At 34.9% G+C, this 116,402-nt stretch overlaps 7 protein-coding genes across 11 annotated transcripts; 4 read left to right on the forward strand and 3 right to left on the reverse strand.

The window, feature by feature from the left end:
• Window positions 1-1,660: 1,660 nt before the first annotated feature.
• Window positions 1,661-8,103, forward strand: pdcd7 (programmed cell death 7). The gene is made up of 5 exons (XM_067400435.1): window positions 1,661-2,651; window positions 4,236-4,374; window positions 4,547-4,777; window positions 7,405-7,492; window positions 7,589-8,103. Exons 1-5 carry the CDS (start codon window positions 1,725-1,727, stop codon window positions 7,707-7,709), a joined length of 1,506 nt encoding a protein of 501 aa, XP_067256536.1. The 5' UTR covers window positions 1,661-1,724; the 3' UTR covers window positions 7,710-8,103.
• ubap1lb (ubiquitin associated protein 1-like b) lies at window positions 7,723-36,030 on the forward strand. The gene is made up of 7 exons (XM_067400437.1): window positions 7,723-7,798; window positions 9,163-9,320; window positions 13,833-13,974; window positions 19,353-19,925; window positions 26,782-26,979; window positions 32,365-32,466; window positions 34,362-36,030. Exons 3-7 carry the CDS (start codon window positions 13,843-13,845, stop codon window positions 34,494-34,496), a joined length of 1,140 nt encoding a protein of 379 aa, XP_067256538.1. The 5' UTR covers window positions 7,723-7,798; window positions 9,163-9,320; window positions 13,833-13,842; the 3' UTR covers window positions 34,497-36,030.
• A 1,356-nt stretch (window positions 36,031-37,386) lies between these two features.
• Window positions 37,387-40,959, reverse strand: kbtbd13a (kelch repeat and BTB domain containing 13a). Its single transcript, XM_067400637.1, has one exon. The coding sequence runs from the start codon at window positions 40,957-40,959 to the stop codon at window positions 39,433-39,435; it is 1,527 nt and encodes a 508-aa protein (XP_067256738.1). The 3' UTR covers window positions 37,387-39,432.
• Window positions 40,960-44,500: 3,541 nt separating this feature from the next.
• Window positions 44,501-51,854, forward strand: rasl12 (RAS-like, family 12). The gene is made up of 6 exons (XM_067400834.1): window positions 44,501-44,716; window positions 44,813-44,925; window positions 45,230-45,286; window positions 47,464-47,537; window positions 47,711-47,901; window positions 50,971-51,854. The coding sequence occupies exons 2-6, from the start codon at window positions 44,814-44,816 to the stop codon at window positions 51,302-51,304; spliced, it is 768 nt and encodes a 255-aa protein (XP_067256935.1). The 5' UTR covers window positions 44,501-44,716; window position 44,813; the 3' UTR covers window positions 51,305-51,854.
• A 579-nt stretch (window positions 51,855-52,433) lies between these two features.
• si:cabz01068815.1 (solute carrier family 51 subunit beta) lies at window positions 52,434-64,653 on the reverse strand. 4 transcript variants are annotated; one of them, XM_067400449.1, is made up of 6 exons: window positions 64,608-64,653; window positions 61,526-61,584; window positions 57,499-57,864; window positions 57,043-57,162; window positions 56,803-56,893; window positions 52,434-54,405 (listed from the first exon to the last, which is right to left on the reverse strand). In XM_067400449.1, exons 2-6 carry the CDS (start codon window positions 61,563-61,565, stop codon window positions 54,066-54,068), a joined length of 957 nt encoding a protein of 318 aa, XP_067256550.1. In that variant the 5' UTR covers window positions 61,566-61,584; window positions 64,608-64,653; the 3' UTR covers window positions 52,434-54,065. The 4 variants fall into 4 exon arrangements, with proteins under 4 accessions (XP_067256550.1, XP_067256549.1, XP_067256548.1 ...); XM_067400448.1 differs by lacking the exon at window positions 64,608-64,653 and adding an exon at window positions 62,526-62,541 and having other exon boundaries at window positions 61,526-61,587; XM_067400447.1 differs by lacking the exon at window positions 64,608-64,653 and adding an exon at window positions 62,526-62,617 and having other exon boundaries at window positions 52,435-54,405.
• A 7,100-nt stretch (window positions 64,654-71,753) lies between these two features.
• Window positions 71,754-93,985, forward strand: abhd2a (abhydrolase domain containing 2, acylglycerol lipase a). 2 transcript variants are annotated; one of them, XM_067401125.1, is made up of 11 exons: window positions 71,754-71,913; window positions 75,172-75,275; window positions 77,369-77,584; window positions 82,718-82,893; window positions 83,532-83,699; window positions 86,234-86,417; window positions 88,442-88,534; window positions 88,822-88,923; window positions 89,973-90,042; window positions 90,147-90,231; window positions 93,431-93,985. In XM_067401125.1, exons 3-11 carry the CDS (start codon window positions 77,376-77,378, stop codon window positions 93,643-93,645), a joined length of 1,302 nt encoding a protein of 433 aa, XP_067257226.1. In that variant the 5' UTR covers window positions 71,754-71,913; window positions 75,172-75,275; window positions 77,369-77,375; the 3' UTR covers window positions 93,646-93,985. The 2 variants fall into 2 exon arrangements, with proteins under 2 accessions (XP_067257226.1, XP_067257227.1); XM_067401126.1 differs by lacking the exon at window positions 93,431-93,985 and adding an exon at window positions 91,376-93,423.
• A 6,140-nt stretch (window positions 93,986-100,125) lies between these two features.
• Window positions 100,126-105,895, reverse strand: rlbp1a (retinaldehyde binding protein 1a). The gene is made up of 7 exons (XM_067400709.1): window positions 105,875-105,895; window positions 105,458-105,586; window positions 105,168-105,372; window positions 103,713-103,891; window positions 102,097-102,255; window positions 101,890-102,000; window positions 100,126-100,510 (listed from the first exon to the last, which is right to left on the reverse strand). Exons 1-7 carry the CDS (start codon window positions 105,881-105,883, stop codon window positions 100,364-100,366), a joined length of 939 nt encoding a protein of 312 aa, XP_067256810.1. The 5' UTR covers window positions 105,884-105,895; the 3' UTR covers window positions 100,126-100,363.
• Between the last annotated feature and the right edge of the window lie 10,507 nt (window positions 105,896-116,402).

Genomic DNA, 116,402 nt, shown 5'->3' on the forward strand with positions numbered 1-116,402 from the left:
CGCAAAACAAAACATAGTAATAGGATTAGTTCACTTTCAAATAAAAATTTCCTGATAATTTACTCACCCCCATTTCATCTAAGATGTTCATGTCTTTCTTTTTTCAGTTGAAAAGAAATTAGGGTTTTTGATAAAAACATTCCAGGAAAAATTATAGTTTCAGTGCAGCTTCAAAGGGCTTTAAACAATACCAAATGAGGAATAAAAGTCTTATCAAGCGAAACGATCTGTCATTTTCAAAAAAAAAAAAAAATTTAAATGTACACTGCCCTCCAAAAGTTTGGAAACACCCCTGGCAAAGTATGTTTTTGGATGATATCAGAATAAATCCTTATCATTTTTTGGTGCAAATACATTAAAGTAACTTGACTTTATCATTGAAGACCAGCAATAATAATTTTCATTTTGATTACATAATAATGGCAATATATACATGGATTTGCAGTTATCATTTTGTGTCAAAATGTTGGATTTTGGGGTAAAATCATACCCTATATATTGTATTGTTATATATTGTGTTCAACTCATCAATTAAATATTTACCATCTTATATTCTGCATAATTGGGCGCTTTAAGTTAGGGCTGGACAATATGACGATATAACATTGATATAAGTGATTACTCAGATTTAAACCTACCGATATTGTAGTTATATAAAATATTCACAGGCAGATTTGGTTTATGTAGCCTATTTCCCCGGTGTCAAAATCAGGCACATAAATGTCAGGAAACACAACTCCTGGCTGCATGTCAATATCCAAGGATTAGGTTTATTTGACATGTTATAAAGAATACTTTCGATCCCAACCTTTAGTGTAATCATTTGTTTTACTCGCGTTTTCGCAGTTTCCCCTATTAAATCCAGTCACGCAGGAGGTTCTTTTGCCACTCAGTCCAGCTGAGGGAGCGCGTTCCTGTGGAAAAATGGCGTCAATGCATCCCTTCTATCCACCTATATATTTTCTTTTATATTCATCAAGATTTTGTAACCATTTCTGAACAAGTTTACGATTAGTCAATATACACAACCAGCTTAAATCTTTCCTCATTCGACGGGTGTTTAGATTTCATGTGCTTTCTCATTATGGTGGTGATATAATGATAACTCGGTTTCATTAATTCATTTGATCAAAAGTAATTCCATTTTGTAAGATCATTTTCATTCAAGTGATTCCAAACTTTGCAAGGCAGACGACAACATTATGTGACGATCAAATGAAATAAACTTGTTAAACACGCTCCACAGCGCAACCCGTTGCATTTAGTTATAACTGCGAGTTTTAGTGCTTAGGATTTTCATGGATTTACGGCCAGCAAAGCAACATAGTAAAATTAGAATAGCATTTTTATTTTTCGAATATTAATTACAGATAAAATATTCGAATATTCGACTATTTGTGCACACCCCTAATTTTGACCTTCAACAGTTTGGTGCCCATTGAAGTCCTCTATAAGGAGAATAATCCTGTTTCCATCAAAAACCTTAATTTCTTTTCGAGTGATGAAAGAAAGACACAAACATCTAGGATGACATGGGGGTGAGTAAATTATCAGGAAATTTTTTTTGAAAGTGAACTAATCCTTTAACTTTGAAGAGGGTTTTATTTTGAAGGCGTCCCGGCAGGAAGTTCTTTCATCATAACTTCCGGCTATACACTGTTCTCTGGACGCTCATCAAAACAGCGCGCTTCAACACTGAATTACAGTTGATTTAGCCTGAAATAATGGATAACTCTCAGCAGTTCGGTTATATGGGCGCTCCGCCGCCTCCCTTCAATGCTCCTCCGTCCACAGACGGCGCGGTTTATTCAGGAGGAGGTGCAGGACCGCCGATGCCTGCAGCGGGACACTCATGGAGCATGTATCAACACCCCCCACCGCCAGTACAGCACCCCTGGCCCCAGTTTCCTCCCTTCGACCCGAGCAGACCACCTCCAGGGTCCTTTGACCCTCCTCAGCACAGCGAGAACCCGCCTCCATCCTGGTCCCAGAACCAGTGGAATCAACCTGAACATCATTTCAGGGGACAATTCACTCCAAATCAACACCAATATCCAAATCCAGCACCAGTGTCCTATCAGTCCAACACCAGACCTGATAATTCAGCTCAGATGTACAAGAATTACTCATTTACCAACCACTCCTGGCTGGACGACAACCAAAACAACAGTCAGATCACATCAGTAAGAGCTTCAGATGAGAGGCTGAGAGACGAGCAGTGGATTCAAAGTGTCCTGCTGTCAAGAATCAGTAAATCCAGTGAACCAAAGCAAACCGAATCCACCCCATCCATCTCCCAGTTCAAAGAGAAGCTCTATGGGACTGTTAAAATGCTGTCTGAGTTGAATATCGTGTGTCAGATGCTGAAGGATAACGTAGAGGATGAAGGTGTTTGGACTGATGCGCTCTCAAAAGCGGCAGAACTGAAGAAGAGCATACAGGAGAGACTGGCCGAGCTGAAGGAGCCTGACTGTGTCCGCAGCATCAAGAGGAGATTACTGCAGATTAACAAGAAGAGAGCAAGGATGAGGAGAAGAAAGATGGAACTAAAGGAGGAAAAGCTGGAAGAGGAGGCTAGACGTGCTGAACGAGAGGCGCTGGTTGATAAATGGCAGATGAAACGGCTTCAAGAAGTGGAGGAGAAGAACAGAGTGAGGAAAACTGGCAGATTATATATGAGTTTGGTTATCCGTTATGCATATATTTTTTATTGTGTCCCATGAATTATAATAATTATTAATATTAATCAGAATTATACTATATTATTAGGTTTATTATTAATTATGCTATATATTTAAATGTATTATTATATATTAAAATTATATTATGATTTATTGAAAAACTAGATATTATTTAATATTAATTATTTGATAAAATGATGCTGTATTATATAAATAATATAATTAAGTAGTTTTCTTTTATCAAAATGTCTCAGTTAAGAGAACGTGTATAAAATATACTGTGCATTTTAAATAATTAAATTTACCTACTTTGGTATGAACAGATTTTGCCATTTTTGTGTCATGTTCCTTTACATGAAAAATGGCAATTTATTAAGAATATTATGGGTATTTCTTTATTTTTACCTTTCTGCAATCAGGTCATTGACGAATAAGGTTTTTAAAAGTAAAAAAAAAAAAAACATAATGGAGATATAATTAATTTTGAAGTTTTATTAAGTTTTAAAATTGAGATTATGTGTTTTTTTAATCAATTAACACTGCTTTTGTCATTTTTTACAAGATGGACAAAATTTGTCACCAAAAAAGTAATTTGGTTTAACCAAAATTTCGGTTTCACCGAATGACACTTTTGGTTATACTGAATTATGATATTTTTAAATAATGCTAACAGGCTGATATCAAAAGGTCAATTTTATATTTAGTACAAGTTTTTAAAATATTACAACATTTTCCATGTTTATAGCGGTTGTACCGTATGACCTGATGTTTCGGGATCAAGTGAAAACATGAATTTTTCAAATATTTAAGAGAGAATTAGTCACTTTGCTTCACATCAATGTGGGCCTTTGCAGGTGTCTGAATGATGTCACATCCTGTCACATGATATTGACTGCATGACTTGGTCCCTTTATATTGGTTACTCCGAATGACATCAATGAAATTCATTCTTTCTCATAACAAAGCAACGACTTCTACACATAATTTTAATGCCATTTTGCACTATGTTGATATATGATGTTATAAAATCATGCCAGAATAAAAATATATACATTTATTACATTTTAAGATATTTTAATCACAAATGAAATGGCTGTATTGGTCTTTGGATGGTTAAACCAAATGATCTTTTGACACTTCAAAATCTTTAAAATACATTTATATGTAGCAAAATATAATTAAAACCTTTTGGATTCAATAAAAGAGATCTAGTTGTTCTACCTTACATACTTTGGATGTCATATCTTTGTTTTTATTAAGGACAAAAAAATGACCGTCACATCATTGATACAATCATTATCTGTATAGGAATATTGATTTATAATCAGTTTATATTTTTTTCCTGTGCCCTTAATATTGCTTTCCATCTTGCTTGTCTTTATTAATATCACTTTAACAAAAGTTTCTGTAAAAGAACCGTTTGACTTCTCTAATATTTTGACTAATATAGTTACAGATATTAGTATAGTATGATGTGGATTTCCTCTGCTATGAACGTTTGTGAGTATGAGTTTATACATCCAGTAATGCCTGATCTGTTTTGTTGTTGAACAGGAGAAAGAGTTGAAACTGGCCGCAGACGCCGTCCTCTCAGAGGTCCGTAAGAAACAAGCAGACGCCAAGAGAATGCTGGACATCCTCAAATCTCTGGAAAAACTCAGAAAACTCCGGAAAGAGGCTGCGGCCAGGAAAGGTGAAAGATTTAGTTTGCATGTTTTAAATGATGTAAAATTTATCCCTGAGAAATTGAGATTGACACTATTGTTTCAGAGAAATCAGTCGAGAATTTGTAGTTGTTTCTACATATTAAACTAATTACTGCATCTTTAGTGCTTAATTTCCTTTCATTTTTCTCATTTTAACAGGCATGTTTCCGGGAAAAGAGAGTGATGACATATTTGAGGGTCACTTGGAGCGGTTGCGGAGTCTGATCCGTAAACGCACGGCCGTGTACGCGACAGAGGAGAAAGCTCTGAGAGTCATGCTGGAGGGAGAGCAGGAGGAGGAACGCAAACGAGACCGCGAGAAACGACTGAAGAAAGAAAAAGAGAAGCTCTTGCAGAAGAAGCGAGAGGTGGACGCAATGCTGTTCGGAGGTAATTCTGGGTTTGTTTACAGCCAGACAGACAGACAGACAGACAGACAGACAGACAGACAGACAGACAGACAGACAGACAGACAGACAGATAGACAGACAGACAGACAGACAGACAGACAGACAGATAGATAGATAGATAGATAGATAGATAGATAGATAGATAGATAGATAGATAGATAGATAGATAGATAGATAGATAGATAGATAGTAGGAACGCAATAATACATTTAAAGGTACAATTTGTGATATTTTTTTCCGCTAGAGGTCGCTAGAAGCCTATTCAAAACAAAGGCGTAGTTTGATGACGCCAAGTTTTAGAGAGGAAACTTGGGACATGTGGTCTCCATTTCAACGGTCGGTGCAAATGAATATGGATTTGAGTCTGGAAGAACTCATGTTCGTGGATGCGATTATTAACGTTACTGTAGTATGAAGCAGAGCAGGACCGAGTGTTGCGGGAGATGAACGAGGAGCTGGAGCGATTGATCAACACACGCCTCACGAGCAGCGGGACTTTTATTATGACACAGTCGCCGGCGCCGCTTCCGCTTTTCCAGTCATGAGCTTACAGGAGCTGTCCTTGTCGACAGAACCAGCGTCAGATGGTAAACAGTAATTATGTTCCATAAATAATTAACACAATCCACCATAAAACGTGCAAGAAGTAAATAAGGAACTGCTTGAAGCAAGCTAGTGGTTTACTGGACGCTAGACACTACTTCCGCATTTGTCCACGGCACTGTTGTCATGTGGTTTCTACGTCAGTAAAGGCGGTAACAAAGGTAACTGACGTCATTGACAGGCGACTGCACTGCCCCGTGTCACTGTTTAGAATGGGAATTTTCTCATGATTTACAAGTAGTTGAAAACATTAGAGATATTGTTAGTAATCAGCTGAACAAAATATATAACACTAGCCTAGTGGTTTTTGGATATTTTACTGCAAAAATTTTACATATTGTACCTTTAACACACGGTTCAATACATACCTCGTTTTTTTTTAACCACGGTTTTCGGTTCGGTTCTGATGGCTTGACACATAAGAGAGTTTTTTTGTTATTCTATGCTTAGGCACTAGGAACATTAAGAGGTTAAGAAGAAAAACGATTTATTACAATACTCCTTTATTTTACTTAAAAGCAAAGAAAATACAAGTGTATTGTATAATATAAAATAATTTTTTATTTTAAAATTAACACTGACAAAATCTTAAAAATCGTAGACCTACAGGCACACACAAACAGTAAATTCGGAGAGAAATAAAATGCACATAAATTATTTAAACGTAAAACTGAAACTCAATTCACAAGTGCGTATTGAACCGTGGATGTCATAGTGAAATTCAATATTATATTGAGAATTGTGTCAGATATAAAATATATATAATAGGGGTGTAATGGTACATATATTCGTCTGACTGTCCCGGTGCATACAGTCAGAAGATGAATACAGTCAGTCACAGGTGATCCACACTCCAATCCAGAAGGGGGCGCGCATGGTAATGCAATGCTGTTTGTTAATCGCCACAACAGGAAAAAGAGCAGAAGAAGAAAAACAGAAGATCGATAAATAGATATATTTACATATAATCTATCAACCAGTGTTTGAATTGCAGAAAGTCATCAATAAAACAGCTTGATATAATAATATCTCATGTAGCATTACATTTACCTCAGGCAAGTCTTTTAGTGTCCACAGCATGTTAGTTCACTAAATATATGCACTATATTAGCTCATATATTCATTATATTTACTTTACCTGTTAGTAATGTCTTATTTAATATATGTTTAAATAAATCTGTCATTAAAACAAGTTATGACAGTAACTGTGTAAATGATTATATTTCAAAAATGATTGAGTAGAAAAATAATTAAAAAATAATTTTATAATTAGATTTAGAAGTTAATGCATCCTTGCTGAATAAAATGAACATTTAAATGGCAGTGTATCAGTTTCCATAAAAATATTAACCAGCAAAAAAGGTTTTCAACATAAATAATAATTGTAAATGCTTCTTGAGTATCAAATTATCATATTAGAATGATTTCTGAAGCATCATGTGACACTGAAGACTGGAGTAATGATGCTGAAAATTCAGCTTTGATCACTGTAATAAATTACATTTGTAAAATATACTAAAATAGAAAATAGTTATTTCAAGTTGTAATAATATTTCACAATATTACAGCTTTTATATTTTTTGCTAAAATAGATTCAGCTATGGTGGGCAGAAGAGAAAACAATAACAAATCGTAATGATTCCAAACGTTTGGCTGCTAGTGTATATGTATCTGCTATAGGACAAGCCTATCCATGTCCAAAGCATTTTCCTGATCATTAATGCATGAGGGTTGTTTTTCCTGAAGACACCACAAGTTGGCAGTATAACCATTTTTCAGTCCCTGTACTATTTCAAGGCGAGCTTCACTGTATTTACAGTTATATATATAGTGCAGCACATCTTGAAATAGTACTACTGTAGATCTTTTTCTTCAGTGGTATTTATATGGCACTTGTTCCCCTATTTTTAGAGTAAGTAAATGCTGTTTCATAAACACCACAGCTCAATCAGGAAGAGCTAGATGTTACATGTATGTAAACTCTGCTCTTTTCTTTTTCTTCAGCTGAATTACCACCTGATCACCCTCTTCAACCGTTCCATGATTACTACACACAGGCTGAGCGCTCCCTTCCTGCACTTATTCAGATAAGGTCTGTTTTCAAACCACAAGTAACCTCTAAAAATAACTCTGTGAGTAAATGTGACAAAGCTCAAAGAATGTGTTCATGTCGCATTTCCCCTGACAGGAGAGAGTGGGATCAGTTCCTGGTTTCTGTCGAACACCCTGACGGTACTTCGGTTCCTCAAGGCTGGGTTCTGCCCGACCCACCAGCCGACGACATCTGGGCCACGGCCCTGGAGAAATGACACTTTTGACTCGACAGACTGTTCATTCGTCAAAACAAAATACATTTGGTTGGGAAAATGTGTGGCCAGATTAAATGATACTAATTTTGGTAAATTTGACGGAAACATTTCATTATTAAATCAAAGAAATTTTACTTTGCACAAAGAAAATGAAGCTTTTTTTGAGGACCATTTAGATTTTTTACATTTTTTTTATTCATGACTGTTACATGCATTTTCCCCAGATTCTCATTACAGTAATGTGTTTGGATGTTTTTCTGTAATTTTTCAAATTTTTTCTTCTTTTTTGTGTAGTTCTCATTATTTTCAGTGGTAATTTTCATTAGGTCCTCATTGCCACAAAACTGTATTTTTACTGGAAAACTATAAAATGACTGAAATAAATATATATATATATATAATATATATATATATACATACATACATATGGACATATATTTATTTATTAGGGCTGTCAAATCGATTAATCACACACAGACACACATACATGTGTGTGTGTAAATTATATATATGTGTGTGTGTGTGTGTGTGTATATATGTATATATATATATATATATATATATATATATATATATATATATATATATATATATATATATATATACACACACACACACGTACATATATCATGTAAACAAACTTTTGTTAGATACGATTAATCTCCAATAATTGATTTGACAACCCTATATATATATATATATATCGCATACAAAATAAAAGTTTGAGTTTGCCTAATATATGTGGGTGTACTGTGTGTAATTATGTATATATAAATACAAACACATTCATGTATATATTTGAGAAATATTTACAAGTATATGTATTTATATTTTTATATAATATATAAATAAAAATATTTTTTACATAAATAACATATTTCTCTGAAATATATACATTCATTTGTGTGTATTTATATATTCATAATAATTACACACAGTACTCACACATATATTAGGCAAACTCAAACTCAAACTTTTATTTTGTATGAGATTAATCGTGATTAATCGTTTGACAACCCTAATATATATATGTGTGTGTGTATTAAGGTTGTAAAATCAATTAATGGCAATTAATCACATCTAACAAAAGATTGTTTACATAATGTGTGTGTGTGCATTTATATATATATATATATACACACACACACACACATAGTTTTTTTTCCCACTACGGTAAAGAGAATAGGACGGTGTGATCAGTCTGCATCAGTCGTCCTTCAAAACATGTCACATGTTGACTTGGGTGAAAAAGTACTGATTACATCACAGTGATTTCCTGTGATCTGCTTAAGACAGGCGTGCTGATTGTGGTGTTTACAGATGAAAACACGTCTAGATATGTTCAGATACATTATCTGTGTGTAATATATTTTACATGACAAAACACTTCTGTACTTGTCAAGAGTAAAATAAAGTGTTCCAATGATGGGTTTTCTAAATGTGGATGCTTCAGGTTGACTTCCTGTAGGTGTGAGCGGCTCCGTCATCAGCCAGTGTCAGTGTGTGTGTCAGTGGATTAGTGGAGCAGAGGCAGTGGACACACGTCTGTACAGAGTGACCATATCACTGTCCACATCACACCGCCGAGACAAACACACACTCCCGAGACAGGTGAGGAAACTCTGCGTTAAAGTTAAGTGAAATGGCTAATGTATTTTAAAAGTTAATGTGGGTGTTTGTTTAAAAAGTACTTTTTTAAATAAATGAATTTGTATGTTTTAATGATGTTAAATGCATTATTTTCATGAATGTCATTGTTTATCAGTTTCATTGAAGGCTGTTTGACTTTAGTGTAAACTTAAAAGATTTGCTGTGGGACATTGCTTGCATATTTCACAAATTATTACAAAGAAACTGCAAGTAAAACATTGAATTAAACATGAAATTTTGAAAGACAGAAATCACATTTTCATGTAAAGCATACTTCAATTTATAAAATTAATATAAAATGTAATTATTTCATGTATTTATAAATGTTTATAGTATTTAAATGTAATAACATTTCAAATATAATATAAAACGAACATTTTTATACTATTATAACATTTTTTTCTACAGTATTTCAGTATAAGTGTGTATTTTAATTTTTTTTTAAAATTGTGCAAATTTCTAATATTTTTTAAAATATATTTTACATTCATCTATTTAATTTTCTGTTTTGTATATCTTTGTAGTTTATAAGTCCTTTATTTCTTTAGCGCTTTATACAATACAAATGGTTTCAAAGCAGCTTCACGGTGATAACAGGAAAATGATTCAATGATACAAACGATTCATTTTCTGTCATTTTTCAGCTGAAGTCAGTTCTGTTGTAAAGATCATCAATTATTAAATCAGTTCATCTATAAAACCGTAATGGCGTCATCTAGCTCGTTTTCAGTTCTCGTCCAATAGTGTCAATGCAGTCAAATCAATAATATTGTTGAATATTAAGTTTCCCTCAACTAAGTGAGCCAGAGGTGACACATAATTAATATGAAGATTTCAAATGCAAAAGCCACTAAGTGTCTCTGAAATTTTCTTCTAAAATAAGCATTTTTATCAAGCTTGTTTGTTTATGTTGAGTTATTTCACTTTAATGGCAATGAAAAGGACATATTTGCCATTAAATTGGAATCACTGAACCTTGAAAGCTTGATAAAAATGCTTATTTTAGAAGAAAATTTCAGACGGCACTTAGAGGCTTTTGCATCTGAAGTCTTCATAAGTGTTTATTTCAGTGCGCTCTTGACTGTATTAGTACAGCACATAATACTAGACCAGATCTTTGATCTTTAACGTTCAAAAGACCTCACATTACTCGCTCACGCTCAGTATCTTCTGTCTGTGGTTTAGGCAGAATACCACAACTTATTGAACTTTTCATTCTTCTTTCCTACACAAGAAGGAAAACAACTTAAGAGCTTATCAAGCATCTGGCTGTTAAGACTCGGCTCAGTTTGAAAACCTAAAACCATCTGGTGCAGAAGGTGCGGAGCAGCATATTAGGATCAGATCTGAGCAGCTGTCATAGTGAAGAGCTTCAGCAGGACTCTTCAGGCTGCTATAGGAAACGAGGACTTTTTTAATAACATTGAGCCAGGCTTTCTGAAGATAACCACTCTCAGACAAACCACGACTAGTCTTGAGAAAAAGGCACTGTTCCCTCTGACAGGTAAACATATGATGGAGCATGTGTCGTGGCACATGGCGGTGACGTTGAGATGGTCAGGTGGTCAAGTCTTAGTAATCTTTAATCCCTAATCCTCTAGTCTCCTTACTATTAAATAACAGGTAAACAAATATAGAGAGGTTTCAGTCAAATGCAGAAGCAGGAGCAGAGGGCAAACATGCAACTGTTTTTGTGATGCATTGTTGCAATAATTATCATTTATTTGATCAAAAATACAGTAATAATATTACAATTTTAAATAACAGATTTTTATGTGAATATATAAACTGTAATTTATTCCTGTGATCAAAGCTGAATTTTCAGCATCATTACTGCAGTCTTCAGAGTCACATGATCCTTCAGAAATCATATACTGATTTGGTGCTTAGTTATTATTGGTCCTCAACTATTAATAATTATTAATAGTAACTATTAATAGTTATTATTAATGTTGAAAACATTTTTAATATATTTGTGGAAACCGTGTAACATTTCTTTCAGGATTCTTTGATGAATAAAAAATTTAAAAAGAAATACTTTGTGAAATTATAAATTCCTTTTGATCAATTTAATGCATTCTTGCTGCATAAAAGTATTAATTATATATATATATATATCAATATATCATATCCCAAACTAGGGCTGGGTAATATGGGCAAAAATATTATCACAATATATACAAACACGATTCCAAAAAAGTTGTGACAAATTTTGAATAAAAACAGAATTCAATGATGTGGAAGTTTCAAATTTCAATATTTTATTCAGAATACAACATAGATGACATGTCAAATGTTTAAACTGAGAAAATTTATCATTTTAAGGGAAAAATAAGTTGATTTTAAATTTCATGGCATCAACACATCTCAAAAAAGTTGGGACAAGGCCATGTTTACCACTGTGTGGCATCCCCTCTTCTTTTTATAACAGTCTGCAAACGTCTGGGGACTGAGGAGACAAGTTGCTCAAGTTTAGGAATAGGAATGTTGTCCCATTCTTGTCTAATACCGGCTTCTAGTTGCTCAACTGTCTTAGGTCTTCTTTGTCGCATCTTCCTCTTTATGATGCACCAAATGTTTTCTATGGGTGAAAGATCTGGACTGCAGGCTGGCCATTTCAGTACCCAGATCCTTCTTCTACGCAGCCATGATGTTGTAATTGATGCAGTATGTGGTCTGGCATTGTCATGTTGGAAAATGCAAGGTCTTCCCTGAAAGAGACGACGTCTGGATGGGAGCATATGTTGTTCTAGAACTTGGATATACCTTTCAGCATTGATGGTGCCTTTCCAGATGTGTAAGCTGCCCATGCCACACACACTCATGCAACCCCATACCATCAGAGATGCAGGCTTCTGAACTGAGTGCTGATAACAACTTGGGTTGTCCTTGTCCTCTTTAGTCCAGATGACATGGTGTCCCAGTTTTCCGAAAAGAACTTCAAACTTTGATTCGTCTGACCACAGAACAGTTTTCCACTTTGCCACAGTCCATTTTAAATGAGCCTTGGCCCAGAGAAACGCCTGCGCTTCTGGATCATGTTTAGATATGGCTTCTTTTTTGACCTATAGAGATTTAGCCGGCAACGGCGAATGGCACGGAGGATTGTGTTCACCAACAATGTTTTCTGGAAGTATTCCTGAGCCCATGTAGTGATTTCCATTACAGTAGCATTCCTGTATGTGATGCAGTGCCGTCTAAGGGCCCGAAGATCACGGGCATCCAGTATGGTTTTGGGCCTTGACCCTTACGCACAGAGATTGTTCCAGATTCTCTGAATCTTTGGATGATATTATGCACTGTAGATGATGATGATAACTTCAAACTCTTTGCCATTTTTCTCTGAGAAACTCCTTTCTGATATTGCTCCACTTTTTTTTTGCCATAGCATTGGGGGAATTGGTGATCCTCTGCCCATCTTGACTTCTGAGAGACACTGCCACTCTGAGAGGCTCTTTTTATACTCAATCATGTTGCCAATTGACCTAATAAGTTGCAAATTGGTCCTCCAGCTGTTCCTTATATGTACATTTAACTTTTCCGGCCTCTTATTGCTACCTGTCCCAACTTTTTTGGAATGTGTAGCTCTCATGAAATCCAAAATGAGCCAATATTTGGCATGACATTTCAAAATGTCTCACTTTCAACATTTGATATGTTATCTATATTCTATTGTGAATAAAATATAAGTTTATGAGATTTGTAAAGTGTAATTTACAACACAACATTAAGTTTTTTTGTCGATTAAGATGCTGCAACAGAACTGTAGCCTATACATTTAAAACATGGCTGAAAAAATATCTTGGTTGTATGATATTCCTTAGAAATATTATTATTTTGAGAAGTAGTTTAGTATACAGTAGTGATATATTTCTGTCATAATTTCTTGAAATTAAACCAGACTTTTATTTTGACCGTTTGTCATGAAGATCTTTCAGTTTCAGTGTGTATTTGACAGTAGTTTTTCTCAAATGAAACGGTGACTCTCAGAGCAGCTCTGCAGGTCAAGTTGATGTTTTTACATCCTCATATATTGAGACAACAGATGCAGAAAACACTGTGAGCTTCACGTGTGTGTGAATATCAGACACAACTGCATATGAAGCAGCACAACTGTTTTAACATTGATAATAATAAGAAATGCTCATCTTTCTTGAGCAGTAAATCATCATATCAGAATGATTTCTGAAGGATCATGTGACACTAAAGTGGAGTAATGATGCTGAAAATTCAGCTTTGCATAACAGGAATAAATTACATTTTAAAATATATTAACATAAGCTTAGAAATACGTTTTTTTTTTTTTGTAGGCTAATAATATTTCACAATAATACAGTTTTTTTTTTTTATTGAATTCCTAAATGCAGTCATGGTGAACATAAGAGCCTTCTCTCAAAAACCCTCGGACATACCGTCAAGGTGTTCAACAGAAACCAGGAACTGATCCCATTTGCATGCCGTTTCTGTTTTCAGATAGAGGGAAATGTCCAGTCTGGATGAGGTGCCCTTCAAGATCCCTCTCGGCGTCCTTGAGGATGCAAAGGAAGAGGTGGAGCTCCTCACGGCTCCAGAAATCACTCTGCCCGACTACCTGAAGATACTGCAGGAAACTGAGGTCTGATACTTCCCGTCTCTAAACTGCATGTTTCTGAACTGATCTTATCAGGTGGCTTCAAAACACACACACTTTTAGCATCTTCAAACAATTGCAGTTATTCTTTTCCCAAGCCATTTTTGGGATTACTTTTAGCTAGTTGGTCCCAAGGTGATTTGAAAACCTCAGTACCTCACATTAACTATTAATGTTCCACTAATGTTTGACAGCCTGAAAGCATCCAAATACATTTTATTTTTCTTTTGGAAGACTATATCAACTGCAGTTTTCTCCTTGGGAGGAATAAACAAATACAAATTGCTGACATACAGTAGCAGCTCAGATCGTTTGCTCTTAAGGAGGATTGGGTGTGAAATGTTCTGTGATCCTGGACCACAAAATAAGTTGCACGGGTATATTAGCAATAGCCAACAATACATTTTATGGGTCAAAATGATCGATTTTTCATTTATGCCAAAAATCATAAGGATATTAAGTAAAGATCATGTTCCACGAAGATACATTTACTACCATAAATGTGTCAATAATGTATTTTTGTGAGTGGATATGCATTGCTTAGGGCTTCATTTGGACAACTTTAAAGGTGATTTTCTCAATATTTACATTTTTTTGCACTCTTAGATTCCAGATTTTATAATATCTCGGCCAAATATTGTCATATCCTAACATCAATGAAAAGCTTATTTATTCAGCTTTCAGATGATGTATAAATCTCAATTTCAAAAAAATGACCCTGTAATGACTGGTTTTGTGGTCCAGGGTCTCAAATTATTAAATCTTTGAATTTTGATTGTGTGAATTTTGTGATTGTGATTTTGTGAATCTCAAGACGAGAAACCTTAGATAACTACTTTTCTCCTGAGAAAAACTGCATCTGGAGCCTTCATTGTCTGTTCATTTCCTCGCATTGCCATCTTGTAGAAATGATTGAGATATTCAGATTAGGGCTGTCGCGATAACCGGAATATCGTAATACCGCGCTATTGACGAGCAAACCGCAGAGGACTGCAAAAACCACAGCAACCGCGATATTTACATGTTTTCCATTTTTTTGAAAGGTTATGTCCTTCTCGTTTTTACACTTCATGCATGGTTGGTAGGCTATGATTATTATTTTTTTTTTTTTTAAATGTTTGTGCTCACCAAAGCTGCATTTATTTTAAAAATAACTATTTAATTTATATTTGATTTTAAAATTTAATTTATTCTTGTGATCAAAGCTGAATTTTCAGCATCATTACTCCAGTCTTCAGTGTCACATGATCCTTCAGAAATCATTCTAATATGCTGATTTGCTGCTCAAGAAACATTTCTTAGTATTATTTGCAGTTGTACTGTTTAATATTTTTGTGGAAACCAAAACAGAAATGTCAAAAGAACATTTAATTGAAATAATAATCCTTTGTAACAGTCTTTACTGTCACCTTTGATCAATATTATGCATCCTTGCTGAATAAAAGTATTAATTTCTTTAAAAAAAATCAAATTGACCCCAAAATGTTTAAGGTAGTGTACTTTTTGAAGCCTGTACGGCATTAAAGATGTTCAGAACAGATGGAGATGAGGAAGCATCTGCGACTTCCATAAACTGCATTAGCCGCAATGTAATTTGCCAATAGCATCCAGTGATTGCAGCAGCCGTCGGCTTTGATGTGATTATCACTGAGTGCAGGCTGACACTAACAAGGTCATGGGAAAATACAAAGACACTTGGTGTAACCCATTCACATCTGTGATTACTCTCTAATTACACTGACATATAATTCATCCTGGAGGTGTGGACCGTATCAAAATAAAATACAGTATAATTCTATCTCTGACTACAAAAACTAAAACGAAGGGTGAAAAAAGTTCTTGGCTGTCTGCAATCTATGTAATATAGTTGTACTGTAGATCCGTTGGGATAAAATGCTGAAAATTCCTAAGGGTTTGTGTGTTACTGGTCAAGGTATTTGCAAAAAAACAAACATATTGCTGTCAAATGTTATCACAATCTAATCAGAAATAAGCTAATGTGAACCTTTTATGGCTATGTGCTGAACTTGAGTTTGTGTAAATTCTTAGTCATTTGTCCCACGTACTGTCCAAGAACAACATTGTGTACCTGCCTTGGAGCTCTGCACGCTTTATTTTGCATTAAGGATTTGAATGTGATGCAAATTGTTGTGTAATATTTGGCTGGTGTGTATACTTCTCTGTTGCACATCTGTTTTATGGTGCTGTATTATCCATAATGCTAATAATGGCAAATGTTGCTAATATTCCCATAGCAATACATTTAGATCATACTGTAGTAAATCATGGGGCTAATCTGTCCTGTTTTTATGCAGAATTATTTCTTATGTTGAACTAAAACGTGTATGCATTTATTTTTTTTTTTGTTGATGTTAGTGGTTTTTGACTTTATACTGACACCTAGTGGTCTGGATGCAGAATCACGCAAAAGCATGTTTGACATGTTTTGTGATGATGACAAATCAGGTCCTCATCGAAATTGGACACAAGTGATCCCATTGGCTCAAATTACTCTCTTTAGCATCTGATTACAATTCCTACAAAATCATGTTGTGATAAATGTTGTTTGAACTACACTATGATGACCATTAAAGGTGCAATATGTAAGATTTTTGCAGTAAAATATCCAAAAACCACTAGGACAGTGTTATATATTTTGTTCACTTGAGTACTTACAATATCCCAAATTTTTCCTACTATTTGTAAATCGTGAGAAAATTGCAATTTTAACCAAGGCTCCGGGACGTGTGAGGAGTCGCAGTCAATCACGTCATACCAGCGTTACCCTCGGTTTTATGTTATAGAAACCATGAAAACACCAAAGACGCTTTAATATATTACACGTTTTAATAGACAAGGGAACAACTGTTTTGATATATTTATAGACAGAAAACTAAATATTGTTCTATAGCTCAACGCGTTTAGTCTTATTGTTTAAATCTAATTTTCTTGATTTTTTGCGAGTCTCATGCTTTACCATGCCTCAGAGAAAAACACTGTTTTGTGAAGTAGCTAACATAGCATAATCAGATGCAGCTTTATTTTTAGTAACAGTAATACAGCATTTTCTCCATCATACAATATTTTTTAAAATGAATTACATGCCATTTATCAACACAAGCCGTCCAGCATTTAATCTGATATTGTAAAATGGATCTATCTTACTGCAGTCTGTAACAGAGTCTCACAGCAGCCGCCGAGCGAACGCACAGAGTAACGTTATAACATAATTTTCATCACTCTCAAATGTATCTAATATGATAAACAGAGGTGCGTTACCTCATACTCATGTCCGGAAAAGCACAAGCGGCGCCGGTGACTGTGGCATAATAAAAGTCCCGCTGCTTGTGAGGCCTGTGTTGATCAATCGCTCCAGCTCCTCGTTCAGCTCCACAACACTCGCTCCTGCTCTGCTTCACACTACAGTAACGTTAATAATCACATCCATGAACATGATTTCTTCCAGAGTCCTATCCCGATTATTCCCACTGTCCGTTGAGGTGGAGACCACATGTCCCAAGATTCTATACTCAAACTTGGTGTCATCAAGCTACGCCTTTTTTTTTTAATAGGCCTCTAGCGACCTCTAACGGACAGAAATCTTACATATTGCACCTTTAATGTCTGTATCAGTTAACTTATATACTAGCATAGCATACAGAGACCCAACTGACCAACTAGCAGTTAACCAAGGGGTAATCAGTCTTACTTTTCAGGTTGAAATTAAATCAATCTACGTTTTGACAGGGTTTCTGCGGGTTTTAAAGAAGACTTAAAGGTGCTAAAAAGGATGTTTTGTTTTATACATTTTTGCAATATTACTTGAAAGTGTCTTTACTAACTGATAAAAGACTATTTATTAGGTGCACTGAAAGGAATAATATCAATATACATCATCTGCACGAGGTAGGGCCTTAAAAACTCTCTGGCTTGTCAATCACTGCCATTACGTTCCTTGTGAGAGACGTGCGCGGATTGGCCCTTTTGGCCAATCATGGCAGTGATTGACAAGCCAGATGATCACACAAACGATTGGCTGATGTTTTTAAGGCCCTACCTCGTGCACAGATGATGTATATTAATATTATTCCTTTCAGTGCACCTAATAAATAGTCTTTTATCAGTTAATAAAGACACTTTCAAGTAATATTGCAAAAATGTATAAAACAAAAAATGTATAAAACAAAACATCCTCTATAGCACCTTTTAAGTTTATTTAATTATCATTGGATTAAAAGATAAATTAAATTAGTTTTATGCCTTCATTTGATTACCATAAAAATCAAAATACACAACACAGAATTTCTGATAGAAACAAAATATTTCATAGGGCCCTATTTTTGTAAACAAATTAATAAATTAAGTTGTTTTTATTAATTAATTTTGATTATTTAAATTTAATTAAAACATTTTAAAAGGAATACAGAAAAATTAAAACAATAAACTATAATACAAAACAAAAAAAATAAAACGGATTTATAGGGCCCTAAATTAAATTGCATACAATCTTCCTCAGGATTTTTGTTTTCCAGTACAAATATGTAAGCATCCTTAAATCAAGATACATTTACTTAAGATGCAAAATGAAGAAATTAAATCTTGTTATCTGAGAAATTTAACAAAATTTTGTGAGTTTATGCTTAAAACAAGAAAAAATATCTGTCAGTCGATATGAAAATTTCTTTTTCATTTGAATTAAGTTGATTTTTCTGAACCCATTGGCAGATATTTCTTCTTGTTTTAATCATAAAACTCAACTTTGGGTGCAAAGCTATTTAAAACTATAAGCTATTTTTTTATATATATAAAATGAATTAACAGTACATTAATGGAGATGTTGGAAATTACACTTTGATGTGTTGCTAATATTATTCATTGTGTGCTTCCTAGACATTGACATCTAGAACGTATTGACGTGTTATGCTCCCTTCAGTTTATTCCTGAAATGTTCTTAAATTGGTCTTAAAAATGTCTTTAAAAGGTCTTAAATTTGCCTTACCTTAAATGTACCCAAGAAACAAACAAAAAAAACGGACTAAAAATTAGATGACTAACTTGTAAGACTTGTCTAAGCAGTTCATGCAACGGGCCAATAGAGTAAGCAAAGGCCCATACGAAGCAACTAAAAGAATGTTTTTCTTTCAAAAGTGTGTTTATGATGTCTAGAATGATAATGTCATAAACATTTATAAAAAAAACCCCAAAAAAAACGTCAGAACAGGGTTGACATGTTCCCAGTTGGCTCCATTTTGATCTAGATTTGGCATGTAAACATTGCTTTAGACGTCATTGGATGACATAAATGTTAGTGTGAAACTCAAATCTAAAGATGTCTCTTTGTTTTTGTCGTTTTGATCTTTCAGTATGTGTTCAGCCTGGAGAACTGGGTTCTCACAGGTCTCCAGGGCGGTTATCCAACCCTCAATCCCCGCTCTTCCTGTGAGCTGACGGCGACATGTCCTCCGTACTGGATGATGTTCAGCAGTCCTCAGGAGAGCAGGTTAGCCAGCCGCTGGAGCAGTGACTTCTGGGAACCCAACCCACGTCCCCGCAGCCGCAGCTTAAACGCGGCCCATTACCGCGCAATGAACGGCCGGGTCAAATTCACCATTTCTGACTCTGAAGATGAAGACTTTGCGGAAGAAGATGGGGCCGCTCTCGGTGAGGGCGAAGCACAGCCCAAACGATCGGCTTTGACAAGACAAGGACCAGGGCTGAAAGACTTGCACAGTTGTGGATCATCAAACTTCCTCAACCTGCCTTGCAGCCTCTCCGCACAGTGTCAGGGGAACGTCCGACAGTCTTCCCTCTGCAGGCTGAACTCATCCCGAAAGAACTTCCAGAGGAGTCAGAGTTCTGCTGGCTGTTCTGATACATCTCCTGGAATCTCCACTAACTGCCTGCCATCTGAATGCATCAGCAGACCTGCCCCAACGGTACAACATCTTCAACTTAAATAGGGGCCTATTATGCCCCATATTATGTTTTTGGGGTCTACTAGAACAGGTTTTCATGCTTGAATGCCTTAAAACATCTTATTTTTCACATATTTTGCATTGTTGCAGCACCTCTCTTCCCAGTCTGTCAGTAACGCTCTTAACTGCATTGGTGGCAGTTGTTCTACGATCTGCTTAGGCTTTACGATGCATTTGGGAAACGCAGCTCTGTTTAGTTCCGGTCTCTATTAAGCCCCTCTTTCCGCATGTTCTGATTGGTCGGATGGATCAGTGTGTTGTGATTGGCTTCGAGTGTGTGCGAATTTCACACCCATAAACCCATTAGTTCTGGGGTGTTTTTGGACATGGCAACAACATGCTTAATGCAACTCAACCTGGCATCACCCTCTTTATTTTACGTATGTCTTATTGAAATAAGGAATATTTTGATGTGTACATTCCTGGAAGAAAACTTAAGACTACAATGGAGGTGTTTTAGGGAGTTCAGAAACGGTGACACTGATATAGAGAAGAACTTTGTGCTTTGTTTGACCTTTTTCATGCTCTGACAGCAACATTACACACTAAAGAAAATGTAAAAAAGCATAATAGGTTCTCTTTAAAGTGTTAGTTCACCCAAAAAAGTTATTAAAGACATCGGGCCCTATTTTAATGATCTAAGCACATGGTCACATCATAGGCGCCGATCCCGTGCTCGGGGGCTGGAGCACCCACAGAAAAATACGAGATATTCTCCATTGATTTTAACCAATAGAAAATCAATTGTAGCTTTCAGACAAGATCTTCACCCTTTTAATAGTTTATTTAAGGCCGTTTCTATGCCGATATTTTAATGGCAAACGTGGAGAGCACATCCAAGTGATGCACGCGAGCACAAATGGCTCTGCTCTCGATCAGATACATGCACGCGCTCCAACTCAAACTTTCCTTGCATCAGATATCAGCGAGAGCATGACTCGTGACAACACTTGTGAAAAGAATGTGCTTTTGGGTCGAAATTGTCATATTGCTGCACGGATATAATGCAAATAAAACATCAAGCTGACGTTGATTTGAGTTAAATAAGAAGCGAGCTAGCGCTGAAACGTGTTGTTTTTTAAATCATGCGTTGTGGCTCATTTAAGTTAGTCTTCTGACATACGCATCAATCTATTGCTTGACTCTTCTTTCCAGGGAAATCACTAACAAAATGCACACAGACATGTCCCTGCTCTTGATATACAAATATTAATTAACTTCTTTGAACTTTATGAAGAAAAAAAACGATATGATGGCAGATTCAAACCACTGATAATTAGAGACCTGGCTGGACCTTTGATTCTATTAACAGTTTTTACCACTAGACTACTAAGCGTGAATCTATCTGCAATATAATGAATGTAATTGAAAAAATGGTCTAAAAGGGTTGTACTTATTAGTCTCTTAATGAGTCATGGGTGTGTTTTGGGTGTAACATGTAATAATCCAATTGCAATTGCGGTGTGTCCCTGTGTGTGTAATAAGCAGAGTGCATACAGGTGCATATTACTAAAGCACACTTTAAAAAACAAAAAAAACAAATTCTGCGACTTTAGACCAGGTTTCAGTTGGTCAATGGAGCAGTTGTTTTCAGTTGCATTAAAATAGCAACACGCCAACAATGCACCTGAACATACCTTGTTTTCTGACCAGCACGCCCATGGACACATAAATGGGTGCAAATGCATTTGCTGTTTAAACACCGTGGCACTAGACATGGAAATAATAACTGAGCCAGGCTGAAACTAGCAAAAAACACTTGCGTTTTGCCTGGCGTCGCATTGTGCCAGGTGTATGATAGGGCCAATTCATCAAAGTAATCCATGTGACTCCAGTGGTTTAACTTCAATTTTATGAAGCGACACAAGTGCTTTGTTTGCACAAAAAAAACCCATAAATTACCACTTTAATTACGAAATAATAATCTCCGACGCACATTCATGCAACAACGCCTGCTCTCGCATCAACACAACACGCATGCGCTGTGGTGATCTCCTGAACGCTTGTTGGAGATTAATATTTTGTAAATAAAGTGGTAAATTATGTTTTTTATTTGCGAAACCAAAGCACTTCGGACAACAGTTTAAGAGTACGCTTCATAAAATTGAGGTTAAACCACTTGGATTACTTTAATAACTTTCTGGGGCTTGAAAGTGATAGTTGCATTGGATCTCTATGGAGGGACAGAAAGCTCTCAGATTTCATCAAAAATATCTTACTTTGTGTTCTGAAGATGAACGAAAGTCTTCTGAGTTTGGAATGACATGAGGGTGAGTAATTAATGACAGAAATTTCATTTTTAGGTGAACTAACCCTTTAAACCGCCCTTCACCTGGATATTTACTGCCACTTTAGACCTGCTGCCACTTGCTAACATCCTCAGATCTGGCAGTCCTCCTACAAGTCTGCACTTTGGTTATAAAATGGGTCAATGGTGCATAGTTAATGCAAAGGGAAAGCTTGTGAGCACCCTTTTTGAAACCTAAATTTACATGTGGACTTGTAGACTTCACAGATGCACATGATTAAATGTCACAAGACCATAAATCAAGTATACAATTTGAGACCTTAGCCATAGTATTAAAGGCAGAAATACACTACATGATTTTTGCCCAGATTTCTATTCCCAATTAAACAGCTTGCAGTGACTTTAAAATTAACTCAACTGTCTGTCAGGGGGAAAGGGGCTTCTCTTAAAGTTGCGATTGGCTTTGCAAATTCAAGCGACAGAAGTTTGATCAATCAATGACAAAAACATATGGATACATCATACTCTCAGCGTATAGATTTTACTACAAGCCGATGCATAGTAGAGTACCAAGAGCAATGAAATAAAAACAGGAACATGGTTCATCTAGATGCCAAAAGGTGTGGTTCAAATTACCTCAAATGTCAGGTCATTAGTGGCTCTGAAACAATAAACACTTTAAATAAACGACACTCCCCTTTACTGGACTTGTTTGGGTAAGTTTTGATGTACTCGAAATTACAGCTTGTACCCTTTAGGGCTATAAATACAGACCATCCCACACAGACAACTTGTTTCATTAATCTATTTGCAAAACATTTTGTATGTCTTTGAAGAAGACCTTTTCTTAGTTGCCATTTCACTCAAGTTTTTAATAGTTCAGAGCACAAAATAAGAGTTGTCCTTACAAGGAAAATGTTGACCCTACTATAAATGGCTTTGGTTTTAACTGACATGCCTACAATAAGTCCAGAAAGGTATTTTAATTCACTTGAGCAAGAGATATCAGAGTCCTTCTGGTGATCCAGAAGCATTTAACCAGTTTGCACCTCTTTCCATACGGATTCATTGAAAATCCTGTGTTAAAGGGATAGTTCACCCAAAACTGATTTATTCACCCTCAAGCCATCCTAGGTGTATATGACTTTCTTCTTTCAGACAAACTCTATCAGAGATATATTAATAAATATCCTGGCTCTTCCAAGTTTTATAATGGGAGTGAATGGGGCTCAAGATTTTGAAGCCCAAAAAAAGTGCATACATTCATCATAAAAGTAATCCATATGACTCCAGGGGGTTAATAAATGCCTTCTGGAGAGAAGTGATGGGTTTTTGTAAGAAAAATATCCATATTTATAACTTTATAACTAGCTTCCTTTAACGGCTGTACTCGAGTGACCTCTGACCCGACACATGATGTATTGACGAACGTGAAAGCACAGAGAATAGAGCAAAACATAACACTAGTCACGAATAAGAAGTCTAAAACAAGAATTTTTAAAGAGAAATGTTGCATAATCTGAGAATATTTGTTTGTGGACATTTTGCTTTCTTTTTCTGTGAGAAAAGTTTACATGGATTTTCAGTTCTTTTTTTTTTTGGCGCGCTCAAGTTCACAGAGAGAGACGGCAGAAAGCGCACTCTGTTTGCTTTCATTATTTTACAAAAGCACAAGGTTTTGTTGTTATTGAGAGTCCACACAAATAAAAGTAGACTCTTCACAGATTCAAAAGATGTATCTGTATGACCAAAAGTGATGAGTGTTTTAAGTGCATTTACATTGTAGAGCTTCAGTGTTTTCTTCCGAATGGCAGCTCAGTATTGGCCGGCTCTGGTCACGTGAGCAGCACAAAGCATTCGTGTGTGATGCTGGCCAATACTGAGCCTGCATTCGGATGTAAACACAGAAGCTCTGCAACGTAAATAGCTTAGGAGAATGACAGGGGAAAGACAAAAAATAATTTTGTTTTTGGGAAAAAAAAAATTATTCTCGTCTCTTCATGACATTAAGGTTGAACCACTGCAGTCACATGGACTATTTTAACTAGTTTTTACTACTTTTCTGGACCTTGAATGAAAATCACTTTAAAGGAACACTCCTTTTCCAACTCCCCTAGAGTTAAACAGTTTAGTTTTAGCTTTTTCGAATCCATTCAGCCGATCTCCGGGTCTGATGGTACCACTTTTAGCATAGCTTAGCATAGTTCATTGAATCCGATTAGACCGTTAGCATCTTACTCAAAAATGACCAAAGAGTTTCAATATTTTTCCCATTTAAAACTTGACTCTTCTGTAGTTACGTCGTGTACTAAGACCGACTATATCTGGCGTAATAATCGAGGAACTTTGCTGCTGTACCATGAGTGCAGCAGGCGCAATGATATTACACAGCGCCTCTCACAAATGTCTCCAAGGCACGCTCCCTGTGCAAGCAGGGGGTCACAGGCGCTGCGCAATATCACCCATGGTACGGCAGTGTAAAAAGGAGATCGGCTGAATAGATTTGAAAACTGTTTAACTCTATAGGGGAGTTGGAAAATGAGCCTATTTTCAAAAAAGTGGAGGGTTCCTTTAACAATCTGTCCGTCACAGACTACATGACTTTGCCACTTCCTGTGGATTTTTTTTTCTGCGACTAATACAATTTTGGTCAACTAAAACCCCGGGTATAGTTCGGCCGGACACCCCGTCCGGACGGTGCGTGTGCAACAGCGCATGCTCAAGCAGAAAAGAAGAGTCCACTAGGTGACAATACGCACAGTACTGAGCACAATGTGCAGTGCATGCCTTCTCCATCGTTTTTGATTCCTGTTCTCTTGGTGTATCTTCTGAACTATGTTGCAATGGTGGCTGAACTATTTGCACTATTTTTCTTCTCCGATCCTGCCCAGCGAATGTCCGGTTGTCTGGTAATAGGATAGAAAAAAAATGCACTGCGCATTTGTCGAACTGCGCGCATTCTTGGTTTAGTATACGGGCGCGGAAAGCGAAGAGTACCCGGGGCTTAAAGGTGCTAAAAAGGATGTTTTGTTTTATATATTTTTGCAATATTACTTGAAACTGTCTTTACTAACTGATAAAAGACTATTTATTAGGTGCACTGAAAGGAATAATATCAATATACATCATCTGTGCACGAGGTAGGGCCTTAAAAACATCAGCCAATCGTTTACGAGATCATCGTGTAAACGATTGGCCCTCTGGCTTGTCAATCACTGCCATTACATTCCTTGTGAGAGACCTGCGCGCTTCAGTAACTTTCCACACTCCACAGGCGCCGCATGCGATGTTTTTGTCAGGAGACAGGAGTAACAACTGCAGATTATGAGTTACCTTCGGTGAGTCCGACATAATGAATCCACTAACACGACACAGCGAATGCCGGTGGTAAACACTCGTGTTCCAATACTTGTGCACGAGTTTTGGGAGGCGTTCCCTCGAAATGAGCTGTGAAGGAGGGGGGCTGTTCTTACGCATGCGCTCATTTAAAAAACTCACTAACAGTCTTTGGTTTCTCAGTCGATGAAAAGATCCTCTTTATCACCTTTAAGCCTCTTCTTCGGTTAGTCGACTAGTAGGGGGCAGAACTAAAAAAATCATCGCTTCTCTTCAAAAGGCCTTTATTAACTCCCTGGAGCCGGATGGATTACTTTTATGATGGATGGATGCGCTTCAAAATCTCAGTTACTATTCACTTCCATTATAAAGCTTGATTTTTTTAATACAACTCTGATTGTGTTTGTCTGAAAGAAGATAGTCATGTACACCTAGGATGGCTTGAGGGCGAGTAAATTATGAGATAATTTTTATTTTTGGCTGAACTATCCCAAAATACTGCGAGGCATTTTGTTGCTCCTCAAGAAATGACCGTCTGAGCATCTCCATTCATTCAGATATTAGACATGAATGACTTCCCAAAAGTACTTCTGTGGGGGGTCTTTTGGTGCACATTTCTTCAATGTCTCAGAAGATGAACTAGCTAATAATAGCGAGTGCTAAGCCTTTTCTTGGAATCTTCCCAAGCTGCAACAAATTCGTCTGGATTAGTGAGTGGAAGTGCTCGGGAAATTTCTTTCTCAGCAAAGCTGCGATTCAAGGTTACGCCTTTGACAGTCTAATCCAACATGTTATTAATGCCCATGACATCATCTCCTGCTAGACTGTGCTCAACTGGGCAGGGGGCTTAGTTGATTTTTTATTTTTTTTACATTAACCGTAAAAGAATTAAATGCATTTTCCAGAAGTTTCCTGGCTTTTGCTGATTTTTTTTATTCCATGGTTAGATATTTCTTCCACGCTTTATTTAATTGTTATGTCTCTGTAGCTCAGCTGGCAGAGAACGCATTACTAAAACAAAGGTCATGGGTTTGAGTCCTAAGGAATACACATACTCTTAAAATGGATACCTTGAATACACTAATGTTTTCAGAATGTGTTGTTTTTAAGTCTGGTTGAAACCTTGCACCAACAATAGTGTGTTTATCATTCTAGATTTTCTTAGTATTGTGTTTCCTGCCCTCATCTCTCAAGGGTACTGTGACCATGAGGCACTGTTGTTGTTTTTTCCAGGCCCAGGGTTCATCCTCCCCCTTGGCCCCATCACGGCCACTCAATTCCCACGCTGCCGTCCTGGACTCTTCTGTCGAGCTTCTCTCCGCTCTCAGCCCAGAGGAGAGGGAGCTGCTGGCGGCCGTGACCGATCAGGGCTACCCTCTCCGTACGGCCATCATCGCCCTCCAGAAAACTGGCCAGCAAAGTCCCGAGCAGGTCAGTTGGATTCACTGTGAAATATGAGCTGGGATTCATTTGGGTGTCGAGATGCAATGCTGAGATTCTCTCCACCATCATTGCTGTATCGCAGGGGAAGGTCAATGAAGTGCATGCTGGGTCGAACATGCACCAGTTGGACACACCGACCACATTTATTTGAAATAACTTTTGCTGCTAGTAACACTTCACAATAAGGGTTCATTAGTTAACTACATTAGATAACATGAATTAAGAATGAACAATAATTCTACAGCATTTATTAATCTTACTTAATGTTAATTTCAACATTTACTAATACATTATTAAAATCAAATGTTGTATTTGTTAACTTAAGTTAATGCACTGTGAACTAACAAAAACAATGAACAGCTGGATTATTATTAATAAATATTAATAAATACTGTAACAAATGAATTGCTCATTTTTAGTTTGTTACTTAATACATTAATGTTAATAAATGAACCTTATTGTAAAGTGTTACCTTGTTTAATAATCTTTATGCATAAATGCTTGAAATTAGTTTTGTATGTCAATATAAATTGAGCCCATTGGTTTGAAATGCTTTATAAAACAAATCTTTTTTTGTTAATTGAAATAAATCTGAAATAAAATAAAATATATAGGTGGAAAACTTAATAAAAATGAAAGTTTGAAATTTTGCCTTGGCAAATAACTAAAATAAAATCAGTTGAAGCACTAAAATGACTAAAATTAAAACTAAAATAAAATTAAAGCTAAATAGAAATAACAAATAAAAACTATAATGCACATAAAATGAAAACTGAAAATATCAGAATAAAAGATATTTAAATTTAATAATAAATACAATAATAGTATATAAATTAAAATGTATTAATTGGAGGAAGAAGCAATTAACAACTTGGTTTAGTGAAAGTCTGAAGTGTGCATAGTTTGATGAAAGAGCTGAAATATAATATTTTTTCATTAAAATTTTGACTGTATATGTCACTATATAAGTGTGACCCTGGAACACAAAACCAGACATAAGTCTTAGCAATAGCCAACAATACATAGTATGGGTCAAAATGATCGATTTTTCTTTTATGCCTAAAATCATTAGGATATTAAGTAAAGATAATGTTCCATGAAGAGATTTTGTAAATTTCCTACCGTAAATATATCAAAAATGTATTTTGTGAGTGGATATGCATTGCTAAGGACTTCATTTGGACAACTTTAAAGGTGATTTTCTCAATATTTTGATTTTTTTTTTTACACACTCAGATTCCAGATTTTTTTCAAATTGACTCTTATGACTGGTTTTGTGGTCCAGGGTCACAATTGTCATACTTCCATTCATGTTATTTTATAGTTTTGATGGCTTTTATATTACTCCAGCATGAATATACCGTGTATTATTCAGCCCATACATATCTCTTAGATGTTTATGGTGGTGTAATTCAGCTAATAGACTTAAATAAAAGATTTTTTTGTGCCACTCACATCTGGATCATTATATTAAATTCTATGATTTGAGTTCATAACAAGTTTCATAACATAATGTCTATGAAGGCAGTTGTCCATCCAGGTCAATGAAGAAGGTCTGGTTGAAAATCACCTGCTCCATCAGATATTACTGATTTGGACAATCTTAAGTAATGTCAGAAATCATCACTCACAATCCCTGTGTGCTTCAGTTTCAGCTCTGTGTCACAGCAAAACATCTGTTTCCATCCACTTTTATCTGATTCTGGTTAAAAATCAACAAAAATAGACCCCAGATCCCCCTGAAGTTTCCATAATGTGCTGCTAGTATCGTTCTCAGCATTACAAAGGTTCCCTCAGGAGAACGCTTGAGTCATGAAGTCATAATCATTAGCATGAAGCCACTGTCATTAACTTTGCTGGGCATTGTGGGAAAATTACGTTGAAGTTTATTCAAAAGGGGCCATGAGAATACACTACCAGTAAATCAGCACTTGAGGGCTGGACGGTGGCAGATAAACACAACCTGAGGAGTTTGCTCTAGAGACATTAAAAGATGCTCAGCTCTTGATTGGGTAGATTTTCAGTACTCATCCAATAATTGTACCATACAAATTCAATATTTGCATGACATCTTGTCTAAGATGCCTTCATTCATTTTTGACTGCATATGATATCTGATTGGTAGATGTCTTAATTAATAATTATTAAATAATAATAAAGAAATGTATTAATTTGTAATTTTTTTTAATTATAGTTAATTTTTAATATTAAAGTTAATTTAATATTTAATAATATTTTTTTTATTAATAAGTTTAACCTTCTGGTGTTGTTTACGGAAGAGGATTAGGGCCAAGCAATCATAAAAAAATCAAACCATCTCGAGATTAAAGTTGTTAAATTTCGAGAAAAAAGTCTAGATAAAATGTTGAGAATAAACTCGTTAAATACCGAGAAAAAACTTGCTAAATTTCGAGTAAAAAGTCGAGATAAAATGTTGAGAATAAAGTCATTAAATTACGAGAAAAAATTAATTTAATGAGTAATTTAATGACTTTATTCTCAACATTTTATTTTGACTTTTTTCTCTAAATTTAACAACTTTAATCTCGAGATGGTTTTATTTTTTTATTATTGCTTGGCCCTAATCCTCTTCCGTAGTTGTTTGGTCATTTTAAACCAAAAAAAAAAAAAAAGTTTTGAAATAAAAATCACTATTTCATCAGAATGGTACGAAACTCTGTGACTTTTATGGCAGTCACTATGACCACAAGAAAACATGTGACGTTAAAAAAAAATTGTCTTAATTGTGCTGTTTGCGATCAAAAATGACCACCATAATACACAAAAATACGAGACTACAGAGATTTTTTTGTGTGTAAAATCTACAAATCATCCACGATGCAGAAAAAAGGGCACAGCAATAAGGGGTGACACTAAAATATCAAGAGTGCAAAACAGACACACTCCACCCCCACAGACACACATATAAACTGGTGTGACTGTAACACAAAGCAAGTTTTTGCAAATGTATTAAATGAAATCAAAAATTCAGCCACAATGCAGTAAACAAATGGACAGCAAGGAAGAGGTTACACTCTAAAACATTAAGATACAAAATAGACTCATCCACTCAAACACACACTCACATGAGCTGGTGTGGCTGTATCAATATGGCAAAATTGAGCCGGATGACTCAAATAAGAGGTTGAAATCAGGTTAATTAACCTCTGATAAAGTATTCCTGTTTTTTTTTTTTTTTTTTTGGTTACATTTGGTTACATTTTTGTTTCATTTTGATGTGCAACAAAATGTGTTTCTCTGTCTTCAGGTTTGACTAGTAAAATTAATGCAAAAACTGACACTTAAAATCAACATTTAAAAAACAGATCTAAACCTTTTAAAAAAAGTTGTTTTTGAGAATGTGTAAATATATATCCAAAACTAAAAAAAAAAACATGGCATTACAGAGGTTTTTCTTTTTTTACTCCCACCAGGTGGCAGTAATCTGCCTTCAAAAATTGGATTTAGGGTGTAAACTTGTCATGTTTGTTTTGATTAAAATGAACCCTGGTGCGATTGCTCTGTTAGTGAAGTTCATTTGAACGTGTGAACGCTGCCATCTGAACTCTGGTGCGCACCAAACAAGCGGACCCGCTGAAAAGATGGGTCTCGGTCCGCTTCCAAACGAACCCTGATGCGGTTCAAATGATATATGAAGGCAACACGGACCAAAGACATGTAAACCAACCAAAAACAGGAAGATGAGACCATAAAAAGGACAGAATCCTCACGCATACTGGTTTTTCTCATCATAGTCGCGAGTTTGTCCATCTCAGGCATCAGACGCACGTCTCCACGCAGCTGATCGTTTGTGTGTGTGACGGAGGGATTCCCGCTGCTGACTCCTTTTGACTCCTTTACACATTTTATAAGCTCTTCACGAATTCCCAGCTGCCGCATTTACCTCAACACACAGCATTGTTCTGTAAGTTCTTTCTCAAAATAGGCATATGTCATAAAATCTGACCAATCAGATTGTGAACGTGTCCCTGTGCCTTTAGGTGCGGTATCTTTTGGTTCTGTAATAAAATTGCCCTTCTGAACGCTAATCGGACCAGGACTATATATATATATTTTTTGGTCTGGACCAAACGAACCGAACTACAAGTGTGAATGCACCCTTAAAGCTATTATATATGAAATACTGCTTAATTAAAAAAAAAATATATTTTTTTAAATGTAATTTTTTATCCTAATTATAGCAAAAATATTAATTATTACATTATATGAAATTTAAAATACAAAAGAAAAAATATTATTGAACAAAAATATATTGCATTGATTTTACTGAAAATAAAAAAAGTTAAATTTCAGGTGTTGGGTCACTTTTGACCGCAAACAACACAAGTGTGATCCCCAATTGAACAATACCAGAGGGATAATAATAATAATGGTAATAATAGAAACTTTATAAGTTATTAATATTTATTTATGGTAAATGTCAATTTTTTCATGATTCCATTTCAACACTGAAAAAAAATTAATTATTTAAAATTAAAAATTGCTAGTAAATTTCACAAATAATTACAAGTAAACACATTGAATTAAACATGAAATTTTGAAGTAGAAAGACTGAAATAGTTTTTTTCTTGTAAAACACTCTAATAATTTTTTGATTTATTTATTTATTTACAACTTTGAAAAATCAAGGTGGTACCAAGTATTAAACATTGTAGTCATTAAATATTTACTTGGCTTTGTCCAAAACGTACTTTGTTCTAGATCATTAGATTGCTTGAAAGCCCTGAAACGATGTGACGTCATTGGCTGACTGGCCAGCGAAACTTGATGAATTTATATTTGGCTGTATCCTCAGTTGCCCAGTGACCCGCTCAGCACATCAGACAGCTGCTGTGAAGGATGATCAGATTTGAATCAGCAAAGCTCATCTTGTTACACAGATTAATCAGACCAGCCGGTCCTCCAACGCTGTTATCCACACGCTTCTCACGTTTCACGCCGCTCCACTTTCAGTCCACTCTGAACCTCACATCGAATCTTATCATGACTTATGATAGCACAGATTCAGCTAATGATCATTCATATTCAGTCCATATCTATGGTGACGTACTGTTGCGTCAACAGATAACCAGATCAGTGTATCTAATTACTTAGTGTTACAGGATAAACCAATCTTCCCTAAAAGTCCATTAGAACTTGGCCTTGTTTTCATTAAGTTTCGGAGAATCTCAGACGGCTTTTCTTCAGTCTCGTTCATATTGTTAAAGTGATCTATGTTACGTTGCTCTCAGACAAAATGATCGGATCCAGAACATGGAACATCTGTCCTTATAAGCCCTTAAGAACACAGTTCATTCTCTGTTAGTGTTTTCATGTTCATATACAATAGGATTTTTGCTTGTTCTCTTGCAGATCTTGAGTTATCTGGTGGCGTGTGATCGGTTATGTGAACTCGGCTACGATGAAGCTCAGGTTGAGGAAGCTCTTGAGATGTTTCAAAACTGTGAGACCAAGGTATGTATTGAGCCAATTCAATGCTTTGTTCCTCAGAACATATGTTACCATTGAAAAGTTTGGGGTCAGAAAGATTTTTACTTTTAAAATGATCAAAAATGACAGTACAGACTTTTATAAAAAAAAAATGTCTATTTTAAATGAATGCTGTTCTTTAGAAATTTTTATTCATTAAAGAATCCTGGAAAAAAATGTATCACAGATTCCACAAATTAAGCTGCACAATTGCTTATGATAATAATAATAATAATAATAATTTATATGCTTATAATTATAAATATAGCTGTAAGCAGCAATATAGGGCCAAGACCCTGAAGGAGCTATAGCACAGTATGGAGCAGGAAGAGTTTAAAAATACAATTTTGGACAAAATTTTGAAGGAGTAGTGAAAACCTGAATAGAGGAATCAGGTGAACTAAATTTCATTTTTCTAGAACAAAGGGTTCAAAAGTTATAACCTTTAGAAAGGTGAATTTTTGAACTCGTGGTGGCGCTATAGAGTTGGTCCTAGAGACTCCAAAATTGGTTCAATCACTATTCATGACCATCTCTATAATTGTGCCAAATTTCATCATTGTTTCATGTTCCGTTGATAGGGCTACCATAGACTTCCATTGGGGAAGAGTAATAATAAACTAAACCAACAATTACAATAGGGGCTTGGCCCCTAATAATTTATATGCTTATAAATATAGCTGTAAGCAGCAATACAGGGCTAAGGCCCTGAAGGGGCTGTAGTGCAATATGGAGCAGAGCAAAACCAGTTTAAAAATACAATTTTGGACAAAATTGGACAAATTTTAAAGGAGTAGCAAAAAAAATACTGTACTTTTCAAAATGGCTGCTACTGTAGTGGCCAGAGTCATAATGCCAGATGTTGATTGGTATCAGCATGAAGAGAGGAATCGGGTGAATTTTTCTAGAACAAAGTGTTCAAAAGTTATGATGACCTTTAGAAAAGTGAATTTTCAAGCTGGTGGTGGCGCTATAGAGTTGGTCCTTGAGACTCCAAAATTGGTTCAATCACTATTCATGACCATCTCTATAATTGTGCCAAATTTCATCATTGTCTCATGTTCCGTTGCTAGGGCTACCATAGACTCCCATTGGGGAGGAGTAATAATAAAGTAAACCAACAATTACAATAGGGGCTTGGCCCCTAATAATTTATATGCTTATAAATATAGCTGTAAGCAGCAATACAGGGCTAAGGCCCTGAAGGGGCTGTAGTGCAATATGGAGCAGGAAGAGCAAAACCAGTTTAAAAATAAAATTTTTGGACAAAATTGGACAAATTTTAAAGGAGTGGCAAAAAAAATACTGTACTTTTCAAAATGGGCGCTACTGTAGTGGCCAGAGTCATAATGCAAGATGTTGATTGGCATCAGCGTGAAGAGAGGAATCGGGTGAATTTTTCTAGAACAAAGTGTTCAAAAGTTATGATGACCTTTAGAAAAGTGAATATTTGAACTGGTGGTGGCGCTATAGAGTTGGTCCTAGAGACTCCAAAATTGGTCTGATCACTATTTATGACCATCTCTATAATTGTGCCAAATTTCATCATTGTCTCATGTTTCGTTGATAGGGCTACCATAGACTCCCATTTCGTAAGAATAATAAAAAGAAACCTAACAATTACAATAGGGGCTTGGCCCCTAATTATTCAACATTTATAATAATAACAATAATCAGAAATGTTTCTTGAGCAGCAAATCAGCATGTTAGAATGATTTCTGAAAGATCTTGTGATGCTGAATTTTCAGCTTTGATCACAGGAATAAAAGCTATTTTAAATTGTAATAATATTTCACGATGTTACCGTTTTTGCTGGTGAAAAGATGCTTCATTACAAAATCTTGTACATTGTAACGTTAATTGTTGTTTTTTTATTTTAGGCTGAGGAGTTCCTTCACCTTCTAGCTCAGTTTGATGAAATGGGCTTCCAGCAGAACGCCATTAAAGAGGTTCTTCTCGTGCATGAGAACCACCGAGAGCGAGCCCTGGAGGAACTCATGACCCGCGTGGCCTGATCCGGTGCATGATATGATGCAGTGAATTATAGCTGCGATCATGGTTTGTGCTGTTCACACAGCTCTTATAGCTGCTGCTTATTTATCATGTGCTGAGCTGTGTTTATTCATTGCGCATCCTAGACATGTGTTGAGGCCTTGGGGAGAAGCACAGTTTGACTGTCTACACCAGCGAATGACTCTAACAACACGCTTTTACAGTGTTTTCCATAGCAATCAAACTTTTGTTTTAATTAAATGTGCTTTATTTATAGAAATGTTAACCATGGGAAATAAATATTAATTAAATTAATTACCTTAATCTTTTATTTTAAATGTTTTTATTTTAAAATTATTTATTTACAGTATAGGACTGCACAATTTGGTCAAACAATACATGGTGCTTATTTTGGCATATTATATTAGGATTATTTGTAATTTGAAGGGCAATTTGATAAACTCGTAAGAAAACATCTCAGTGATAGAAATAAAACGGCAATAAAATAATTGTTTTTATATGATTATTTATCTATTTATACTCTAATTATTAAAAGTGAAGGCATATATACTATTGTAATTATACAATTGTACCTTAAAATAAAATGAATGTTTGATAATTGTAATTATTTTACAATCATTTTCAAGCGTTAAACTCTTGAGCTTTAAATTTAGTGGAAAACTGCAGAGAGACTTTTAAGTCTGTGTTTAGTTGACAATTTTTTTTGCTTCTCATTACTGATAAAATTCTAAAGACTTGTGTCAAATTGTCAAAACATATCAGACTAATTGGACTGGACCAATTTTATTGTAATAATCTCTCTAAGCCATATCATGATTTCAATTTTATTTCAATTGCAGCCTTATTTCAATTTTACATTTTATGATTTAATTCATTATTAGCTTTTCATCAACTCACGAACCTCCGTTTGGGAAACCCTTATATAATGTATATTACATCTGTTATGTACGTGTCAGGCAATGTGGATGTAATAAAACTGAAGTGGTTCAGTTCGTTCCAACAATGGCATCAGTAACCCAAGAACTTTGCATCTGAGTGACGGATTTGTACAGATTACCACTGTAAACAAAAAATGACAACTCAATATGAAATTTCAGTCAAATGTTTAGAAGAAAAACCAAATCTAAACAATAATACCCACATCTCATTGTTCTTGTTTCAGAAAAAAAAATCGAGTATTTGTGAAATCTGTGTGAGGTCAAGACATGCTTCCATCTGTTAGTTTCACTTTGGTATTTGTGAACAGTATTTTATGGCAATGTTCCTATAAAAAGTTACCTTCAACTGCCAGACATCATGAACGAATAGCGACGTCCTGCCAAGATCTATACATTCTGTTGTTTGGCTGCCAAAAGTTGGAAACAATGTTTTCATTGTGTGAACATGATTAGTTATCAGTGTGTCTTCAGGTTCTCATGTAATGAGTGGACCTTCTACAAGAGTTACGAAAGCATGCAGGAATGTCTGGATATAATTTGAGTGTTTGAACAGTCAAGAGTCTCAGCACAGTTACACTCCAACCAGTTTTTGAGGTCATAAATGATTGTATGAATAAAGTATCATTTGTGATGGTCGTGTTTCTCTTTTGCCTCCCAGCTTATCTTAAACTTTCTCTCACAGTCTTTAAGGTTCTGCACTCTTTCCTTGCGGCCTTGTCTGACCCTGGCGCTTCTGGTATGGATACACCAGGGATCGAGTTTTACAGATGGCTTGTTTGATATAAAAACAGGAAATGTTTCTATATTTTGGTCTTCTGTAACCATGGTAACATACACTTAAATGACCATCAGTCATGTGTAAAACAGTCATGATTAATTGGGTCTGTTTATTTACCATCAATCATATCACATTTGCCTCTAAATGGTCTGTGTTGTTCTGGCAGTGTGCAAGATATTGAATGTTAATCACAAAAATGAAGCATTAGTTAACTAATCAAATTAACTGATTTGATCAGCTCTTTTATTGAAAGAAAGAGGCTTTGTGGTACAAACAACTTTAGACAGATTGTAAGGATGGTGTTTGTTTTTCATATAGAATTTATACAGAATCAAAATACTGACGACAGCATTCATTTAATCCAAATATATATAAAGTTTGGGTTCAGATGTTTTTTTTAATACTTTTGAATGAAACTAATAATTTTATTCAGCAATGACCCATTAAATATATACGGAAGAGGATTAGGGCCAAGCAATAATAAAAAAATAAAACCATCTCGAGATTAAAGTTGTTAAATTTCGAGAAAAAAGTCGAGATAAAATGTTGAGAATAAACTCATTAAATTATGAAAAAAAGTCGTTAAATTATGAGAACAAATTCATTAAATTATGAGAACAAATTCGTTAAATTATGGTTCTCATAATTTAACAAATTTATTCTGGTAATTTAACAGCATTTTTCTCATAATTTAACGAATTTGTTCTCGTAATTTAACGACTTTTTTCTCGTAATTTAATGACTTTATTCTCAAATTTTTTCTTGAAATTTAACGAGTTTTATTCTCATAATTTAACGAGTTTATTCTCAACATTTTATCTCGACTTTATTCTTGAAATTTTACGAGTTTTTTCTTGTATTTCAATTAGTTTATTCTCAACATTTTATCCCGACCTTTTTCTCAAAATTTAATGAGTTTTTTCTCGTAATTTAACGAGTTTTTTCTCGTAATTTAACGAGTTTATTCTCAACATTTTATTTCAACTTTTTTCTCAAAATTTAACATGTTTTTTTCTCGTAATTTAACAAGTTTATTCTCAACATTTTATCTTGACTTTATTCTTGAAATTTAATGAGTTTTTTCTCGTAATTTAATGAGTTTATTCTCAACATTTTATTTCGACCTTTTTCTCTAAATTTAACGAGTTTTTTCTCGTAATTTAATGAGTTTATTCTCAACATTTTATTTCGACTTTTTTCTCGAAATTTAACAACTTTAATCTCGAGATGGTTTTATTTTTTTATTATTGCTTGGCCCTAATCCTCTTCGGTAAATATATTTATAAAACATTTGTATTTTAAATAAATTATGTTTTTTTGAACTTTATATTCATCAAATAATCCAGGAAACTTGATTCACTAGATCTGCGATTGTTCACACCCCTTTAGCAACTTGTTTTCAAAAAGGCGAGTAGCGACTAAAAGAGCCAATCACCGATTGGTAAAATCATTGCGTCACTACAGCTGCCGTTAGAAGCTACGGTTACTATAGAAACAGTCAGTGTTCGGAGACGCGCTCTTATGACTGTATATGCGCATTGGCTGCTCCAGCCTGAGAAATAAACCTTTTAACGCTATTTCAGCAAAGAAACCACATTTATGATACAGTTGTTAGGTTTCTTTTGTGATTTCAAATATTAAATTTAATCGTAAGCTTGATAAACAGCTTTGAAGAATTTGATGTTTTCCCATTCAAACAGATTGCATTAGCCTACTGAAATAGCTGAAATGACTTGACTGAAAGGGACTAGTTGTTCCGTTGTCTGACAGAAAATATGTAATTGTGAATAGCTTTATTGGACATTTGAATATATATTGTAATTATTATGTATCACTTGACAATAAGAGGCCGTTTTTTTGTTTTGTTTATTTGTTTTTTTCAATGGATGTCAGTGGAGGAGAGGCTTTACTACGCAAAATAAACCGTTTTTGTGAGGAAACAGCTTATAATCTTAAACATGTTTGCTTTTAAACATTCGTTTTGAATTGATCTAATTTTAGAGTTTACTCTGGAAAAAATGCTGTTTTATAAGAGAAGTCACTTGCGCATAGGTATAATTCAGTTTACAGCGCTTTCTCATTGGCTGCGTCCGAAATCGTATACTCTCTTGAGTAGGTATCTATTTTTAATAAGTAGGCTAATTACTTTACGGACGCTACAAATGTAGTATGAATGTAATTTGGGCATACTACATTCGCCACATGACCTACCAGCGTCAGTTACATCACTGTCATTCACAAATGTGGCCTCATGGGATAGTAAAGTGTCTATTCTATGCACACTTCAGAATCTCGTTGGAAATAGTAGGTCATCCGGTTACTTTTTGCCTACTCTTATGAGTACTGTGAATTCGGATAAACTTCTTTTGTCACATACTGTTTTTCGCCTACTATAGAGAAGTATGCGATTTAGGATGCAGCCAGTAACTATGTTTCCATCAACCTGTTTTTATGCACATTTTGAAGTATTGCATCAGAAACGAGTGATGTAAATGCCAAATTTAGAGAGAAAAAAATCCCTTAATTTGCAAAAAAAAAAAATTATGCTCGCTTGAGGAAGTATTTGACTTGTGCGGAAAAAAATTAATGCGAATAACAGGAGATGGAAACACATTTGCCGAATAAATTCGGACATAGCGAACGTTAAAACCACGTGACCAATCGTGACTGATGGTTTCATTTACTGTTGGTTACTATGTAGTTTACCAATACCACTGTTATCCGTTTGAACAACTTGATGGAAATGCACCTAATTCGCAGTTGTTTTTTTTTTTTTTTTTTTTTTTTTTTTTGCGAACTTTCACTTCACGTTTGAACGCACGGAGCCCCGCACATGACATGCAAGATAAAAAAATTACATTGTGCACATGATTTACTAATTTGTTCCATCGAGGGAATGAATTAGTAAATCGTGCTCACGTTTTAGTAAATCGAGGGAACGAATTAGTAAATCATACGCACAATTTTTTTTTCCTGCATCTGATGTCCAGGGCTCTGTATGTTTGGAAACCCTGCTAGTGACTGTAGCACAACTGAAAGAAATTCAATGACATCAAGGCTGTAATGTGATTGGTTATCAAGGCACACGTGATCCAAGTTAGCCGTTAAGCTTTTTCCAACGGTAGAGCAACGGACCCTCATATCTCTCAATAACAAGAGAAAACAAATGCAAAGTGCTGAGAGTGGGTGCATCCAGCAACATTCAACTTTTGCAGACATTAGCTACTTTCCATTGAAAATAGTTGGCAACACTGGTACAGAAGCACTTGAGCTGAGGTCAGATGAGATCTCAGCTCCATTATTTTTCTTTTGTAAAAGCTCTCTGCTTTTCTTTGGCAGTCTCAAGAGGAAAGTCCACATGGAGCCGATTCTTGGAAATCCTGTCATTTCTTTTTTCGTCCTCCATTTGTTGTCCTCAATAGCATATTCCACTGTCGCTCTGCGGTTCACTGTGAACACTGAGTCACCTCGCACTACCGCGGTAAACAAAGCCCCCTTACTGTTCTCGTACTGCCCGGGCATGGCCGTCCACTGACCTGAGGTCAGATTATAACAGTCCATCATGCATCTCAAAAAATCATCAGATGGCCCGTTCCTCATGACGTACAAGTTGTCCCTGTGGGCCACCATGCAATGACCGTAACTTTGATGCCGAACAAGTGTCGTGATTAACATCCATTCATCCTTGTTCGCTATGTACTCATAAATCTCCGTAGCATCTTTAGGTCTCCAGAGGCATATGAACAGTCTTCTCATGGCTTTGGCGCAAGCCACGGCAGATGCAGGTTTTGGGAGATGGGCAACAAAGCTCCAGGTGTCCGAGGAGACTTTGTATTTCTCCACAGAGGACATTATGGTCCTTTCATACTCTCCGCCAATGACAAAAAGGTCACCTGCATGGCCAATAAGCGTGCAGTTGTAGCGAAGTTGCTGAGGGCTGGAAAATGTGCTCCAAGTATCTGTAGATACATCATAGCAGAAACCAGAATCCACAACTTTATTGGTAATATCATAGACTCCTCCAACAATGTAGAGCTTGTTGTCTAAAACCGTAACTCCTGCCATGGTGGTGCTGGCGTTGAGAGGCAAGTGAGTGAGAACCTTCCAGTCTTTCTCGTCCTCATCAAGGTAACAAACAGTCCTCATGAAGTCCTGCAACAGCTTGATGGTTGGTGAATGACTGCCAACCATGATGTACGTACTAGGAACAAGAGACTCTATATATTCAATCAAATCCTCTGGCAAACACTTCACATCTTCTTCAAGGTCTTGATAAATGTCTCGAATGAACAAAGCTGCACTGCCGAAGAGCTTCATTAACCCAAAGGTCGCCGCTGTGTGATACATAAGAAGGCAGTTGTCTGAATTGATGATGTTTATGAGGTGCTCAGTTAGAAGCTCTATGTGAAGGAACGCAGCACACTCGATGGCGTCAACAATTTCGTCACCGCTCAGCATGGGTCTTTCGCCGTGTATCACACGGAGGGCGACCAGGAATCCACGAGGGCTCGGCACCTGAAGACACACCTCATCCTCCTGGCATTCCTTCATGCCAGACTGGAAAAGCGCCCGAAAGTATTCACAATGCTCCTCCAGGAGGCTTCTGTCCACTGTAAAAGCACTTTCGCCAAAGCTCACCCTCACTGTTGTTTTCATGAAACCCGTCGGCTGGTAAAGCGCCTTCCTCACGTCGTTCTCTGAGCCGGCACAGCTGCTCGTCTCCATCAGGTTACCTCCTGTCATTTTCATCTGAACTCCAGAGAAATGCCCACACAGTCAAACCTGTCTTTGAAGACATTCACAGCACCATTGACTCTCCACGACAGTGTTGAAGCAGATGCACTTGACTCGAGAGTGCAGTGTTTGTATTACTAACAACTACAAGAATAGAATCAGCTATACATAGAGGTGAAAAGTCTGGTTGCATTATGGCAGGAGGAAACCAATGGCAGATAGCCATCGCTGCAGAGGGCAGCCGTCATCATGGTTATTTATTACCCTTTGTTCTTGGCAGGCATTAAAAGCAGGCTGAAAATTTCATCTTCTCTCTTTGATGAACAGGTGAACTGCCCAAAGCTGTTACAATGGTATGCCTGTGAGGGTCACGCTTTGTTGTGGGTCAGCATTCCAGGTAACATGTGACTGCTTAAAATAAAATCTGAATCTAAAAAAAAAAAGTTAGACTTGATATGTTGCGACCGGTACTGGGGATGCCTATTTCAAAAACATAGTTAATAAACTTACAGATAATAGACAAGTTTAATTGCCATCATGTGACTCCAATTTATTCTTTGAGTTAGGACATCTATTTATCTGAGCATATGTGGACACAAGCCCAAATATCATAGACGACAGTATATAATAGCCTATAGTACATACATCACAATTTAAATATTCCCATATATCCAATGTAAAAACAGGTGAAACTGGTTACAAATTCAACAGCAAGGTTTAATTTTTGTGTAGTAATATTTTGATTATAGATTGGTTTTATTTGCACAAACAAATTTGTTATAATTGCTCCAAATTTTGTAGCATTTAAAAATGATTTGAAAAATATTTCAATCCTTAAAGCAGTAGAAAAAAGAAAACTCTAGGCCCGGTTTCACAGACAGAGTTTAGATTAAGCCAGGATTAGGCCTTAGTTCAGTTAGGACATTTAATAAACGTGCCTTAGGGGAAAAAAGAAAAGAAAACATTACTGTTATGCATCTTGAGACAAAACTGTTTATATGTCAGTGCCGGTGTCCTGACATTAAATCCTACCAGTCAAATTGTCCTACCCGGGCTTGCTGCACTTGCGTACATCAATATTACATCATTTTTGTCATGATAAAATTACTGTATTTGCATTATTGTAAGGGTAGGTTTAGTGTTGGTGTAGGTGTATACATTAGTAAAGCACAATCTGATAAGTAGCATTTTTCGCTATCGATTTATACTTGTAATAACGATTAATGCTATATCATACTGTGCTACCACTACTGTACTTGCATTATTATAAGGGTAGGTTTAGGGTTGGGGTAGGTGTAGATGTTAATAAAGCCACAAACCATGTTAATATCACGCTGGAAGCACAATCTGATAGGTAGCATTTTGCGCTGTCAGATTTTGCTACCCACTGTTTCAATGGGAGGTAGCAAAATCTGACAGGGTAGCACAAATTGTCAGAACACGGGCGTTCGGATGTAAACACGGAAGCTCTGCAATGAAAATAGCGTAGCAGTATGGCGGAACAGACGAATTTATTGAATAAAGTCATTATTTTTGTTTTGTTTTTGAGCACAAAGAGTATTCTCGTCGCTTCATAACATTAAGGTTGAACCACTGTAGTCATGTTGACTATTTTATCGATGTCTTTAATACCCTTCTGGACTTAAAAAGTTGCAAAGATGTTGCTGTCTATGTGCGGATCAAAACCCTTGGATTTCATCAAATATATCTTAATTTCTGTTCCGAAGAAAAACTAAGGTCTTACAGGTTTGGGACGACATGAGGGTGAGTAATTAATAACAGAAATTTTATTTTTGGGTGAAATAATGCGCACGTTCCAGTTCCAAGTTATTGAGCCCGTAAGTCACGACTTCAAACCACGACTCATGACTTTGTAGCGTTCCAGGCAAGTCACGCCAAACTACCTGAGCGCAAGAAATTGTGGTAGCTAGATGTATTGTATTATTATTAATTTGATTGCAACGTTATATTGTCCTAAAGTCTATTTCTCATCGTGTACCACTTGCATAAACACCGCATCCGTAGGGGCTGCCGTTGTTGTTTTGCGGGCTATGTGACGTCAGAGCGCGGAACTGGGAGTACGTCGATCTAATACAAGTTCACGGGTGGGAAGTCACGGATTTGACTGCCGTTCCAGTGCACTCTCACAGGTAGAATTACCCTTTACCCTTTAAAAAAATCCACAGAACCGTTAGAAACAGTGTGTCAAACATCACTGATTGCCGCGTGTCTCGTGACCACATGAAGCAAATTGCAACGCGTTTGAACATTCGTTGTTGAACATTATTTTTCATCTATTTATGTCTTACATGTGGTTATTTTAATCAATTTTAAAATATGAAACAGCGTAACATTACGTTTATTTGAACCACAAAATTAATGAGGCCGGGCATTTTCTCGTGAAATACAACAGTAGCGAACGAGCACTGTTTGTTCATTTAGGACCTTTTTTTTTTTTTTTTGCTTAAAGGGTTAGTTCACCCAAAAATGAAAATAATGTAATTTATTACTCACCCTCATGCCGTTCCACACCTGTAAGAAATTTGTTCATCTTCGGAACACAAATTACGATATTTTTGTTGAAATCCGACGGCTCCGTGAGGCCTGCATAGGGAGCAATGACATTTCCTCTCTCAAGATCCATTAATGTACTAAAAACATATTTAAATCAGTTCATGTGAGTACAGTGGTTCAATATTAATATTATAAAGCGACGAGAATATTTTTGGTGCGCCAAAAAACGACTTATATAGTGATGGCCGATTTCAAAACACTGCTTCAGGAAGCTTCGGAGCATAATGAATCAGTGTGTCGAATCATGATTCAGATCGCATGTCAAACCGCCAAACTGCTGAAATCACGTGACTTTGGCGCTCTGAACCGCTGATTCGACACAAAAGATTCATAACGCTCCGAAGCTTCCTGAAGCAGTGTTTTGAAATCGGCCATCACTATATAAGTCGTTATTTTGTTTTTTTGGTGCACCAAAAATATTCTCGTCACTTTATAATATTCATATTGAACCACTGTACTCACATGAACTGATTTAAATATGTTTTTAATGGATCTTGAGAGAGGAAATGTCATTGCTGGCTATGAAGGCCTCACGGAGCCATCAGATTTCAACAAAAATATCGTAATTTGTGTTCAGAAGATTAATGAAGCGCGTGTGGAAGCATGAGGGTGAGTAATTAATGACAGAATTTTCATTTTTGGGTGAACTAACACTTTAAAGTTTGACATATCATACTGATGATGATGATGTTGTTGTTGTTATTATTACATAACTTAGTTTTATATTTAAACTTAACAAATAAGCCTTAGTGATTTGTTTAAAACGTCTTTAAGTCGTTGCTAATCAACGTCGAACGTCAAAAAGTAGCCTAATTCGCACACTTGTAAAGGATTGAGGGAACAGACTGATCAAACAGGAATATTAAAAGTGTTGTACAGAGTGAGCTTTCAAGATTCTTTTTATGTTAATAATGGGAGGCGGATTCACTGGATAGATTCAGTCCGTCATGTGCTCCAGCCCACCGAACCAAAATATTCCAGCATTTCACTCTTCATTCCCCTCTCCCAACATCCTCTCCGACTGGAAGCGACTTCCAGTGCCCAGAGAAAATAATAAAAAAGAGTATACCCATCTCGGACAAACGTTTTTTTGTGCGTGCATCTATGGTGGTGGACATGTCGTTCACACTGAAGTATAAGGCGATCCAGCTGTTTTCCAGAGAGCGCTGGTGAGAAATCAGACGGCAGCATCATCCAGGTATGAACTCAGAAGATCAGAGCACATGTGTGTCTAATATGGACTGTGTGATTCGGATCTTCACGTGTTCATCCTTCTATCTTGTCACGTCTTCAGGATGTCTCTGATGTTTGGGAAAGCAAGAACTTGCAATATTGTCACAGTTCCTGAGCATGAGCCTTCGGAGTGTAACATAGTGATTTTGGGAGCTATGGGATCTGGAAAGTCAGGTATGAATACCACACATTGGAGGGTTAGGCTATATATAGTGTTTATATATCTTAAACTGATATAATGTGCCCTGAATGCACTGTAAATCATATTGAATTTGTCATTTCCACATATTTGAGTGTAATTGAAAGTCTATTTTATTAATGAATGTATTAAAAATTGTTATATTTGTTTACCTAGATAACATAGATTTAAGTCAAAAACATAAAAAGCAGAACATTTTCCATCGTCCTGATGGGACGCTCTGTTATGTAATTGAAAATATGTCAGAACTTAGACTTACAGGAAGTTTGTCCCCCGCAGCACTTACTGTGAAATTCCTCACGAAGCGCTTCATCAGTGAATATGACCCAAACCTTGGTGAGTTTCCCAGCTTCTACTGTTGTCACCAAGGGTGTAACCAAACATTGAGAGGATCAAAGGTAAAAGATTAAGAATCTGTCATTGAAAATACTGAGTATAATAATGAGCGATTGAACATCTGAAGGAGACGTTATGGTGGTTATGATCTTGGTGTTCACACAAAACATATTTGAAATTGATTTATCAATCAAACAAACACATAATTTTACTATTGCTAACTTTAGTTTCATACAGATATAACCAATAGGAACCTGGATAAGTGACTTTAAAACTTAAAAGGGTTTACTAAGAGACATAGGCCTAAAAGTCCTTGTTAAGTCCTTCATGTTTTTTTCTTGGAAGAAGATGAGAAGTTGAGGCTGACAGCGTTTACGCTACTAAAATGACAACATTCAACATTTTAAGACTTGTAGGCCTTTAAACCACTTTTGTCTTTTTCCAACACACAATTTTGTTTTTTCAAACATCCTCGCATCACATTTTCATCTTCTTCAAGTGTAATGAAATCTTTAAATAAAATAATTTATATAAAACACATGGATGGCAGGAACAAAAATTCTGGATGAAAAGAAAAACCTCATCTGGAAAAACTTTACATTATGCAACTGTCAAGTAACTTGAGCTGGAGTGAAATGTTTAAAGGTGCAATATGTAATATTTTTGCATTAAAATATCCAAAAACCACTAGGCCAGTGTTATATATTTTGTTCACTTGAGTACACTGCAAAAAATGCTGTTCTTACTTAGAATTTTTGTCTTGTTTTTAGTCAAAATATCTTAAAGTTCTTAAATCAAGAAGCATTTTCTTGACAAGTACAATTTATTTTCTTGTTTTCAGGAAAAATAAATCAAAATTGAGTATTTTTTTCCTTAAAACAAGCAAAATAATCTGCCAATGGGGTAAGCAAAATAATCTTAGCCCAAACTGAAAACAAGATTATATAGCTTATTTTTGGTTTGAAATAAGATTATTTTGCTTACCCCACTGGCAGATTATTTTGCTTGTTTTAAGGAAAGACTTACTTAATTTTGACTTATTTTTCCTGAAAACAAGAAAATAATTTTTACTTGTCAAGAAATTGCGTCTTGATTTAAGAACTTTAAGATATTTTGACTAGAAACAAGACAAAAAGTAAGAACAGCTAAGTAAGAACAGCATTTTTTGCAGTGTACTTACAATATCCCAAATGTTTCCAACTATTTGTAAATCGTGAGAAAATTGCAATTTTAACCAAGGCTCAGGGACGTGTGAGGAGTCGCCTGTCAATGGCGTCATACCCGCGTTACCCTCGGTTTTATTTTATAGAAACCATGAAAACACCAAAGACGCTTTAATATATTTACATGTTTTAATAGACAAGGGAACAACTGTTTTGATATATTTATAGACAGAAAACTAACTATTGTTATATAGCTCAACACGTTTAGTCTTATTGTTTAAATCTAATTTTCTTGATTTTTTGCGAGTCTCATGCTTTACCATGCCTCAGAGAAAAACGCTGTTTTGTGAAGTAGCTAACATAGCATAATCAGATGCAGCTTTATTTTTAGTAACAGTAATACAGCATTTTCTCCATCATACAAAATTTTTTAAAAATAATTGCATGCCATTTATCAACACAATCATCCAGCATTTAATCTGATGTTGTAAAATGGATCTATCTTACTGCAGTGTGTAACAGATTCTCACAGCAGCCGCCGAGCGAACGCACAGAGTAACGTTATAACATCATTTTCAACACTCTCAAATGTATCTAATATGATAAACAGAGCTGCGTTACCTCATACTCATGACCGGAAAAGCACAAGCGGCGCCGGTGACTGTGGCATAATAAAAGTCCCGCTGCTCGTGAGGCGTGTGTTGATCAATCGCTCCAGCTCCTCGTTCAGCTCCACAACACTCGCTCCTGCTCTGCTTTATACTACAGTAACGTTAATAATCACATCCATTAACATGATTTCTTCCCGATTCCAATCCCTATTCTTTTGCACCGTCCGTTTTGGTGGAGACCACATGTCCCAAAATTCCACTTTAAAACTTGCCGTCATCAAGCTACGCCTTTGTTTTGAATTGGCTTCTAGCGGACAAAATTATTACATATTGTACCTTTAATGTTTTAGTGAATACTAGTTGTTTAGGTTAAAGTGAGCTTCTTTAAATATTACATTTTCAGAAGATACTTACTCTTCTGAAGAAGCTGTGGACCAGCAGCCAGTCCTAGTCAAAGTGATGGACACAGCCGATCAGGTAATGACGTCCATTTGTCTTTTTTGAAAATATTGTGCTCTATGTTGATTGTCACATGATATTTGCATCTCCTCACAATGCTTGATGATGTTTTACTTTCATGCAATGGAAGTTTGTTGCATAACCTTGGCAACTTTACAGTATGCAAACAAATCTGTCTTCATTTAAATCAGGACGGACCAGTCAACTGTGAGCGCTATTTAAGCTGGGCCAATGCCTTCATCATCGTCTACAGCATTGACAACCGGAGTAGCTTTGAGGCCTGCCAGCAGTACCTCGAGACTGTGACCGTTTACTCTAAAGGCCTGCAGCCAGAAGCTCCTGTCGTTCTTCTAGGGAACAAAGTGGACATGGAGAGATACAGGTGAATTAAACATCCTTCCTCTTAGATCGTTTCCAAACTTTTATAACATGCATGTTGTGTTTGAAATCGCCTCCTACACAGTAAAATCTCCAGAGTTAAATTGTCTCTGCTCAGAGTACATATGGTGCCTTTCTAAGTAGTGTTAAAATAACACTAAAGCAGAGTTAAAGTTAATGAGATAATTAAGCAATTAATAAGGCTGTGACTTAAGTCACTTATAGTTCTTGTAGTTTTTCTTATTTCTTCAGTGATTCTGCTTGTTAACAGCAGGTGTTCATCACTAATGCACAATCATCACTTAATTATCTCATTAACTCAGATGCAGGAATTCATTATGTTTACTTTCTAGCTGTTGATTGTATATCAGTTGTACACTCATTATTGCGGTGCATTGTGGGATTAAATGAGTGCACTCGATAACATCTGCTATGTCTTCGGACACCACTACAAATGCCTGTCCCCTCAAATAGCGCCCTATTGAAGGGTTTAGGGGGCGATTTCAGACACAGTCATAATGATTTGTCTTATCAACCTTATTTTTCAACGCAAAAGTAAGGTGTTTTTTGTGAATGTGCCACTGTAGAGAAATAACGAGAAGAATATCAAAGTGCAGTAAATTGTAAAACTGTTTGCACTTCAAATCAGCATGTTTATAATAAAGACAATGCATTAAAATAATATGGATAAGTAATACGAGTTTTTAATATCAAGCAGCATAACCACATTAAATTTACAAATGGCCACTCCCGCTCTTACCTGAAAAATAAGGTGGATAGCAGACCTATTATGCACTTTTTCAAGGTCTTGATTTTGTTTTTGCGTCTACTAGAATAGGCTTTCATGCTTAAATGTTTAAAAAACACTTTATTTTCCTCATATTCTCCATTGTTGCAGCACCTCTGTTCCCAGTCTGTCAGTAGTTTAGTTTTGATTAATTGGATGGAAAAATAAAAAAGATTTTTAAACATTAAAACTAAATTTTATTTTATTTTAATAAAATTCATTTTAATCCATTATTTTAAACAATATTATTCCACATCCTGCCAAATGCTGTCCTGCAAACAATGTTTAATATAAAGCCTATGAAAACAAATATAGTGACTGTATCTGTGGCTATGCTGTACATTATAAGCAAAAAAGGGTTAAAATACAATATAACTGATAACTTTATAACTTTTTCACACTTAAACAACAACATTACACACAAAACCCTTTAAGCACAAATCTTCCTGTGTCAGAGTGGGTGTTAGTCAAAACAGTAACCAAAAATAGAAAAAAATAGTGCATTTACATATTTGCATGAATGTCCTTTTGTTAGTTTAACTGGAAAAACATATGACCTGCGACTAGGTAAATTACAGCAGTTATGCCCTGTACTACCGCAAGCTATTTAGATTTCAATCTTTCATGATCCTAAAATGTTTAAGTAAGGATTTGATTGGTCCAGGAAATGACCATTTATTGCCTTTTTATTTTCCTTTCATTATTCAAACACAGTGCATAAAAAGACCATATAACAGCTGGTCTCAATCAAATCGATCTATTTATGTAATCCCAGATTTATGCGTGCTTCTTTGCCAGCCATGCTTTAAATAAAAGTTTTAACTGCTCATCCCCAGTTTTTTTCTGCTGTGCCATTCCTGTTACATTAGAGACGTTCTGTAAGCTGTTATTGCACACTTTTACCTTGGGCTGCAGTTATAATATGCACTTTTTATTTAGATTTTGTTATTACATCATTATTTTTTAATATTTATTCTATATACATTACCATTCAAAAGTTTGGGGTCGGTATGATTATCAATAAATCTGTTCACCAAGGCTGCATTTATCTGATCAAAAATACAATAAAAGAGTAATTTTATTAAATATTATTACCGTTTAAAATTACTTTGTTCAGTCTTCAGTGTCACATGATCCTTCAGAAATCATACTAATATGATGATTTGCAACATTTTTTAATATCAATTTTGAAAACAGTTGCGCTGTGTAATAGTTTTGTGGAAACTGCAAAATATCTTTTAGGGATTCTTTGATGAATAGAAAGTTTAAAACAAAAGAATTTATTTGACATAAAAATATTTTGTAACGTTATGTCTTTAGTGTCGCTTTTGATCAATTTATTAATTTCTTTCAAAATAAATCGTACTGACTACAAACTTTTGAACGGTTGTAGTGTAAATAATTTTTTTTACATTTATTATTTTTACATGTTTTTCATTATATTTGTCACATCCACCAGCTGTAGTGCCCTTGATCTCCACCAGAGGGCATTCCTCCTGAGTCCATTGCCATCTCATCATGAACTGCATTTCCCATCACTCTTTTCCTGGACTCATTATTAAAATTTTCTTGTTTTGTAGATTACCGTTTTATACTGTAAAATTTACAGTTTTTCTATAAATGTGTTTACAGTTTTTCTGTATTTTTTACAAAATTATTCTGGCAACCACAGCTGCCAAAATGATTTAGTTAAAACTGCGTAATGTTTTTTACAGTGTGTGTTTTCTGTCTTTCCTTTCAAAGTTTTGTAAGTGTGACGCTGCATGCTTCTGAGCGCTCTCCCTCTGGTTACCCATGTTTTGGTTTTCTGCCTGGTTTCCCAGATTTTCAGCCCTGTGATCATGATTCTGGATTGCCCTAATAAAGCTGCATGCCTCAACCTCCATGTCACAGCAGTTTGTTAAAATATTATTTGTTTTCTGATATTAGCCAATTTTATTTAACTACACTAATTTAATTATTTACAATAATTTAAATGAACAAAACATCTTTAATACATTAATACATATATAATTCAATACATTTCTTTAATACATTTCTTTGTATTGTTGCACATCAAAAAAAAAAAAATCTATCCTCTTCATGATAACTTGCTTGTTGTATTCCTCACTTGTAAGTCGCTTTGAATAAAGCATCTGCCAGATGAATAAATGTAAATATAATCAAGCTGAAAAGGATTTTAGTAAAGAGGTCAATTTTACTTAAGGAAAGTCAATCAAACATGCTTTCATAATGCATTCATTTAAGGGTTAGACATTTGTGCAATAATATCTCTCTCTTTCTCAGACAGGTGAGCAAGGCAGATGGTGCAGCCCTGGCCTTGCGGTTCGGCTGCCTGTTCTTTGAAGTTTCCGCCTGCTTGGACTTCCTGTCCGTTCAGTACATCTTTCACGAAGTCGTTCGGGAAGTGAGGCGAGAGACCGAGAGGAGTATCCGTCCGCTCTTCATCAGCGAAGACAAGTCTGCCATCAGCCTGTCCTCCGCCCCTCCCCTCACCGCCTGCTTTAAAGAGCTGCCCACACCGGCCACAGCGAAGCTGGTCACGGTTAAATCCTCGAGAGCTCAGAGCAAACGCAGAGCCCCCACGCTTACACTGCTCAAGGGCTTTAAGATCTTCTGATGAAATGCTGCCCTCTTCTGATACTGGAGAGGATCTACTAGAGGGAATGCTTGTCTTGATGTTATATAACAGGACCTGAAGGAGAACAACGTCTCTCACATACTTGAGAATGCAGTAATTGTACTAAATATATCAGAGCGCCAATTAATGTCTTTGTTAGCATTTCTGATTTTTCTTTTATAATTTTCATTATTTTCACCACTATTTTACTTGTATTTGATTGTGATTAGAGATGCACCGATATATCGGCCAATAATGTGTATCGCCGATAAAAGCAAATTCATATTATCGGCTGTTAGTTTAAAACAACCAATAGTCAGGGCTGATATATGCTGTCAATCAAAAGAGGGCAGGAAAATGCACTTAAAGGATTAGTTCACTTTCAAATTAAAATTTCCTGATAATTTACTCACCCCCATGTCATCCAAGATGTTCATGTCTTTCTTTCTTCAGTCGAAAACAAATTAAGTTGAAAACATTCCAGGATTTTTCTCCTTATAGTGGACTTCAGTGGACTCCAAATGGTTGAAGGTCAAAATGTCAGTTTCAGTGCAGCTTCAAAGAGCTTTAAACGATCCCAGACGAGGAATAAGGGTCTTAACTAGAGAAACTATCACTCATTTTCTAAAAAAAAATATATATACTTTAAACCATAAATGCTCTTCTTGAACTAGCTCTCTTCTTCTTCTTCTTCTTCTCTATTTGAATTCCGGCAGTGTAGACACTGCTAAGTGTATTACTGCCCTCCACAGGTCAAAGTTTGAACTAATTGTTATATACTTGCACTAGCATATTGTATATGACAATTTAGTTCAAACTTTGACCTGAGGAGGGCAGTAATACACTTACACTGCCAGAATTCTAATAGAGAAGAAGAAGAAGAGAGCTAGTTCAAGATGAGCATTTATGGTTAAAATGTATAAAATGTTAATATTTTTTTAGAAAATGAGCGATGGTTTCTCTAGATAAGATCCTTATTCCTCGTCTGGGATCGTTTAAAGCTCTTTGAAGCTGCACTGAAACTGTAATTTTGACCTTCAACCGTTTGGAGGCCATTAAAAAATCCTGGAATGTTTTCATCAAAAACCTTAATTTCTTTTCGACTGAAGAAAGAAAGACATGAACATCTTGGATTACATGGGGGTGAGTAAATTATCAGGAAAAGTTTACTTAAAAGTGGACTAATCCTTTAATTTGGGCTTTGTGTAAAGAAAATGCCAAAAAACCTGTTTGATGTTCAATATTAGTAGTAATTTTATGTAATTTTATATTAATAACATTCAGATAGTTCAGAAATATTAATTTAATCTTCAGAATTTAATTAATGCATGTTAATATTAATTTGAGTAATGTGTTTACTTATAACTGATACCAGTTACTCTGAAACAAGTTGATGAAATGGAGAGAATAAACTATTTGCATTTCTTTCAAAATATAATAATTAAAAATATAATGATTAGTTATAATGAAACTATCATTAATTTAAAAAAAGGTATAAAAGACAGATCCCCCAAACTATCGGTATCGGCAGATATCACTCTGAATAATTGGCTATCGGTGGAGAAATTTAATATCGGTGCATCTCTAATTGTGATAAAACCAATTTCCACTTTATATATTAATTTCCGAGGAATCATGAGGACATTTGGGGTTTTTTTTCCACACAGCAGAACATAAAACCAAATAATGTACAGAATTCCAAAGAAAGTTTCAGGACAAAATAAACACATCTGTGTTTATGTTAAACAGTAAAAATATTAATTAAATATTAATTAAACACATTATAATTACAAAGTTTATTATATTGCATCACATCAAGTGAGATAGAAGAGAATAACTTACAATGCTTCATATGGGCAGCATAGAAAGAAAAATACAAAGATTAAAATTATTTGATTTAAAGGCACAATACGTCATATTTTTGGATTAAAATAGCCAAATACCACTAGAACAGTGCTATATACAGTACTTTGTTGATTTGTGTACTTGCATTATCCCAGATGTTTCCAAGAATTTTTAAATCCAGAGAAATAATGAAATCAATGACATCATACTGGCGTTACCATTGGTTTACAGTTTTATTTTGTAGAAACTATGGAAACACCAAAGACGCTTTGATATATCATGTGTTTTATTAGACAGGTGTTTGGATACATTCATCGGCAGAAAACTAATCATGTTATATAGCTCAACACAGTAAGTCTGATTTTTTAAATCTCGTTTTCTTGATTTACCATGAGTACCATGTTTTACCATGCTTAATATCGATCTTACTGCAGTGTGCAACAAGTGTCTCATAGCAGCCACAGAGCGAACGCACAGAGTAGCATTATAACAACTTTCAACACTCAAATGTATCTAATATGATAAACAGCGCTGCGTTACCCCACATACGCAGGAAGCTGAAGCAGCGACTGTGGCTTAATAAAAGTCCAGCTGCTCTTGAAACTTGTGTCGCTCGTCTCTCATTAGCAAAATGTTTTGAATAAGCGACCTCTAGTGGCGAAAATTTACATAGTGTGCCTTTAATTCATATAATAGAAGTTTGTATGGTACACTATAAACGGTTTGAAATAAATCAGCAATTTTTCAAGTTTCAGCTCACAACCAATTCTAATGCAGTACAACTTGCTTTTTGACATATGCTATAAAACTTGAATATATGTGTGAATATATTCAAACTGATTAGTTGACCCAAGGCTATAAACATATATTTTTGGACTAGGAAAACCAAGAGTTATATGTAAACAGTAGGATTATATTAAAACGCAATAGCCTCAGATGAAGCTATTACATGGGGGGAGTTTTGGGACTCCACATCTGTGTTGTGGATGTCCTCTTCACCTTCCCCCTCCGACACCGGTTCAGGATACAAAGTAGACACATTTCCGTCCTTCCAGGTCACCACAATCTCTCCAGACTTCAGTTTCTCTGAGACTTCCCAATCTCTATGGCTGTTGTGTGTTGTGATGTGTTCGGATGGGATGGAAAGGGTTTTCTCCTCTTTGACCTGTGTGACGATGACCTGCAGCTGCTCCGTTTCAGGGTTCACCACTGTGACTTTAGTGGCTGCTTTGTACTTGGCTATTTGCTTCCTGTTCCTGTATGGGATACATGGAAGTTATGGAAGAATCACTGAGGAAAGCAATTTTGTATTTGTCCTTTTTACAGTTAAGGGAATTTTCAAAAACAGCGCTAAAACAACGTCCTTTCAATTTAAAGGTGCCATTGAACGTTTTTTTTTACAAGATGTAATATAAGTCTAAGGTGTCTCCTGAATGTGTCTGTGAAGTTTCAGCTCAAAATACCCCATAGATTTTTTTAAATAAATTTTTTTAACTGCCTATTTTGGGGCATCATTAACTATGCGCTGATTCAGGGGCTGCTGGCCCTTTAAATCTCACGCTCCCTGCCCATCGAGCTTGTGACTCTATAATACAGTGCATTTACAAAGTTCACACAGCTAATATAACCCTCAAATGGATCTTTACAAGATGTTCGTCATGCATACTGCATGTATGCGTCAGATTATGTGAGTATAGTATTTATTTGGGTGTTTATATTTGATTCTGAATGAGTTTGATAGTGCTCCGTGGCTAAAGCTAACATTACACACTGTTGGAGAGATTTATAAAGAATGAAGATGTGTTTATGAATTATACAGACTGCAAGTGTTTAAAAATGAAAATAGCGACGTCTCTCTTGTCTCTGTGAATACAGTAAGAAACAATGGTAACTTTAACCACATTTAACAGTACATTAGCAACATGCTAACGAAACATTTATAAAGACAATTCACAAATATCACTAAAAATATCATGTTATCATGGATCATGTCAGTTATTATCCTCCATCTGCCATTTTTTGCTATCGTTCTTGCTTGCTTACCTAGTCTGATGATTCAGCTGTGCACAGATCCAGACGTTAATACTGGCTGCCATTGTGTAATGCATTAAACATGAGCTGGCATATGCAAATATTGGGGGCGTACATATTAATGATCCCGACTGTTACGTAACAGTCGGTGTTATGTTGAGATTCAACTGTTCTTCAGAGGTCTTTTAAACAAATGAGATTTATATAAGAAAGAGGAAACAATGGAGTTTGATACTCACTGTATGTCTTTTCCATGTACTGAACTCTAGTTATTTAACTATGCCAATATAAATTCAATTTTTAATTCTAGGGTACCTTTAAGTCTTTTCCGACTGACTCATTCACTCATAAAGTTTGCCGCCATCTAATGCCGTATTATTGTAACTTTCACTCAATCCATATTACACACTAATGGACCCTTTCTCAATACCAAATACAACATATTATTTATATTATTGAACAACAATATTTAAATGAACATCAAAAGCCACTATGAATGACAATAGCAAATCAATTTTACAATTCATTTAAATGTACAAAAGCAGCGCTCTACAGAATGTAAGTTAAATTTAGCCTTAATATTAAATTATTAAATTTAACATAGCCCAATTCGATTTGCTCAGGAACAAGTAATAGATTAATAAGACCAAAGAGTGCCAGTTTTATGTATCCAAAATGAATTATATCTCATGTTTAACCACTGTAAGAGCTATCGGCAAATTCCCAAAGCACTGGCCGAGATGAAGCTGTTCTCAGCGGGTACACGAGCACTGAATGGCTGCTGACGGCTAAACAAATTGTAAAATAGGCCCTATGATTAAATATGAGTCACATATTTCAGGTCTAAACAACTACATTCTCGCCTAAAAAACAGTTCATGGTACAAAAAGTGTAGTATTTGTAAAAAAATATGTATATTTGCTCGGCCGCCATGACAGTCGCTTCAAGCGGAGTTACACAAACAGTAAAAAGGTAGAAATGTTGTTATCACTAGAATATCGCACAGCTCTCAGCCAATCAGATTCGAGAACCAGAAAGAACTATTGTATAAATATAGATATATCAGATGTTTCTGAGAACATCAGAGATATGAAATGCAATATTATTAATAAAACTACAGATGAGACAATAATACAGTAAGTGTGTTTGAGCTATGAAATGGATGTGGATAGCAGCTCAAATAATTTTGTCTTTTAAGAATTTGATGAGAAATACTTGTTCATATTGAGATCTCTGACTTTTAATTGCAGACTTTGGTATCTCAGCAAATTTACTTGTAAGAAACATTGTAAGATCTCAAAATTTGAGTCACTGTTCTGATGAGATCTCTAGCAGAAACAATTTACAGGTTTAGGGGATCTACTCTTAAAAATTAAGTTTCTAATTGGAACCTTTTTTTTATTCATCAGAAATTGTGTACTGGTGCTATACATAACCCAGAAACCAATACAACGATCTGAAGAATCTGTTATAAAAAATCTAGAACTTTTTAAATTTCCAAAAGACTATATGTTAGACTGAAAATGTCCTGTGCTGAACCTACATAATGTGCATTCATATAAACCTATAAAACTGCAGTTTTTTTAATGTTAGTTTAACCCATTGTGTTACTCATCACTAACCTATTAGCCATCATGCCCATGACCAACAGCATAGCCCCAATCAGAAGACCCAGAAAAGCGAATGCCAGCATGCCAAACGTCCACGATGTTGCTGTTAAACAAGAAAAGTGCATTGAACAGTCTGTGAGTATTAATGTGAAACAAAAGCATTCAAGTGTACATTTAAGCCATGGAGAAATTAAACTCTGTAAACATGAGAAACAAGAAGAAGAATATTAAGTGCAAGCTTGGCACACTCACGGTCCTCTGTGCGGTAATACCACTGTAAAAACTTCATCTGTGCCTCTGACATTGCCTGTGTAGGCGGCCCTTCAGCAGAGTCAAACTCGTCGCCCTCGAAATCACTGTCTCTTCTGGATCCTGTGAGCATGAGTGGAGATCAGACATACATTATAGCATGAGACCATGAAGAGTGAGGAAGGTTAGTGGAGTTTCTTTTCATACTGAGGCATAAATCGCTTTTACACTCTTATGCATTGTGACATTATTAACAATGAAGCACATTCCCTCTATAATTCACATTACTGTAATGCAAAAAATAAATATTAAACAATGCAATTGCATTTTCTATTACTTACTGATTTTTTTACTGTATTTTTGATCAAATAAATGCAGATTTGGGAGTGTAAGCCAACCCAGATAAAATGACACATAATTCAAATAAATAATAATTCAAATTATTCCGCTTCGACTCACTCTGTTTGTTCTGGCAGATATCAGCCGCATCCAGAGCTTTCCAGATGTTGTGTTCACCTCTGTTGAGTCTGAGCTTTCCGCTCTCTGAACTCAACGCCAGGGCGTTTTTCAGGCTGATGATCTGTTGAGCTTTGCACTGCCATTTGATATGTTCACCAGAATCACAAGTGATAGTCTGGACGGGGTCGCTGTGGATGGCAGAGAGACACCTCAGGGTGCCTGTGTTTACTAGGAACCAGTGATCGGTCCACATCCACTGCTGCAGGACCGAGTCCAGACTGCACGTCTTCAGCTCGACTCCTCCTTCAGTCGAGTCCTCTAGACACAGATCTTCCTTAATGTTGTGGATCGTGAAGCCGAATGTGCCTTGAAAAAAAAAAAAAGATATTACTTTTTAACTGAAGCCAGATGATATCTGTGAGACATTGTGATTAAATCAATACATTTATGTCTGGAAAAAGGGAATGAATGGAGATTCTGTTTTGCACATGATAATTAAACTATCATTCAAACAATAATGTATATTTTATGTGGTCTCTAATTCACCTTGAATCTCACGAAAACATGTCAAGGTCACATTTGACCCCAATATCAAAAGAGAGAAATTGCAAATAATGATTTGTATCAAGTAAATGAAGCCTATTTTAGGGCTATTACACATTATTAATGATATTTAAAGGGTTAGTTCACCCAAAAATGAAAATAATGTCATTTATTATTCACCCTCATGTCGTTCCACACCCGTAAGACCTTCGTTAATCTTCGGAACACAAATTAAGGTATTTTTGTTGAAATCTGATGGCTCAGTGAGGCCTGCATAGCCAGCAATGACATTTCCTCACTCAAGATCCATTAATGTACTAAAAACATATTTAAATCGGTTCATGTGAGTACAGTGGTTCAATATTAATATTATAAAGTGACAAGAATATTTTTGGTGCGCCAAATAATGCTCGAATCTTCCTAAAGCAGTGTTTTGAAATCGGCCATCACCATATTAGTCGGTATTTTGTTTTGTTTTTTGGTGCACCAAAAATATTCTAGTCACTTTATAATATTAATATTGAACCACTGTACTCACATGAACTGATTTAAATATGTTTTTAGTACATTAATGGATCTTGAGAGAGGAAATGTCATTGCTTCCTATGCAGGCCTGCACTGAGCCATCGGATTTCAACAAAAATACCTTAATTTGTGTTCTGAAGATGAATGAAGCAGGTGTGGAACGGCATGAGGGTGAGTAATTAATGACATTATTTTCATTTTTGGGTGAACTAAACCTTTAAGAATATTTCCCTCTAAAATCTAATTGCTTTAATTCATCTGGACATTTTATTAATTAATTTATTTTTTGTCTTTTTCTCAATGGTAATTCTCAATAAATTCTTATTATCATAATACATTATTCTTTATGCTGAAACTTGTTATTTATTGTCATATAAATAATGTTACAATGCAAAAAAATCGTATTATTTTAAATAATTTGGTAACACTTTACAATAAGGTCTCATTTGCAGGGGCAGATTTAACCATTATTCGAGGTAAGCTGCCGCATATTTAACCTATTCATTTTCTATCACATTTTGTTTGGTGAGGATATCACCATTAAAGTTTTAACATTATACACGTTAGATAAATTTCTATGTACAAATTTTGGAAGTACACTGAAAAAAACGTTTACCGTACATTACCGTAAAAAATGGTAACAATATTTATATTTTATGGCATTTACCTTAAATTTACAAATAGCTGTAGTTGAAGTACTTTACCATAAAAATACAGTAATAATATTTTAGGTTTTATTGAAAATAATAACGTTAGATGTCACCATTATGGTGATCTGTGTTTATTTTCTAACATTAGATTTCCTCCGGCTGCTGTAACTGTATGTCTATAAAACACATTTGTTATGGCAAGAAAATCATAGAGAAAATGTTATTAGGTGATATTGCTTATGTATCGTTGACGACAATCATCATGTAGGATTCACTGATCTCATTTAGAGTCTTATTTTTGATTATATGAGGAATGTTTGACAAATGTAACATTATTGATTATAATAGCTCTGTGACTCTACATGAGAGTCAGCAGTGACAATCTGAAGACTTCAAAAACACATTGTGTAAAAATAAACTACTGTATCACACACAGACATCAAGACTCAGCATATGAATCTCAACAGTTTTGACGAACAAAATATTCCGATAAAACTGAACATCACAAATCAAACTAAAAAGTCGCAACAAAAACAACAGCAAAAATAAAAGCAGATAGTAGGAATAAAAGAAAATACTAAAGCAATTCAGCTGCATCATTTATTCATGTTGCAATGCATGCTGGGAGCCATCGATTCGTTTTGATTGATGGCTCCCATCATGCACTGCAGCATGAAGCTTTTTTTTATCGTCACCATTGTTGAGATTCATATGCTTATTCTAAAAGTGGTGAAAATCAGGTTTTTAATGTTGTTTATATGTCTATATGCTTTAAGACAAACCATGTGCAAATTCATAAGATGAACTATATAAGAACTATATCTCTGAGCTGGTGTGAGTTAGTGGGGGCGGGGCTCATTTGCATATTTATAGATGCTAATTATGCTGAATGAAGCCAGGTGTAGAGTTACATTCAAGGTGCTTCAAGGCATTTTCACAGGAAAAAACACTTAAATATGTCAAAGATGAGTTTTAAAGGATCAAATGATTGACTACAGAGTGACTGTAATGTCTGTGTGTGTCTGAAAGATATACTTTTTTTGTGCACAATGTTTTTAAAATTCTTCAGATTATAACAACACTGCTGGATCTCATGCTGTAGAATCACATGGCTACTATAATCAATAATGTAAAATGAATGAATACCATAGATAAGGCTATATATAAAATTAGTCAGGCCACTACATGACGATTACAGTCAAACCAAAAATAGACACTAGATATATTTATATATATATATATATATATATATATATATATATATATATATATATATATATATATATATATTTTACTACAGTTCATTTATGTGAGGATAGCAAAATAAAGTGAACTGTGACATATTATACCCAAACATTCTTCAAAAAGTGAACTACCAGTAAAATTGATAAAAATTTGGGACCAAAAATTATTCAGACACTTTGACCTGACCATGTTTTAAGTGTTATCTGACATAATTAAGATGATTTTTTTTCTGACAGAGTTTAACTCTGTAATTTATGACCATTTTTTTTTTTAACTATAGTGAATGAAATGTAATAATGTGTGAAATGTATGACTGTATGTCAGCATCAATACATAAGCAATATCACCTGATTAATATTCTCTCTGATTTTCTTGCCATAACAAATATGTTTTATAAACACAGTTACAGCAGCCGGAGAAAATCAAATGCTAAAAAAGTCAAGGGTGAAGATCCCACCTAAAACAAACACTGATCACAATAATGGTGACTATTATTTTTATTTTATTTTCATTATTTTTTAATATTATTTTAAATAAGGGCTACAATACTGCTTAGGGCCCCCAAATCAAGTCTGACACTGTTTATTTGTAATGCATTAACTAACATGAACTTACAATGAGGAATGTATTTTTACCTTTGTTAATGTTAGCTAATAAAAAAGTTAATGTTCTTGTTAGTGCATTAACTAATCAGATACAACTTTTGAATTTGAATATGTATTAATAGATTAACATTAGCTAAGATTAATAAATGTTGTACAACTATTGTTTATTGTTAGTTCATGCATACTAATGTAGTTACCTTATGTTAACAAATGAAAGCTTATTGTAAAGTTTAACTAATATAGATAGATAGATAGATAGATAGATAGATAGATAGATAGATAGATAGATAGACAGATAGATAGATAGATAGATAGATAGATAGATAGATAGATAGATAGATAGATAGATAGATAGATAGATAGATAGATAGATAGATAGATAGATAGATAGATAGATAGATAGATAGATAGATAGATAGAAAGATAGATAGATAATCTGAGGTTAAGAGTGTACTATACCTGGCCATGTGAGAGATAACGCTATCCACAGAAGCAGCATCGCTCCTGTAATACTGAGTCTGCTTAAACACAAGTCTGTTAATACTTCCAAACATGTTCAGAAACAATAGTGTTTCAATTTCAATTCAATTCCCCCCCCCACAATATCTGAACACATATGAACACAGATGCCGTGGTGCAATATTTTAAACTTTCCTTATAGAGAGAATGAGATATCATGCCTTGACAAACACCAGATGTCGAACCCCACCTCAATGTTGAAATATTTCCTGCTGTTTATTCTTTGGAAAACCCTTAAATCACATTTTCATTCCAGTGATTTTTGTTTTACTTTAATCAAGATTGATATGGTTGCAATTATAAAATGTTTTGTGTCCTTATACTTTGTAGTTGGATGCATTTGTATACATATAGATCAATTAAAAGTCATAACGGTGTTTAATATGTACAATAATATATTAAACCGTTAACTGTCACCCCCTTTTTTGAGCATAGATCTGAATGTAAAGCACTGTATTTCATGTAATTGCATAAGTAAAAGCACTTTAAAAAAAAGAAGAAGTGTAAAACACTTCCTGTTAAGCACTTGTACTAAACTAAACATTTTTATTTTATTTTATGCAAAATATATATTTTACAAAATAAGGACTCTAAAACTGAGGCAATCAAAGCAAAGTTGTGTTCTTAATTTGAAGTTGATATCACAATAGTCCTCTAAAAAGTCCAATTTCATAACGTTTTTCACAGGATGAATGTTAAGAGTGAATGCTTTCAAATTATATCTAATTTAAGATGTTTACTAAATATGAAAAAGGCAATAGTAAGTGTCTCACCATTGGGAAACTGACAGTTATGCATATATAATGAGCATTATTGTGACAAAAAGGACGAGATGCATTACAACAGTGATTCTTATCAAGACAAGAATAACCCAACAGCATATTTAGATCACGGAGCTTCTGTATGATCCATACGGATGATATGTATAAATTCGACTCACCTGCAGTGCTCAGCTTCAGAGGCAGACGCAGGACAGAACAGAAAGTGTGACTACACATGTTGGGAACGCTTTACCACGGCAGAGAGTTTCCAAAGTTCAAATGGGAGGAGATACGCTCATGTAATTCCTTTCCATTTTATAGTGCAGTTTAATTTCTTTATGATGATGAGGGAGTTATCATTTACATAATTAGGTGAAGCGGAAGTAATTCTTTATGTATATTTAGTTCATAATTTCTTTTGTACAACTCTTGGGCTGAAATAGGACATGCTTATGTACAGTACATTCAGGAAATGCAGTATTCTAAAGAAGTAGGCTGTCGTGAGATAAATACAGGCAATAAATGAATTAACTAAAGTAAAAGTCATTCTAATCACTGTTTATGATTGGTTATGTTCTGTAAAGCCGTTTTGTAGGGTTTTTAGCTCAGTGTTTGTGTAGCCTTGCTCCAACCTTGAAGCAGAATACAGATGAGAGGGACACAATCTTTGACTCGTCGGTCAAGTACCTGTCACGTGTGTGTGTGTGTTTGCTTGTGCAGACTGAGAGGTGGGTTTTATTTCTTTATAGCGAGCGCTTGGAGCCGCTCAGGGTGAATGAACGAGGTGTCACTTTCATTGTTGCAGAGGTAAAGAGATAAACGCCATTCATTACTGCAGTATCTTTATACTGAAAATGTTTTTCTTCTAGGTCCAAAAAAGCATAATGGAATTCTAATCCATATAATTTGGAACCAATCCTAAAGAGATCATCCTGTGAAGTTAAAAAGGAATCTTCCTGTTTATCTGGTGGAATTTTCAAAGAATCTAGTTTGATCTCTTATCAATTATTTGGTGGTTTGTGATTCTTTTAAGATTCTTATTTGTTCCTTTTAGGACTGAATTTTAGACTAGGGACTAAAAGACTATATTTATTTACTATATCCAGGGATAATCACCCTGGTGTTAAATAGACTTCAGTAGAGTTGTAATCCATTTCTCAGGGATTAACATTAAGCCTTGTCATGTGTTTGTCCTTCAGACAAGGAAAGAGGTCATTCACTTGTCCAAGTAAAAAAGTAAAAAAAAAATGTAAAAAAGTTTAAAAAATTGTGACGTGAATATAATTTATTCTGAAGCAAGATTCTTATAGAATATTGCAGCTTTGACATATTTAAATCTGCATATATGTGATATTTAAGGGCTTTTTTTTTTTTTTTTTTACCTTTTATAAAGGGTGTTTTTTCTCTAATCTTATTAAATGTATGATTCCTTTTAAATTCTTAAATTTGATCAATAAATTCAATTAGAATAAGACTATAGGGCTGTTACCAGTCAAATTATATAATTTACAACTGCATTAAAAAAATGACAGCTGCATTAAATAATGGTTGTGTCACAATCAGCTCAGGGCACTGATCAGGGCCATTTTAAAGGCACTGAAACGTTCGCTCCCTAAAAAGTCCCACAATGCACCGTAAAAACCAGGGAGCATCGATGCTCACTATGCATAATTAATGGGAGTTAACGGTGTGAAACTTAAATCACGTGAGCCAACTCACTACCCATAATGACGCGTGATAGATGTTTTTAAAAATACAAACCATTATTTTATTATATTTCAGCATAAACATACATTTCTAGACAGGTAATGAACATAATCTAGCTAACATTTATGATTTATTTACGGCTGAAATGTTGCACGTATATGAACCAAGCAAAGTATTTATCACAATGTACAGTTGGTACACTGTAAATTCAAATAGTATTCCTTATTATAAAAACACTAGTATGTTTACTTGATTTTAACCAAAATGTTGACTTTACTACAAATTTGTAATTGTTGCTGAAATTTTAGAACAGATAGTTCCCATAACTAATGTAATTTCAGTAAAATTACAAAAAAATTTCAAGACATGTCAAGACATCCCTCCACACAGTGCAGAATCACACGGACTGAGGATTCAACGTTATGTTTGCAGAGTGGATCTACTTTGGTGAAATAAAAGTAAAAGCTATTCTTGCTGTCTATTAATGGCTTGTTTACTCAGAAAACCCAAGTTAAGATCAATTTTTTTGTTGTTTGTTTGTTTTTTTTACTTACCATGATGGTGATTCATGTTCCCTTTGGCTGGGCACTTTGGTTGTCGTTCTTGAACATCTTTAATGTGACTCGGGAAGAACGAGTCGTCTCGGGGGTTGATTCGTTCAGTCGCGCATGTGCAATATTCTACAGGTTCTGTACTGCTAGTACTAGTTCACCTGATGATTCAATTGATTAGTTAATTTCATGAGTCTTTCGGGTTTTGAGTCGTTCCTTAATCACGTGACAGATCCATACACTACCAATGCATTCTGAACCGGAAAGAGAATTGATTAGTTCTTTTTATGAGTCTTTCGGGTTTTTGAGTCCTTCCTTAATCACGTGACAGACCCATACGCTATGCTGTGTGACCCAAGCACATTATATTTATTAGTAAATAACGTTAACTCTCCAGTTTTGTTTGAGTTTGTGTTACAACTGTTAAAGCTGAAAAGTTATCATAACCTTGATGTTTTAAACTAACATTAATAATTCAAATTCAAAATGTTATTTGCTTTTAATTTATGTCATTATGTCATTTTTGAGCAATCTTCTTATACATATATTAGACTAATATGTCAATTCTGACTAGGAAAAGCAATTATTATAACAGCAAACTCAAAATTGGAGTAAAAATGAACAAACTAGGCTATAAATACTTTGTATTGTAGGCTTGGATTATTATATTATTATTTAGCCTAGTGTTTATTTACAGATAGACAGTCAAAAAGATAAATTAAACAATATTTTATTTATAACAGGGCTGTATTAATAATAACACACCACAGATCCTCAAGAAACAGTAACAAAAACAGTGACAGAAATGTCAGAAATAGCGTATGGGTCTGTCACGTGATTAAGGAACGACTCAAAACCCGAATGACTCATGAGATGAACTAATCAATTCTCTTTCTGGCTCAGAATGCATTGGTTTAGTGTATGGGTCAGTCACGTGTTTAAGGAACGACTCGAAAACCCGAACGACTCATGGAATGAACTAATAAATTCTCTTTCCGGCTCAGAATGCATTGGTTTAGCATGGGACTGCCTGTCACGTCATTAAGGAATGACTTAAACCCAAAGACTTGTCAGACAAGAGGTGAGGTGAGCTTAATCAGCTTGTCATAAACTGAAGACCCAGGTAAAGAATGAATTAATCATTTCTGAATCTTATAGCATTGTAGTTTTGTATTGTTTGTAGTGTGATCAATGTTTGCATAAGTAGTAGATTTGTTGGGGAAGTAACACGTAACATTTTAATTACATTTTACTAAAATGAACGAAATTACTCAAAAAAAGATTCGTTCATTTTGTTGGACGAGACTCAAAAGTCCGAGTCACTAAAATGATCCGAACTTCCCATCACTAGCTTACAGTTGACCACTTGAGCCACCCAAAGATCTCAACATTCAGCATGCAAACCACATCAATGGTGACAATTTTTTTTTATTTAAAGTAAATTAAGTACTCTCTACAGTTCTTCTTTTAGTTAGTAGAACTCTTGTGTAAGTGAACTATGCTAACAAAGCTTTTGTCAGTACAACATACTATTCTTCTTTCACTTTACTTGAAGAAAATTTGGAAACAGATTGCACATAGTTTTTTTAAGTCTGCGTAGCATAAAATGGCAGATTAAAGCCATGTTCAGAATAATAGTATTTAAGATGTTTGCAGAACACAATTTAACACTGTTAGTTAAATGGAATTTCTCATGTAATCTTACTATTAAATCTTAAGTAAGATTAGTAAATATTCTAGAGTATGTTAACTAGAATTGACATTAAACTAACTTGATTTTATTATTACTTAATTTACTTGGGAAGAGTTGGATTTCTTTACTTTTAATAGATTATTAACTTAACTTTAGTTTTCCCTTTAAGTTTGCGTTGCAAAAATAAGGCAATCGGTTTCCAAACTTTTTTTAAGTAAACTGAACTTGTTAGAATTTACAGTGTACGGAAAGAATTCAGACCCCCTTAAATTTTTCACTCTTTGTTATATTGCAGCCATTTTCTAAAATCACTTAAGTTCCTTTTTTTCCTCATTAATGTACACACAGCACCCCATATTGACAGAAAAACACAGAATTGTTGACATTTTATCAGATTTATTAAAAAAGAAAAACTGAAATATCTCATGGTCCTATTCAGACCCTTTGCTCAGTATTTAGTAGAAGCACCCTTTTGATCTAATACAGCCATGAGTCTTTTTGGGAAAGATGCAACAAGTTTTTCACACCTGGATTTGGGGATCCTCTGCCATTCCTCCTTGTAGATCCTCTCCAGTTCTGTCAGGTTGGATGGTAAACGTTGGTGGACAGCCATTTTTAGGTTTCTCCAGAGATGCTCAATTGGGTTTAAGTCAGGGCTCTGGCTGGGCCATTCAAGAACAGTCACGGAGTTGTTGTGAAGCCACTCCTTCGTTATTTTAGCTGTGTGCTTAGGGTCATTGTCTTGTTGGAAGGTAAACCTTCGGCCCAGTCTGAGATCCTGAGCACTCTGGAGAAGGTTTTCGTCCATGATATCCCTGTTCTTGGCCACATTCATCTTTCCCTCGATTGCAACCAGTCGTCCTGTCCCTGCAGCTGAAAAACACCCCCACAGCATGATGCTGCCACCACCATGCTCCACTGTTGGGACTGTATTGGACAGGTGATGAGCAGTGCCTGGTTTTCTCCACACATACCGCTTAGAATTAAGGCCAAAAAGTTCTATCTTGGTCTCATCAGACCAGAGAATATTATTTCTCACCATCTTGGCAAACTTTATGCTGGCTTTCATGTGTCTTGCACTGAGGAGAGGCTTCCGTCGGGCCACTCTGCCATAAAGCCCCGACTGGTGGAGGGCTGCAGTGATGGTTGACTTTCTACAACTTTCTCCCATCTCCTGACTGGATCTCTGGAGCTCAGTCACAGTGATCTTTGGGTTCTTCTTTACCTCTCTCACCAAGGCTCTTCTCCCCCGGTAGCTCAGTTTGGCCGGACGGCCAGCTCTAGGAAGGGTTCTGGTCATCCCAAACGTCTTCCATTTAAGGATTATGGAGGCCACTGTGCTCTTAGGAATCTTAAGTGCAGCAGAAATTTTTTTGTAACCTTGGCCAGATCTGTGCCTTGCCACAATTCTGTTTCTGAGCTCTTCAGGCAGTTCCTTTGACCTCATGATTCTCATTTGCTCTGACATGCACTGTGAGGTGCACAAATGGCTGCAATATAACAAAGAGTGAAACATTTAAGGGGGTCTGAATACTTTCCGTACCCACTGTACTTTAAATAACATTACAAGTAATGTCAGAAAATATCAGCTCTGCTGTAGTTCATAATACCAATAGTGATGTTGTACAATGAGGACGTTGTCACATTGCTGGAAAGTGTCCCAGTGTGTAGTGAACCTTTACTGTCCTTTTCAGTACCCGAATTCGTGTACATGATATACTGATTCACAAGCTTGGGAGTTAGAGAGCTGATTGAGACACACCCAATGTTTTAAAGCTGCAATTGCAGTTATTTGCGGAATTATCATCTTTATGTGGGTTGTGCCTCGGCTCTGCTCCTCAGCGCGGATGAATCTAATGTTTTGAGGACAATGTTTGCTGTCAGTCACCGCAATGGTGGATACTGTACATGTACATCACAGATTGTGGTCTTGGAAATATGACCAAAATCAAATTTTTCATCAGAAAATGTCATCTGAACAAGTAACATGTCTGCCATCACTTAGCTCGAATCACATCAAACCATGCAAATTATTATTTTTGTTACTCTTTGTTCTCAGATTGTTAATGTTAACAACATCAGCATTGCGTGACTATGTGTATTTAGTGTGTATTAGCGTTACCTGTAGATTTCAATTTCTGTACAGTCTAAACTCTAACATTATTTTGTCATACCATGCAATCTGGCATCAAAATGATGTTTAATTATTTCAGCTGCAGTGAAAAAAGGCTATAAATGATCCGTCACCTGCAGCATCCTCACATGATATATCCTACTAGCTGGGACTCTTCTTTATGTAAACAGACGTGACGTAGTGACGCAAAGACAAAGAGCAGCATGCTCGCATTTCCCGCAGAAACCCACCAGTACCACCTGAATTACAAAACATAATTACAAGCTTAGCGCTGTGAATCGGGCTAAAGTAAGGAGACAGTTTTGACATATTACCTAAATTCATCATTTTGCATTTTTGTTTTGGGAAAAATACTATTTTATTAATTTATGTTGCCCTATCAGCATGCTTCAGAATTTTGTGGTTTAGTTAAAGTATGTTTATATGACTGTTTTAATGTGCCTTTTGGTCCAGGGAAGTGTTTACTATTTATGTGTGCAGCGCCCCCTACTGGAACATAGAGGAAATGTTCATTCCGAATCTTTATTTTGCTACTTTGCTACTTTTTACAAAAGTAACATTAATTTATATGAATAAATGACAACAAGTGTTAAAAATGTTCTCTTAAAATAATTTTCACAACACTCCTTATTGTTATAGGCATAGATCAGGATTACTCCTCTGAACAATGACAAAACACTCAACAAAAAAATAAGTTTTAAGCCTTTTTTTTTTTCAAGATTTATCCATTTCAATTAATAAAATAAAATTCCATTACATTGAATTGAATAATCGTTACATATTATTCATATTATGAGTAAGAATTTTAAATGAGTATAAAAAAATCTTAAAAATTAAGATCATTTTGTTGAAATCCGATGGCTCAGTGAGCCCTGCATTCACAGCAATGACATTCAAACTCTCAAGATCCATTAATGTGAAAACATATTTAAATCAGTTCATGTGAGTACAGTGGTTCAATATTAATATTATAAGGCGACAAGAATACTTTTTGTGCTCCAAAAAAAAAAACTAAAATCCAAAATAACTTTTCAACAATATCTATATGGGCTGGTTTCAAAACATTGAAGCTTCGGTGCTTTATGAATGTTTTGTTTTGAATCAGTGATTCGGATCTCCTATCAAACTGCTGAAATCACGTGACTTTGCCGCTCCGATTCACTGATTCAATTCGTAAAGCTCTGAGGCAGTGTTTTGAAATCTGCCCATATAGATATTGTTAAAAAGTCATTTTGTTTTTTTTTTTGGTGCACAAAAAGTATTCTTGTTGCTTTATAATATTAATATTCAACCACTGAACCCACATGAACTGATTTAAATATGTTTTTAGTTCCTTTATGGATCTTGAGAGTTTGAATGTCATTGCTGGCTATGCAGGCCTCACTGAGCCATCGGATTTCATCAAAAATATCTTAATTTGTGTTCAGAAGATTAACGAAGGTCTTACGGGTGTGGAACGACATGAGGGTGAGTAATAAATTACATTATTTTCATTTTTGGGTGAACTAACCCTTTAAGCTATAGTTTTTTACTCAATATAAATTCTTATTTCATAATATGAATAATATGTAAGGATTATTCTATTCAATTTAATGGAATTTTATTATTAATTGAAATGTTTACATCTTAAAAAACAGGCTACAAATATATATTTTTTAAGTTTATGTTATCAATTCTGTCTAGTCAAGTGAAGTATATGCATTGTATTTTGTATGCTCTCAATACAATAATATGACTTCTTTTCTTTCTTTTCTTAAATCTCCATAATGCACTTCAAAAATATTTTATGCCATTTCACAAGGTGGAGCTAGTTTGCAACTAATAACAATAACCAGTGGCATCAAAGGCCTGGCATTTGTACTGCAGCTGTTCTAAACCAGACAGATCTCACTACTAAACAGCAGCACAAAACCTTTGACATTTACATTTATGCATTTTACATTTATCTGACGCTTTTATCCAAAGCGACTTACATTGCATTATACTATACATTTGTATCTGAGTATGTGCAATCCCTGGGATCGAACCCATGACCTTGGCATTGCTAGTGCCATGCTCTAACCACTGAGCTACAGGAAAGTAGACATCCTCTACTAAACACCACTAAACCCTTGTGTGGTCTTCGTTTGGGGGCTACACTCATGGTCTTTGGGGTCTCCACAGACCCCAGGCAACAAAATGTGATTTTGCAACAAAATATATATATATATTTTTTAAACAAATGTAATTTTACTCTGTTTATTAATGTTTTTACTCCAGGTTTGTGCAGTTTTTGGAGGATTTATCATATATTTTTAAAATGCATCTATGCAAAAGCAGGTTTTTATGTAAAATTAACTTTATAAAAGGCCCAGATTTCTAACTTTCATTCATGGGGATAACATGGATAATTTGACATGGTTTAGTGTAAGATTTTTGCCCATATTTTGGAAAATGCAGTTTTAAATGTAAAAAAAAACTATCATTTTTACCAGTAGACGTCTGCAGAGCTCCACTAATTTGCTATTTGACTGACTGAAAGACATCTTTTCACAAGTATTGTTCAGTTGGATTCATATCTAAATATTATGAAATCACAATTATAACAATAAAAAATACTTTTTGTCAAAGTTTAGCATTTCTTGTACTGAAAACAAAAAAACTGTTTTTCAATATTGTTACATTATGATGAGACCCCGCTTAGAGAATGGACAAAATTCATCCTCAAAATCAACATCATTGAAAAACTTATTTTTTATTTATTTATATAAATTTAAAAGATATAATAAATCCTCTAAAAACTGCACATATATGAAGTAAAAACATTAATAAACAGAGTAAAATTACGTTCGTTTTTTAAAAAACTATTATTTTGTTACAAAATTACATTTTGTTGCCTGGGGTCATTTTTTATTTTACTTTAGCAAACGTCGTTTGGGGTCCAAAAAGACCCCAAAGACCCTATAAGGGTTAAGAGCACTAATAAATACATCCGCATAATACAGCTTAAAAAACTGCTGATCCAGACACAAGTAGAGTATGTATATAGGCCATATTTATAACGTTTAATGTTGCAATTGTAATAAAACACAATACTGAAGTACAATTATAAGACATTATGATCAAATACAAAACATTTTGTGTTATTATTACACTTATTATAACTCCAGAGGCGTATAATTGCAACCTTCCCCTCATTTGCAGCCAGTTCATGCTATTGGAACGTGAGCTCTACGGTGTTATAAAAAAGGAGGCGGTGCTCCATGACGAGACTGCTTCATTTATCCAATAGAACGCGCGATATGTAAATGAGGTGGTCTAAAGCAGGAAGTGCGTTGCGCTTCTCTCTGTCCATAGATGAGGCGAGAAGGAAGAAAATGCTAGAAAGGGGAACGCGGATAATGAAACGCTAAATAAACACACCGTGTCCTAACGAGAGAGCACAAATCTACATCTGACCAACACAGGGAAAGGGAGCTGTTTGTGATCGACTGGGGAACGAGGTATGATGCGTTCGTCTGCACTGAATCGATGCGTTTCTATTCTACTTGTGGAAATGTAGGGGTGTCGTCTCATTTTCCTGTTTACACTGCTCAGCTAAACTACATTCTGCTGTTTTTGACATACCAGCATGCTTTATTATAACGGCCTAATGTTTTATTTTCAATAGCTATGTCTTAAGTGGGTGTTTGTATGTATGTCATATATGCGTAACGCTGTCCATCAGTGTAAATGATGGGCAGCTGATTCCTGTTTCTCCCTTTTGACATCTGCAGCGCCTCTTGTTTTCATTAGACATGCATATCCGCACTGTATATATATATAAAAACCACAGTATGTGAGGGTGTTTTGAAGCAAAGCCAGATTATGGGCCTTATTTTGCAGGAAACACTTAAAATCACCAGTCACGATCATCATAACAACATCATGAAGTGTGTGTTTCCATGCTTTAATTATACTCTGATGGATATTTTTTGGTGTTTAACACCTTTATCATTTCTGACAATAATGAGAACATGTCCAGGTTATTTATTTTTCTTTCTAAATTCAATATAAATATATATTAGTGTGTTAAAATGAATTCTGTTTGATGACAGTTAATCAGATTTTACTTCTCCATTCTCATTACTGTAATCCAACCTTGAGTTTTTACTATTTCCATTATTTTTATTGATGATTCTCATTGCGTAATATGTTTTATTACTCCATTACGCTAAATTAATATGGTTATACAATGATATTTTTCATGTTAAAATAGAGAATTACAACAAATGCTATATAAATATGTTTAAATAGTGTGTATATACAAACATTATATATTGCTGCTGATCTGTTATATATATATATATGAAGACTTCAGATGCAAAAGCCTCTAAGTGCTGTTTGAAATTTTCTTATAAAATGAACATTTTTATCAAGCTTGTATGTTTAGGTTCAGTAATTACACGTCATTGGCAATTAATAAGTCCTTTTCATTGCCATTAAAGTGGAATAATTGAATATATATATATATATATATATATATATATATATATATATATATATATATATATATATATATAAGCTTCCATCTATCTGTTATGTGTTTAAACATATTTAAAATATGAATTATATGAACAATGCAAAGCAGTTTTATTACACTGAAGTTTTTGAATGTTATACAGCATTATGTAATCATGTTTGTTGATGTTATTAATGAAATTTGGTAAAACAAAATTGTATATATTTAATTATATTTCTCTTCAAGATGATCCTTGCTCTCACACAAGATTAAATGCCAAATTTGGATTGCCCTGGATTATCTTTTGATCAGTGAATACTGCTGGATGTATTTGCTGTATAATGTACAATTACATTCATTTTATTCATTTAGATTAATTTAACACAGCACAATCTCATGGATGGAGGGATACAAAACAAATACAGTCTTCCTCTTTTAATCAGCGGACAAAATTCACATGTGGTGAACTTTCATGCATGTTAAGACCGAGCATGGTCTCAGGGAATCAGGTTGACCGGTGCATTTCCTCATGATTAAAAATTGACGTCTACCTGAGTTAGCAGGGTTAGATCAAGTACCCTGTGCCTTAAGATTATCTAACTGAAATTGAGAAATTTCCTTTAATTTAATTTAGCACTCAAAGTCAGATTTAACACTTAAATGCTTTAGTCCTTATCTAACATCAGTGTTGTGAAGATAACCTTTTGGGGATCATTTGAGGAGGGTGTTCAGTGCTTATGTGAGTCATAAATGAGTCTTTTAAAGGGATAGTTCACCCTAGGGCTGTCAAACAATTAATCATTTTGCTTAAGTTTGCCTAATATATGTGGGTGTACTGTGTGTAATTATTATGTATATAAAATACAAACACATTCATGTATATAGTTGAGAAATATTTACAAGTATATGTATTTATTTATATTTTTATATAATTTATATTATATATAAATAAAAATATTTTGTACATAACATATTTCTCTTAAATATATATATTAATTTGCGTGTATTTATATAAACATATTAATTACACACAGTACTCACACATATATATTATACAAACTCAAACTTTTATTTTGTATGCAATTAATCGCGATTAATCGTTTGACAGCCTTAGTTCACCTACAAAAGAAAATTGTGCCTTTTTTTACTCATTCTCATGTCATTTCCAACTTGCCTGACTTCTTTAAAATACAGAAGGAAACGTTGTTTGAAGCCATATGATGAGATTTAAGTCAATATTCAACAAAAATTCTTGGTTGACAGCCATGTATAATTAAGATACTATTATAGTTTTTATTAATACTTTGAATTGGTTTTTATATTTATATTTTTTCATTTTAATTGTAGTTACGCTTATAGTCATTGTATTTGTGTATTTGTCTTTTTCTATTAGTTTTTTTTTAATCTGTATAGTTTTTAAAGTTTAGTTCATCAAGTTATACTATGGATGCACAATATATCGGCCACCATATCGGTATCGGCCGATATATGTTCATTTTTAATGTTATCGTTATCGGCCCGATAAGAAAATTTGGCCGATATTTTAAAGCCGATAAATTATGGATTATTTCCTTCAGCCGAGACACTTCAGATGTGCACTGTTCACCATGATGGTTTTGAATAGCTTGAAATATGATTTAAATCACTTCAAAAAGGAAAATACAGTTAAGTGTAATGTACAACGCAAGTCTGTCATATAGGCATTATAACATTATAATTGTGTGCTTGGGACATGGATTTTAATGGTTAGACTTCTGTTTTTGTAATCAGGCTCTCAAAAATTATACAATTTTGATTTAGATCTATCGGCCAATATATCGATTTTCAAATATATCGGTTATCGGTATCGGCCAAAATTGTCATATCGGTGCATCCCTAAGTAATACTAAATAAAAAACCCTTTTTTATTTCTTATTTTTTAGTTAATGTTTCTTTTACTTTAATTAACAACAGTGTTTTTATGGTTTTAGTTTTACAGTTATTTACAATAATCCTAAGCAATGGTCATCATTCACTTTCATTATATGGAAAAAGGCAGCTTAGACATTCTGTCATAAATAATTATTTTGTGTTCCTCTGAAGAAAGATGTTTGTATTGACATGAGGATGAGAACTGGATGAACTATTCCTTTAAAAGGCATACAGCTGCTTGTTAAGTAATTAACAAGGGCTTGGTGCTTGACACTGTTAGTGTAATCGACCTTATCTAATCTTATTGTTTCTAATGCACGTCACTGTTCTTTCTTTCCCTCCCTCAAAGAATTGACCAGATCACTGTGACCTAAAATCCACGTCCATAATATCCTCACTCTTCATCAGAGATTAATACGAGATCACATTCAAGTAACCCATCAAACCTACAAAGTAAGTGACTCCATCAGTTTCTCTTATCAGCTAGCTATTGTTTGTATGGCTTCCCCCTACAAGGCTGTTCACACCAAGAACGATAATTAATAAAGATAACTATAACAATAATTATATTAGTGTCCACACCAATGCATGATATCGTTCTGTTTTATTATAAGCACGTGCTGCTGCTTTGAATGCTCAAGTTCTTAAATCAGAATGGATTCTGATTGGCTGTCAATGCTTTAATCGATCATCAGCTGGAAAAAAATGAAAGTGATTCCAGCGGCATCGTTTCTCTGTGCCGTTAACGTTATAGTTGTGGCGTGGACTCTGCTATTCTTTAGTGTTCAGAACGATTATATCTTTATCATTATATTTATCTTCCTTGGTGTGAACGGGCCAAACCTTAGTTGATGAGAAGAGACTTGGTCAGCCAAATTGTAATAAGTTGGTTTGTCACAGAAAAAAAATTCAACAGAAATTTGCAAAGTCACATGGTCACGACGGACAAAGCGTTAAACACCGCTGGTCTTTGTGGTAATTATGTCGGGCAAGAAATACAAATGTTCGCCTATCATTCGTTGACCTCGTTTGAAACATATTAGTAGCCAAGCATTTGTAAATTAATATAATAAACGTGGGACTACTACTAAAAAAAAAATCTTTGGTCGAGGGCAACCCTGCTGTTTTGTATGGAAGCTTGTTTCTGCCACTGAATAAAAAATTAAAAAGGTAATAATTGTGAATTTTTTTTTTCTCGAAATTCTGACATTTTTTTCTAAAACTGCGTTTTATAAACTTGCAATTGCAAGTTATAAAGTCAGAATTGTGAGATATAAACTCGCAATTGCGAGGAAAAAAAGCAGAATTGTGAGTTTAGGTCACGCAATTCATACTTTATAACTTGCGATTGTGGGTTTGCATCTCGTAATTCTGACTTTTTTTCTCAGAACTGTGTTATATAAACTCTCAATTGCGAGATATAGTCAGAATTGCAAGATATACATTCACAATTCTGACTTTTTTCTCGCAATTGCGAGTTTATATCTCGCAATTCTGACTTTTCTCATAATTGCATGATATAAACTAGCAATTGTGAGTTATAAAGTTAGAATTGCATGATATAAACTTGCAATTGTGAGTTATAAAGTTAGAATTGCATGATATAAACTAGCAATTGTGAGATATAAAGTTAGAATTGCATGTTGTAAACTTGCAATTGCATGAAAAAAAGCAGAATTGCGAGTTTAGATCATGTAATTCTGAATTTATAACTCAGTTGCGAGTTTGTCTCATAATTCTGACTTTTTTCTCAGAACTGCGTTATATAAACTCGCAATTGCAATTTATAAAGTCAGAATTGTAAGAGAGAAACTCACAATAGCAAGAAAAAAGCAGAATTGCGAGTTTAGATCACGTAATTCTGACTTTATAACTTGCAATTGCAGGTTTACATCTCGTAATTCTGACTTTTTTTCTCCTTATTGTGTTATATAAACTCGAAATTGTGAGTTATAAAGTCAGAATTGTGAGATATAAACTTGCAATTGCGAGATATAGTCAGAATTGCAAGATATACATTCACAATTCTTTTTTTTTTTCTCACAATTACAAGTTTATACCTCACAATTCTGACTTTTCTCATAATTGTGTTATATAAACTTGCAATTGCGAGTTATAAAATTAGAATCGCATGATATAAACTTGCAATTGCAAGACAAAAAAGCAGAATTGCGAGTTTATATAACACAGTTCTGAGAAAAGTCAGAATTGCAAGATGTAAACTTGCAATTGTGAGAAAAAAATTAGAATTGTGAGATAAAAAGTCGCAATCGTGAGGGGGAAAAAAAGACAATTGCGAGTTTATTACTTGCATTTCTGACTTTATAATGCAATTGTGAATTTTTATTATGCAGTTCTGAGGAATAGAAGTCAGAATTGTGAGATGAAAAAGTCGCAATTATCTCTGCAGCAGAAACAAGCATCCATAGTCTGACTGCACATTGGAATAGTTCAAACCAGATCTTGCCGATAGATCCTCATGTAATGTCATGTGATCTAATAGATCGTCCTTGTTTATTCATCAGTCTGTTATTGTTTATTTTCAGCGCAAACATGAACACTCATGATTCAGAGGTATACACGGTGGCACCGGAGATGCCCGCGATGTTTGACGGCATGAAGTTGGCGGCGGTGGCCACAGTTCTGTACGTCATCGTCCGGTGCCTAAACTTGAAAAGCCCCACAGCTCCACCAGACCTCACTTACCAGGATACAACACTCAACCACTTCCTGCTCAAGTCCTGTCCTATCCTGACCAAAGAGTGAGTATGACAGTTTGGATTATCATTTCACTGCAGTTACTGTGTAAACCACATCCCAGAATAGCTTAGAGGCTGTTCCTGAAACTGCACTGCTTTTAGCACATTGTTGCCAAGACTAATGCGGTGCTCCTAGAATCACTTACTAAAATATACACTACCACTCAAAAGGTAATTAATACTTTCATTCAGCAAGGGCGCATAAAATTGATCAGAAGTGACAGTAAAGACTTTTATAATGTTAGGTTTCTATTTCAAATAAATGCTGTTCTGATGAACTTTCTGTTCCTCAAAGAATTTTTATAAATTGTATCACAATTTTCACAAAAGTATTACACAGCACAACTGTTTTCAACATTGATAATAATTTGATTGATTTCTGAAGGATCATGTGACTGAAGTAATGATGCTGAAAATTCAGCTTTGATTACAAGAATAAATTACATTTTAAAATATATTCTATAGAAAACAGTTATTTTAAATTCTAAAAATGCTTCACAATATTACTGTTTTACTGTATTTTTGATCAAATTCTATATATGACTATAAATGAAAATGACTAAAACTGAAATAAAATAAAAGCCAAAACATATACATACATACATACATATACATACATACACACACACACATATATATATATATATATATATATATATATATATAATTATATTATATGATATTATAGTATATACTACAACTATTAAAAATGTTATATATTTATTAAAAATGTTGATAAAGCACTGTGGTACAGTTCAGTGTTTTTATAAAATAGGTATAATTATCAAAATATTAAAATGACTAAAACTGAAATAAAATAAAAGCCAAAACAAAAACATATATATATATATATATATATATATATATATATATATATATATATATATATATATATATATATAAATAAAAATAAAAATAAAAATAAAAATAAATGTTTTTGTTTTGTCTTTTATTTTATTTCAGTTTTAGTCATTTTAATATTTTGATAATTAAACCTATTTTATTTCAGTTAGTTGCATGGCCACATATTTGAATTAACAAATACTATTTTTAATAGTTTTAGTTAACAATAAAAACACTGAACTGTACCACAGTACTTTTGTTATCAACATTTTTAATAGTTGTAGTTAATAAAAACACTGTATCACAGTACTTTTTTTGTCAACAGTCTTTAAAATCACATGTATAACTACCTAAACTATAATGCAAAGAGAAAACATACAAAATGAATAAGTTCAAGCAGACATGCAGCTTTAAGAGTCCAGTTGTTGTTTTTCAGTTATGGTTTTGACACTTCTATATGAAGTTTGAAAGTGTCAGAACCACATTAAACAAACTGTGAATATTACTACTAAAATACTAATGTGCTATAAATGCAAAATGCTTTCGTGCGTTTTCCATATTGCTAGATCAGTTGTGTCAGACATTCTTGGAAGGTGTTTAGTATACATATTTTCAAAAAATTGAGCCTTTTTCATGTTCAAATCGCATGACGAGAGTTCATGCAAACAGTGAGGTGTTGCTTCAAGAATTTGTTGAAGCCGAAACGACATATGGTTATTATACTGTTTACATAAGGCCAAGACAAAGCGTGTCTTTCCACTAACATCAGCAGAAATGTTTGTGTACCTGCACTGCTATTGTATAGTGTGTAATACACTTGACAGGGTGATTTATCAAGCCACTGGCAATATTAATGTTTCAATTCCACGTGATGGTAATTCACATTTCATGTTGCAGCACAGAATCTGCAATTAAAATGAGAAACATGTCTTCTGGAGGCAGTTTTGCACGCATTGACCTCCGAAGTTGTGATACGATTGGCATATTTCTGTTGCACTGTGCTGGGTGGGTGTTTCTTTTGTAATCCAAAGTGACTCCCCGGCTGGTTATGTAATCATTATTTTCCAGTACAGCTACTACACTAGGGGCCAAGAGATCAATCGATAAAACGCTGCCCATTGTCCATACGTATCCTTATCTCTTCAGTGCCACAATTAACTTTTCCCATGTTTGTTTGGCTAGAGGATTGTCTAGCAAAACGCCTTTTAAGAAAATAACCTGCTTTAGAGAGTTCGGCGTTTGAAGATCTAAAGGTTATTTTTTCAAGCACTGATAATAGTCGTGCATGCTTGTGATGTTGCATTGTGGGTCTGGACTTTGGAACATTATTAGGCGTGTCACGCCAACGCAGCCCTGCCGCTGCATGCTTGCTTGTTTTTTTATCGTTTATGCTTGCGGATGACTGCAGCTCAGTCAACAGAGAGAGGAATGGTTCAAGAACAAAAAAAAAGAAGCCTGTTTCTAGTCAGTTCTGTTGTTAAGTAACACTCAAGCCTTGTTTGTCAACATTCCTGGTTATTTAAAGCGAGTTTGCATTATGTTGCCTAATTTATCTGGCCTAGTGTTTTCTGAACTTAACTGACCTCAGATGTCTTGTTTTTATGGTAAAGCTCCCTATGCTGATCCTCTTGTCTTCTTATTTGACCGTGTCACGATGAGCAGATTAAACCAGCCAGGCTTTCGTTCTTTACATTTCTCACATATATCTGATAATGTAAGGATAATCACATATAATAGACACTGATTATGAGGCTGTATTGTGAGAGCATGTTATGTAATACTTTAGGAGGTGTGGGATAGATCACAGTGACAGTGAGAAAGGAAAGATGTGGAAGATGCTTTTTAGTCTCACTTTGTGGAGGCTAAAAACAGCCTAAATGAACGTGGTTTAAGTGGTCTGGATGCCTGTAGGTATTAGAGAAAAGGAGGGACAAGTTGATTAATTGCCAATGAAAACGAATATTATTGATTGTTACAGCTCAAAACAGTGATGTTCTTAGAAAGGAGTTGTGTTGCATCTCCAAACAGTAATTTTAGCTCTCATAATGGTGACGCTGAAAGCGAAATGTTGTCTCAAATGGCAATATTCCCAAAAGTTACATGTTCGAACAGTAATATTGCAGAGTTTTTTGATATCACTTGGTGATTCAAGGAAATATGCTTAAAATTTGATGTATTGGAACCTTTACAGATTATTGAACATTTCAATATGTCTCATGACTCGTTCTGCTATAGCGACGTAGATGGGTTTCTATCCTTTTATCTGTAAAATAATGTTGCAGAGGCATTATTAATAGTGACTCAGTGTCGCCGCCAATAGCCTAAAATATAGCGCAGTTCGGTCGTCCCGAGTTCGAGTCCCGGCTTGTGGACCTTTCCCAGTCCCATCCCCCTCTCTCTCCCTCTCCAACTTCGCTTCCTGTCAACTTGCTGTCCTGTCATAATAAAGGCAAAAATGCCAAAAATAAATAATAAAATAAATAAAATGGTGACTTAAACTACTAAAAAAAGATGCAAATTAAAGGTCCAGTTAGTGTTGTCAAAAATATCGATATTTCTGCAGTATCGATACGATACCAGCTGTGCATTCTCTCCCTCCTTCATGAATTGACACGCCCCCTCCTGCTGATTGGCTCACTCTCTTCTCCCCATCATGAGTGGACACGCCCCCTCCTGCTGATTGGCTCACTCTCTTCTCCCCATCATGAGTGGACACACCCCTTCTGCTGATTGGCTCACTCTCTCTCCTCCCCCATTATGAGTAGACCCGCCCCCTTCAGCTGATTGGCTCACTCTCTCTCCTCCCCCATTATGAGTAGACCCGCCCCCTCCTGCTGATTGGCTACAAGAGTGTTGTGGTGCTTGGTCTGATCCACTTTTAATAGTTTCTCAGAAATTGCTCACTGCACCTTTAATTTTCCCTTTATCAAATGTAAAATAAATCTTGAAATTCATGCTATTAATTAAAAATCACATGTCAGCCTTTATTCCTAAATACACATTTATAACATCAGTAATGATAATTGCATTAGCTGCAATCAATGTAAATTAATGTAATATTACTTAATATTCATGTATTATTTATTTATGGCTCAGTACAATTTTGATTTAGTGCAATTATCAGCTATTGTGTGCTTTTGAAAGGAGTCTCACCAAGAGCAAATTAATATGATCACAAATACAGTAAAAACTAATATTGTGAAATATTAGTTAAAAGAAAATTCTGTTTAAATATATTTACATATGTAATCTATTCCTGTGATCAAAGCTGAATTTTCAGCATCATTACTCCAGTCTTCAGTGTCACATGATTCTTCAGAAATCATTCTAATATGCTGATTTGCTGCTCAAGAAACATTTATTATAAATGCCAATATTGTGCTGCTTAATATTTTGTGGAAACTGAGATGCGTTTGTTTCTCAAGATTCTTTTAATGAATAGAAAGTTCAACAGAACAGCATTTATTTGAGAGCTCTGTAACATTGTAAAGGTCTTGATAAACTTAATCTGTCTTTGCCGAATAAAAGTACTGATCCCAACCCTTTGAACAGTAGAGTATTATTTTATTATGTATTAGTTATGCATGATTTGAGAAGTAACTACGCCCTTCACAGAACCACACTGACGAATGATTTTGTTCTCTTATTATAATCAGTATAAAATGAAGCTTTTTCAGTTTCACCTTTCTCTAATTCAGTCCTCTGCGGTTTTTATCACAGTGTTTTCTTTAAAGACAAACCACTGATAAAAAGGCTTTGCACTGTTTTACTTCATCCTGCCCACACAAGTATAATATCCATTACATGAGCACATTTCACCAAAAAAAAAAATGTTTTTCACAGATATATCCAATTCATTCCTATGAGTCTGTTACACCGACAACCTACGAGCTTAGCAAAGGGTCAGTATGTAATTGGTTAAAGCCTAATTGGTGGGCGGGACTGTTACATAACTGTGAAGTTGCATGCCTGTGACCTGTCCCGGTGCCTGCTGTTAGTACACAGACCCAGATACAAGCCTAAAGCACTTGCAATGTGGGCCGCTACACTGTTATTAATCATCAGAAAAATATGCACACTCAGTATGTATTCTTTGATGAAACATGAACCTAGAAACACAATCTTAACCATTACATCGACAGCAGTTTCTTTTGTTTTTCAAAATGACACCTATTGTGTTTGTGTTTTGATTAATTCTCATCTGAGCTGACTATAGGCCACCAGGTTTTTAATTGGGCACAAAATCAAACCATGTACCACTGTGTAAACCTGAGATTTTGTTTCATATTCTAGGTACATTCCTCCTCTGCTATGGGGTAAAAGCGGTCATCTGCAGACAGCCCTCTATGGAAAGTTGGGTCGGGTCAGTTCACCACACCCTTTCGGCCTGCGCAAATACCTGCCCATGCAGGACGGGGCCACGGCAACTTTTGACCTCTTTGAACCCCTGGCGGATCATCAGTCCGGAGGTCAGTGCCACGTCGTTCGGTGCATTTAGTCTGTAACGCTACACTGATATGTGGAAACCTGATAAATGAAAGGAGGAAGTATCGCTTAAATGACATTTGAATAGTTTGCTTACTCATCATTCTCCTGAAGAAGAGATATTAAATCAGCGGTCATAAAAAAATCAATGTGAAATGCCATGTTCAACCATTTTAGTTCTGTAATGTGACCTTTATGAGTAAAACAGGATATTATTTAGAAAAAGTTACCACTTTTTTTCTTTTTTTCTTTTTTTAAATTGCAAACATATTCAAACAATTTGAAATGGCAATTGCACAAAATAAGATCATGATTTTTTTTAATATTTTTTTTAAATGAATGTTTTCATTTAATTTAAGATAAAATACAATTCATAGCAAATAAAACGTGCATCTGTGCTATTGCATTATATCAATGCAAGTTTATGCATCTATGTTGTTACACAAACAGTGTATTGTGCAGTTATTTGCTCTGTGCCAGTAATGTGACACATTACCTGGAAAAGAAAAGATAAACACAGCATTTGTTTGTTAATGTTGAACAACTCAAGCATACATTTGCATTTGTATTTGTCTACATGTGTAATATCTTCCATAGCAAATGATTTGTGTTGGTTTCACAGAGGACGTCACCATGGTCATTTGTCCTGGCATTGGGAACCACAGTGAGAAGCACTATATCCGTACTTTTGTGGACCATTCGCAAAAACAGGGCTACCGCTGTGCTGTGCTCAATCACCTCGGGGCCTTGCCGAACATTGAGCTCACCTCTCCTCGCATGTTCACCTACGGTACGAGACTTTTATGGATTATGACCATATGCGGAGCATGTGTAAGGCTGGGCAAGGCTTACCTTCCCCTGGTCAAGGACTTGAGACTAATATGGAAATTTTCTCACTCAATTATCACTGCTTCTGATTGCTTTTAGAGGGAAGAACTGCCCATAACCGCTGGTCTAGGATCAGTTTTCTCTGTAATAATAGCATATTAGTGTTTGCGCTCTTGAGAGCATCAAAGGTTTCTCTTTACAATGTGTTTTGTTGCATTGAGTAATGTAGCAAATCACAAACATATCAGTTGATTTCTTGAACGCAGTGGCCAAACAGACGTGCTTTTTGTCCAGTGTTAAGTTCAGCACACTCACAAATCCTCTCGCTGTAAGTGCTTTTCTATTCAAATTTTAGTGGTTTGTGAACGTAGCCACTTTAATAACAAATAATTTATGGGAAGCGTTTATGCTGGGATGTGTAGGTTGTTGCTAGATGATACTTAACTTTAAATTGTCATGATATTCTATTTAAATTAGGGCTGTCAATAGATAAGAAAAAATATAATTTAGCTTTTTAGAGCTTGTTTACGTTTTAGACATGTCAAGGTTCGATACTGAACAGGATCACATGGAGATGCCCCCCCCCCCCCAAAAAAAACTAAAACTAAACCTAAACCAACCGCCTTGAACTGACTGCATATACCTACTACAGTATATAAATCCATTCAGAATTACTTAACACAGCAACACATATGACAAATCCAAAGATTATCCTGAATTTGTGTGGAAACAACGTGAATGTATTGAAATGTGTCTGTGGGTAAATACATAAATGTGATCAGGTCATTGAGAGAGCACATACATGGTTTGTTTGTGCATCAATATAACGGACTTACGTGTGCTTACTGTATAATTCCTGTATGTCACCTCAATCGTCTTTACCTTCATTACAGTTAGTATCCATCAAAACTTTACTAGCGAGACGCTGGTTTGCTTTATCCAGCCGAGAAACATAGTTTGCATATTATCTGGCCAGCGGTGGGATGTTTTGTCGTTCTGTTCAGTCTGTATTTCACACAGAAAAACGCTCTTCAGAAACAATCACAGAATATGACAGAGCTCATGTTTTAAAGCGAAACACACACTGAAATGAATAATCCACTGAAAACTGGCCGTGAGTCACTTTTCTCTCTGCCATCTCTGATGAAATAAACGTGGTTTTCTTTGCATTGGCACTGTTTTGGACTGGTTGTTTGAATTAATTTACTTACTGGATCATTGGACTGAACTTTCCTGGGGTTTAGCGGCTTAAAATGATCTGATCGCAAACAGAGAAGCAAAATCGGGTTCGAACAGAAGTTTCCTCTTGGGTTACAGCACCATTGTAGATGTGTGTGATAAACTCCTGACTTCTAAGATCATCTAAATGCGTGACATAAATTACGTTAATGACACAATTTCATACATGATTCATTAATTTATTAACGTAAATTATTTTAACGTGTTAAGTATTTTGAATTATTTGAATGCGTTAGCATTGACAGCACTAATTTTAATGTGTTTTTAAGGAGGAAGCACATCTAGCCTTACCACAGAACTGGTTAAACAAATGTGCTTGTCCAGGAAACATCATACTTGTGGAGTGATACTATGAGGAATTAGGCACTTTATACTTTATAGGCACACAAGAAATAATCCAAGTGAGCCTGAATCTTAGTGTTTTTATTGCAGTTAAATAAATATAATTTAATGAAATTCATCAGTTTATTTGATCAGTTTTTATTTAATTTGATAGTTTTTTTTTAATAAACGTTTTTATTTTAAATGATTTTATTTTATTGTTTTTTTATTTTAATTAGATGTCATTTCTTAGCAGTTGTGAATTTTTTTATTTTATTTTTATGATTTTTATGTTTATGTGATTTTGTTTTATTACAGTTAAATAAATATAATTTAATTTTATCAGTTTTTATTTAATTTGATAGTTTTTTTATGTTTTTATTTTATAGGTTTTTATTTTAATTAGATGTCATTTTATTTTTAGCAGGTGTGAATTTTTATTTTATGATTTTATGTTTTATTACAGTTAAATAAATATAATTTAATTAACTGGTAAAATAAACTGAAAATTAATTAAATTATATTTATTTAACTGTAATAAAAACAACATAAAATCACAAAAATAAAAAATCATAAAATAAAATAAAAATTCACACCTGCTAAAAAATAAAATGACATCTAATTAAAATGAAAACTGATAAAATAAATTTATATATATATATGATCAATTTTTTTTTTTAATTCATCAGTTATTTTATTTTATTGGTTTTCATTTTAGTTAGATGTCATTTTATTTTTTAGAAGGTGTGTGAATTTTTTTTCATTTTATGATTTTTATTTTTATGTGATTTTATTTGTTTTGTTCTAGCAGGTTTTATTTGATCAGATTTTAGATATACAATTATTCATTTTATAATGCTAAACTAGTCACTTTTGCTGACTACAATATATACAATATATATTTTCTTATATAAATACATTTTTCTTTTTCCACAGGTTGTACGTGGGAGTTCGCAGCAATGGTGGGCTTCATCAAAAAAACATATCCCCAAACCAAACTTATTGTGGTTGGCTTCAGTCTGGGGGGAAATATCGTCTGCAAGTTCCTGGGAGAGAACCGCACCAACCAGGAGCGGGTGCTGTGCTGTGTTAGCGTGTGCCAGGGCTACAGTGCACTAAGGTGAGCCGCTCTGTTCCCTGACTGATGAAAATGCTGCCAGCTTGCTTTAGGGACGAGTTAGACTGTTTTACTGCTGCTGTCAGTGGACTGACTGAACTCGAGATAAGAACTAACAGTGTGTACATTGTACTTAGTTATTTAAAAGAGGCACAGATGGTCTCAGTATTGTATCCACCTGTTTCCTCCACTTGACATTTGCATATTGCCTGAAAGTAAACACATTGTGTTTGTACATGTGTGTCTGTTAGCCTAAATATTGCCTCTCTAATGACACTCTTTAAATATCGAAGTGACATAAACAGTGTGAGAATTTCCAGGGGATTTTCAAAAGGAAGTCAGATGTACTAAGCACTTTTATTTCAACATATTAAATGAGGAACAAGCATCATCTGGACATAAATTATAAATGTAATTCAGAAGTTCGGAGTCAGTTAGATGAAGAAATGAATACTTTTATTCACCAAGGATACATTAAATCAATCTAAAGTTTAATTTATAATGTTACAAGAGATTTCTGTTGCAGTTCTTTTGAACTTGTGTAGAAATTTACAGCAGCAACTGTTTTTAACATTGATAATCATAAAAAAAAGTAGCAAAAAGTAAGTGTTAGATTGTAAATTAAGAAAGAAATTACAATATTTTACACCTCACGAGCAATAAGTCAATTTTATCACGGTTACTTTTCTTAAATAAGACAAACTTGATGACACATGCGACCTCTGGAGGACGCAGCCTCCGAAATGAGACGCAGCTAATGTTGACATGTCAACACTAAAGATCACCATAGCAACATGTCTAAGAGCTAAACACAGAGCATCTCTGTCAGAGAGGAAGCATGTGATGAAGCAGCTCTGGAATGCAGTGGATGTGTTTGGACTTCAGTAATCTGTTCTGTTTGCCAGGAGCTCTGCTGGGTGTTTCTACAGCTTGCTGCCAAACCGTCTAGCTTTGCCTTCAGACAGGATTACTGAATCTATAAAGCCCCTGCTAATCTGCTCTGCCCGATTATCTGCCAGATTATTATACTCAAGATCCCTTTTAATGCACCTTATGAATTTAGCTGGAATTGATATTAAAGGGCTCATGCATGTCATACTTATTTGTATTATTATTATTATTAGCGTATTATTATTATTTTTTTTTTCAAGGTCCACTTAAAATGTAATTTCTTTTTTTTTATTATTAATTTAGTTTTTCATGAAGCTAAACAAAGGTAATTGCATAATTTTCTCTTGCAATTCAGAAATGCACATTTTTTTTCTATATAAAATTAGTCGGTAGTCATGAAATCAGAATTGTGAGATAGTCTGTTAGCTCTAAAAAAAAAAAAAAAATCCATATTTCACCATCTTTTACCCTTAAAGTTTTTCTTTTTTAAATATATGTAGGGAAGGAAGAAAAAAAAAAAAAAAAATATATATATATATATATAATAATATATATATATATATATATATATATATATATATATATATATATATATATATATATATATATATATATATATATATATATATATATATATATATATATATATATATATATATATATATATATATATATACACAATTTATATAATGAAATATTTTATAATTAAATATTTTTAACTTTTTTATTAAATATAATAAAAAGATAATATATATAATAAAGATATGTATATGTGTGTATTTAAAATATAAAATAATAAAATCTTTTTATTATATTTCTTTCATGTATATCATATATACTTATTTTAAATATACATATTCAGTTTATATTTTTGTATATATTTTTATCTATATATATATATATATATATATATATATATATATATATATATATATATATATATATATATATAATAAATTAATAAATAAATAGATTTATAAAGAAATCAATAGATAAAGATAAATAAAAAAGATACATAATTTATAAATAAATGTATCTATCTATTTCTTTCTTTCTCTATTTATTTAGCTATTTCTTTCAATTTTGCAAGTGAATTTAGGCAGTTTTCTTATTCTGTGGCGTGTGTTTTATTTCAGGGCTCAGGAGACGTTTCTGCAGTGGGACCAGTGCCGTCGTTTCTATAACTTCCTGATGGCTGACAACATGAAGAAGATCATTTTGTCCCACAGGTAATGTTCACCCTGTCCTCGGCGTTGAATCTTGACATACGTCGCAGTGAGCGGTGTTGAGTGGCCGGCTGTGATATTCACTCTTCTCCTGAAACTGTTATGAGCTCACATGTTCTTTTGCAATCAAGTCATTAGGAGACCTCAGAATAACTTACAGTAATGCTGTCTGTGATGACACAAAAACAAGATAAATTTACTGCCTTCTGAGTGGTAAGAGTATACAAATCTAACCACTGCGTTGCCATTTGAACAGAGTCAGCAAAGCGTTTCTTTTTGTGGTTCAACAGGAGCGTCTTATTCGGTGTGGGCTCCACTAAAATGGTGGATGCAGATCTGAGCCGGCTCTATACCGCCACTTCCCTCATGCAGATCGACGACAACATCATGAGGTCAGTTGCTAAATGTGATTTTTGTCAGTCTTGTGAAACAGAGACAAGAAACATTTTGACACTTGAGAATTGTGATCACACACACATAGTATGTACTGATTTTAGGGGTTATGAATCTAAAATAAATCTTCACTCAGCTTTGTCAAAGAATGTTTTGTGCTGTTATTTATAGAATACCATGTTTACTACAGCTATTGTTAATGCATAAAATTTGGTTAATATGTATGCTGTTAGCCATCACTATGATTTAATAAGAACTTTACAATAAGATTAAATTCATTAACAGTGAACATCACAATGAACAATTTAACTCTTTCCTGCCATTGGCAGAATTTTCCATCATTTATAATGAGACAACACTTCCCCATCATTGACAGAATTTTTAGTCATTCCGAGTTTACACTGTTATACATTAGGGGGCGCTGTTACACATCTGTTACACAGAGAATCTCCGGATCAACAGGCGAAGAAGAAACGGAGATAAAAGCATTGCTTATGTACATTGTAGTCTTTGGGGAAAAAAGTGATTTTTCTCAGCTTTTTGTTCAAAATGTTGCTTTTTTTAATAAATTTTACCCACATTGAAGTGTTGATAAAAGATTGCATGAACCTAGATTACAATTTGTTTGTTTGTTTGTTTGTTTAAAAGCAGAGGCTCTGTTCTCTTTATATATATTACATGTACAGATATTCATACAACAAATATTTTGGGGGCCATGAAATTTTTGAAAGTAAAAAAAAAAAAAAACGCTGCCGGGAAAGAGTTAATATTACATTTTACATATACTCAAATGCTTTTAACATTTATAAGCATTAATGTACTCTGAACATTAATTAAAAATGAACAGTAGTATATTTATAAATGAACCTAGAATAATAAATTATATTTAAAACTTTTGATATCTAATCTATCTAAATTTGGGGATTAAATATTATAATATATATATATTATTTGGGGATGATAAATATTCAAATATAGTTTCAGTACAAAGGTTTCCAGATGTTATATCCATATTGCTCGTATAGAAAGATGTCAATTTGTTTTATAGAAAATTCCATGGACACAACTCTCTGAAGGAGTACTACGAGAAGGAGAGCTGTGTTCATTACATTCATAATGTGAGTAAAATACTATAGAGTTTAGTGAATAACCTTAGAGAGTCTAAGGAAATTCCTGTGTGTTTGCTTCCTGTTTATGAGTAGTTTTTCTTGTTGTGTTGCAGATAAACGTGCCTCTGCTGCTGGTGAACTCTGCTGATGATCCGCTGGTGCACAACACGCTGCTCACCATTCCTCGCACACTCGCAGGTACAGCACTGCTCACCAACAAAGTGTCATGCGTTTTCAAAAGAAATTTAAAACACATGGGGAAAACCAAAGAGTACAGTTTGTATTATACAAAAAAGTAATTATTCATTTTATCCTAAACTAAATGTTCACATTTTCCAAAGAAAATATACTTGACCATGCCACCAGACAATGTGCCACCAGATTGCTATAACTAGAAGTAAAGCGGAAGAGATGATCTGTTCACGATGATCGCTGCGACTTAGCCAATGAAAACTCACAGTTTCGTCATGCTGCATAATGGTTAAATTGATAATCACAATTATTTTGCTTAAAATTATTTGAGAACTCGTATGTCAACTCATATGCATGGTTTATTTGACCTCATCTAGTGTACTGATTTTTAGGCTGTTGATCATGTAAATTAAACACACTTTCTACATTATGAAATAAAACAATATAATTCCTAATAGTAATTCCAATCATTCCAAACGACATTAATGTTTTTCTAGCAAAAAAGATTTTGTATTGTCACACAGATGTTGCGTAAATGCATTTATTCCACAACCACAATCGCAAACAATATAGTTGAGATTCATGTTTGGATTTATTTTTTTTATTAAAAAAAAAAAATCTGTTTATTATTATAAATAAAAAATTATTATTAAATTATAATTTTAAAAAAAAAATACAAAAAAATAAATATTAATGATAAAAAAGTGTAATTAAACTAAATAAAACAAAAAAAAGAAGAGGGAAAAAAAACACTCAATACATATTGTAATACAAAGAATGTTAAGCATAATGTCTCGAGTATAGAATATATGCTGGAGCATAAAAATTTAGACATTTCAGCCATTTATCAATTGTATGTATACATCCACAAACAAAAACCTGCAGCTATAAAGCATATATAAGTATCCACACATATAATCACACACTCCTGAACAGATTCAAGCCACGATCATAATGACATTAATGCTTAGGTTCATGTTTGGATTTATTACAGTTCTTCACAGAAGGTTTGATGGCAGATTTAGTTGCAATAAACAGCTCAAGCATCTCGTGACAGAACACAGACTGACTAAAAGACGCTTTGATTTAAGCAGAATATCTCGAATGGAAATGGCTAAACTCCAGTTTACTTGTTTGTCTGTGTTTTCAGATCATCATTGGCGCAGTGTAGACAGAACGTGTGTGCAGTGTTGCCAGATTGCAAAGATTAAGTAAAACATCAGGCAGGAAATGTATCTTTTTAAGAGAAAGGCTCTGATTGGGGGAATTAAACCCTTGAAATCTGGCAACCCCAAGTATGACAGCATGTAGAGGCTTGTTAAAAACAGTCTAACATTACCAAAATCTCTGTTTTTATTTAAGTTTTTATTTTTTAACTACGTTTTAGCCGTCAGTGATATTGCATGTTGATATTATCACGGTCATAGGTGTAATTTGAGTGTAGGACAGGTGAGACGCCACTTTTTGCCAGGGTTAATATTGTCCCCATTGCTTTTTGAAACATCTCGCGGTACAGCTGTATCTAATACAAATTAAACATCTTTAGTTGATTAGCAGAGTATTCATTTCATTCGTTTGAGTTAAATAAGAGGCGATCTGGTGCTTCAATCTATCACTAACCGTTGCGGAGACTTTATTCGTTCCATTGAAATCACAAAACAAAATGCTCACAAATGTGTCCCTGCTTTTGATATACAATCACTGATGAACATCTTTGGATTTGATAAGAAAAAAAATAAACAAAGCTATACGAGGGTGGATTAGAACCCAGAATCTCTGACACGCTTAACAAAAGTTCTACCGCCAGACCATTAATAGCGGATCTATGCTCTTATTCACTAACATAAAGTATATTATATTATAGTAGATGTATGGATGAAACGATCACATTAAACATGAGTTCTATGTCGATAAATTATACTCAATGTACTATTGAAATTGATTTCCTGACATCGCAATGTTATTTATTTATTTTTTTTACGTTGTAAAACAAAAAAAAACGTACAAGTATCGTCAACTTAATGTTTACCATGCACCTTATTTATAAAAACCCATAGGAACCAAATTCTTTTCTATTTACTAGTTCTGTTGCTTGGAATAAATGACCTAGATGTATCCAAGAGATATACAAGATGAGAGTATTTTTAAAAAGGAAGTAAAAAAATGGTTGTTTTATCATTGATGTTTATTGAGTTTCTAAATGTGATGTTTCACTCCATAAATGATTTGTTTCGTCCATTTTTTTTTAAGATATCGAGGACCACAATGGAAATTAACCTAAGGCTTTTTTATGTATTTTATCCTCAACAATTTTGAAATGTGTATGAACTAGTCTGTTTTTGGATTTTTTTGTATTATGTTTTAAATTTTGTAAAAAAAAAAAAAAAAAGGGAAAATCTCAAGGGAACCACTGGCGAATTAGTCTGTGTATATTTGATATTTTCAGTTAAAACTCTTATTGAATTTTGACTTTTTTTGTATTTATATTCTGTTTTTGGTGTGCAGATTCCATTTATTACTTCAATTTATATATACATTGAATCAACAAATACTTTAAATGCATAAACTGGCACAGTACGTGATTGCATTTTTGTCTCTCAGTAAAGTCACAGCACATCTCACCCCAAAAAGCTGCATAATTTGAGGCATCATTCATTTCTGAGGTTTAATATATGGTGTAGGAGTTTGTACAATTGTTTAACCTTAAATATGAGCAAGAGTGAAAGTGATGCTTGCCTTAAACAATTTTTTGATTAGTGAAGTGCTGTATTTCTATTGACTTCGCATTGCTTCTCCTACTACTTCAACATGCCCACAGCCTATTTCCATAGTGATCTTTTATTAGATTATGACCTCATATGCCAGAAACACCCATAATTACTACAGAGTCCCACATAAATGCATGTGACATTCATGAGATCTCTACTTGTTTAAACACATATAATAAATACCATGTGTCACAAGGTAAACAATGACAAACTGTGACGCTCAACATTGGCGATGTATTGAAACCGTTTTTTGGTTCCCATTGTCTGGAAGTCACAGGAATGTTTTTATTGTATGTGACAGATCTTAGTATTGTTGGTGTTATAAAATGACTCATGTCCTCATAAGATTTTCATCACACCGCCTACAACAGATGCTATTCTCTGTATTTGAGTTGTGTTGCAATTCTGAGATTCGCTGGTTCATTTTCACCTTCCAGAAAAGAAAGAAAACGTGATCTTCGCGCTGACGCTGCACGGGGGACACCTGGGTTTCTTCGAGGGTGCCGTGCTGTTCCCTCAGCCCCTCACCTGGATGGACAAGGTCATTGTCGGCTACGCCAATGCCATGTGCCAGTGGGAGAAACAGAAACCACCATGCCAAAGTCAAGGCGCCCATTCCACCGAAACCAAATGCCAAGACAGTAAATCCTAACCGACCCCGTCTCCGTTTCACCTCCACTGAGACATTTTCACCGCGCGAGGGATCGGACCACCATTTTCAAGCGTTCACTGTCAGTGGGGAATATGTGTTTCTCTTTTGTATCACGACATGAATCGTAACAACTTTTCAATGGAGAAAATGGAAAAGCCACTCGATTTACCAAAAACAATCAAATAACCTGTGTAGCGAGGGCACCCTTTTATATTTACTGTAGTTTGTAGTTATTTACATGCAAGCAGTATCTCTTGCCCTCTAATTAGGACACTGAAAACTGATTAGTTTAGCACTGCTAAATAGGATCTAACGGAGCCGAGTGAATCTCACAAAAACATTGGGGGGGGGAGGGAGGGGGGGGGGGGGGAATAATTAATAGGCAATATTTTGCATAAATAAAATGAAGCCTGTTTTTGGACAATTAAAAAGTTCAGCACATCCCCTTAAATTATAATTTTTTGTAAAAAAAACAAAACAAAAATTGTGGTCATTTTCATATTTTATTGAGAATTGCATTCACAAAAATCGAATGGCCATTACATATAAGCTTAATTTTTTTAGCTAAAATATTTCTTCCTTTCTTTTATTTTTGGATTGAAATACCTACACATGTTCTCGACCTCTTTTGTGAGATTCACTCAGCTAAACGGTGAGATTCACTATCAAACAGACCCGGCGAACTTCTTCAGACGTGGGTTTATGGGAAGTGAGTGTTATGCAGGCACTGTGTGCTTACGGATACGACTGGCACGCCATTTGACTGCATATTAGCATTTGATAATAAGCGGCTATCTTCGGTTTTTGGCCTGGTAACTGTTTTAGCACAGGCTAGCATTCACATCGCTCATATTTTAAAGCTAACTAGACCTTCTTAAATACACCAGAGTATGATGAGAAACGTCATTAAGCGTGAATCTATGTACCAGGCCTTGTCGGTTGAATCCAAGTCACATTCCTAGTTTTTGTTTTGCACTTTTATATATAATGTTTGCCATAGGATCCGTTATGTTGTCATTAAGAGTCTATAAAGACTAGGCGACCATATTAAAACTAGAAATTAACAATGAAAACAAGAGGGAGAGAGAAAACCTTGAATAATTGACTCGATGATTCCTCCTGATTACAAGCCCACTACGATCCCACAAGCACTACGAGCCGGTTTAGATGGCGAATCCCGTTGCGTTCAAGCCCTGCTGGAGATCAGCAGACACTGTTGCTGCAGTATTGACTCGTGTTTGTGGAGATCCATTGAAGTTGGTAGAAATAGATTGTGTATCGTGTTGATTTGGGACCCAGTGGGAGACGACAGTGCATTTCTCGCTGCAAGTCTGTGAAAACTGGTTACTTAAAGGGATTTGTGCTATCGTATTGTTTCGGTTTAATTTTTCTTTCTTTATCATTTCACTGTTTTGTGCAATTACTTGATACATTTATGTTTCTTTACTCTTGGACTGTCTGAAATGGAACTGAACTTTTCTTTATGTTAACCATTTGAATAATCAAATGCAGAGGGGAAAATATATAAGATATGTTTAAATTTGAAGGGAACATTCAAAGTGTTGTTTCCAAAGGCCTGTGTGGATTCTCCAGGAACAATCACAGCACTTTAGTGCAGTTAGACTTGATTTGTTTCAGTGAAGCCAAAATGTCCACGTCATATTTCACCCCAACAAAAATTGCATTTTGCTTTAAGAAAGTAATACATATTTGTAGGACTATAAATAGGACTATATACACTACTGTTCAAAAGATTTTGGACGGTAAGATTTTAAAAAAAATGTTTTTAAAAGAAGTCTCTTCTGCTCACCAAGGTTTCATTTATTTGATCCAAAATACAGTAAAAAACAGTAATATTGTGAAATATTTTTACAATTTAAAATAACTGCTTTCTATTTGAATATATAGTAAAGTGTAATTTATTCCTGTGATCAAAGCTGAATTTTCAGCCTCATTACTTCAGTTTTCAGTGTCACATGATCCTTCAGAAATCATTCTAATATGATGATTTTCTGCTCAAGAAACATTTATTATTATTATCAATGTTGAAAACAGTTTTTTTTTTTTTTCAGGATTATTTGTTGAATAGAAAGTTTAAAAGAACAGCGTTTATCTGAAATATAAAGATTTTGTAACATCACTACTGTTCAAAAGTTTGTTTTTGTTTTGTTTTTTTGAAAGAAATTAATACTTCTATTTAGAAAAAATTTCTTTAAATTAATCAAAAGTGACAGTATAGACATTTAAAACATTGCAAAAGTTTTATGTTATATAAAATTATACAAAACTGTTTTCAACATTGATAATAATAATTGTTTCTTAAGCAGAATCATCATATCAGAGTGATTTCTGAAGGATCATGTGATATTGAAGACTGCAGTAATGATGCTGAAAATTCAGCTTTGATCACAGAAATAAGTGACATTTTAAAATGTATGTAAATAGAAAACAGTTATTTTAAATTGTAAAAATATTTTACAATATTGCTGTTTTTGCTGTATTTTGGATCAAATAAATGAAGCCTTGGTAAGCGGAAGAGACGTCTTTTAAAAAGATTTTTAAAAATCTTACCGTCCAAAAACCTTTGACTGATAGTGTGTATGTATATTGAGAACAAAGGGTAAAAGTTTTTTGATTTTGGGTTGAAATATTACTTGGCCATTTCTTGACAGATTTTGTGAGATTACATAATCTTTAATGCTGCAGCTCTGAAAGAAAATGAGGAATCTTGTACACAAATCTTTTTACGTTTCCAAGGGAGAAAATGGAAAAGCCATTCGGTGACCAAAAAAACAACAAAACAAAAACCAATCAAATAACATGTCTAGTGTTTAGTATATTGGTTAATTGACAGTTGAGTAAAGATTTGTCACTGATTGCCGGAAACAATCAGTCATATATTGTGAAAAATGTGCATTTCTTAACAAACGTAATTGCCTTCATTATTATTAGTGTTTAGTTGTCAATAGTGATGCATCTTCTTAAAGGAGAAAGTGTTAAAAGACAGGACTGTTTTTACCAGTTAGCAGTTGAAAGACGCCCCCTGTGGGTTATCGGGTGTAAAATCACTGATTCACACTCTACAGCTCTCAACTGGTCCAGTTTATAAAAACCCATCCAGATATTTAGTATTAATTGGTTTAGAGAGAGCGTTTACCTCCCCTCTGTTAGGTCTTGTTGTGTGAAGTTGTCTTATTTCTTAAACTTGTGGAAAACAGCAAAACCGTGTTGTAAGACTGAAAAGCTCCCGACTGGGTGTCAGTGTTCGGCTGTTTCCGGTGATCGGATCTGTTTGGCCTTTTACACCAGCACAAATTCAATCTCTGCTGTAACTCGATCCAGTTTGCCTTTCAGAATGTCTCCCACTTACTTTTTGCACAGAAAACATGTGCTTTTGTTGTACATCCTGAGCAAATGTTAACCAAATTTGTTTGATTTGTATTTTACATTAATTTCAATATTGTTATTTTTATGTACAAAAGTATGATTGTAAATGTGTATGTTAATGTTTGTGTCATATCACCACGTCTGCTTATGAAAACTACCAACAAACTTGCATTGGCAGGTAAAAATATAAATGTTTAGTTGAAATGTAGTGATTTGTTTATGGAAACCAGGAAACATTAATTTGTTCGACGATCAGCAGTAATGCTCTGAATTATTTTCTCTTTTTCTCCACGCCAAACCGAGATAATTAGCTTATTGTGTCAAATGGAGTTTAGAGAAAATGTATTCATGCTGCAGTCAAAAATAGGAATTATAAAAGGAAAGTGAAAGGCCATATATATAAATATATTTAAAAAAAAAAAACTATTTGCAGAATACAGAGTAGAGTATTAAAGCTTTCAGATTGACACTGCCCACTGTAATCTCACTTGTAAGGGATTATTTCACTGAAGATCACTAAATTTTCCTACTATTTTGACCCACATTCTCATTACAGTTTGTGTTTGATGGCTGGTTTTTGAACGTGTCATTTTTCACGACCTCAAAACCCCATGCAGCATAATATCTCAATCACTGGTGTGGTTTTGATTTGAAAAAAACGATGGTGTGTGATTGAATAATTTATTATTACAAGAATGGTTATTGTGTTCCAGAAATAAATTATTTTCTTGTTTAAAAAAAAAACAGTTGCTGTTACATTATTTTTCTCCAGTTGATTTATCTTTATTATTATTTTAATTTTGTTTAAATATATTGGTATCAATGCTTTCAGATAAATCCACCTGCTCCAAAGGCTGTTTTACGATTCACACCAAACTTTTTCAACATGAAGTCAAGACACTGATGCTAAATTGCAAGCAGATTTTTTGATATCTCAAACGGTTTGGTCATGGTAAGGCAACGTATTTATGGCGCAAAAAAGGAAACAAGAAGTGTGTTATAACTTCTGCAAACATTGACTGATTTTGATGAAACTTCAGCTGTGTGTTCATTGTAAGAGTCCGATCACATGTGACTATTGTGAATCAAAGCCATAGTGCCACCAACTGTCAACAGGAAGTGTTTTGAAAATGCCCTCTTATTTTTACCCAATTGATTTAAACTTTGTCAGAAAAATGTCAAGACAAGGCAGATGTAGACCTGTGAAAGGATTCTTAATGTCTTAAATACTGTTGCCATGGCAACACGTCAAACTTTTAGAATATTCCTGACTGTTTTTGAGGCTCTTGGCATGCCTCAAATTGCATGAAACTTGACACGTCAAAGTTGTCGGGCAGTACACATGGGCAAAGGCTTAAAAGTGGGCGGAGAGGAGGGGCTCTATAGCGCCACCTTTTGAGTTGGGGGGTTAGTTTTACCTACAGTCACCAAACTCTGTACATATATTGCTCTCATCAAGCCGGACAACTTTCTAATTTACAGTCATTAGCTCTGACCAACAGGATGTCAGATATTTTGGTTTGAATGTGGATTTATTTTAATAATCAGGCTCTAAGTACTCCTTATGCAAGCAGCACCAAACTCGTCAACATGAATCAAAGACACTGAAAACGCTAAATTGCGAACGATTTTAGAATATCTCGAACAGTGTTGCCATGGCGAGGAATTAAAGTAATGACAAAAAAGGGAAACAGGAAGTGTCTCATCGTGTAAAATCATTGTTTGATTTAAATTAAATTAAGATTGTATATTGCCCTCCATGCATAGGTTTCCTTAAGCCACCAGGGCTTGGGCCCGTCATCGCTGCGTGCAGCTATATTTTAATTTAGTATTAGTTTTAAATAACTTAATTCCTTGTGATCAAAGCTGAATTTTCAGCATCATTACTCCAGTCTTCAGTGTCACATGATCCTTCAGAAATCATTCTAATATGATGATTTGTTGCTCAAGAAACATTTCTGATTATTATCAACGTTGAAAAGTGTTGTGCTGCTTAATATTTAAACCATGACAATTGTTTTTCAGGATTTTATAACATTATAAACATCAATTTAATGCATCCTTGCGCAATATAAGTATTAATTTATTTCCAAAATAATCATTATTATTATAATTAACATTATAGCAGTAGTTTACATATGTGCATTTGTTTTGTAAAAAATGAATATCTTTGCCCATTTTATTGAATTTTTTTATTTATTTTTGAAAATGTCAATTACACTTGACACAGGCTAAAGATCTGGGTCTAAAAGAACCAACATGATTTAAAAACAACAGCCACAACATTACATCTACTTGATACAAGCCATTCATTCTAAAACAACAAAGCAACAACCGTATTATTTCTTGGTCAAGGCTTGTAATCATGTATTTGATTCTCAAATTATAACACTTATTTTTAACACACAACCAGTACAAAACTTTCTTTTGATTAACTTCAGGCCACCGTTTTCGAGACAAAGAATAAAAGACACTTCAATGAAGTTTCTCTATGTTTAAAACAAATGCCAAATAAGTCGAACATTTCAGGTATCGGCCAGTGAGATGTGTAATATTTCATCCCTACAGTACTGTACATCTGTTAAAGGGATAGTTCACCCCAAAAACTCTGTCATCATTTACTCACCCTCAGGTTGTGCCAAACCTGTATGCAATAGAAGATATTTTGAAGAATGCTTGTAACCAAACAGTTGATTGACTTCCATAGTAGGAAAAAAAATTACTATGGAAGTCATTGGTGCCCTACAACTGTTTGGTTACCAACATTCTTCAAAATATCATCTTTTGTGTTTAGCAGAACAAAGAAATTTATACAGGTTTGGAACAACTTCACGGTGAGTAAATGATTATTCATTTTTGGGCGAACTGTCCCTTCTTATACGTTATACATTAACAACGTAATACAGTGGTTAAAAGTGTTAAACTATACAATTGTAATAATTTCCTACATACACTCTTAGAAAAAACGTTTCTATATGGAACCCTAGAGTTTAAAAACTCAATTTTAAAGAACGTTTTATGGCAAAAAGGTTCAAAACAAGGAGAAATGGAGAAAATGCATATTTAACAGGTTATTTCAAATGTTTCTAGTGATAAAGTATGTTTCACGAGCTGCTTAATTCATAAAATGTAATTAAAATAAAAAAAATGAATTAAAACAAAATTAATTCCATAAAAATTTTCCATATATGAAGTGCTGACAGAATCCTTGTTAGAACCTTTTCTTCTTAGAGTGTGGTGTCTATAAAACATTTTACTCGTATATTTAAAAAAACAAAACAAGAACAAAGGGTGGTGTCTGTCCCAGTGTTGTCCTGTTGGCTTGGGTCATTTAAAGGGCTGTATCTTCAGAACCAAACAGCTTGATCGCAGTCTCTTTGCCGTCACAGCTGGGACCCGTCCCGTCGAAATCCGGAGGAAGGATTTCAGCACCAAAGTCCCTTAAGTAGCCACCCAGCTCATCACCATGAACAAAAACCTAGATAAACGGGTTCAAACATTTTCATATGCTCATAATGAAAGTGCATATATGATCCTTATGTAGAATAAGTAGGTTTTGTAAGTGTATTTTTTAGGTGTGAACAGGGGCGTCAGGTTAATGCAAAGTAATATTTGTAGTGCAGGATTAACGGAGTTATATTACTATGTGTAACATATCATTTGTAATTGTTTAATAAGAGAGAAAAGCAAGTCAATTAAAGCGATCTGGTTGTTATATTCATGTCACATAGGTTTAACGGCGCTGCAAATATGTCTGTTTACAATATAATTTTTCAGTGTTAAGTATTGTAGCCAATCACAGTCATTCCTGTTGAAAATAATGACCAATCAGTGGTGTTTAAGTTACCGGTAGTGAGAATCCGCTCAGTCTCTCAAACGCTGTACGAGTTTGTTTAGCGCAAGTTTACTAAGTTTTATATGTGCACAAATCCTCCAATTATAACAAACAAAGAAGAGACACAATTTAGATAAAAGCTTTAATGTGAAGTTTAGTCAGATTCATTGATTAAAACAGGAGTTTTTTCTTCTTCAGTGATTATAAAGGAAGCTCTTTACTCGCTGTCTGTGTAATTTCATTCGCAATTTGAAGAAAAGTTTGGTTTCTCAAGACTTTAATTTAATTTTCCTACAATTAAATACATTTACACTTCAGTACAAAAAAAAGGTGACAAAAATGACTTAAAAAAATTATCATAGTGATTTGATAATCTCTAAAAATAAATTAAAAAGCAAACTGTGAAGAAACCTATATTAGGGAGTGGAAATGGCTAATAAGCCCATAAGTGCTCCTCTGCCTCCATCTACCGGTTATAATGGTAATTTAATGTGTTTTTAAGCTTTAAAAGTGTTTGTTTTTCACCAAATGTTATTTTTCCTACATCTTTAAACTTTTCGTTTTACAAATGTAGACAATCTTTGATTGATGAACAAAAAAAATCACATTAAAAATAACATTTAAGTTGGATAATATTTAGACTTTTAAGCTTTGAAGTGCTGGAAAAGGTTGTGTGAAGTAATTGAAAGTCCTTCATTCGTATAACAGAGTAACTGTCTAATTTACTGGGTTATGATCAAAGCTATATACAGTATGATTCATCTTTGGACGCACCACACACACTTGTCACGTCGAGGGAGTAAGATTTGATGACGTCATCAGAGTTTGCCATACTTTTTTAGCTTTTGGTGAATTGATGCCACTGGGCGTACAAGCTTCTAAGTGGATCTTTAAATCTCTTTTTGAATTCATTTGTCAGAATAGTGAAGATCTTAGCACATCGTAAAGCTCTTTTGTGTGCCCGGTTCAGAGTTTTTTCCACATCCACTTGAAATCCTCTTTTCACGCTTCGCTCCACTCACCCTCTCCAGCAGTTTGCTCTTCATGAAGGGCTTCACCACGTTATAGGTGGTTGTGAAGTACCAGGGCTGATGGATCACGTGCACCGCCTTGAATCGGGCTGGGAAAGAGTCCTGTATCATACAGAGAGCACCAGATCTTCTTTGTGATTTGTGAGTTTTAAGAGTAATATGACATTTTTTGGGCTGAAAGGCAGTGTAAGCGCTTACCTGTAACATGTCCACCATCTTCTTCAGCTCGGTGTGTTTGATGCCAGACGCATGCTGCATCGTGAAGCCCTTGAAGTTCTCGATGAGGACGAAGCCGTTGATTTGGGTCTCTTCGTTGTCTAAAAGTTTCTCGAGGATTACGCAGTAGGCACGCAGAGTCTGTGAAGAGACGCAGTCATGTTTGAGACAGGGTTACTATTGTTAACTAAAACTAATAACATACAAAAAGAAAGCGAAAGAAAACCATCGCTCATTTTCTAATTTTTTTTTTTTTTTTTTACATTTTTATGCAGTTTGACCATAAATGCTCATCTTGAATAATTTTGAATTCTCATCATTTGAATTCTGGCAGTGTAAGTGTATTACTGCCCTCCTCAGGTCAAAGTTTGAACTAAATTGTCATATACAATATGCTAGTGCAAAAATATAACAATTAGTTCAAACTTTGACCTGTGGAGGGCAGTAATACACTTACACTGCCGGAATTCTAATAGAGAAGAAGAAGAGAGCTAGTTCAAGATGAGCATTTATGGTTAAAACATATATAATTTTATTTATTTATTTATTTTTTAGAAAATGACCGATCGTTTCGCCCTGTAATTTTGACTTTCAACCATCTGGAGGCCATTGAAGTCAACTATAAGGAGAATAATCCTGGAATGTTTTCATCAAAAACCTTCATTTCTTTTCGACAGAAGAAAGAAAGAAAGACATGAACATCTTGGATGAATTGGGTGTGAGTAAATTATTAGGAAATTTTAATTTGAAAGTGAACTAATTTCAGCTAGTTGCCAAGGCATTATTTCTCAATTCATTTTAGTTTAAGTACAACTGAAATAAAATAAGAACTATATGGACTTTTTTTTTTAAAATAATAATGACAAAACACACACACACACACACACACACAAAAACTAAATTATTAAATAATAGCTAAAATCTTAAATTATTTACTTAATAGACTATTATTATTTATTAATTAACAGTTAATCAAGTGTAAGAAATTACTCTCATTTGGTTTTATTATGCACTAATTTGTTTTCTTACGCATTATATAGTAAGCTATGCATTAATATCATTCATATATACTTAGGATAATCATTAACTAACAGTTTGGGGAGACCCAATTTCAAGGAAGGACCTGATTTGTCATGACACCAGCTTTCCGTGTTTTCACTGTTATATGGTAGGGGGCGCTGTTACACAACTTCAGAAAGAGTGCAGAATCTTCTGATCAAAACACAGGCGAAGAAGCAGAAGAAACATGCATTTCTATTAGTTTTTGTGATTATTCATGCAAAATGCACCAATGAACTTTGTGATTACCTCAATTCTATTGGCTATAATGAATTTAGACTGTAGGGTGAATTTAAGTAAACTGGGACACTTTGTTGCCACTCATCTCACCCCGAAAGTGACACCATTCACCTGGATTCACTCTGTGAATTTCTTCATATTATGAAAATTGAACTTTTTATAAAAGCCCAAATTTCATAAAAATCCTTTGCAAATGATCCTATGCAAACTCAGCTTTTTATTTTGATCATGTTCTTTAGGAAAATCCCAGTTTTTTTGGACAGTGGATGTAAATCAGGCTTTACAAATAGCACACATACTTCATCAAAAGTGATCTCCTCTAGATCCCAGTTCTCAATGTTGAAGAGCAGCACCACTCGGCCGTACTTGTCCCTGGTGGAGAGGATTCGTGGGTAACCGGCTTCAATGGTACTACGCACGGCCTCCGGGGTTAGATTCTCAAACAACTCCGGATAGTCTCGTCTAAAACGCACATAACCTGTCGAAGAGGGAGGAAAACAAACAGACTAATCACCATTTGTTGAATGTAAATGAAAATTTGAATTCAGCAATGTCTCAAACCTTTCTCACATTTGCCAACATACAAAAGTCTGCAGTCTACAGTCATTGAATTCTCCAAAGACCAGATAATCTGAGCTGATATCCAAATTAATTTTAGTTCTATATGACAATAATTTACATTAGTGACCAAGCCTAGGAAAACTGACACCCTTTATTTAAATATTATTAAAATTCAGTAATTTTGTAAGCATATTGTGTAGTTGTTCATTATAGCTTGTCAAATTTGCCCCTATTTGGGTGTGAGCAAAAACTTTTTAGAATGAAACTGGACGTTTCTGAATGGTTAGTGGATACATTTATGTAGTTGCTATGGAGTTGATTCAATTCATCCACTAGCATGTGCCGTCATGTTCATCTTTTGTGTTGAATCGACCCTCGTTTGTGAAGCAGTCCGGCGTAAAATGACGGCATGTCAACAACACTCTACTACAACAACTCTTCCTCTTCTCTAAATCAGCCCAACAAGGCCCCGCCCCCTTTGTTGTGTGTTCTCAGGGGCGGAGTTTATGTAAATTTTAGGGTTTGTGATGTCACTAACCCATGAAGAAGCTTGCTGTAGTCCCTACCAGCTGTTTGTTGTATTTCTTTTTACAGCGATTACTGTGAAAGGAAATATCTCCACTAACAAAAGTTACTAACAAAGTATTTTGCATTACTTATTTGAAAATGTAAGTTTGTAAATTTAAAACTAATGTGCTACTTTACTAGTTACTTGAAAAAAGTAATAATTACTAGTTATTTTTCATGCATAACCCTTTCACTGTTTATGAACATTGGCATTTTAATGGGAATAACAGCAATACTGTTTTGCCCCATTAATGCAGCATTGCTCTTTTGCAGTATTTCGTCCTGTTTCCCATGCACTGAAAGGTTCAGTCATGTGTGCGAGTGTTTCTGTGGGCTGTGCATGTGTATTAGTGTGAAATACGCAGAACATCAAAGCCCAGCCTGTCTGCCTGTTCTCAGCCCCTTTGAGAAAGAGAACCTGCCCTATTTGTGCACAAAGGGTCTCTTTGAAAGTTTCGTTAAAGCCCCAATTAAAGCACAGATTCTGTCCCTGTCCCAGAGACAGGCAGGTCTGAGGATGCAGAGACAAAAGCATGTTTGGATGGCCACAATTACACGGTTTAGAAGGGAAACAATGGAGCCGACGTGTAAACGCATTGATGCCATGATAAAATAAAGCACTTTACCTTTCATAAGCTCATGTGCTCTCGTCACGTCAAACTTGCGTGCGCGTATGAATCTCAGCAGAAGGGAATCCGGACTGTCCCCGAATTTTTCTTGCACAGCTTTGGCAAGATCATCCCCTTCGCTTGCCTTTTCTTTCATCATGGCCCTCAATTCCTTTATGGAAGACACTTTCCTCTCCTCCGTTTCATTCAGTTCATCTTTAGCCTTTGAGATAGGAAGGTGAATTTGCATTTATGTGCAACTTAATGATAAGTATGTTTCATTATAGGGGCATGTAGTGTAGTGATACCTTCTGTTTTGTGTGATCCGGCACTTTCTTACAGGGTCCGTACACCGGGCCGTGGTCCTTAACAGTCAGATGTTCGAGCTTAGCACGTAATGCTTGCTCCTCCTCAGACACCATTCGAAATGTTCCGGTCTAATGGGATGAAAATGAAAAGAAAGCAGTATAGTATGTGCTGCATGGGCTTGACAGAGTCACAGACAAGAGGTTTAGAGAAAACTAATCCTGTGGCTACATGATCCTGCTGTGGAGACCCCACAACTCTCAGTAAATTAGTGGCTATTTAATAATCCCCATCACATGACCTGCTAAAACACCTTGAGAAACAAGAGATTAGTTCATCCCACCTAGTGCATTTAACAGTAGAGGTTAATGCAGTCTTTTAAGTGCTTATTATGGAAGTAGAAAGAATAGTGTACTTACAGCAGCCATGATGCTGAGATCCTCCAGTGGCTGAACGGAGACTGTAAAAAAAAAATCTGTAACACTTTAGTTTAGGGTCCAATTCTCACTATTAACTAGTTGTTTATCAGCATGCATTTTACTAGAATACTGGCTATTTATTAGTACTAAAAAAGCACATATTAATGCCTTATTCTGCATGATCATATTTTACATCCCTTAATACTACCCAATACCTAAACTTAACAACTACCTTACTAAATATTAATAAGCAGTAATTAGGAGTTTATTTAGGCAAAAGTCATAGTTAATAGTGAGAATTGGACCCCCAAATATTTATTTCATATTTTGGTTGCACTTAATTTGACAGTATGTGCAATTTCAATGTACTTACAGTGTACTTACCAAGAAAGTACTGTAATATAAGGTAAGTACATGGATTAAGATTAGGTTTATGGGTAGTTTCTGGCCCAGTTAATATATAGTATGTACATGCAAAACAGGACTGTAAAATAAAGTGCTACCTATATTTCACTGTACATCTTTAAATTTCATCATAACATTGCTTAGAATTAAATAAAGACAATAAATCTACAACTTTTGCATGTAAATTCTTTAACTTATAAATAAAGCAAAATATTAATGTGAAAAAAGGTCACGGGAAAGATAATTCTTTGGATTAATTCTCTATAATTAATCCTGTTTCTTAAGGCTTTTCGAATATTTGCAGCAAAAATCTTTAGGATTATTTTTTTATGACTCATTTTCAATGCGGGCATCATTTAGTTACTTTTTTTTTATTTATATTAATTTAATTTAAAAAATGCAGGTTTACAAACATAAAAATAGCACATTTACTAATGCAATTACATCTGAAGTAATTAAATAAGTAACTGATGGAAAAAACAAACAAGGTAACACTTTATGGGGACCATTTCTATTAGCTTGCATATTGGCTGTTTATTAGTACTTAAAGCATATATTAATGCCTTATTCTGCATGACCATATTCTACATCCCTTCATACTACCCAGTACCTAAACTTAACTACCTTACTAACTATTGTAAACAGTAAATTAAGAGTTTATTAAGGCAAAAGTCATGGTTAATATGTGTTCCCCATACCGTTACCAAAAATACTTTGACCCGCAAATGAAATATTCAAACTTAATTTCAAAATTTTTTAAAAGTGAATATTAGCTTGACAAAACCTTAAAGTTCTGAAAGTTCTAACATCATCAGGCAGTTTGCCTGATCAGAGAACAGTATAAACACCTGTGATTTTCCTCTGAGACAATAAACAATTGAAATGGCTGCTAATGGATTAAGCTGCATTTGATCATTTAATAAATCAAAAATGCAATAAAAGCATGTTTGAAGTATCAGTGAGTGAATCCAGTCCCAGCATCCTCTTAGCCTGTCAGCTTAGGCACAAAGCAAGCCTGCAACTTTAATAACACTCAAAGACTGTGACTTACCTCAGCCGAGGGCGATTCAGAAGTGACTCAGAGAGGCGATGAGGGCTACAGGCGACACAAAGGGCTGAGGCGTTGCTACTGTGAGATTAACCTGTCACACCCCATAACTCACAACAGATTCATCTAATCTACATAACATTCGTGAGGGGAGGGGCCGAACAGGACCCACAACAAAATGCATACACAAAAAATAAGCATTTTATAATGTAATTAGATTTTTACATTTCTACACAAAACTAAGCATCAGATGTAAGGGTGTTTACTGAAAAAAAGCTACTCTGTATTTTTGATTTGCTTTACAGTATAAATACCTGAACATTCTTCGATCAAAATGGTGAATTTATGCTTTAAACAAGAACAAAAAAGCCAGTGAGGTAAGAAAAATCAACTTAATTCAAAGGAAAAACAAGATTATTTTTCTTAAACCCCTAAAACTCAATTTTGATTTAGTATCTTAAATCATTATGCTTCAATCTATCTTGATTTACAAGTGCACTGTGCAACTTTTGGCCCTCTAGCAGTTAAAAACAAAACTGCATGAATTTTGCAGAAGAACATTGTTTTGGTTGTGCTTCGGCTCTGTGCGGATGAATATGGTTCTTTCTCATAACTCATTAAAGAGAAATTATCCTTCTGCTCATAAAACATTCACTATAGGCTTAAGAGATATAACCAGTTTAGATGGAAAGATCTCAAACTGACCAGCTGAAGACGTTACTGTAGCTTTATCCATTAATAGACACAGTATTTCCTTGAAAATAAATTCCAGCACTGCTTTACAATGAACTCTGTCAGAGAGTTACATCTGATGATTTATCTGTTCAATAAAATACCTTACTCACCTGTTGAGTAATAAAAACACCATCTCTGTCTTGCTTTTACAAAATTTCAAATCACTTAGCCAAGTTCGTCAAGAGTTTGATTGACAGGCGATCTAACCAATCATAACACTGAATCCGCCGTTATGTCCGACAAAGCAGTCAGGGGAGTTACATTAATGCCGGTGGACTTGAACTTGAAAAATGGTGTGTACTGATGTCTTTCCATGGTTGAAACAACATTCCTTCTAATGTTCATTCATGTTTATTTAAAGGTGCCATCGAATTGAAAATTGAATTTACCTTGGCATAGTTAAATAACAAGAGTTCAGTACATGGAAATGACATACAGTGAGTCTCAAACACCATTGTTTCCTCCTTCTTATATAAATCTCATTTGTTTAAAAGACCTCAGAAGAACAGGCGAATCTCAACATAACACCGACTGTTACGTAACAGTCGGGATCATTAATATGTACGCCCCCAATATTTGCATATGCCAGCTCATGTTCAAGGCTTTAGACAAGGGCAGCCAGTATTAACGTCTGAATCTGTGCACAGCTGAATCATCAGACTAGGTAAGCAAGCAAGAACAATAGCGAAAAATGGCAGATGGAGCAATAATAACTGACATGATCCATGATATCATGATATTTTTAGTGATATTTGTAAATTGTCTTTGTAAATGTTTCGTTAGCATGTTGCTAATGTACTGTTAAATGTGGTCAAAGTTACCATCGTTTCTTACTGTACTTACGGAGACAAGAGCCGTCATTTTCATTATTAAACACTTGCAGTCTGTATAATTCATAAACACAACTTCATTCTTTATAAATCTCTCCAACAGTGTAGCATTAGCCGTTAGCCACGGATCACAGCCTCAAATTCATTCAGAATCAAATGTAAACAATATAACAGTATACTATACTCACATAATCCGACGCATGCATGCCGCATGCATGACGAACACTTTGTAAAGATCCATTTTGAGGGTTATATTAGCTGTGTAAACTTTGTTTAGGCACTGTTTAAGGCAAGCGCGAGCTCCGTGGACGGAGAGCACGAGATTTAAAGGGGCCGCACAGCATAAATCGGCTCATATTTAATGATGCCCCAAAATAGGCAGTTAAAAAAATTAATTAAAAAAAAATCTATGGGGTATTTTGAGCTGAAACTTTCAGGGGACACATTCAGGGGACACATTAGACTTATATTACATCTTGTAAAAAAAACGTTCGATGGCACCTTTAATGCTATAATTTAACTAATTGGAAGAGATGATCGGTTCACGAGCCACTTGAACTGAGGCGCTACAGCGATCTGTAACGACACATTAAAGAGCCACAAAACGGTATTTATTGTTTACATTTCTTTAAAAAATTACAAAATTCGAGACTTTGTTTCATATAAAAAGTAACCTGCTCTGTAACCGCGTTGTCGCCAGTGTCCTCTTTGCTCCTCAATGTTTTTTTTTTCACTGTCAGAACATGATGAGAGCGGCATGGCTTATCAGACATAGCAACAGTAACTAAACACTTAGACAGGCTTACCATAGTGAATCAGGGTAAGACAAAACACGTTTTGGAAGAAGGATTGATGGTGTATTATTTAAATTCTGTTCATTTTTAACAAAAAAAGTTACATATTGTACCTTGCAGTATCGCTATGTGCTTGCTAGGGCGTTCTGCATGCCTTCCATACATAAGATGAAGTCATTTGTTCTGTTGACCTATGGATTATATAAGCCCTTTACACAGAAGCCTCCATCCACTGAATGAAGATGCACAGAACTATAGAGAGCACTGAACATAAACATTCTCTGTCACGCTCCATTTATGATGTGATTTTCACAAAGAATATGAGAATAGATTACATTTGCAACATAACATATACTACGTAATTAATAAATTACCATTGTGTGATCTTTCAACAGTTTTTAAATGTTTGTAGTTTAAGGAATGGATGGATTTTTTTAGGTCATAGGCCAAAAGTGTAATGAGTAGCTGATTATAAGTAATTCATGACAATAAGTGTCTATGAAAAATAGTGCAAAAAAATTGCTAGAGAATTTTGTATTTTTCCATCAAATTCAAAAGTGGTCTATCACTCAGAACACCTTTTAAGTTTTGCATGGGCAAGAACCACTCAAATTTTCTTCCAAAAATAAATAAATAAATAAAACGTTAATTCTTACTCTTGCTCTGATGTTTTTCAAGCCTATCCAACTTATTTTGCAGCACGTTAGTGAGCTGTTTTCTGTGAATGTGCAAAACTTCTGATTCATTAGCCGCTATATAAATACAGTGCACAGCATAAATGAGTACACCCCCTCTGAACAAATACAAAAGATGTATTTTCTTTATGATCACTAACACAATTCATGGAAAGATGGCAAAACTAAAATGTATTAAACATATACATAATAAAAACTGAGAAATATATGTCATTAATAGCCATAAAATGAGTAAATTAGCCAATTTTGTTTAAATTAAGGATTGCAGAAATGAGTGCACCCTAGATTTAATTCAACAAATGTATAATATTCTAGCACTGATGAGCTCATTAAATGCCCTGATCTTTAATGGGGAGTGTTGCTCAACTCGTCTCTACAGAATCCCCCACAGGGGCTCAAGAGTGTTAAGATTGAGTGCAGTACAAGGTTTTTCACATTGGGACAATGCATATCCTCATTGTCATGTTGAAAAAATGTCCAACAATGCAGGGAATGAGGAAAGGGTATAACATCTTCTTTTTCAAGTTTGTGTATTAAATTACACATGGTGTGTAAATTCATGACAGCATTGATAAAGCACAACTCCCTCATACCTTCAGCACTCATACATCCCTATATATGAGCTTTACTACCACTGAACTTTACTGTGGGAAACAGGCACTTCTCACTGTACTCCTCCTCTAGCAACACCAGAACATTTTGGATGCTGTTAGATCCAAAATGATTGATTTGGTCTCATGAGACCAGAGTATTGATTCCAGGAATCTATATTTTGTAAATATGGGCTTTGGAAATGGCTAACTGACTTTATTGTGCTTTGGCTACAGTAGGTAGTTCCAGTGAGAACAACAACCGTGCATGACATTTCTGCAGGCTGCATCTTACTCTGTGAGATAAACAGTCAAATCTTTTCATAGCTTTTGCTGGCTCTGAGAAAATCACTTGGTATTTCTCCTGCTCTTTGTCTAGCAAAAAAATCCCTCATCACTAAATGAAAGCTTAAAATGAAGGCCTGATTATTTCAGGGGGATTGTCACAAGTTCATTGTTTTTGAATTTCTGTGTTGCTTTTGCTATATTTTCACACTTGAAACAATGATTTGGTAATCCTATTGTACCACTGTCCTCTTTTGTGCTAAGAAATAAATCTCCTGATAGTTCTCTCCCAAGTGCTTCCATTGCTGTCAGCATTAAGTCTGAGATTGATTCGGTGGGCTATATAACACTTTTAATTGTCAAGAAATTACTTCTCTTTAAATGTTTTGGTTCAACATACTTTCCTGGTGATCAAATATTGCCTTAAACTTAAACATAAACTTTTATTTAGTTTTATTTAGTAACTTTTAGGAGGGTGTAATCATTTTTGCTACACAACATTTTATCACCTTGATAAGAAAATATTATTTTCCTGAATAATTTTGACATGCTTCTTTGGTAATTGATTAAGCAGACTTGCTGGAACATTATATCTCTAAAGAACCTTAACATGTCTTCTGAGTTGATTGGATGGTTGTGTTTTGCTATTGGTTGATCTCATGTGAGTGACAGGTTGCCCCGCCCTCGCACCAGTAAAGACATCATCAGAGCAGAGATGTAATTTTGATTAAAGATGACATTAATTAAAAAAATAATAATAATAATGAGGCCTACAGATCGTTTATAGTAGGGCTGTCAAACGATTAATCACGATTAATCGCATACAAAATAAAAGTTTGAGTTTGCCTAATATATGTGGGTGTACTGTGTGTAATTATTATGTATATATAAATACAAACACATCCATGTATATATTTGAGAAATATTTACAAGTGTATGTATTTATTTATATTTTTATATAATTTATATTATATATAAATACATTATTTTTTGTACATAAATAACATATTTCTCTTAAATATATACATTAATTTGTGTGTATTTATATATACATATTAATTACACACAGTACTTATTTTACACATATATTATGCAAACTCAAACTTTTATTTTGTATGCGGTTAATCGTTTGACAGCCCTAGTTTATAGTAATAATTACTGAAATATTCCATAAAAATAAGAATTTTTATTTAATGGTGACTTTAGAAATAAGATGGATAGCAAAAATAAGTAGTCAACAGATGCACCTTGTGCTTAAAAAGTCATTTCAAGGAGCAAGATGGAAGCCAAATCCTCAGAGTCTCTCCTATCTTCATCTAAAGACTCTGCTGATCTGGATTAAAGCTTTGAATATCTGCTTTGATTTAGTCTCAGACTATACTAGATCAATAGCAAGCTGCAAATTCAGTTTATAACAAAATAACTCTTGATTCCCTCAAAACCTTGGCAGCGTAAACAAGCACACAGATGGATTGCGCTCTGAAAGGCACTAATCCCGAGACCATTGACTGAGTTTCACAATAACATTATTAAACGCATTTTGTAGTGCATTGGGCTTTACACTTTATAATCCTCTCTCCGCAGAGCTTGATGTGGTTCCCTCTTTATTACGCAGTGAGCACTTTTTCTAATTAATGTTTTGGTCTTGCCACCAAAAATATACTATAAAATAAGCGGTAATCAAAAATAAAACGATTTATCTGCCATTTACGAAATTGCGGTCCTGCTTGCCCTCGTTTTATTCATAATTACAGTGACTGCTAACGATTCGGTGTGAATGGGGTTTTCTTCATGGCGGCGGGGTGAATTTAGGGCAGGGACAGGTCTGCAAAGATGCCATCCATTCAGGCATGTGAGTAAAAAGCCGATAATGAGCAGTGGCGGAGCTGTTCTTGTACGTACCCGTCACAAAACCCTGCTGCTCTGCTGAACATGCACAAATGAACGACCCTCCCGTGTCATTGTCTAGAGAAAAGCTCCTCAGTACATTGCAATTCACTCATTAGTGCTGGACTTTGTTACTGCTTTATTTTGTGATTCCTTTCAAAGATACGGTGGCCTCAAAAAGTGTTTCACTTACGCCACACTTAATGCAAAGGCATTTATTTTAAGTCTGGCTTAAATTTTGGACTCGCATATATGCAGCCATTTGCTTTTCAGTTTTTACTTTTCTGCTGTTTATAAAAAGGTAATTAAAAAACAGCAATTAGAATTTTGAGGATTTCTGTATTGTCAAACAAACAAAAACGTTTTTTACTTATCAGTCAAAGCAATGGTTTTCACAGATTTTCTTTTCTTTTTTTTTCTGCTCAGAGGTGGCATAAACGCATTTATACAACACTTTAACTGCATATTCAGTGCTTGGAGGACCCAATATATTTAAAGCAAAATCGAACAATGATGTGACATTATTTCGAACAAAATCAGGCCAAAATGAAGTTCGTTTTGGGAGTTTGAAACGGCTTTGTTTAAGGTGTGGTGAGATATCAAGTCCCCCAGCAATCGGGTCTCCCCGGGACCTATTGTGCCCCCATTTTACAAGATGTAAAATACTTCTCTAATGTCCCCAGAGTGTTTATGTGAAGTTTTAGCTCAAAATACCCCACAGATAATATTTTATAGCATGTTAAAATTGCCACTTTTTGGGGTTGAGCAAAAACGCGCCATTTTAGTGTGTGCCCTTTAAATGCAAATGAGCTGCTGTGCTCGGCCTAAGAGGGCGGAACTTCAAGAGCTGATTCTCTGGTGTCAGGATTCAGTCTCAGGACCCAGGTCAGGATCACTATCCGCTTGTTAAAGGTGCTAAAGAGGATCTTTTCGTCAACTGAGAAACCAAAGACTGTTACTGAGTTTTTGAAATGAGCGCATGCGTAAGAACAGCCCCTCTACTTCACAGCTCATTTCGAGGGAACGCCTCCCAAAACTCGAGCACGAGTATTGGAACACGAGTGTTTACCACCGGCATTCGCTGTATCGTGTTAGTTGTAGGGCTGGGCGATATATCGAATGCTTTTTTTCACGCGCATTTCGTCAGTAAAGCCGGTTCCCTGATTGCCGCTAAATCGCCATCACCTGCTTTCAAATGAAGCGGCATTTAATAGACAGAGCCGTAGTTCACTGATAAGCCACGCAATATCGCGTTCAATATCGACGGCGATTCATATCGATATTGAACGCGATATTGCGTGGCTCATAAGCCGCCTTTCCACTGCACATGACAAACGACAGCCGTTGGACCGGAAGTCATTCATTTTCAATGGAGAGTAGTACGGGGTCTGTGTGGAGTTCCGATCATATGCGAATGCCGAAATTTCAGATCCGAATTGAGCTTCGGATGCGTTGAAATATTTGAACTTCTGCGACTAGACCGTATGCGACCGGCCGACCGGATATGATGTATTCTAATCAAAACTATGAGTGCGAAGTTAGCATTGCCAATATTTTAACACTTTAATGTTATTCTGTAAACACTATTTCTTTTTTTATTTTATGATTATTAAATCAATTTTTTACGTATTAGCTCTATAAAATGTACTAGTATGTTTTTTTATTTTATATGTATTGAGGGTCATTTGCTTTGTATGGATATATTCATACATGCATTAACGTTATACAATCATTAAAATTGTTCAGTCTACCATGGTGGTTGCTGGGTTGGAATAAGCCGAGGGTAACGGTTGCTTCACTACCAATTTCAAAGTTCCGTGCGACTGCCACTAGGGGGCGAAATGCGACAATCTTTAAAGTAGGCTACACATGAAATCAAAATTGACCTTATTTATTTTGTTAGCTCAAATTGCTAGTTTTGTGGTGAACAATTCATCTGTGCAAGTCAATCCACACAAAAACATTGTTTGGCTTCGTAATATTTAATCAGAATCTGAAAATGCTCCTCCCCTTTGCAACAGAGTGCCCCTTCTCTAATGACATCAGTTTGACAGCTTGGGCTGAAAGTCTGCTATGAGTGAGAGATGGAGAGGAGGAGTGTTAAAGTAAAACTCTGTCCTCTATTCAATATTCCGTTTCACTTGGAAATACGTCACAACACTGGAGAAAAGACGTCTGCAACTTCCGGTTCACGCAGACCTTAAAGTTAAACATTTAAAATACTTAAGAGTCTACCAACAGTCTCCATGCTCACAGCTTCACAGACATTAATATTTTAACGACTTATAAAAGATGAATCATTGTCTGGCCATCTGGGATTTTGGTATGGAGATAAAGGTTATGATTATAATTTTTTGGAAGTATTACACCACATAGTGTGTGTATATTAGCACCATTTGTTGTTTTCTTGTGGTATGAGTGTTTGGACCCGGAAGCACTGCGGTGTGACGTCACACGGCAGTGCTTCCGGGTTTTACTCAGAAAGTAAAAAAAAAGTTACTAGCATGTTTAAGCATGTTGCTAACATGATTTAACACATTGGCAGAATGAATTAACGTGTTGCTAACATGAATTAACATGTTTTTAACATGTTTTAACATTGCTTGCATGATTTAACATGTTGCTAGCATGTTTCAGCACTTTGGTAACATTAATTAGCATTTTACTAATATGAATTAACCTTGTTAACATGTTTTAACAAGTCCCTTTAAGTCATTTCACTCGGCAGCCTCTTTGAATGGGGAAACATCACATTCTCCAAAGCCATTTGAAATCACCAATGAAATTTGACAACAACTGTCTCACAAATTTTGTTTCTAAACGCACGAATCATGACAAAAAAAACATTATTTTTCAGGCTGGATCAACCTAATGCGCAGACCTAAATGCGCGTCTCTTGTGCCTCATTTCGGAGGCACGCACCTGACTGTTTCTATAGGAGCCGGAGCTTCTAACAGCAGCTGCAGTGATGCGATGACTTACCAATCGGCGATTGGCTCTTATTTAGAAGGCGGGACTTATTCCGCCATATTGCACGTTACACTTTCTCCCAAACAGTATGAGTGACATGTCGTGTTGTTGGTAGCATGTTTTACCACATCGCTAACATGAATTAGCATGTTTTAACACTTTGCTAGAATGAATTTGCATGTTTTAACACAGGATGAATTAACATGTTTAATACTTAAAACATGATAGCAACATGCTAGTTAATGTTTAAACACTTTGCTAGCATGTTTAACACATTTTCTAACATGTT

This window comes from Chanodichthys erythropterus, chromosome 11 (assembly GCF_024489055.1).
Source record: "Chanodichthys erythropterus isolate Z2021 chromosome 11, ASM2448905v1, whole genome shotgun sequence".
Classification (NCBI taxonomy): domain Eukaryota; kingdom Metazoa; phylum Chordata; class Actinopteri; order Cypriniformes; family Xenocyprididae; genus Chanodichthys; species Chanodichthys erythropterus.

Excerpts from the sequence above, each read along its gene's own strand:
- rasl12 (XM_067400834.1), top strand. The coding sequence starts at position 44,814 with ATGTCTCTGATGTTTGGGAAAGCAAGAACTTGCAATATTGTCACAGTT. Across the intron at positions 45,287-47,463 it reads TGAATATGACCCAAACCTTG|AAGATACTTACTCTTCTGAA; the intron begins GTGAGTTTCCCA and ends TTACATTTTCAG. Across the intron at positions 47,902-50,970 it reads GTGGACATGGAGAGATACAG|ACAGGTGAGCAAGGCAGATG; the intron begins GTGAATTAAACA and ends TCTCTTTCTCAG.
- abhd2a (XM_067401125.1), top strand. The coding sequence starts at position 77,376 with ATGAACACTCATGATTCAGAGGTATACACGGTGGCACCGGAGATGCCC. Across the intron at positions 83,700-86,233 it reads TCCTCGCATGTTCACCTACG|GTTGTACGTGGGAGTTCGCA; the intron begins GTACGAGACTTT and ends CTTTTTCCACAG. Across the intron at positions 90,043-90,146 it reads GTGTTCATTACATTCATAAT|ATAAACGTGCCTCTGCTGCT; the intron begins GTGAGTAAAATA and ends GTTGTGTTGCAG.
- rlbp1a (XM_067400709.1), bottom strand. Across the intron at positions 103,892-105,167 it reads AGCACATGAGCTTATGAAAG|GTTATGTGCGTTTTAGACGA; the intron begins GTAAAGTGCTTT and ends CCTCTTCGACAG. Across the intron at positions 100,511-101,889 it reads AGAGCAAACTGCTGGAGAGG|GTTTTTGTTCATGGTGATGA; the intron begins GTGAGTGGAGCG and ends CCGTTTATCTAG.
- ubap1lb (XM_067400437.1), top strand. The coding sequence starts at position 13,843 with ATGTCCAGTCTGGATGAGGTGCCCTTCAAGATCCCTCTCGGCGTCCTT. Across the intron at positions 13,975-19,352 it reads AGATACTGCAGGAAACTGAG|TATGTGTTCAGCCTGGAGAA; the intron begins GTCTGATACTTC and ends TTGATCTTTCAG. Across the intron at positions 26,980-32,364 it reads GCCAGCAAAGTCCCGAGCAG|ATCTTGAGTTATCTGGTGGC; the intron begins GTCAGTTGGATT and ends GTTCTCTTGCAG.
- kbtbd13a (XM_067400637.1), bottom strand. The coding sequence starts at position 40,959 with ATGAAAATGACAGGAGGTAACCTGATGGAGACGAGCAGCTGTGCCGGC.
- si:cabz01068815.1 (XM_067400445.1), bottom strand. The coding sequence starts at position 62,583 with ATGTGTAGTCACACTTTCTGTTCTGTCCTGCGTCTGCCTCTGAAGCTG. Across the intron at positions 57,865-61,525 it reads GTTATCTCTCACATGGCCAG|GCACATTCGGCTTCACGATC; the intron begins GTATAGTACACT and ends TTTTTTTTCAAG. Across the intron at positions 57,163-57,498 it reads TATCTGCCAGAACAAACAGA|GATCCAGAAGAGACAGTGAT; the intron begins GTGAGTCGAAGC and ends TCATGCTCACAG.
- pdcd7 (XM_067400435.1), top strand. The coding sequence starts at position 1,725 with ATGGATAACTCTCAGCAGTTCGGTTATATGGGCGCTCCGCCGCCTCCC. Across the intron at positions 2,652-4,235 it reads AAGTGGAGGAGAAGAACAGA|GAGAAAGAGTTGAAACTGGC; the intron begins GTGAGGAAAACT and ends GTTGTTGAACAG. Across the intron at positions 7,493-7,588 it reads CCTGCACTTATTCAGATAAG|GAGAGAGTGGGATCAGTTCC; the intron begins GTCTGTTTTCAA and ends TTCCCCTGACAG.